This window comes from Miniopterus natalensis, chromosome 7 (assembly GCF_054644295.1).
Source record: "Miniopterus natalensis isolate mMinNat1 chromosome 7, mMinNat1.hap1, whole genome shotgun sequence".
Lineage (NCBI taxonomy): Eukaryota > Metazoa > Chordata > Mammalia > Chiroptera > Miniopteridae > Miniopterus > Miniopterus natalensis.
The window spans coordinates 10,569,749-10,710,526 of record NC_142087.1 but is presented as its reverse complement, the minus strand read 5'-3'; the positions used below and the strand labels follow the sequence as shown (position 1 = coordinate 10,710,526).

At 51.8% G+C, this 140,778-nt stretch overlaps 2 protein-coding genes across 5 annotated transcripts; both read left to right on the top strand.

Moving 5' to 3' along the window:
* Positions 1-17,187: 17,187 nt before the first annotated feature.
* On the top strand, positions 17,188-37,170 carry MANBAL (mannosidase beta like). Of its 4 annotated transcripts, none has more exons than XM_087818744.1 (3): positions 17,188-17,202; positions 26,625-26,833; positions 36,266-37,170. In XM_087818744.1, exons 2-3 carry the CDS (start codon positions 26,684-26,686, stop codon positions 36,371-36,373), a joined length of 258 nt encoding a protein of 85 aa, XP_087674870.1. In that variant the 5' UTR covers positions 17,188-17,202; positions 26,625-26,683; the 3' UTR covers positions 36,374-37,170. The 4 variants fall into 4 exon arrangements, with proteins under 4 accessions (XP_087674870.1, XP_087674868.1, XP_087674869.1 ...); XM_087818742.1 differs by lacking the exon at positions 17,188-17,202 and adding an exon at positions 17,222-17,357; XM_087818743.1 differs by lacking the exon at positions 17,188-17,202 and adding an exon at positions 17,578-17,632.
* Positions 37,171-56,191: 19,021 nt separating this feature from the next.
* SRC (SRC proto-oncogene, non-receptor tyrosine kinase) lies at positions 56,192-104,907 on the top strand. Its single transcript, XM_087818741.1, has 13 exons — positions 56,192-56,271; positions 83,678-83,832; positions 84,852-85,112; positions 86,751-86,850; positions 94,512-94,610; positions 94,786-94,889; positions 96,724-96,873; positions 98,459-98,614; positions 100,118-100,297; positions 101,165-101,241; positions 101,954-102,107; positions 102,231-102,362; positions 102,648-104,907. The coding sequence occupies exons 3-13, from the start codon at positions 84,860-84,862 to the stop codon at positions 102,854-102,856; spliced, it is 1,614 nt and encodes a 537-aa protein (XP_087674867.1). The 5' UTR covers positions 56,192-56,271; positions 83,678-83,832; positions 84,852-84,859; the 3' UTR covers positions 102,857-104,907.
* The last annotated feature ends 35,871 nt before the right edge of the window (positions 104,908-140,778 follow it).

The window sequence follows — 140,778 nt, the reverse complement described above, 5'->3', positions numbered from 1 at the left end:
GGTGGGCCTCTCTGGCGCGGCGTTTCTGAGTGGGGGGCAGGTCAACGATGCTGCCCCATCCAGCCCAGCGCCTAGACCACCCTCTCACCTGCCAGGCGGCGCGGCTCCCCCTGCGATGAGGCGCTGCTCCAGCTCCACGGACCTCAGGCTCGGCGTTTGCTTTGGTGGCCGCAGGCACTGCCATCATTTATACCTTCATTTCCCTAAGTGTTGTCAGCGTCAGAGAATCAATTACTCACAAGTCAACCAAAGGACCATTTTTAGCATCACGCCGACAAGCCCTAACAGGGGAAAGAGGTCTGCCCCTTACAAATTGAGACTCGTATTGGACTATCCCTTTATCTCTCAGGAAGTGGACAGAGCACAAAGTTATACTATTATTCCGAGAAGAACAGAGAGGCTAACACTGTTGCTCTAATAATTGGAGTACTCCTAACAGTGAAAACACCAAGGGCTCATTTACTCTTTCAGATCACTGTGCCTTTAAAAAAGTTCATATAATTTCGTTTTGTCCATGGGCAACTTTATTTCACTTTAGGGGAGTCAACATTATAGAGAAGTGTTTTCTCTTCTTAGTAGGAAAGTTGTTCGCCATCTCCCTTGTCGTCCAATTATCAAGATTCTCCTCTATTTGATTTATACCTGCTGTGGTCCCAGGCTGGCGTAGGCAGCCAGCCCGGGGAGCATCCTTCGACGTGTGTCAAGGCAGCCAAATTGGTAGTTGCCTCAGAGATGTGTGAAGTGAGAGGAAAGAGATGGAAAACCCTGGGAGAGTTGTCATGCTTCCAGGCTTCTCTAGCCTATAGCTAAAGTATCCTCAAGAAATGCTATAAAAGTGTGTGAGGCAGAGACATTGTTTTTCCTTTTGGCTGTTGTGGAAGGGCAGAGAGAGCTCTGAGCTTCAAGTCCAGAAACCTGCTGCCCCTCCTGTGTCTGTCAATCACGACCTCTGTGACCCTGAGCAAGTTATTTCTACCCTCCAAGCCTTGGTTTTTATACCTGGAAAATCGAGAGGTGGCAGAGAACAGCAACTTTCAAACTTTTATAAAAGTGGCATAGCCTTTTCTTTAGAAATCTTCTATGGAAATGCAGAATATAAAACAGATTTTAAAAATTGGGCTGCTCTGGTTGAAGAGGGAGGAGTGGAGACTCCCTTGGCCTGCCCCTGAGGCACCTCTCGGGGTCACAGTTAGAACCACTGGTTTCTGAAGGAACCTCCTAGCAATGTATTTGGTGATCCTGCTCCTTAGCCTGCACTGAGCCATGTTTTTGGCACAGAACAAACGTGCCAAAACGTCCCATAGAAGCAGGGACTGAGTGGCATGTCACCCTGCCAGCCTAGACAGAAAGTGGTCAGGCCAAACCCCAGGAATGAAGACTAGGTTGATAGTTCATAGCAGCAGGCGGCAGGTGAAATAGTTAGGAGCCCCCAGGCCAACGGGCTCTCATACAGTCAGGAGATGTGGGGTTATCTCTGCAAATGCAAGGTGGGGACCACATAGAGGTGGGCAGCCAGAATGGGTACCAGGCCAGAGTGCAGATGTAGGACACATGGGGTTGCCATGGGGATCAGAATCCAACCCCAGTTGAAGCTCTGTACCAGAGATTACACGAAGGACTTCACGGGATGAGGGAATAAATGCTTATTTAAGAACTTGTGGGGGAGCTCTCCAGCACTATTTGTGGGAATGTAAACGGTACTGCCACTTTGCAAGATAGTCTGGCAGTTTCTTAAAAAGTTAAATCCTCACTTACCCAGTAATTCCACTCTTAGGTACCTACCCCAAAGCAAATAAAGCGTATGTCCATACAAAGCACGCACTTGTTCATAGCAGCATTATTCATAATAGCTCTAAACTGGAACCAACCTAAATGTCCAGCAAGGTGAATGGGTAAAAAACTGTGGTACATCCATGCAATGGAATACTATTTAGTCACGAAAAGGAACCGACTACTGACACATGGGTCAACATGGATGAACCTCAAAAACATTAAGCAGAGTGAAAGGAGCCTAACACCAAAGAGTGCATGTTATACGATTCCATTTCTGTGAATTCTCTAGCAAAAAAAACCTCACTAGAGACAAAAAGCAAATCAGTGGTTGCCTGAGGCTGGGGACAGGAATGGGATTTGACAGCAAATTGGCTGAAGAGAACTTTTGGGGTGGTGGAAGGTGGCCTAAAACAGGATTGTGGTAATGGTGGCCCAACTGTGTAAATATCACACAAACACCTGTTAAGCACCTAATTAGGCTCACACAGAGCTGGATGGATTAGCTGTCCATCTCTAGAAGGCCTGGTCCCATTTCTGCCATTAGGAGAGGGGGGTGGGCCTTTTCTCCCCTGAAAGGCATCTTCTTGGGTGCTAAAAGGACAGTGGCATGTGCTTGGTTTCAGACAGCTGCACGAGGCAGGCATGTGAGAAGCTTAGGAATAACCTCGGGCAGGTAGACCCAGAGAGGGAGATCGAATGGAGAGAAGGGCCCTGGCCGGTGTGGCTCAGCTGGTTAGGCTTTGTCCCGTGCACCGAAAGGTTGTAGGTTTGATTCCTAGTCAGAGCACATGCCTGATTTTCAGGCTCTGTCCTCGGTAGGGGCACCGCTGGAGGCGGCTGATGGATGCTTCATTCTCACATCCATGTGTCTCTCCCTTCCTCTCTCTCTAAAAATCAATAAAAAGTGTTAAAAAAAAAAAAAAAGAATGGAGAGAAGGGCAAAGTCACAGTGAAGCTGGGAGAGCATCAGATAGGAGCAGCGAAAAACCTGAAATAGAAGGCACGAGTTTGGGTGGCAAATTGGTTTGGATTTGAAACTCAGCTCTGCCACTTGCAAGCTGTTTGATTCTGGCAAGGCGTTTAATCTCTCTGAGCCTCCGTTACCACATCTGTGCAATGGGGGTGATAATACCTGCTTCCGCATGTTGTTGTGAGGACGAGAAACATGTATGTAAAGTGTCTGATACATTTGGCAAGTGCTAGCTGTTACTCGGGTTCTTATCAGAGCTGAGCTCTGAAAGCCGGGAGGGGTGGTGGGAAGGAGAGATGGGAGCCATCTTGGGCGACAAGCTTTATTTGCAGTAAATTCTCAAACCCATAGAAAAAAAGAATAGAGGGAGGAAGCCAGAAGGAACCTTGAGAGCAAGAGCCCAGCCCCCTCCAGTTCCTGCACCACGTCTTATCCTCTGAGAGATGGTGGGAACACCCCGCCACCCAGCTCTCTTCCCAGGACAGGGTTTTAACCCCGCGTTAATTAGCCACCGTGTCTGCATCTAGAGGCCGGGGGTTAAAGCTGTGGACAGAAAGCACCCCAGAGAAAGGCAGGCTTTAAAAGGCCCCAAAAAAGCTAGGGCCGTGGGGCTCCACGAGAGAGACAAGCCGAGCATTTGTGTTGCAAATTTCCAGTGTGCTGGAGCCAGCCATTCAGCGACCGCGCTAAAGGCAGTCCGCGCTGGGTGGAGAGGGCAGAGGGAGCCCACAAAGGGGGCCTGTCTGAGGGCTCAGACCCTGCTTTGTAAAAGCTGCTTTCATCGCCCCTGGCTGATGGCAGCATTCCCAGCCCGAGGCCACTGCGCAGAGAAGAGAGGCCTGGGCCCCAGACTCCCAGGTTCCCTTGACCCCTGCCTTCCAGGCCCTTTTTTTTGATCCGGCAGCAGCCGGTGTCATATGAGCACTCATGAGTGCATGTAGAGTGAGGGACCAGGGTTCCAGTGGTTGGCCTTACTGGGTGGCCTCAGGCAGTCACTTAACTTCTCTGAGCCTCAGTTTCCTCTTCTATAAAATGGGGCCGATGGGGTCCTTTCTCTTACTTCACATCTTACCCAAGCACAAGGGCCGGTGATTGGGTGGTGATTCAGAAGTTCATTTCTTTCTGGAAAAGTCTGCATTTGGGAGGGTCATTAGAAGAGTCCTTTTTAAGAGCTGAAGTTGATTGTACTTCGTGAATCAATTAAGCGATTCTGAGTTGATTGGAAATGTTACTCCCATATTTTAAACAGTCACCTTGCTTGGCATCTTTGGGGCTGCCCCGAGTCAGTCATTATCGATGTTAACTAAGTTGTTTTTCTGGGTTGGTAGACGCGGTGCAGGTGCCAGGCATGCTGGCACAGGAACACTGTCCCCAGCTGATCCTTCCGGCAACCTCTCCCTGCTAAAGATCCCTTTAGATCCCACCTCTCCAAGAAGCATCCCTATACACTGCTTTTCCCGCCTGGCCTGGCCAGTGGTTGACTGATTTTATGTGTGGAAAAGAGTCTCTTTTCCTGAGACCCTTGGGATATCTGAGACCAGGTCTGATTTATCTCTGGGCCCTCCAAACCTTTTTCCTGCCTCTCCGGCTTTATTAAGATGTAATTGACATACATAAAGTTTTCTAATCAAGGCGTGGTCCCTAGACAAGCAGTATCAGTATCACTGGGAAGCTGTTAGAAACGCAGACTCTAGGGCTCCACCCCAGACCCACTGAATCACAGGCCAAACCCTTTTTGTTCCAGGCTTCTAAGGCAGCCTGGGAGCCGAGACAATTTTTAAAGCATGCAATGCCTGGCTGTTTAGTCAGGGGCACTGACCTCTTTTCCCTTAGATTGTCAAATTAAAAAAATGGCAACAGCCAGGAATAAAAATTATACCTATTATTTTGTCAGATAGACAAAAAATATCTATTTTTTGGTGTTCTGCAGAATTTTAGTAATTAGTTTGTGTGCCATGAGATGAAAAGGGTTGAAAATTGCTGTTCTAGAGGCATCGGGCACCTAAGATGGGTCTCTGAAAGCACTGTGGTTCTCTGCGGGGGAGGATGGCCCCGTGGCGGGGGAGCAGCCAGGAGATGTCGCTGTTTCCCGGACATTGGCGATGTCAGGCCCTGCTACGAACGCCAGAGGCCCCACGTGCAGGGCTTTGTTCGCTGTGAAATCCTAGGAGCGCTGACGGGCCCAGGTCAGTTACATGTATCAGGTCACCCCCTCCTCCGCCACTCAGGCCCCCCATCTTTCTCTGCCCGGTTCCTGCCTTGGGTTCTCAGCTATGTTTCCAGTTAGGGGAGTCTGTGTGATCCCCAAGGCCAGCCCCTGCCCCAGGATCTCCAGGAGAAAACTCAGTGTACCGAGCCTCCCACTAGCGGGGCTCATCAGTCAAGAACAGTGAGGAGGGGGCATCTGTTGGGAGGCCTCTTCCCACTTGGAGTCTGAGTTGGAAGATCTTAGTGACAGCAGGACCTGCAGACACAGGGAGAGGAAGTTCCCATTATTTGAATGTCTTACAGGAAAAACCCAAGGGCCGCCTGGGACTCCAGTTTCCAGTTTCCTATCTGAAATGGAAGCCCAGTGTCAGGAGCCAGGTTTATAGCTTCACCTCCCCTCTGTGGCTACAGTGCAGTTAAGGCTGCTCCATTACCTGTGGATGCAGCAAATCTGGGCTCTAGAGTCAGGGCCAAGGAGTCCTCACTCCAAACTGGAAGAAAAGTCACTGGAGTTTCCTTCCAGGGCTGAAACTCCTAGTCTATCCGAGTCTTCCTAGCTGTCCCCGACCCTGCATCATTTGGTCCTGGAATACCCAGGCCACAGAGCTGAATAAAGATCAGCTTTCATGCTCAGTCCCACCCTTGGAGCTGGAGCTCTCCTCTAAAACCCAGAATCCATCTCTAATCCATGGCTGAGACCTGGCTTCCTGCCTAATTCCCGTGGCTCCAGCCCCTGGGTCAGCCCTACTCAGCACCTCACAGTTGCTTACAGGATTCTAGCTGTCCCGATCTCAGCAGTAAAGCAGTAACATTTCTGGATGATTACTATTGTGCTTGACACATAACATACGTAATCTCATCCGATAACCATAAAGGTGAGGAGCAGAAAGTGATCTCATCTTGTGGGGAAAGAGGCTGAGTGTTGGGCGTCACTGGGTAACTCGTCCAACCTCACGCAGACAGTAAACAGGGAAAGCCAGGGGTAGAAGTGCCCCAGCCTCAGAGTCTCAAGGCTGATTTCTGGAAGCTCCTCACGAGAGATACCAGATTTCCCTTTGAGAACAATCAGTAGGGTCTCTGGGCCCTGCAAGGTGTAATGTAATGTAATAAGTGAAGAGTTCCGATGGCTGATGTCTGGGGAGTTGTGTTGCAAGGTGGCACTGAACTTTTCACACGCACTCATCGTGGCAATAGTGACATTTCTAATTACCATCAGAACGTTGACGATTTCACCAGTGAGCCTGGAACCCAGGTCCCAGGCTCACCTCTGACCCGATTCACACACCCTTTAGGTTAGAGATGGTCTCAGGCCTGCACAAGCATTCCAGAATATCCATCAATGATGATAGGGCATCATTAGTTTATTTGCATATTTTGTCATTCATTCACATTTTCACCCATCCTTTGAAAATTCCTCCATCAGACATCAATGTAATAACACCCATCCGGTGCCAAGCATTATGTTTAGTATCCAGGAGCCGAAAAATAGTAAGCTACAACTCAAATTAGTTGATATTTATCAAGTGCCTGCCGTGTGCCATTCACCATGTTGGGGACTCCAGGTCTGTGGACTTGCTTTGTTTTTTTTGTTTTTTCTAACCTTTCTGTGGACTCGCTTTGATGGAGATGTCGTTCTAGCTATGAAGGCATGCTCGCAAACAGATAACGACACACAGTGTAACATCCGTGGTCCACGATAGAGGTGCGTGCCAGGTGCTGCAGGAGCAGAGTGGCTGAGGAATTTGCTCCGCTAGGGAGCAGGACAGGCTTCCCAGAGGAGATGACATTTAAGCTGAGCCTTGAAGAAAGGGGAAACGTTAACAGTGTGAGAGAGGCCTGGAGGCATAATCAGGGAATGGCAAGGTGTTTGGTGTGGACAGGCTGAAGGACTCAGGCCTTTGTGTACTTGGGGCCTGGACAGCTAGATTCAGTTGTCTGGGGTAAGGCTCAGGGTTGTGCATTTTTTAATTCAACTTAGCAATCTTTAAAAAAATTTGTTTTTCAATCATTGTTGACTTTCAATATTATTTTATATTAGTTTCAGGTACACACATAGTGGTTAGACAATTATATAATTTACAAAGTGATCCCCTCAAAAAGTCTAGTACCTGCCTGAAGCTATACATAGTTATTACAGTATTATTGACTGTATCCCTACGCTGAACTTTACGTCTCTGTGACTATTTTGTAACTACCAATTGTACTTCTTAATCCCTTCACTTTTTTCACCTGCCCCGCCCCCCCTTCCTTTTCCTCTGGCAACCATCAGTTTGCTCTCTGCATCTATGAGTCTGTTTCTATTTTTTGTTTATTTTGTTCTTTAGATTCCAAGTATAAGTGAATTCATACGCTATTTGTTTTTCTCTTATTTCACTCAGCATAATACCCTCTAGGTCCATCCATGTTGTCATAAATAGTAAGATTCCATTCTTTTTTATGGCTGAATAATATCCCATGGTGTAAATGTCTCACAGCTTTTTTACCCACTCATCTACTGATGGGCACTTGGGTTGCTTCCATATCTTGGCTATTGTAAATAACGCTGCAATGAACATAGGGGCACATATATCCTTTTGAATCAGTGTTTTGGGTTTCTTTGGATATATTCCCAGGAATAGAATCACTGGGTCACAGTTTTTAATTTTTAATTTTTTGAGAACCCCCCCCATACTATTTCCCACAGTGACTGCACCAATCTGCATTCCCATCAACAGTGCACAAGGGTCCCCTTTTCTCCAAGTCCTTGCCAACACTTGTTGGTTGATTTGTTGATGGCAGCCATTCTGTATATGTATGTCTATCTGTATATCTTTGAATAAGTGTCTATTTAGGTCCTCTGCCCATTTTTTAATTGAATTGTTCTGTTGATGTTGAGTTGTAGGTGTTCTTTATAAGTGTTGTGTACTGACCCCTTATGAAATGTACCTTTGGCGAATATCTTCTCCCATTCAGTAGGCTGTCTTTTTGTTTTGTTGATGGTTTCCTTTGTTGTGCAAATAATTTTTAGTAGTCCAGGATTCTGAATTTTTAACCAAAACCCCAGGCGATTCTGATGTAGATGAGAGACCACAGTCTCAGAAACCCAGGCCTAGAGCTTCACTGGCAGGAAATGTAGAAGATGATTCTGGAACAATACATGAAGGCCAAGCCGTGCAGTGTGTCAAATGCTGTTCTAAGGAATCTGGGCCTTTCTCTTCTCAGTGGAGAAAGCCCTTGGGGGGCTTTCAAACCCAAGAGTGACAGTTTTGGAAGGTGAGTTTTGCCAGCAGCCTGGAGGGGACACTAGAAAGTGGAGTGGCCTGTTAGAAGGCTTTTACAGCTGTCCAGGCCTGTGGTCCTGAGGGCCTGAGCCAAGGAAAACCAAGAAAGTAGCAGGGGCACCTGGCGGTGTATTTGAGAGGGCTCTGGAAGGGGGGACCATGGATCTGGGGTAGATGGGATGAGGGCAGTGGAGGAGGGGGAGATGTTGAGATCAAGCTGATGTTTCCAGATGGGGGCTTTAAGGAGCGATCAGATACTTTGGTGGGGGACAGGTTGGGAGGAGGCCCGATGAGTTCTGATTTATGCGTGGTGGACTTTAGGGTTCATGGGACGTCCAGGAGGAGGTGGGTAACAAACAGGTGGATCCAGTCGGGTGAAGCTCGGGGAGGGGTCTTGGAGGAGCAAAGGGGCACGGAGGGACCTTGGAGAGTGTACACATTTTCAGAGCAGGTGGAAGCAGAATGAGAAAAGAAAGTGAGCAAGAAGAAGAGATCAGAGAAGCAGGCTGGCTGCTGTCGATTTCCCATCTCCGCTTTGCAGACGGGAAAACTAGGGCTAAGACATGTAAATGGTTTGTTCGGGGTTGCTGTGCTTCAGGGTGGAGCTGGAATTCTGAACCCAACCCTCTTTGGCTCCAACCCCCATACTCTTGTCTCCACTGAGACTCCAAGAGGCAGATCCCATCCCCAGATACAAAATCAACAGATTCCTGGATTGGGGTGGGAAGGTGGAATGGGGGGGCGGGGGGGGGAAAGCAGCAAAAAGCCCTTCCAAGAGAAAGGCCGAGGGGGACGTGTGGTAAGGGGGTGTACTTTTCTTCACCTCTCCCCACTAGAATATTCTGAAGCAAATCCCAGACTTCGTATCATTTCATCCATAAAAATTTTCAGTATGTATCTCAAAAAGATATGGGCTCTTTCTTTAACACAGTCACAATACCATTATCACACTTTAAAAAAATCTAACAATAATTCCTATTAAGTCAAGCTATTGAGGGCAATTTGACAAGATCTCGGAATGGAAGACCAGCTTGCTTATCTTGAGCCGGTATTGTCACAAGGCGGTGATAAGGAATTTAAATTTTCCCAAGATAATTACAGTGAAGGCGAGCAGGGGATTGCAAATGCAGGAGCTTTGAGAAGTTTGTCAGGGCCCTGGAAAGAAAATGTTATATAGAGAAAAAATAAAGTCTGGAAAGGTAGGCAGGTATGAAAGAAAAGAATCTGTTTCCATACTTCCTTTTTGCTCACCCAAGGGCCTTTAGTCATAACTGTGAAATAGGAACCAGGTCTAAAACGAAACCAAGTGGATAAAAATAACACAATGAGCAGTTGCTAAATGCAACAAGACAGATCCATGGGGCTCGTCTCCCACCAAGGCTCTCCAGACTGCTTGTTTCATAGATGAGAACTGTTAGGCGACTGCTGTTCAGAACGTTAGTTTCCTGGGACACCCTGTATGTTGATTAGTCACTGGGTTATTAACTAGACTCTGCCCCTCCACTGAGTATTAGGGAACTAAGCTCTTGGGTCCAGTTCCTCTATGGCTTGGACAAGTTAGTTTGCTTTTCTGAGCTGATGTGCAACATGAGGGTGTTAGACCACAAGATCTCAGCGTTACCTTAAGTTCTGAATTCTCTGATCCAATGAGCCCATATTGGGATGGGGCTCTGCCTCTGGAGTTTTCACAGTGCTACCAGGATTTGGTTCGATGCTACCCTATGTCTGCAGAATGCTCTAGATGAAGGATGCCATGGAGACGCCCCACGTCTATTATGCAGGCTCGTGCTTCCAAATCACCCTGGGTTGTGCTTGGCCGAACTCCCGTGGTAAATCCAAAGGCAGCTCCATGTGAGCTTGCAGGAAACCAGCGGTGGATGGAGGGCAGATGGAAACTGCACAGAGCCATCCACGGGTGGAGCCGGTGCCTGAGGCCCAGGAAGCAAATTGTAGATATGTTTAAATGACAGCCCGATGTGTGTGTGTGTGTGTGTGTGTGTGTGTGTGTGTTTAATGGCAGGTAAAGGGGTTGATGGATGACAACCAGGAATTTGGGGGTGAAATGAAGCTAAAGGGAAGTGGGCTGTGAGAAGCTGTCAGATCATGTGTCCATGTGTTACTGGGATTCGAGGCCTTGGCCTAGGGAACTGCATTCGAGTACAATCTTAAGCACTGCGGTTGGAGGGAAGCCAGAGGTAGACACACAAAAATGTGAACCAGAAAGGATAGGGGAGAAACAAAACATACCCCATCCTGGGCCAGAAGAGCAGAGCAGAGCAGCTCTTCCCACAAACGCTGCCATAACCCAGCTCCTCCCGTCGTGCTGGGGAGGAGGGGATGGCCCTCTGGTTCAGCTGCCCTGATTTCTTTTTTTCAGTTCCTCCCATGTGCTCTGCTGCCCTGCTCTTCCACATGACAATGCTTTTGCTGGACCTGTGTCCTCTGCCTGGAAGCCTCTTCCTTTGCTCAACTTCTGCTCACACTTTAGCTCAAACCTGCTGCCTCCAGGAAGCTCTCCTTGGCCTCCCTATCTAAGACATACCATTCCATTTTTAGGTCTTGATACCATTACATATTTTTTAAAAATAGCACTCTTCACTGGCATAATTTTTTGTGTGTTTATGTGATTCTTTTTTAATTTGTAATTTGAAATAATTAAGCTTTCAGAAAAGTTGCAAGAATAATACAAAGAACTCCCACAGAGTCTTTGCCCAGATTCAACAATTGTTAACATTTTGTCACATTCTATCTCTCTATTTATAGATGTATATATAATAGAGGTTATGTAAGCACATATATATATATATGTAATATAATACAATATATTATATAGCATTGTTATTTATTTATTTTGTTAACCCTCACCCGAGAATATTTTTTCCATTGATTTTTCAGAGAGAGTGGAAGGGGGGAGAGGGAGGGAGAAAGAGAGAGAAACATCCATGTGAGAGACATCGATTGGTTGCCTCCTGCATGCTCCCCTACCAGGGGTGGGGATCGAATCTACAGGCACGTGCCCTTTACCAGGAATGGAACCCGTGACCCTTCGTAATGGGGCTGACGCTCTAACCACTGAGCAAAACCGGCCAGGGCTAAGATTGTTATTTTTTCCAAACTACCTGAAAATAAGTTGCAGACATTTTGCTTCTTTACCCCTAAACACTTAAGCATTGTTTCCTAAGAACAATATCATTCACTTACATAACCACAGCATGATTAAACTATATGATTCTTTGAGTAATGTCTGTCTCCTTTGACTTAAACACAGGCTCCATGAGGGCAGGGGCCACACTCGCTCACCGCCTCCTGTGTGCACCACCTGGCATAATGTCTGGAACATAGTTGGTGCTCTACAGATATTTGTTGAATATACAAGAAACCCTGAATTCAGAGGGACTTGTCATTAATGTTGCATTCTACCCCAGCTCTGAGCTTTCTCACTCAGCACGCAGTGGGTACTGGATGGGGTTGGGTGTTGGGCTGCGTCTGCCTGTCTCCATTTCTGTGGGGAATCAGGATCCCACTGCAGTAAATTATAGTGCCTGAAGATTTGGCTTCTGTCATTTTCAAATCCTTCCCAGCCAGCTCTGCCAGTCTTGACTGGCAGCTGCCTTTTTCTGTGCCAGTGGCACCTGTTGGTCATCATATCCAGTTGATTGGCCCCACAAGAGAGTTATGGCAAAGAGAGCTGGATGCTGGCCAATCTTCCCCTGCAACTGCTTGTCTGAGGCACTGGCCTTTGCCTCGGAAACTGCCCCCTAAGCCCTTGGCCCACCAGGTGTTTTGGGCTACCTTACAACTCATGTTTGGCCCTCCATCAGGATGTTGTAGTTGCTTAATTAACAGAGGAGCTGATGGAGGGGATGGATGTGCTCAGGGCAAGTGGAAGCTGAAGCCCACAGCTCACAGAATCCAGATTTGGAGAGGACTTTAGAGATTATTATTTTTTAAAAATATATGTATCATTGACTTAAATTTCTTCAGGGCTATTAATATTTTTGTAGAGACCAGTTTTGATGGTGATACTCCAAATATGATCCCCAATCGCAGTATCCACAACTCCTGGGAACTTTTAAGAAATGCTCCACCCCAGCCCTACTGAATCAGAATCTCTGGGGAAGGGCACAGACATCTGTGTTTTAACTATGCCTTCAGGTGACCGGATACATGCTCAGGTTTGCAACCCTCTGTTTGAGGCTGATCCCCTCAGTTTTTAAGGGGGCACCTCAAGCTCCAGGAAGGTCACCCTGATGCCTCCTCTCACACTCGCTAGCACCTTCTCTGCTCATTGCTGCCTATCAGCAGCTTGCTGGTGATTTTTGTTTTTTTGTTTTTAAATGCTTTCAGGATCATAAATAAGCTTATCACAGGCAACTGCATTACCATGGCAACCTGACAGCCGGCTAGAAAGAAGCAGGTAGCACAACTGCCTTGGGGTCCCAGTGGCACCAAAGTAACTGCGGACTTTCCTTCTGCCAGTCGTTCTATCTACGCAAGGCCTCTCTGTCTCTCTTTGAGTTTTCTCTTCCTTTCTCCTGTTTTCTTCTCTGGCCCTTTCTCCTCCCTTGTCTCATTAAGAGCAACTTGTGTTCTAATTGTTTTAGATTTTCCAAGGGCTGCCAAATCTGGAATCTCCTTTGAAACTAACAATAACACCACGAGGTGGGGGGATGTGAGCAGGTCTGTTTGGCTGCATTTGTATCCTCATTAAATGCTGTATTAAAATGTTCTTGAATCGATTGACTTATCTTTCAAGAAGGCACATGCACAGGGTGCGAAATTCAAAAGGTACAGAATGGCACATATTAAGAGGTCTCCCTGTGACCCTCAGTGTTTAGGACCCTCTGGGCGGGGCACCCCGTTACCTGTATCTTGGGCATCTTTGCTGAGCTGCTCCAGGCAGATAGTAGCCTGCTCCAGCATCTCCTTTCTCCTGTTTCATTTACACCATCGGCAGCACTCCATACCCAACACTCCACCCTGTTCTTTCACTCACTGCGTCTCAGCCTCCCTTCTCCAGCCTTTAGACCTGCCCGTGCTTTCTCATAGCTGCATATTCCGCGGTGTAGATTGACCGCTATTTATTTAAGCAGTTCCTGCCGATGGGTATTTGGGTTGCTTCCAGTCTTTTGCTATTTTCATTCCCATTGTACAGTTGGGAAAGCTGTGATTTGGGGAGGGAAGTGGCATGTGGCAATTTCCAAAGCAATGTTGGCATCCATAGACATTGCTTAGCTGCAAAATCGAAGAAAGAAGGAAGCGTTGGCTGACCTCTGAATTACAGAAAAGAAAGGGCTGTTTAGAGGCCTGATTTCATCTCTCTCCCTGCTAGCGTCTTATCTAGTGCAGTTAAATTCTGCTAACATTGCCTGATATGTAATTAAATGATTGTGGAAATATTTTAAATCTGTCTTCCTTGCTAGATGATAATCTATGTTAGGGCAGGGACCATGTTTTCCTCACTACTGCCTCCCTAGCAAGCACTATATTCCTAGCAAGTACAGAGCATACAATAGGTGCTCATTAAGTACTTGCTCATTGAATAAATGGGCCAGGATTGTGTGTGGTTAAGACAATGGGCTTGGAGGCCTGGGTTTGAATCCTGACTCTAACACTTATTAGTTGTGTAATCCAAGACCCACCACTCAACTTCTCGAAGCCTCAGTTTCCTTAGCTGTGAAATGGAAACACTCCCTCCGGGTTGCCCGGAGGACCAAGTGAGAGAATGCAGGTCAGGTCTCCATCTCAGGGCCCTGCCCACAGCGAGGGCTCAGCCATTTCTCTTAGCTCTTGCACTGTCATGTGCTGCCGGGAAATTCTGACGGGGGGAGCTGAAAAACCTTCAAAGGGAGGTAATTTGAGCAGGGCCCTGAAGCAGGAGTAGGATTCCGGCTTAAATGGCCAGAGCCAGATCTCTTTACTAAGTTCATTCAACTACAAAACAGAGATGACGACACCCAGCTTCAGTCTCCCGCAGGGGAGACGGTCCAGCTTGAACGCCCTCAAGAGGAAGATGCCACCCAATTAAAAGGCACCATTCTTATTCAGCTGGAAAAGTGCCTTCACAGGACCAGTGAACTAGTCCCTGCCAAATATGATTCTGCTTGTGCTGTAATTGATTATTTAGTGTGGATTTAACCCAGGGAGCCAACTGTGCTGTTAGTTAGAGTCAAGCTTAATGGAGCACTTAATAAGTGTGGAGGTAATTAATAGCATCCAGATGCTGGGTGTGTAGAAAGTCTGTGCCGTTTCCATCACTGAAGCATTTCAGAGAGATAACGTTCTGGACTTTCTCCTCGGGAGGAACTGAAAGTGTGAGCCCGGGCCTGGTCCTTTGCTTCTGCTGTAATCTCCTCCTGGAGACTGAATGTTACCTATTCTGGAAAGCCTTCCATGATTGCCAAAGGCAGAGTCTGATGCTTCTCCTGTGTTCTTATGTCACTCTGCACACACTTCTTTTGTAGAACTCAAAATATCCTATGTGTCTCTCCCACCAAGCACGCCACAGAGCCCTCCCTCCATCATGCTGTGGTGCTAATGGAGCCACGCAGGGCACAGAGATGAGCAAGACTCAGCTGGAACCCTTAGAAGCTTCCAGAGAATGAGAGCACAGCTGTCCTGCAGCAGCCACATTGAAGATCTTTTACATTTGGATACAGAGAGTAACAGTTTTCAAGGCACCTGCACATCTGTATTGGTTTGCTAGGTGGCTTACCCAGCAGATATTTATTTTCTCACAGTTCTGGAGGCCAGGAGTGTGAAATGATGGTGTGTGTCAGCATCTCCTGAGGGCTGTGAGGCAGGCTCTGTTCCACGGCTTCCCCCAGCTTGTGGTTGTTTGCTGGCAATCTTGGGCATTCCTTGGTTTGTAGAAGCATCACCCTGACCTCTGTTATTTTCATATGGCATTCTCTCAATGTGTGCATCTGTGACCAAATTCCCTTCTTTGATAAGGACACCAATCATATTGGATTAGGACCCACCCCAATGACCTCACTTTAACTTGCCTCTGTAAAGACTTATCTCCATATGATCCCATTCTGAGGTACTGGGATTGGGACTCCAACTTATCCTTTTTGGGGGACACAATTCAACACATAAAACATCTGTCTCCTATGACCCTCCTCATCTACACCCCACAGTGAGTGAGCCCCTTCAGGGCAACAAGCCTTGTACTAAATAGCTGTACCTGTCAGGCCTCAGCTTCTCCCTGCTTATGCTCCAAGCCTTTCCCACAGCCTTTCCCCCTCCCACCATGCTCTTCCTCTCTTTGCCTGGCAAATTCCTGCTCATTCTCATTTCTCAGCTTACATGCTACCTCCACAGAGAGGCCTTTCCTAAGCACCCTCTCTTGATTGTACCACCCATGTTATTTAGTCTCTGCTTTCCTCTTTTTTCTTCCCAGTACACTCATGGTTCATTAGTTGATATTTGTGTGATTAATGGAGCTGTCGGACATTAACCCCTACTCTGTAAGCACAGTGAGGGTAGGAACCCACCTTCTCATCATTGTCTTCTCAGTTCCACAGCACATGATCCAGACTGGAAACTCCATAAATATTTGTTGAATGAGTGAATGGTATCTCTTTGGATCCTCCACACCACCTCACACAGTATGGGATTAGTGGATGTTGAGTGAATTATAATAATTTCTGAGCTCTTTGAGGGTACGATTAGGTCTTAATTTTTTTAAAAAAAATATTGATTTCAGAGAGAGGGAGAGGGAGACAGAAACATCAATGATGAGAGTCATTGATCAGCTGCCTCCTGCACATCCCCGACTGGGGATCGAGCTGGCAACCCGGGCATGTGCCCTGACTGGGAATCGAACCTCGATCTCCTGGATCCTAGGTCGAGGCTCAGCCACTGAGCCATGCGGGCTGGGCCTTAATTCTTTTTTGAATCTCCAGCATCCAACCCCTCTCCTCCTTGATCTACGTATGACTTATCTATGCTGCACAACAAATAAGTCTGAAACTTAAGAGCTTAAAAAGTAGCATTTATTATTTCACGATTCCTGTGGGCCGGGAGTTCAAGAGTGACTTTGCTGAGTGTTTCTGGCTCCGCGCCTCTCATGAGACTATGTTTACGATTCTGGCCAAGGCTGCGGTCTGAAGGCCTCCGAGACCGGAGGATGCGCTCCAGGGCCGTGCGCACGGCTGGCAAGCTGGAGCTGGCTGTTGGCAGGAGCCTCTCTCCAGGGCTGCTTGACCGTCTTCGCCACGCGGGTTCCCCACGCGTGATCGAAGGAGAGCAAAGGCGTTATGTCTTAACCTTGGAGCTCGCGCTGCAGACTTCCAGTGTCCTACCGGTTACACTGCTCTGCCCTATGCGGTGTCGGAGGGGCGCACACAAGGGCAAGGACACCAGGGGGCACAAACCATGGGGGCCTGGCGGAGGCGGGTTACCGCACCCGGAACGCGGCCTCCTGCCCCTCCGCGGCCCCGAGCCCTATTCGCGCCTTTCAAATACTTGTCCCGTTCCATGACTGCACGTTCCTTTAACTATTTCAGTCTCTCTCCCTCCACCGGAACGCCGGCTCCCTGAAGGCAGCGGCTGCACCGGCCTGGTCCAGCACGAGGCAGAGGTGCCCCGGCGGTTCGGACGCACTCCAACCGCCTGGACCCGTTACAATCACAGCGACGCGCCTGCCCGTCTCCCCGCCCTCAGCGCTGCGGGCCGCTGGCTCAGGGCCGGGCGCAGGATTGGGGCTTCTTCTAGAAACACCTATAAGCGTTTGCTGAAACGGGCTGGGCCATAGGCTCGGAGAAGCGAGGGGGTCTCGGCCTCGCTTCCCTGGGCCTCTCCCTTCGGCTCAAACCCGCAAAGCCCGCACGAAAGCCCAGCACAGCACCAGCCGTAGCAACGCGGGCGGAGCCGAGGCGGCGGCGTCTCAGGCCCGTCACTTCCGGGCTCTGTGGTTCCGCAGAACCACTTCCGGGGCAGCGGCGCGCGGTGGCGGCGCGGGCGGTGAGTGCGGCGGCGCGGGCGGCCGGGCCGCGGCCCAGTGCTGGGCGGAGTCGCGGGCGGCGGGAACCGAGTGGAGCGTGGGCCGGGCCGCCGCGCGGTGCTGTCCCGGCGGCTCCGGTCCGCCGGCCTCTGCCTCTGCGCGCGGCCGGAACAACTTTCCAGTGGCTCGTTAGGAAGTTAGTTGCGGAGGGGATTGGGTTCCTGCAGGTGGAAGGCCTCGCCCGGTACCGCCAGCGCCGTTGCCCAGAGCCGGCCCGTACCCGGCGCTCCTCAGGGCCGTCCCCTGGCCTCTCCCCGGCGGGAGGGAGCCCCCGGAGGGGCCGGAGCTCGCGGGGGGCGGCCGCGGGCCACCCCTGGTTTCCTCCCCGGCTCCCAGTTCCCTCCCGTGCAGCGGGCGCGGAGGCTCGATCCGAGGGTTAAGCGGGCGGGGAGTGCGGAGCCGGCGGTGAAGGTGCTCGGTGCGTATCGGGTGGATTCTTTTCCAAACAAGCGGGGAACGAATATGGGGAACCTCACACTTTTTAAGTGGCGGTAACAAGCTGGAGTTTGTTCATTACGTTTTGCAGGACACCCGTACGCGGGTCCCAGCCTGGGCTGCGGGTTCTCACCGCTCTGGGGGCTGGCTCGCCCTTTCGCAGGGCACAGTTTTAACCCCCTCTCCAGCGTTCTCGGGAACTTGTAACGGGATGGGTCTGGGTGTACACAGCCCATCGCTGTGGGACAGTGACGAACTCGTGACGCTGATTGTCTATCCCGTAGTTTGTTTTAGTTGAATTCCGAACAGAATTTTAAAATCGATGTATTGGAAGCCAAGAATCGTCTACTAACACACTTGGAATCTGGGATTTTCAGTCTTAGAGATTTTCTATTTGCTAAGTCTGGAGAGCTATAAATGTCTCAGGGGTTACTTATTTTGAAATGTTGACTTTTTCACTAACCTTTTGTTTTAGAACAGTTTTAGATTTACATAATTATTGTGAAGATACAACAGTTCCCAAGTGCCCCACACCCAATTCCCTTATTAACACATTAGTAAAGTACATTTTTCACAGTTAATGAACTAATATTGGAGGGTTATTATAATTATTTTTTAAATATGTCCTTATTGATTTCAGAGAGAGGAAAGGAGAGGGAGAGAGAGATAGAAACATCAATGATGAAAGAGTCACTGATTGGCTGCCTCTTGCACGACCGGACTGGGGATTGAGCCCGCAACCCCGGCATGTGCCCTGGCTGGGAATCGAACCCCGATTGCCTGGATCCTAGGTCGATGCTCAATGGCTGATCCACGCCTGGCTGGCTGGAAAGTTATTATTAACTAAAATCTATGCTTTATTCAGATTTGCTCAGTTTCCCCCCAATGTCCTTTTTCTGTTCCAGGATACCACATTACATACATTTAGTGGTCACATCTTATCAGGCTGCTCTTGGCTATGATCGTTTCTCAGACTTGTTTTAGATAAACTTCACAGTTTTGTTACTAGTCAGCTATTTTATAAAATGACCATCAATTGGGGTTTGGTGGTTTTCTCACGATTAGATTGTGGAGTTATGAGCTAGAGTGAGGAAGACCACAAAGAGAAAGTGCCATTCTCATATCACATCAAGGGCACATACTACCAAATATAAGTTAGCACTATTGATGTTAATCTGGATCACTAACTTGAGGTAGTCAAGTTTTTCTACTGTAGTTACTCCCTTTCAGTTGTGTCCTATATCCCTTTGACATACCCCAATCAATGCTTTGTTCTGTTGAATACTTTACTTTCTGCTCCAGGCTTATCTTGCATATTTTCTGCCTCAGTCCTAGAATTAATAATTTCTCCAAGGACTCCTGGTTCCTTTTATTGGAGAATGGTATTAGACACCAAAATCTGCGTGCTAGGTGTGCTCATTGCTACTGGGATGCTCGTGCTTCTAGGCCCTCTCAGTGGATAGAGCAAGAGATCTATGTGTGTATCTAACTTGTATATTTACACATATCTATAAATATTTCTATATGTAACCACTGGTATCTATATTAAGCTGAACATGAGTTTATACTGTGTCTGCAATTCATCCATTCCATGTGAATCATGCTAGTCTCTGGCTTATCTGTAACCTTCCACTCCAATGGTTACAAACTTAGCTTTCACCATCTCCCATTCATTTACTTAATTGTTCAATTCCAGTGTACATATATAGTGGCTTCAGAATTGTTAACCTATATCCTCTGTGGGGATAACTTAATAACTGGAGTACAGTGCACATGTATAGTTCCTTTTTCCTTTAGTCTTATAGATGTTACTCGTTTCCAAAGTTACTGAAGTCGGTACCCAATTCTCCCGACCCCTTCAGTGAAGTTGTTTAATGCATTTATATAGATTTAGATTCATAATGTCCCGTTCTACATTCCATCTGATACACCCTGACCTCCTAAATGATTTTTAAAAAATCTATTTGCACACATTAAAGTTTACTCTTTGTGCTGTAAAGTTCTGTGGGTTTTGACAAATGCTTAATGTCCTGTATTTGCCATTACAGTATCATATAAAATAGTTTCACCTTCAGGGATTATTTTTTAACTTCTCTCTTTCAGATTTCACCTCAGTAATCCTGTTGGCTCTCTCTTCAAAATATATCTATAACCTGAGAATTTCCCACCTCCACTGCTACTGCTCTGGTGCAAGTGTGACTGTTTGCCTGTTATAGTAACCTCCTAACTGGTTTCCTTGTCCCCTACAGTCTGTTCTCAACACAATAGCCAGAGGGGCCATTTTAAGATGAGTCAGACCATGCCATCATCATCATCATCTCTAAGAACCTTCCACTGGCTCCTCTCTCACGCAGAGGAAAAGCCAAAGTCCTTGTAATGGCCTGTTGACCCTTCACAGTTTGCTTACTCGACTGTTCTTGATCACTGAGTTCATTCCTGCCTCAGGACCTTATCCCTTGCTGTTCCTTCATCTGGGGTTACCCTAGCAGATATTTTAATGACTTGTTCCTTTGCTTGCTTCTTGCTTCTGGGGAATGTCACCTCCCCTGACCACCCCATATAAAATAGCACCTCTTTTCTCCCTTTTTATAGTTTCTTGTAATACTCCTGACATTACGTAATATGTGTATATGTGTGAGTGCCACTAATTGTATGAAAACTGCATGGCAGGAACTAGAATATTGCCCAGTACATAGTAGGTTTTCAATAAATATTTGTCCAACGAGTGAATGCCTCTGACCACTAGTGTCTGGCATTTGGGTATGAACCTCAGGGGGTCTAGTAACCTTATGAAATTCTTTTCCATGTTTGGTTATAAATGGGCATGTACTTTTTATTAAATTCTGTTAGGGGAATTTCCCCTTTGCTCTTTAGTCTGAGCACCACAGGGTTAGAGACATTGCAGGATATTCATTTCTGCTCTAACTCACTGGGAAAGCCTAAGCAAGCCCCGTGCCTCTCAACTCCTCATACTTAAATGAGGCAGTTGGTTGAGGCATCTGCTGTTGCTTTAAAGGTGGGAAACAGGCATAGGCTTCATCATTTACCAAATATTTCAGTCAGGGCCAGGAATTAACTCAAGATGCACCCAGGGTCCCTGTTTTCCAGGAGCTTATAGTGACACAAGTAAGAAACATTAGACTCAGTGTAGTATTTCTCAAACAATAAGAAATACATTTTGGGTCCTGGCCGGGTGGCTCGGTTGGTTGGAGTGGTGTTCTGTACACCAAAAGGTTGCAGGCTCAATGCCTGGTCAGGGCGTGTACAGGAAGCAACTGATGGGTATTTCTCTCTCCCTCTCTCTCCCTTTCTCTCTTGAAAAAGCAATAAGAACATATCCTTGGATGAGGATTAGAAAAAATACATTTTGAGTTTTTACTCAGAACATCCATACTTGGCTGTAGGTGGATATGATTGAAAAAAACTTCAGGACATAATGCTCACCCTTACTAATGTGGTATTTTCTATTGTCATTTATTTAAAGTGCTGCCTAATAAGGTTAAAAAGAAAAAGTGCTGGTTATAGCTTTAGAAATGGTTTCCACAGCTTACTAATGGGGCACAGCCTGTAGTTTGAAAACCATTGACCTCGTGGTTAAGAGCTCAGGGTCTGGAGGAGCCAGCCCGTTTGAATCCTGACTTAGCCACTTCTGAGCCAAGTAGTCCCTGGCTGGGCCATGTAACCTCTCCAAGCCCCGGTTTCCTCATCTTCATTAGTGGTACCTGCCTCCTGGGCTGGTTGTGAAGTAAATGAGATGAGTGTGTGCACTTCTGGCAAATGATTTATTCACTGCTACTGCTGTGACAGTGCTGGGGTGCGTGGGGTGGTGGTGAACAGAACCTATCACAGGAAGCCAGAGGGTAATGACTGCTAGTTGGGAGCTGAAGGATGAGTCGGACTCATGTGACTTCTGTGATCAGGAAAGGAAAACCCAGAAATACTGGCAAGCAGGCTGGGAAGTAAAGTACAGGGGTGCAGAGAAAATTAGGAATTCTAAAGCATACACAATGTGTATAGAACATTTTGTTTTTCAGAAGTTTTTAAAAACCACCCCTCCTGTTATACCTGCATGGGTCAATATGGGGGTCCACATGTGACTGTTGATCTTTAAATTAATTAAAGTTAAATAAAATTCAGTTTCTCAAAAGCCACATTGCTGGTGGCTACCATATTAGCACAAATATAGAACAGTTCCATCCTTGCAGAAAGTTCTATTGGACAGCGCTTCATTATACCCTATAAAAGTCTTGTGAAGGAAGTACATAGGGCATGGATTTTCCTTTTATTTCTTAATTTTTTAATTCTTATTTTTTAATCCTTACTGGAGGATGTGCTTATTGATTTTAGAGGAGAAGGGGGGGGGGAGAGTATTGATTGCCTTCCTTACATGTCCCGACTAGGAATTGAACCCACAACCTAGGTGTGTGTCCTGACCAGGAACCAAACCCACAGTCTTTCGGTATACAGGACAAGGGAGGCTCCACCCAACTGAGCCACATGGGCCAGGGCAGAATTTTCCTTGTAAATTGTATTCATTGTTTCAGTATTATTCCAAAAATTAAAACTAATGACCCCTTCACTTTCACAGCAACTATTTACATTTTCCTATGGCCTCTTTTGATCTTTAGCCAAAGAAATCACAGTTTCTAATGGTTGCAGTCACAGTGTTTATATCATTGCTTTTTCTTTTTGTGATGCAGTGTTTTATTTGGGAGGGACACATTTGTGTATTTTTATATGCTTTGTATCTTGTAAAGCTGTGTGTTGGAGGTGGGAACATTCTGATTAAGTTGGAAAACTTTTTCCCCTTTTTATTGAATTGGGGTGACACTGGTTAACAAAATTATATAGGGTTCAGGTGCACAATTCCACAACACATCATCCGTACACTGTATTGTGTGTTCACTTCCCCAAGTCAAATTTTCTTCCATCACCATTTTTGTTTTCTTTTTTCAATTAATGTTATTTTGCAAAGACTTTCCCCTGACCTGAAACACAACATTTATATTTGCCTTTTTAGTGAAGGGGGAATAGGCCATGATGTGCCATAACTGGGTTAACTATTTTGTCATTGTTGGACACTTTAGTTGCTTCCTGTTTTTCAGTGTTATGACTAGCACTGCCATGAACTTTTATATACCTGAAGCCTTTTCTTTTGAATTGTTTCCTTACTGTAAATTCTAGGAAGTGAGTTATTCATTCAAAGGATATAATCACTTTTATAGCTCTTGTTATATATTGCCTAATTGCCATGATTAAAAAAGAAAAGAAGCCTAAATGCATTGTAGCTTTGAATAGATATTGTTGTTTGGCTTATGAGGACATCCATTCTCCAGGAGGTCACGAGATGGGCCCAAAGTGTAGCTGATTGCTGATGGAGTCAAAGTTTGTGCCGGTGATTCCTGATTCCTGGCCCCATGTTTTATTGTGCAACAATTATTCATAACAGTGTTGTTAGTAGCACTAATAAATCTAAATATCAATAAGCCAAGTAGGCTTGTTACAGCCTTAAGAGTAAAGCTTGAGGCTGAAGGCATTTTTGTTTTCCTCCAAAAGTTTATTTAGAAAGTCACAGAGGTAGAAGAAGTGAGCCGCAGAAGAAATGGGCTCAGGAAACAAGTCACAGAGGTAGAAGAAGGGCCCTTGGAGCTTCGGGGAGAGAGGCAAGGAAAACAGGCCTGGGGAAGGGGGTGGGGAAAGGCGAGGGGAGGGGAGAGCTGCTGAAGGCATTTGAAAAACGTGTGTGTATATGGTGCAACTGAAGAAATGAGAGACCTTTCCCGCACCTTGTTATTGACAGGTCATAGGATACAGAGCCCTGTGGGGCTGTGCGGCTCCTCTGGTGAGGCTGTTCTCCTGGCTGCCTTGGAGTTCACTTCAGGGCCAGTTTATGAGCCACCCCCAAAAATCTGCCTGGTGTCTTGGTGTCATGCCTTGCATTTGACCAAACATGGTATTCCTGAGCTTGCGGCCCCACCTGATTCACCACACTTGGGTCCAGGTGACGTTGGGTTCTTTCCAGAAATTGGATCCTTCCTGGGGGGATGAAGACCAGCAAGCTCTGGGGACTTTGGGGAAAGGGGGACCTCAGGCTTTGAAGACTATTCCCAAAGAAGACAAGCAGTGTGAGAAGGCGCCATCTTGTTGGCACAGGCATGAGCCTTCCTCGGGGACCAGGTTGAGAGAGACAGTGTACATTTGCACCCAAGCCTGTTTAGCTAGAAGTCGTTTTTGTTATTCTGTAGTCACTCCTCCATGTTGGAAAAGTATTGCGAAGCAGTGAAACTGTAGAGCCAGAGTGGAGGAAGGTCTTGGGCAGTCTCTAGCCATAGCTATGCTGTGGCAATGCAGTGCAGGCCACCAGTATAATTGCAAGTTTTCTAGTAGCTACATTTAAAACGTAAAATGAAACATAAAATTATTTTGTATTGTGGTCAAATATACATAACATAAAAGTTACTATTTTAACTATTTGTAGGTGTACAATTCAGTGGCATTCACAATATTGTGTAACCCTCACCACTGTCTATTTTCAGAGCTTTTTCATCATGCCAGACTGAAACTATACCCATTAAACAATAATCCCCCACTCCCCTCCTTTAGCCCCTGGTTACTTATGTTCTAGTTTGTGTCTCTCTACCTTCTGTGTCTGACTTATTTCACCTGGCATAATGTTAGGGTTCATTCATGTGTCAGAATACTGTTCCTCTTATAGCTGAACGCCCTTCCTTTGTATGTAATTGCCACATCTTGTTCATTGTTTCATGTGTTGGTAGACTCCTGACTGTCTCCATCTTTTGAATATTATGAATAATGCAGCTGTGAACATTGATATACAAATATCTGGTTGAGTCCCTGCTTTCAGTTCTTTTAGGTATATACCTAAGAGGGGAATTGCTGGATCTTATGGTAATTCTGTTTAACTTTCTGAGACCACCAAACTTTTCCAATTTGTCTTTTCACTGTCTTAATAATGTCTTCTGATGCACAAAAGATTTTTAATTCTTATGAAGCCCATTTTATTTTTTTCTTTTGCTGCCTGTGCTTTTGGTGTCACATCCAGTGTCACAAAAAGTTTCCCCCATGTTTTCTTCCATAAGTTTTATAATTTTAGCTCTTAAGTTTAGATCTTTGATCCATTTTGAGTTGATTTTTATATATAGTGTAAGGTAGGGGTCCAGCTTTATTCTTTCACATGTGGATATCCAGTTTTGCCAGCACTATTTGTTGAAAAGATTGCCCTTCCCCACTGAATGGTCTTGCAACCCTTGTTCAGAAATGAATTGGCTGTATATGTGAGGATTTATTTCTGGGAGCTGTATCCTATTCCACTGGCCTAGATTCTTATACCAGCACCACATTGTTTTGATTATTGTAGCTTTGTAATAAGATTTGAAATCAGAAAGTGAATCCTCTGACTTTGTTCTTTTCAAAATAAGGTGAAATTAATAATGTAAATAATTTAACCCAATATATCACTTCAACATGTAATCAAATAACACATTATTAATGAGATAATTTACATTCTTATGTTCATACTATCTTCTAAATTGATTGTGTAGTTAACAGCCATTCTCAGCTTGGACTAGCTGTATTTCAACTCTCAATAGCACATGTGACTCTTGGTCACCATGTTAGACAGCTCATATTTCACAGAAAATTGCATTGTGGCAGATCTCTGAAAACGCAAAGGACTTTGGAGTCAGGTGGGCCTGCTTCCAAAGTAATTTTGCCCCTTTTTTGTTGAGATGGGCAGAAGGAAGCCACTTGTGAGTGCTGTGGTAGAGGGGGAGTAGTTCAGTCATACCAGGGTAGGAGGGGGGGCAATAAGAAAGACACGCTGGGGAGGTAGCACTTGAGCTCAGCCTTGGAGGTAGAGTGGGGGGCTTCGCCAGGCAGCCAAAACAGGAAAGGGCATTCCTGGCAGATTGTGCAGCTTGGGTAGAGGTCCAGGACTGTGGAAGAGCCCAGTGCTCTTGGAGAATTACAGGCAGTTCTTTCAGCTTGACCAGGGTATTAGGATTGGGGGGCCCTGCTAAAAGGAGAGGCCAGAGGTGGGCTGAAGCCGGACCTTCCACCACTGCCCCTGCCATCCATGTCCCCAGCATCTCTTACTGGGTTACTGGCAATAGCCTCCTCACTGGTCTCCGTGTGCACTCTGCACCTCTCCTTCCCCCATTAGTGTAAGTTAAGCCATGTCACTTCTCTGCTCAAAGCCCTTCTGTGGCTTTACATGTTACTCAATCAAATTGAAATCGTGAGGGTCCTGCAAGGTCAGCCTCCACCTTACCTCTGTGACCTTACCTCTTTCCTCTCTCCCTCCTGTGCCCCTCTCTCTGGCATATCCCTGCCCCAGGGCCTCTACACTGCTTTTGTCTCTGCCTGGAATGTGTTCCCTGCGATATTCTGGTGGCTCCCTCTAGCACTTCATATCTCTGCCACTTTATCCCCCTCACTGCTTCAGAGAGCACTTCCTGTCACCCTGTACAAAATAAAATGATGCCCTTCTTACGTTTTTTCAGAACAGTTGTAAATAGCTGGCGTTCCCATCGGGATGTGTTCTTTGCCTGTCTCCTGAGGTGTAGGCTCCAAGAGAACGGGTGTGTCTGTTCTGCTCACGCTTCAGTGCTCGGTGTGCAATAAGCATTTGTTGAATGAATAAATGAACACACGAGAGACCTGTAACCTAGCAGTCCCTCAGTAAATGTGTGTTGCTTTGAGACTTTTGTTGAAGTGTTTGCATTTACTTATTTATTTTCCCCTAACTTTATAATTGGAAAAATTTCAAACATACCGAAAAATTGAAAGAATGGTTCAATGACTATCCATGTATCTGCCACCTGGATTCAAGAATTGTTAAGACCTCACCACAATTGCTTTATATATTCCTACGTGTATGTGTGTGTATTGCACAGTGGGACAATATAAAAGTCAGCTGTAGAAAATGACACTTATCTTTTGACTTTAGAAGTTGACTCTGGAGTGTGGTGAGTCAGAGGAGACCTCGGGCAGCAGGCCGCTGAGGCCATGGCCTCCGACCTGGACTTCTCACCTCCTGAGGTGCCTGAGCCCACCTTCCTGGAGAACCTGCTACGGTATGGACTCTTCCTGGGGGCCATCTTCCAGCTCATCTGTGTGCTGGCCATCATCATTCCTGTTCCCAAGTCCTACGAGGCGGTGAGTCCTTCTCTGTGACCCTCAGCTCCTCGGGTTGGGTTCTGGGTACTAAAAATATATATCACAGCAACAAAATCAGCAGGGACTGTGCTGGGCTTTGTTGATACAGTGTGTCTCCAACTTCCCGCTTGGTGGCATTGAGCCATGTGATTGATACTGTATTTATTCACACAGGTGTTAAGCAGATTTTTATGTAGCGCCTACTGCATGTCACACTGTGCTGAAAGATGTGGTGTCTGCCCTCAGGGAGCTGCTGGTCCTTGGGGGAAGGGCAGATGTGAAGCATACATGTTTCCTGAGAAGTACAGGGTACTGTGAGAGTGTATGAAAAGGGGGGACTGGGAGGCTGGGCTCTTTCTCCCCCCTCCTTCCTGAGGGAGAGGGAACTGCATGTGCAGTAAAGGAGCAGCTAGTTCAGGGACTGAGTGAAGGTGATGGTGGCTGGAGCACAGAGGGCGCATGAGAGGTGCAGCTAGGGGAGTCAGCAAGGCCAGAGGAAACTCAGAAAGGGGTGCCCTTATTGATATCTGAGGTTCTTTGTCACCCAGTGGGTTGAGCTCTTTTGAGGCAAGGAGTTGACAGTATGCCTCCATTCCTCCTTTCCTCACCTACTTTGCCATTTAGAGATTAATTTGGGACAATAACCTCATCTTTTAAAATAGAAATATAGTACATAAGCTTTCATTTTAATTTATCTTGCAGTTTAGGGGAGTGAGGCTCACACAAGTGAGTTGTCTTCATAACTGAAGCATACTGTTTGAGGCTTTTTTTTCAGTTTTCCAATGGATCAGTAACAAAATATAGTACCATTAATTTAACTTCGTATTAGTGCATCACTAGCAAATGGCCCCAGTTATGCAGGGATTCCACTGCCAGCTTTCCTCTGTGTGCCCTCATAATGCAACCTTCTCTCATTCAAACTCCTAAAGAGATGGAGAGAGGACACAGTATTCTGTGCAGAAACAATCTTAAAAAGAAAGGAATAGTCCTAAGACTGCTGAGAGACTGTGCCTAGCAGCTAGCTGAGATTTGGAATTTGGACAGAGAGGGGAAAAGATAGGGGCATTTAACTTGGGGCTAGGGAGCCCTTAGGAAGGAAAGGAGCCTGTGGGAATGGGGAAAGCTTGTGGAACTCCAGGCTGCCGAAGGGCAGGAGGGAGGTACCTGGAAGTAGAGGGTGGCCTGAGGTGGGAAAGTGCAGGACTGGGGGTGGGAGGATCCAGAGAATAATCTTGTTCTTTTTGCCTTGTTGCTTAGGGCAAAATCATCTCTCTTGCTTGGCCTATAGAAAGAAACAAGGTTTATTAGTGGCTTTTGGGTCAGAAGATAATATTTTTGGCTCCAGATGATGGGAAAGCCTTTGAAAAGCAAAAGAATGTCTTTTCTGTTCCAGTAAGCTAATTTTTTTGCAACTAGTTTATGACTTTAGTACTTCAATACTTAGGAGATTATTTGAAAGCTCTTTTGGGGGTAATCAGGGAAGAAAAAAGGAACACATACAAATGCTTCCCACCCCACCCCCTTCCTTTTCATAGCAGGAGCAAGAACCAGTTGGTAAAATCAAAACCAAAGTTCCTGGAATCCTAAGCCAAATGAGAACTTTTCCCCCCTCACTGACACCTCATTAAACTAGGACCCCAGAAAACAAATATTTGTTTGAGCCTGGGCTGCACCCACAGAGATTCTGATTCATTGTAATTTGAAGCGCTGGATCAGTATTTTCTTCCAGTGCTCAGGTGATTCTGTTACGCAGCCACCGGTCTAGTCCTTAGACCATTTCCTGAAGCACAAACCAATTTCGGGAGGACAGGAGGTGTTCAGTTCTACAAAGTATGCAGTGTGATAATAGCAAGACACCAAGTGAGGGGCTGGGAATAGAGACCTGGGAATCAGCATAGCATTAGTTCTTGAAACCCTAAGAATGAATTGCTAAGCTTTTCAAGGGAAATCAAAGTTCAGGACAGGCCTGAACTTAAGACATTGCCAAACCACTTGAATCTACTTCTGTGCAGTATAGGTATACTGAGGAGATGGGGTTGCTGCGCCTGAGCCTCTGCAGGGGGTGGCACCCCGGGACCTCATCGCTCACCATCTGCTCGCCTCTGCTTCTCTCTCTCTCTACCTTTCACTTCTCTCACCCAGGCCCTGCTTCCTCCATGTCTGTTGCTGTGGTTAAGAAGAAACATGGCCACTAACAGCCCCCAGAGGCCACGTCCTTCAGCTGCAGCATCTGGAGGCTGCCTTCCTGCTTGGTCCCAGTTTCAAAATCCCCAGGGAAGGAGCTGTAGCTGGCCTAGCTTGGGACAGCTGTGGCCAGTGTGGGGGGAGGTTAGGATCCTGTGGCGTGATCTCTAGGGGAGGAGGGGAGGGCCAGTTCTCAGAGGAGCAGGAGTGCTGTGCAGACAAAGCTGGAGTCTCCATTCTTCTTGCTCTCAGGGGCCTTGGCAGAGCAGTGGGCAGAGGACCAGGAGACTGTGGTCTCCCTGAAAACCACCCAGTGGTTCAAGGAGAGGACGTGGAAACCCAGTCCCCACAGAGACCGGCAGTGACAATAGTTGTGTGATTTAGGAGAAGCTGCTCAGTTTGACGACGATGTCCTGTTCAGGCTGCTGCCCTTCAGAATTTGGTTTCAGTAGAACAGAATTTTCAATGGGGAGTTCCTGAGTTCCTAGGGTGTCCCTAGGTAGGCTTTAGAAGTCTGAGCTCCCTGGAATTGTGCACAAAAATGTGATGTTCTCATTTTCAGGCACATTTTCTGGGAAGATAGTCTACAACTTTTCTCATAGTGGAGTGCCATAGTGATGGAGCCCAACTCCTGGAGTTTCAGGAGTGGGTACTAAGGCAGTGGAGGTAGGGAGCCCGTCTCCCCTCCCATCTCAAAAGCCTGCCTGAGCTGATCCCAGGCCTCTTGGACCAGTTTCTACACAGAATGTGGATCCACTCAACCCTCGGCAAGTGGGTGTTGCCTTAGTTCAGCGACTCATGCAGCAGATAGTAATAGTTCATCTGGAAACTAATCATAAACTCTGCTAGTAGTTTAAATGTTGACTGTTCTAATCTCTTTAGATGTTTAGGTCACATCTCCCCAGCTACCAGGTACCTTCACCTCCACTCTGCTATCTTTGGGGATTGCCACAGTCTCTTCTTATATTAATGGGACCCTTAGTTCAGAAACTCAGCTCCAGCAGTTTCTCCAGAAAACTGTACTGGCTCTTAGAACTGGGAATTCCAAGGCCCAGCTGGGTTCAGAGGCTCAAAAGGTCTTCTGGGTTCTGTTTGTCTCTACTCTTTAGAGGCTTTCCTGTAAGTGTTGACTTTATTTGTAGGCCCTTGCCACATGTCAGGAAGATGGCTGCAGCGGCCCCAGCTGCATCCTACTGCTCATGATTTACAAGCAAGAGAGGCCATTTCTCTGCCTCAGCCCGCTAGCTAAACTCATGGAAGGCCTCTGCTTCACATGCTCGCATCTCCCTCACAGGTGGGAAGGAGCAATGGGTACAGTTTCTGCCAGGCTGCACTTAACTGTCCACTCCTGTGGCCACAGGGACTGAGAGGTGCCCCTAGAACCACATGGCATAGAGAAAGGGCAGAGCCCTAAAGGAAAGGGGGTGCTGGGCGGACAAAGACTAGTTGATGCCCAGCATTGTGATCAGTGGAGGGGAACTCACCAGAACTGATGGCAAGAGTGATGGCTTTCAGTGTGGTGCCCGTGTGGACTTCACTGTCAGCCAGGAAGCCCTTCAGTGTTTGCAGCCTTGGAACCAGGGTTTGGATGGCACCCTCCTGGAGCAGTGGGGCAGTGGCTGGAAAATTCTGCACAAGGGTCTTGATTTTATACTAGGCTCCCCATTGCCAGTGAAGGCTGCCCTAGTAAATAGTTAACCTGGGCAGGTGTATACCCATTCTTAACACCGTGGGAGACAGGCTTGCAGAACCAACTGTGCAGTCCTGCCCTGTACTTTTTTAAGCTCAGGAGGGGTTTGCAGTTGAATTGACTGCAGGGATTTTTTTACTTGGTGAGTCGTCTCTGAAAGATCGCTGTGTGGTGGGCAGGGTGAAGGCATAAACATGGTCTCGAGATGTGTACCGGCTTGTGGGAGAGATAGTTGGACACACAGGGAGCCACAGACCAGCCGGTGGGAAGGGCTGTGTTCTGAATTGTGTCTAGAATGAGCTCCTATGGCTGTTCTCACTAATCACAGTTCTCCTTGCCTGCCAACCATGTCCTGTACGCTGTGTCTGTGTTTGCCTTGTCGAGCCCACATGGACAGCCTCCCCTCCTCCCTGTTTCAGTTAGTCCTGTTCTCCTCTCAAGGCCAGTGCTGGTTCCATCTCCACAGGGCCTTCTCAGGGCCCTGGCAGAGTGCACAGTGGGGCAGCAGGAGTTTCAGCACTGGTCATATCTGGCCTGGGTGCTGGCCCACCCTCCACTCCGTGCGCCTGTGTGCTGAGCTGTGAAAGGAGGGCACTTAGGCCTGGCCCCCAGAGTTCTTGAGGATCAGGTGCAGTAAGGTGTTTGGGGCCTCCCAAGCTGAGCACAGTGGTTTTCTTTCCTGGACCATTCTAGAGGAAAGCCTGGTTTCAGTTTGCGCAGAATGACACTTTGCCCTGATTTATAGGGCCACGTCCACACTGAGCTGTGTAGCGGAAACCATAGAATTCTGTGCGCTTTCCCCGCCGGGAGGGATTTGATGCATGTGGCACAGATTTGATTGTTTGAAGCTCATGAATAGCAGCAATTTTCTGGCCTCGTAAGCGCTGTGGAGCTTCTTAATTATTGATGAGGCCTCTGCCACAGAGGCCATCCCTGCGGACCCAGAAGCCTGCAGGCAGGAGAGGTTGTCTTTTATTCTCGACAGTGTGATTGTTGAGGAAACTTAAAACTTGCTTCAGAGGAGGAGAGGTGCCCCCAGATTTAGAGGCGGGGCTGTAGCTTTCGGAGTCTGCCCTCCACCTAGCTTGTACCAGCAACATGCAGTTGAAGAGAAATGAAAAGTCAGCCATTCGTTCTGAGTCATTCTTGCCAGCCAAGGACTTGGAGCTCCAGCTCTGTGTGGCTAGGACCCCAGCAGCTGAAGCATGTGTATAACAGCTGCCATTGCTTTCCTACAGCTTGGGGGGAAGGCAGCTGTGCCCCGTTGGACCAGTCACTAAATCTCCGTGAGCCTCAGTTCCCTCACCTGTAAAATGGAGCTTATAGTGGCTGGCTGGTCAGGGTGATGGGAGGCTCGCTGAGTTGATGTTTGTGAAGCACCCACATGGTGCACATCACTAAGTGTGCGTTCTCTTCTTCATTACCCCAGGGTGCCTGGCACAGAACTGCTTACACTGGGCACAGAGAGATGGGTCATGGACGCTGAGTGCCTGTGCAGAGCATGAAAGGGAGCAGAGTGGGCTGCAAAGGGAGGTGTGGAATAGCCCTGGAGGCCACGCGTAGGCTCTAGGAATTTGTTTTATACTGAGAGGGAACCAGAGACACTTTTAAAGCAGAAAACAGACATGGTCTCCTGAGACAACAGTTTTAGATTCTGAAAGCAGTGTGGCAGGTGGTGAGGAAAACCTGTGGGAGGCTGATAGAATGAGAGGTAGGCAGGAGACTGCAGAGTCTGATATACAGTAGTGTATATCCAGAGGGGACCGGGTAGGATTGAGAGCCCACTGGAAAGCAGAGTGGACAGGATCTGGGGACAGGTTGGATGTGGGGCACCACAGAATGGCGAGAGCTCAGAAATGAAGCGGAGCTTTCTAGCTTGGGTAACTGGGTGGGTGACGATGCCAAAAACTGAGATGGGGAGGGAGGAGGAGGTCTGGGTGAGGAGACAGGGCGTTCAGATGACTCAATGCCTAGAATATGTACACACACCCGCAGAGAACTGCTTTCACCTGTAAAAAGTAAAGCATGACTCGAGGAGCACTAACCCACTTTCCTGACTCCTGTAGGAACTTTAGGCACAAAGGGTGGGTTCTGGATGACCCATTGACAAATAGGATCTAGAACAAGCTGTCCTTGTCATTTCATGGTCACCCTATGGTTCCAGGGGCTACTACACAGAGTGAGAGTTGATTTCACAATTGACTCAGATTCTCCGTCTCCATAACCCTGAGAACCCTGGGAACCTGGGAGAGGCTATACTGTATATAACCGTTAAGAGCTTGGGTTCAAATCCTGCCTCTGCTGCTCACCAGCTGAGACCTTAGCCAAGTCATATTACCTCTGAGTATCTCTTCTTTCAACTATCAAATGGGGCGCATTGGACACTTTGTGAGGCTAAAATAAGATGTTCAGACTATGGAACACAGGGCCTGATATATTGTAAATAATATGAGCAGCTGTTGTTGTTATTGGTTGATATATCCAGGCATATATGCTTCATGGTATGTATATTGGGTTTTAAATTTGCTTGTGTCCTCCATGCCCACAACTAGCCTGGTCCTAAGTTGAATTTTCATAAATTAGAATGAAGTTCCCATGGTTATGTGAGGTCTTGCCTGTTCTTTCATTCATTCATTCATTCATTCATTCATTCATTCATTCACAATTGAAGCTGTCCCAAGTAATTCACAGGCCCGTAGGGGAGACCAACCTGAGAACATGGAACTATGATAAGATAATAGTGGCATTAAAAGGTTCCTGGGGACATGGCGGTTAGGGGTGGGGGTGGGATGTTCTTGGCTGCAAGTAGAGGAGCAGAGAAGGAAGGCTAGACAGTGAGTAGGGGTGTGTTCTTGGGTTGGGAAAACCATGAGGAGGGCTTTGCTTTACTGGGAGGCCAAGGAAAGAAGGGTTCTCTTGTTAGGGGTGACCAGTGGGAGCTCTGGGGCCTGACTCAGTGTGGGGGTGGAGAAGAGCACGGATGAGGCTGGAGAGGAGGCCTGCTTAGATGCCCAGGTGTGGGACATGAGGCTGTGGGCGATGGAAAGCCACCAGAAGGTTTAAGGTGGGGGCATCTGCAACTTCAGAAAAATTCCTTTGGCAGGTACCCAAGGAATGGCTTAGAGAGCCAGGAGGTTGGTTAGCCGGGAGGTTGGAACTGAAGTAGGGACTTTGGTGCTAAAGAGAAGGGCTGAGCCAAGAGGTAGAGGAGTTCGAATCAACTGGACCTGGTGACTGACTGGATGTGGGAGGAGGGGGGCGTGTGGGTTCACCGGGACTCTGGTTGCTCTGCCTGCAGGTGGGAGAGGGTGGGAGGAGGCCCTGGCCTGCTGGAGAAGGGACCATGCTTGGCCGGGACAGCCTGGCAGACTCCAACCTCAGCTGTCTGACAGGCAGCTGGATCAGGGGAGAGGTCTGAAAGGTGCCAGAAAGGATGAGGCACAGGAAAGAGGCTCTGTGGAGCGAGGGAATCAGAGGGGACGGCAGCCGGGTGTCATCGTCTCTGGATTCTGAAGTGGGCCCCTCTGAAACTGGAGGAAGTACTCAGCCTTGAGCTCAGAGAGAGGCTCCACCTGGAGATCCTGGCAGGCCTTGGCAAGTTCCCTGTGCATAAGCTGTTGGTCTAATCAGGGCCTGTGTGCCCAGGGCACTCAGGAACTCACTGGTTTCCAGGGTCTGACTGGTGCTGCACGGAAGGTCTCCAAAGGCATTGTTCCCTGTGGGGGTTTGCCTTAAACAGTAGTCTTCCCGCTGAGCTCAGCAGCCTGCAGCCTGTGCACTTGACACACTGGCTCCTCTGAGGGTTTTTTTGTTTGTTTGCTTTTCTAATGGGATTTTTTTTTTTTTTTTTGCCAAGTTACATAAACAGTGTCAGCACAGAGAGACAGGCTGGGGAAGTCCAGAGCTGCCATCAGAGACTTGGCTAGAGGAGAGACCAGCCTCCTTATTATCTTGGGAAGATCACTGGTGGGTTCCTGGGACAGGCTGGGCCTTTACATCGGATGTCTCAGCTGGCAGGATGGAGAGAAGACAGTACAGGCTGATAAGAGGGAGCCACAGGACCTCTGGACTGGGCCTTGGGCGGGGACTGCCCCTCCCCAGCCGAGGTCCTGCCTCTTCTGTAGGGAGGAGGCTTGGACCAGGGGCAGTGGGTGAGCTGGGAAGGGTAGAGCGTAAAGCAAGCTGAAAGCTGGGAGCTGGTCAGTTAAGCAGGGAAAAATGTTTTTCTCGCCCAGAAAAAGTGTGCTCCCTCCTAATAGTCTTAGTCTTTTATTTTTTGTTTTCCCATTTAATAAAAGAACACAGGTACCGAGAAACATTTTCTTTCCATAGTGTTGGGGGCACCAGGGCCATGGGAGCTGTGGACACATGAATAAATGGGCAGCTGCTGCTCAGCCCACTTCTTTGATGAGAAGATTCTGGGCTAGTGTCACTGGATGTTTAAAGTTTTCAAGAAAGCTATGGATCCAGATTGAATGGGCAATCTCCCAATTGGCTTAATTCTTAAAAGTAAACTCTACTGGCCAAGTGAAGTCTGCCTGTGGGCTGGATGAGGCAGGAGCCATGGTTATTGCTCTCTGAGCTAGATGGACCTTGCTGACGTCTTGCCTGGCTGTGGCACTGTGATTTATCACCCAGAGGAGGAGGGGACACTCAACAGGACTGAGTCCTCTCCAGATTCTTCTGACGTGAGGCTGAGTAGCCAGGCCAGGGCCCTTCCCTAGAGTCCACCTTTTATATCAGCACAGTGAAAGCCAGGGTTGGATCTGTAGTTTTGAACCTTTTTTAAGCCACAGAACCTTTGTTTAAGCCAAATCTTATAGGAAAGAAATCACAGTGTACACCACAGATAACCAGAGCTCCTCTAGTCCTTGGGAGAGTCTGGAGTCCTGCCCTGAGGCTGCCCTCTGCCCTCCCCTGTGGGGCACCTCTGCCAGGTGCCACAGAACAGTGCAGCGGCTGCCTACCTGCCGGCTGGCGCTCTCCACCCCTGTGGCCTTGGCATTCTGTGGGTTGGATGGGAGGAGGAGAACAGCAAGGCAGAAGGAGAGCAAGCCACAGTGGGGCTGCCCCTCAGCTGGCTGGGGCCTCACCCAAATTCTGCCCAGACTCTGCCCAGGGTGAACAGCCAGCCACTGAGTGCAACTACATTTACTGGGTGCTTTTCATGCATTTTTGCCTCCTCACATTAGCCCTGTAAGGTGTGCGTTGCTATTTCCATTTCACAGGTGGATGAAACAAGACACAGAAAAGGGAAGCAGATTGCCCACAAGGTCACTTGGCTGGAATGTGGGAGCCTAGATTCCACCCAGGCCTGTGAGACTCCAAAGGCTGTGTCCTGCCCTTGGGCCTCCTCCTACTAACTATCCTGCTCCCAGGGGCTATCCTGCTCCCAGGGGCTGTCCTGCACACATGTCCTTCCTGAGTCCCAGCCATCATGGTTCCCATCCCTTGTGTTTCTGTGCTTCAGTTTGCAAAGTCCCTTCAGACATGATCTCATTTTGCTGGTGTCACGCTTGATTCATCTAAGCAGGACTCTTTGTTTTATCACCATGCAGGAAACAGAACCAACTGAGGCCAGAAGTGGGGAGGTGACGAGGAAGCCCAAGGCTGCTGCTCCTTCCACGAACAAGAGGCCCAAGAAAGAGGCCAAGAAGAAGCGTTAGAAGACAAGGCCTGTGGAGCCGGGCAGGAGGGGCGAGAGCCTTGGAGGCAGCCCTCCTGGGACTCCATGTCCTGTTCCTGACTCCGTCCCAGGCTCAGAGACCTGGACAGTGTGACAGCCCCAGGTCCCAGCTGGGCAGACTGCCACTTCCTCTTCCTTCTGCTTCCTTGATGGTTTAGAGCCAGGGGACCTGAAACACCCTGTGAGCAGAGGCTGTCTTAGAAGTCTGTCTGTTCAGAAGTTGGGTCAGATTAGTTATGTTTTCTACTTAATCATGGAGTCCAGCCTTTAGCCAACCCACCTTGTGGATTTACACTACGTTTTAGAGCCATTATCTAATGCTGACAAGCACTGCCCTCCCATTATTTGTGCACCATGGATCTGCTTATCAGTCACCTTTGTCTCCTTTGCTTGTGCAGGTGGAGCCAGGCCTCACCTGTTTTGTTTAGGTCAAGACGCCGCGGCTAGTAGTGCAGCCACCAGGTGTGAAAGGTGCCTGGCGTGAGGGCCAGCAGAAGACCTGGGCCGGGTAATGCCTGGTTCTCCTCTGGCAGATGGAAGAGATTTGGTTGAATGAGTGTGTGTTTCTTGGGCCCGACTTTCTGAGCCTCTGAAATGGGGGGACTGTCACTCTCAGACCAACCTCTTCAACCCATCATAGCACGTTCAAGGGGAGCCTTTTGGCTTCTACCTCTACAATATCCCATGTCTCTCCCCCTACCCCCCAATTCTTTCATCCCCTGAGCAGTGTGGGAAGTTTGGGGGAAGTAAATGTGAATAAACTGCCCCGCATGCTGAGCTCCTGTGTATTGTCTGCTCCTGGGGTCAGGGGGAGCCTGGTTCCTGCCCTGGGGGTAAAGGAATGGCTCACCCCCAGAGAAGTAGGATGTTGTGGCCGAGGATGGCCAGAGCTGGGGCCATTCTGGGACAACTTTTAGGAAGGGTCCAGCCAGCTGTTTTGTGTGGCCCTTAGTCATTGGAAACACTTGTGAATGTCCATGTGTGTGTTAGAGTTTCCACTGGGACCAGGCCCCACTCATTCCCCACTTCCTGCTGCCTGAGGAAGAAGCTGCTTGTCCTCAGAGCGGCTTGAGAAAAACCCAGTCAAAGGCCCTATGTGGTGTGGGATGGGTCACACAGGTCCAGCCACGTGCCCTGAGTCAGCTGCCAAGGAAAAGCCTCAACCTATAGTAAGTCTTTGCCCAGCTGGTTTACAGTTTGCCAAACACTTTCCCACATGTCATGACTGATGAGGAGGAACTTAGGGGTGAGCGTGTGTCATCTCCGTTTTAGAGAGAGGAGACTGAAATCCTGACTGCTTGAGTGCTGGAACTCGGACTTGGATCCAAGTTCACGGCCCTTTCCTTGGTAAAATATTCGGTGAGTGTCAATAGGCTCAGTGCTCTGAGGGTCCCTGCACTGCTACAGTGGGCCTGGCAAGATCCCCCACCTCAGCAGGTCCGACTCCCTTAAATTATCTCCCATAGAGGCTGTTTGCTGGAGAACAGGCCTAGGAAAGCAAGGGTGGTCATCTTCTGCCCCACCCTCCCCCATTCCGTACCTGCTCTGGACAGTTTCTAACATTCAGCTCTTTTGGCTTCTAGGACCCCATCTTCCCTGGTTTTCCTCCAACATCACTGGGTTCCCCTCACCAGCGGGGCCCACATTCAGTCCTTGGTCCTCTTGTCTCTACACCCACTCCCTTGAAGGTCTCATCCAGGCTCATGGCTTTAAGTACCACCTATGGCCCTGCCGGCGTGGCTCAGTGGTTGAGCATCAACCTATGATCCAGGAGATCGGGGTTCCATTCCATGCCCAGGTTGCGGGCTTGATCCCCAGTGGGGGGCATGCAGGAGGCAGCCGATCAATGACTCTCTCATCATTAATGCTTCTCTCTCTTTCTCCCCCTTCCTCTCTCTGAAATCAATAGAGATATATTTAAAAAAATAAATACCACCTATATGTTGATATCTCCCAAACAAATCCCTTCAACCCCTCTCCTAAACTCCAGACTCATGTCTGACTTCCCACTCAGTATGTCCATTGGGATACTTGAGGTGCATCTCAAAGCAAATCCCTGATCTATCACCAGCCATCCCAAGTCCGATCTTTTTTGTGGTCTTCCTTATCTTAAAGAGCATCCTAATTCTTCTAGTTCCTCAGGCCAAAAACCTTGGAGTCATCCTTAACGCCCCTCGTCTGGGACACTCCACTTCTGACCCTTTAGTGGTTCCTTGCAACTTGACCTTCAAAACCCAGAATGAGACCTGTATCACCACTTCCCTCTACTGCCGTGGTCCAGCACCATCATCTTGCCCAGATAGTGCAGCAGCCTCCTCACGGATAGGCTGTCCTCGACACGGCAGCCAGAGGGATCTTGTTAAAACCCACAAGATCACGTCCCTCCCCTGCTCCCATCTCACTTAGGTAAAGGCCAATGTCTTCACTGGGACCCATAAGGGCCTGCAAGAGCCACTCCACCTCCTTCACCTTTCTGACCCTGTGAGAGACCACTCCCCCCTTGCCCACTCTACTGCGTCCTCACTGGCCACCATCTTCCTCAAACATGCGAGGCAACTGCTGCCTTAGGGCCTTTGAACTAGCTGTTCCCGCTTTCTCTAGATACTATGCCTCAAGTGGTAGAATAATGGCCCCCAAATCCTCAGGACTGGGGACTATGTCACCTTACATGGCTAAAAGGACTTTGCAGGTATGATAAAATTAAGGATATTGAGATGGGAAGATTATTCTTGATTATCCAGGTGGGCCCAATAAAATCACAAGAAGCCTTATAAGGAAAAGAGGGAGATAGGAAAGTCAAAGGGAAGGAAATGGGATGATGGGAGCATAGGTTGGAGTAATGCAGGACGATGAGCCAAGGAATGTGGGCAGCTCCTAGAAGCTGGAAAAGACAAGGGGATGGGTCTTTCTTAGAGCACTCAGGAGGACAGCTCTGCCTTCGCCTTGATTTTAGCCCAGTGAGACCCATTTTGGACTCCTGACCTCAAGAACTGTAAAATATTACATTCGTGTTGTCTTAAGCCATATGTTTGTATAACTTGTTACAGCAGCAATAGGAAATGAATATAGCTCTCTCCCTCAGATTATTCAGGGGAGTCTTCTCAAACCCAATTTAAAATTGTAACCTTTCCCCAACACTTCCTATCCCTCGCCCTTATTCATTTTTCCTCTGAGCATACACCATCATCTAATATACTATGTGTTTTAGTTGTTTTGTCTGTTTTCTTATACCTCAATTGGAATGTGAGCTCTAAGAAGAAAGGAATTTGTTGTTCTTGCTTATAGGTAAATCCCCAAGGCCTAGAATAGTGCCTGGCACATAGTAGATGCTCAGTAAATATTTGTAGCATGGAGGATATTAGGAGAAGGTGGCCTACCCTAACAATGCATATTGTTATGTATTGTTAATAAATATTACATGTGCCCAGGCACTCTGCATGCATGACTCACAGCATGCATGACTCACAGCAACCCCATGAGGTTAGTAACATGATCATCCCCATTTTACAGGTGAGGACATGGGGGTGCCTAGAATTGAACTCAGGCAGCCTGACTCCAGGGCTGACTCAGTCATCCTGCTGTTTCCTCCCTTTCTGCCCTGGAATTCTCAAGGAGGGTTGTCTGCAGGGGAAAAGATTGGATCCAGGTTCTGGAGGCATCACTACCCAAAGGATTAAATCACTAATGGTAAAATTATGCTCTTGGGTGGGGTTTAAAAAAAATCTTACTGAAGTGAAGAAACATAAAATGAACTATTTAAAGTGTGCAATTTAGCCCTGGCCAGTGTGGCTCAGTTGATTATAGTGTTGACCCACGCACCCAAAGGTTGCTGGTTCAATTCCCTTGTCAGGGCACTGCCCAGGTGGTGTATTCGATCCATGGTAGGGGGTGTGCAGGAGGCAGCTGATCAGTGTTTCTTTTTCACATTGATGTTTCTCTCTCCCTCTCCCTCTCTCTCTAAAAATTAATAAAAACATTTTTAAAAAGTGTACAATTTAGTGGCATTTAGTTCATTCACAATGTTATATAACCACCACCCCTATCTAGTTCCAAGTTAATTTTGTCACCCCTAAAGGAAACCCCATTAAGCAGTTTTTCCCCATTCTTCTCTCTCCTGAGCCCTTGGCAACCATCAATTTACTCTGTCTGTAGGTATAAATTTACCCATTCTGGATATTTTGAATAAATGGAATCACACACAATATGTGACCTTTTATGTTTGGCTAATTTCACTTAGCATGATGTTTCTGAGGTTCATCCATGTTATAGCATGTATATCAGCACTTCATTCCCTTTTATGACTGAGTTCCTGTGTGTGCATGTGTGTGTGTTCTGAAGGCAGCTTGGGGAATGTGATTTTGGAGCCAGGCAGCTACATTTTGCACCTGATTCCATGGCGATGTGGCTGTGTGGCGTTAGGCAAAGGAATTCCCATCTCTGATTTTCAAAGTCCACCAAATGGGGATCATACAACGAACTTGCAGGGCTATTGTAAAAACTAGACACACTGTGTGTATATATGGTGCCTACCGCATAGTAGCAGTTTATAAATGGGAGCAAGGAAAATGAGTATTCGATCAGGGACAAAATTATCATCATTAAAACATGATCTTGGCTTCCTTGGAAGAGGAGCACATCCTTAGCCCCACATCCTGGGAAACCAAAGTTAAGGGTTCCAAGGCTGAGCTCATGCTTGCTTTTGTAGTGGGAGAGCTCTTTGGATTTCTAGTAGATGGTGCCTTCCTGTTATTCAACAGTCCTTCAAATCATGGAGGCTGAAAGCCACATGGCAGCGAAGGGGAGAACTACCTTTAAAAAAAAATTCTAAATAAACTCATGGAAGGAGTTCATTAGTCATCAGGGAAATGCAAATTAAAACCACAATGCGATACCAGAATGACGAAAACAAAAAGGACTGACCACAGCAAATGCTGGGGAGTGTGTGGAGTGCCTGGAACACTCAGGTTGCTGGTGGAAGTGCAAAATGAAACAGCCACTGTAGAAGACCACCTGGGAGTTTCTTTACAAAGTTAGACATCTACCCTATGATCCAGTATTCCGCTCCCAGGTGGTTACCAAGCGAAATGAAAATCCCTATCCGTGGACGTCTTGTACTAAGCTCTAGCTAGAAGGTTGACAGCAGCTTTCATCATAATAGGCAACAACTGGAAATGGCCCGGGTGCTGGTCAGCAGAATGGATACAGTGCAGTGTGTCTGTGCAGTGAAATGCTACACACAGTAAAGCAATGATCTACTCGAACACCCAATAACGGGGATGAATCTCAGAACTATTATTCTGAGGAAAAGAAGCCAAACATGCCCACGAACACAAATGCAATGCGGACTCTCCGGCTCTATTCACAGGGAATTCTCAGTTAGGCACAACTAACCTGGGGTGATAGAAATCAGATCCGGGGTGGTTCCTGCGAGGATTGCCCAGGAGAGGGCCTGAGGAAACTTTCTGAGGTAATTGCGGTGTTCTCTATCTTGATATGCAGTCATCAAAATTGAATGTTTAAGACCTGAGCATTTATTTATGTGTAAATGACACCTTAACAAAAGGTATTCCTGTGGGCCAGGTACTAAGCTCTGTTCTTTGCACACAGTATGCCATTTAACTTGCCCGAATCCCATGAGGTAGATATTATGGCCTCTGCTCTAGAGGTGAGGAAACTCAGAAAGGTTAATGAACTTGCGTCAGGACACACAGCCAGAAAAATGAGATTAGAACCCAGCCTGTAAGACTCCAAAGCCCGTAAGGATCCCTTCTTTTTCCTCAACACAGTCTTTTCCCTAAGATTTTACAAATTGGGAAACTGAGTCCCACAGAGGGCTGGAGACATGCTCAATGCCACTTAGCTCTTGGGAATCAGAATGAAACTAGAACCCAGGTCTCTAGAACTTTCTTATTCTATGACACATTCTTGCCTGGACAAGGAGCTCAAGCTTGCTCCTCTTCTGCCCAGCTGGGGACTGGGAGCTAAAAAGTACAATTTTTAAAGAGTTGAATACCACATTCATGTTGCAGGAGACCAGGCTCGGGGCGCAGATATCCTGTGACTTCAAAATGAGAGACCGAGCTTTCCACCTCTCTTTGTACGGCTCGAGTCGTTCCAGGTTGGTGTCCTGTGAACCATGGAAGTCTCACGTTCACTCTCCCTGTAATGAAACCACGGGACCCGCAAGACCCCATCGGACTCACCTGTTAACCCTCTCCATGCCTTCTTGGGTTGCAAGGTGTCCAGACCCTCCAACATTCAGCAGCTCCCTCTGCTTAATTAAAGAGGAGCAAGCCTGGGGCTCTCACGCTCCTCTTGACAGTTGGAATTCTGACATGGATTAGCATCAAAACCCACAAAAACAGCCACTCTAATTTGGGTTTAACTCACATCCAATCAATCAACAACATTAACAGTAGTTGTCAGGTTCGGCCATCACGTTGTTTAAAAAAGCACTGTTGTCTTTGGTGTTCTTAGAGGGTAACACCTTGTGTTTTGGGACAAATTGGCTCAAACCGCGACCTTCTCTTCCCCCCAAAGTTTGGCTCTTGGGAAGGAAAAATATGTACGTCCCAGCTCCCTCAGCCTCTGTCCACTAAAGGGAAACTTCATCTTGAGATTTCTTTGTCTCCTCTTTAAAAGCTGCAGAATGCGTTTCATGGTCTGCCTTTTCTCTGGAACTGGCAAATAGTGCTATGAATGAATCACTCTGCTTCTGGGAATGTTTTGCCCCAAGAGTTCAAGGGGCGGGGGCTACAGCAGGATGATAAACAGCCCCTGCAGGGCTCTCTCCTCCCCCACCTCGGGGTCTGGGCCTGTGAGTTCGCAGAAAGGGCCCATGGCTGAGCTTTCTGAGCCTGCTGGGCTTTACAGATGAGGAAACCTAGGCTTTAGCGTTTATGGAGGGGAGCTGTGGGGCAGGGGCAGGGCCGGGCATGTGAGTGCAATTCATCCCCACTGATCGTGGGCCCATGATTGTGCCTTCGCTGCTCCGAGCTTCAGCTTCCTCCTCTGCAAAACGAGAGCAGGAGAAATGATGTCACTGCTGGTTTTTAATCGTTTAGGGGCTCTATGCGTCTGTACAGCTGCCTGGTTCAAGTGCTGAGTCTGAAATGTGGTACTTTGCCTCCCAAGGCCTGTGGCCCTTCACAAGGCACCAAGCGGTTCCGTTCAGTTCAGGTTGGTTCAACAAACATACCCAAGTCCCCACTCTGTCCAGATCCTGAGCTGGGCACTGGGGACAACAGGGTGGACCAGACGAGGCCCCTTCCTTCAATCTGTGGGGCCAATTACAAGTGACTGGGGCAAATCTGGGTCTATGCCTGGGGGGCTTTGGGAATGCAGGGAGGGCCCTAACCACACTGCCTGGGGTCAGCTCTGTGGTCCCATCCCCTGGACACTTTGTTAACCCTGTCTTCTCTCACGTGGCCTCCTGGCAACATCAGGCTGACCTAGGAGAACCCCCTTCCGGGAAGCTCAGAACTCCTTTGGAGGCCTCTTCCTGTAGCTTTTTAGATATGAGGGCTCCTTGGGGCTCTACATGGCTTTCTTCTCATCCTACACACAATATCCTACTGTGAGCCTCAGTTTTTTCATCAGTGAAATGGGCATAATGATAGTTCCTTTTCCAAGGGGTTGATGAAAGGATTAAATGGGTTAATGTACATAAGGCACATAATGCCCGATGCAGTGTGCTCAATAAGTGTTGGCTGAGTATTACTAGTTTTTTCAACATCTCCATGGATACATAATAGGTTTCTCCAACATAATTTGGCCAAAACTGAACTCTTGACATTTTCCCCTCAGCGGGCTCCTACCAAGGCTTCCCCACCTCAGCAAATGACAACTCCATCCACTGAAACCGAAAGCCTGGAAATCAATCTTGATCCCACCCTCTCTGTACACCCACGCTCCTGATCCAAACAGGGACTGTGGGTGCTTCCTCCAAATGCGCTTGAGTCATGCACTTCTCACCACCTCCCCTGCCAGGGCCGAGCCCCTTTTACCCGAGGACTTCCCAGCCTCCTTGCTGGCCTCCCTGCCTCCACTTGCCCCCCTTAATACTCTTCCATTCAGCTGCCAGTGGGATCTTTCAAAATTATGCATTGGATTGTGTAACCCCCTCCTTGCTTAACATCCACAGAGCCTCCCAGTGCATTTAAGTAAAGATCACGTCCCTCACCACTGCCCAGGAGGCTCCAGGCCCCTCATGGGCTCTAGCTTTGTTTCCCACTGCCCTCCTCCCACCTACTGCGCCACCTAGACCAATGCAAGCCGTTTCTCCCCTTAGGGCCTTTGCCAGACCGCTCTTCCCCCAACATCTTCCTACAGTCACTCTCTCATCCTTCAAGCTTCAGCTAAAATTCATCTCCTCTGAGAAGCCCTCCCTGACCTCCTGTCCTTGGTGCACCCCTCCACTCCGCCCCCCACTCACTCCCACCCTAGCCCATAGCACAGTCTGTATTTCTGCATCAATAGCTTTGTTCTCTGGTTTATTGACCACCTCTCACACCAGCCTGTCAATTTCACCAAGGCAGGAGCTGTGTGTGTTTTACATCAACCAGTGTGTACCCACCAGACAGTAAATGTTTCATCAACTCCCAAAGCCTCAACCAGACCTCCGGATGTGGGCTGTGTACCTTGGGGAAGTTTCTCACCCTCTCTGGGCCTTGAGATCCTAGTGCCTGGCAGGTAGAGGGGCCTGGCTTGTGATGGACGACTCCTCCTCCTTGCCCTTGGCCCAAGGTGTGGGGGGTGGGAGGCTCCCCAGACCGGCCTTTCTCCTGCTGTGTACTTCTCAGGGCATGTTTTCTCTTGTTGACACAGATAGTGATCCACAAGTGTTTGCTGGGTTGAATGGAGTCGAATAGCCCTGCCCCACAGCCCTGGGAACACAGATGCCAGAGCCTCCAGGAATAAGAGGCTGCAGAAGAGCCAGTTCAAGGCCCAGGGAGCGAATTTAACAATTGGGTGATTAAATATGTGTAATTATTGGGAGGTAGCTGTGGTGGGAAGTCGAGCACAGATCACAAACTCAAGAGGCCTGATTCAAATTCAGGTTGTGGGGAGGAGCTTCCCTGACAACTCTGGGCCTCCCCCAGATCCAACCTCTGGATGGGAGAGGTCTCAGCCAGGGACTGTGGTCCCAGGTGGCTGAGGCCTGGGTCAACACTGGAGGCTGGGCTCCTTCCTGGCTCCTCCAGGGATCCCCACCCCCCTGAGTGCCTACCTGAGCTGGAGGGGTGGGGTAGGGTATGGGGAGAAGGTGAAGCCAGGCTAAGGGCGTGACCTGAGGCAGGATGACTGGCTCAGTTCCTGGTCTGGAGGCCTGAGCTCATGTGCTAGCCTCAGGCAGGCTGGGAGAGGCAGGGCACTGTTCCAGGGAACCTGGGGAATCCAGGACTGAGATTCCTGCCCCAACAAGCATGGGGCCTGTTCAGTGTCAAGCCCTGGTCTGGGCAGTGCTGGGGCACAAGAATGACCCAGGCCCAAACTCTACCTGCTGGAGCTCTTGGCCTGTGGCGGGAGCAGGTGGGTTACAATGAGCATTTCTTCTGAGAAGTGCAGATGGGGTCCCTGAAGCTTTGGCCCAGGCTGGAGGGTCAAGGGAGGGACCAAAGAATGAACAGGATTAACCAGTGGGGAGAGACAGGGAGGACATCCCAAGTGGAGGAAACGCAGGTGCAAAGGCCTGGAGGTGAGGCCGTAGCTCAGGTGGGGAGCAAGCAGCAGTTCAGCTCTGGGGGGAGACACAACTGGGACTGAGGGGCTGGCAGAGCTGAGAGGCTGGCAGAGCCCGGTGTGGCCACTTCCTAAGCATGGGCTTTGGCCTGAGGCCACAGGGGAGCCACTGAAGGACCAGAGATGTGTTTTGGAAAGAGGAACACGAGGGCTGTTATAGGATGGATCAGGGACGGGAAACCAGAGGCCAGGCTGGTGTCTCGATGAGCCAGGCCGTGTGGGGGAGGGGACAACAGGAAGGGATGGCTGGGCTGGTAGAGGCAGTAGGTCTTGGGTGTGGGTGTTGGAGGGCTGGAGATGCCCACTTTCTGGCTGAAGGGCCTGAGAGAATGGAGCAGCTATTTCTAAGCTGGGGACCTAGGAAGGGGGACAGTTTCAGGGGACGGAGGTTGTGTTCTACTTAGGATAAACGGGATATCCTGGGCAGCGGGGTGGAGTTTGGGGGATTGGTCTGGAGGATGAGGGACAGATGGGTCCAGAGCTCTGGAGAGAGGTCAAGGCAGGCTGTGGCGGTGAAGCTGGGTGGGTGGTCCTTCCTCAGGTCTTTCCCTCTTGCTTTCTGGAGTCAGGGAGCAGGCTCCGTCAGAAAGTGAGGGAGTTCACAGCCCTGAGGGCATTCTGGAGCCCAAGAAGGACAGAAGTGGGGGACACAGGCTCGCTCGAGCCTCCCTCCTCAGGATGGACATTTCTGGGAGGCATGCTGAGACTTACTTGAGGCCTCAGAGGAATGGAGCTCAGGTTGCCTACAGGTGACCTGGATGGCGCTCCTTATGCCGGCTTCTCTCCCTCTCTGTTCCTTCCTGGCCCCCCTGACTGAGGTGTGGGCTCACTTCCCACACGAGTCTTTGTCCTGGCTCTGCTTCAGGAGGCCTCGACTTAGGGAAAGTCTAGTTGAAGCCTTGAGACTGTGGGCTCCTGCCGGACGAGCACTGGCTGTGTACTCAGCCCCAAACCCCTGCCCAGGGCCGAGGAGCACCCCCTCATCATTACCTACCTCTGCACACCCTGGGAGGGTTTGTGGATGTAAACAGGGTGAACCACGGCTGAGGGCCAGGGGAAGAGCAGAGTCCCAGGACGTGATGGGAGAGAGCTGGGCACTTTCCCTGGGAGTCTCTCTCTTCCTCATTAGATGGAGTCGGGAGCAAAATGAACCATAGGACCCCAGGCAGGTGCGAGGGGCTGGCCCAGGGCGGGTGGGGAGGGGTCAAGGGCGTGAGCGGCTCATCCTTGAGCACCTTGGCCCCCAGGGGCCCTGAGCTGTGGAGCTCTGTGACAAGGCCTTGTACTGGGCATCCAGAGCAGTTGGGAAACAAAGACCCACTGTGATTAGAGTCACAAATGATCTATATTGCTTCCTACTGCCCCAGTAACATGAGCTCACTGTAGAAAACTGAACAAGTAAAGACAAGCACAAAAGACAAAATTATTAAGGTCATTTGTGATCCCTCTGTCCCAGGGACAACTGCCGGAAACATGGCAGTGTTATTGCTTTTATTTCTCCTATGCCCACATTCCCGCTTCCTCCTTCTAACAGAAAGGGGATTTTATCAGTAACACTGTAACATTTTAATTGCCTAATGTAGCAGGAATTCTTTTCACAGCAGAACATATAGATCTACATTGTTAATTTTAAGGCTCCCATAGCTGCTCACTTTATTAATGGAATCTTAGGTTGGCCACACCAGAAATAAAAGCGACAGAAGATGACATCCATTTACTGAGCATCTAGCTTGTGCGTGGCATGCTAATCACTAAACCGTCGTATGAGGTATGTACAGTCATCCCCAGTTTACAGATGAGAGAAGCGAGGGTGAGGGGCTAGGTGACTTGCCCGAGGCAGGATTCAAAGCCAGGTCTCCACAGAAGCTCTCAACCACGATGTTGGGCCACCTGCTGGGTCCCCTTCCTGGGTCCCTATATTTGTTTCCACCCAGAAATCCTGACAATTGGAGCCCTGTGGATGCATTTTACCAGTTCCTTGCAGAAGGAAACTTTCTGTTGGGGGAGGCAGGATGGGATGGGCACAATCCTCACCATCCCTTCTGCTCATTCCCTGGAAGGCCATTGAATCTCTTCCCTCAGCAGCTGTGGAGGCAACGCTGGCCAGGTAGGGGAAGGGACTTGCCTAAGGCCTCACTGCACAGAGGCTGCAGCGGCCTGGAGTCCTGGCTTCCGATTCCCCACCCCGGCCGTGGACAAGGCAGGCGGGATGCAAAGGCCGTGGGCGTTACAGGCCCAAGCTCCCAAGGACAGGGGCTGTACCAGGCCTGGGCTCTGCTGCATCTTTCATCAGCACCGCCTGGGGCCTGCCGTGCGGAGGCACGGATGGATGACAGGCTGAAGGGGCCCGGGAGGGGGCGAGGTCCCTGTCCCAGGCTTCTAAGCGGGGCCCAGATGGGCTGAGGAGGCCGGTGGGGTCAGGAAGGCGGAGGGCGCGGCTGGCGGGCGACACTGCGCAGGCAGCTGTGTGGAGGCAGGGAGGAGAAAGGGCATGTCGCAGGGTGGGAACTGGATCATGAGAGGATTGACCAGGCAAAGGGTCTGGGAGTCTTTGAGTAGCCAGAGTAGACCCAGGGAGGCTCCATCCCAGCCTCTGGGGCAGCCCCCCAGCCACCACAGGGCGCTGCCTGGGTAATTCCTGAGCAGGGAAAAAAGGAGGAAGCTGCTGAAGTGACACTCAGCCAGCCGGTGAGTGGGTGGCAGGGCTTGGTTTCATTTCCAGAAGAGTCCTGGAGCTGTTGGGCTCTGCCACCCCCTCCCCTCGCCCATCCCTGTTGCCTTGGCCCTTGGTTCAGGGGATGCTGAACCCCAAAGGCCAGGGCAGCCAGGAAGAAGGCATCAAGGCCAGGAAATGGGGAAGTCCCATGGCATGGGAAAGCCCAGGCACAGTGGCCTAACACGTCTCCTTCTCTGCCAGACCAGACTGTGAGCTCTGCGGCTTCAACATCCATCCTGCCTGGCAAACTCCTTCCCAGCCATCAAGACCCAATCTAAATGTCCCTCGCCTGGGAAGTTCCTCAAGAAACCTCTACCAGGGCAAATTGACAAATCGCTCCCTCTCTGAGCTCCTCCAGCACTCAGACGGCACTTAGAAGTAAATAAAAAGAACACTGTTTATTGAGCGATGCAGTGAGCCAGGCGCTGTGCTAGATGCCTCACAGCCCCCACACCTTGCTGGGTCCTCTGTGTCACCCACAGTCAGCTCTGTCACCAGCTCCATTTCACCCGGCGGCACAGTGAGGCTGAGAAGTTCTCCTGGGTGGCAGGTGGTGGGGCTGTGTCTTCTGGATGCGGAAGCTCATGGCTCTCTATCCCTCCTGCTCAGGATGCTTCAGCATCTGTTTCCCCTTCCGTCTTGAAAGCCCCCAAAGGGCAGGGTCTGTGTCCCTGGACAACTGGCCCAGAGGCAGTGCTGACCCATGGACAATCTCTGAACCTCTCCATCTGCCTTCACCATGAGGATGACCCAGGCTGGTGCCTTGTATACAGGAGGCATTCAATAAATTCTTGTGACATTGAGGAACCTTGATCCTAGTGCAGGCTGCCATAAACTTGCAGGGTGACCTTGGGAGAGTCACTTCCATTCTCTGGTCCTCAGTTTCCCCAGCTTTAGAAGGAAATGTTCAGAGACAGCTTTCTTGGTTTCCTGCTTGTCCTAAAATTCTGTCTTTTGCTCTAGAACATAGCATGGCATACACCTCACAAACATTTCCTCCTATTATTAGCATCTTGTATTACAACGAATGAACCAACACTGGCATTATTATGAATAAGTCCATACTTTATTCACAGTTCCTTAGTTGTCCCCTAATGTCCTTTTTCTGTCCCAGGATCCCATCCACATGCCACATTACATTTAGTCGTCACGTCTCCTTAGGCTCCTCCTGGCTGTCACAGTTTCTCAGACTTGCTTTGTTTTTGATGACCTTGACCGTTCTGAGAACTGTCAGCTATTTTGTACAATGTCTCTCTACTGGAATGTGTTGGTTTTTCTCATGATTACACTGGGACGATGGGTTCTGGGGGGGAGACCACAGAGGTGACGTGCTATTCTCATCACACCATTTCAAGGGGACGCATAGTCACCGTGTCTTGCCCCTGTCGGTGCTGACCTTGGTCACCTGGCGGAGGCAGTGTTTGTCAGGATTCTCCACTTTGTAAAGTTACTCCCTCCCCCTTTTCCATGCTGCGCCCTTTGGAAGGAAGGGAGTCACTATGAGCAATCCATACCTAACTAGGGAGTTAAGCTCCCCTTCTTGAGGGCAGAATATAGGATTAACATTATTTTCTCCTTTAATATCTACTTTTCGAAGTACTCCCACAAAACACTGCTACATTCCATCTTCCCGACAGGCCTGGGAAGTGTGAGAGATGGAGACATTCCATGAGGTGGGAGTCAAGGCTTGGGGTGGGGGGATCAGTGATTGGGTGGGGTTCTGTGGGTTCTGCTTCTCCCTCTTGGAAATCAAATATGTGGGGAGTGAGGCTCATGGAAGGTTTGGGACAGACCATAGAGCCTGAGTTTCAGACTTAGGAGGGCTTGAATTCTGCCTGGGTTTGAATCCGAGGTCCCACCCGCCCTCCCTCCCCGTGGCATGCCATCTTGCCTCACCTCAGTTTCCCCATCTGTACAATGGGGATAACAATAGCTCTGACACATGGTGCTGTGAAGAACAAATGCGATGCTGCACACAGGGCCCTAAACAGAGCACTGCCCAGGAAACTGTGCACATAGTGGCTGTGAGCTGCTGCTATGATGATTATTTTTACAATTTTTCTTTGAAGCTCTCCTGTTGCAGGCTGTCTCCTCTTTGCTCAGCAGGTTTCTAACCCACTCTGGTCTGTGGGGTCACAGCTCTGGCTGCAGATTTCCGCCCTGCCCTCTGCCCTCCTGCTAGGCCAGGCAGATCAAGGGCCCTGGCTCCTGTTATCTTCTCTCGCAGACATTCCGAGATATGGAGGAAGGAGGCTTGGGCTGGAGGGGGCCTGGCTCTGCCTGCCAGTGACTCTCCTTGTGACCTTGGGAGAGTGTCTGTCCCTCTCTGGGCCACTACTGTTGCCTGAGTGGAGTGTTGTGACGAATGGCTGACTTTCCCTGCACTTGACCTTCACGCATTGGTGGGCCAGGCGTCTCACCTATTTTCACATAGGCAGGTCTTTTCTGTGCATGACACCCCCTGTTTCGTCTCCAGAATCTGGGGGTGAGCAAGGAAGTGTTTGAGCCTCAAGCTTCCCATGTGTGAATTGGCCACATGGCCCCAGGTGAGGCTGTGAGGATTTTGATTGTGTGTGGCTGTGCTCAGTGGTTAATGCTGTCATTTGTATGTCATCACCTGGGCTTCACCTGCTCAGGTGAAACTGTCCCCATCCCTTCCCTGGAGGACAGGCAGGTGCTGGATCCACCTGCTGGCAGCTGGCTACCCCTTTGGGTGGCCGGCCTCTGAGGGAGAACCTGCTTACCTGCTCTTGGCTCCTCTGACACTCATGGGGTAGGGATGCTTCTTTAGGGTCCTGTGTTTTACCTTTGAGCAAATTTGGCCTCATTCTCTGGAACCTAGGTATGTCCCCCCCACACACACACCAAGTAAGCCAGGGGCTCTGCCTCAGCTCGTCCCCAGCTGTGGCTGCCATCAGTGAAGAGGCCTCCAGACTGCTTCTCCCTGTCTCTGCATCTGCTTCCCACTCAGTGATAACACATCTCCCCAGGCCCTTCTCTGCTCACAACCCTCCATGGCTCCCCACTGCCTCCAAGCCAGGCATTTAGGGATCTTCAGGGCTCACCCCAGCCCTACTTCCCACCCCAATTTCCCCACTCCATCCACCCATCAGGTTGTGCTCCATCAGCACTGCTCTGGTTGTAGTTCCAAACACAGCAGTGTTTTTGGCCTCTGTGCCTTTGCTTATGCTGTTCCCTCTGCCTGAAATACCTTCTCCGTCCATTGTCACTTGAAACCATCTCTTCGGGCTTCTATACTCTCCGAAGACAGCCTCCTTTCTTCACCAGCCCCAGTACTCCAACACAGGTGCTGGGTTAGGGCTGCTCCTCTGGGCCCTTCCAGGCCCCTGTACCTGCCCCCTCACTGCCTAGAACACTGGTCACGCTTCCCTGTTTCTCCAGGCTGTGAGCACCTCCACGCGGAGACCAGATCTGGTTTGTTTACTGCTCTATCCCTAGCACCTAGCCTAGACCCTAACACATAGTGGATGCTCAGTAGATATTGACTGACCAGAAGGAAGAGTAAGGCTTGGTCAGAGGCTGGGGGTAGGGAGAGTTTCAGGCAGAGGGACCAGCAAGCGCAGGGGACTGAGGAGGGAAGGAGCTGCTGTGATGGAGCGACAGCACCGAGGCAGGCCGGGCGGAGCTGGGGAGGCGACCAGGGCCTGCAGGGGAGGCCTGAGCAGCTGGCAAGGGCCCAATCAGCTGATGCACCGTACATCTCTGCGTAAACTGTGAAGTGCAGTGCCATGGAGGTGGCAAGCCCATCCCATAGCCTCAGGTTAGAGCCTGCACATTTTCCCACCCTGACCTATGTCCTGAGCCAGGTGGCTTTGGATAGACAACTCACGGCAAATCGTCTGGGGAATGACAGGGCTGGGCTGGGATTTGCCGCTGAGTGCCTGCGAGGGGTCCAGGAGGTCACTGCTCCAAGGGCTTGGAGTGGGCACAGCAAATAGAGCACCATTGAGCCAGAGCCCCCAGGGCCTTGGGTGAGGTATGGGCCGCACCCCGACCCTGTGTCAGGGGCGGCTCTTGGGAAAGGGTCTGCTGCCAGTTGGGTGGGGCAAAGCCTCACTCCACAGTCTCCATTCTGCCCTCAGGTGCGGCTCTGACCCAGGTGGAGGGAAGGAGGGAAGAGGTTTCTAGAGATAGACGATTGTGTAAAACAGGTGTTCACCGTCTCAACAATGTTGACATTAACATGTGTCATCTTCTGGGTGTTTGGGTTGGGAAATTGTCCTTCTTGGTGTTCCAGGCCTGGCCCAGGGCTGTGTATACTGTTGGTGGTCAACAAATGTTTCCTATCCATTAATGATGAGTGATTTTCCGGTACTAAGCAATGAGTTGTTATTTTACTGACAGTATTTTAAGCAAAATAATGCAGAAAGAGTCCCTCATCCATCAGGTCAGACCACCAACCCTTGCACCTGCATAATCCTGGGAATTAGTGGGATTGTTGCCCCACTTTGTTGATGAGTAAACTGAGGCTCAGAGAGGGCGGAGTCACCCAGTCAATGAATGAAAGAATTGGAACTTGAACTCTTGTATATGGATCCCTAGTCAGTGTGTTCTCTCCAGTCAACCGGACAGCATCTGCTCTGTGCTGGGCACAGGGCCAGGCCATAGTCCTTACCTTCAGGGTGAGGACAGACACACCCCGAATGGATGAGGTGTGCCTCCATCAGGGGTTTTTCAGGAAGCATGTCCTGGAGGATGTGGCATTTACTTAGGACCCCGATGGACAAGGAGGGTTGGGAAGCGAGAGATACGGGGTGAGCATTCTGGGCAGGGCAAAGGCCCAGAGGGATGGTTGAAAATAGTATTTCAAAGGCTCAATCATAAAAGCATCGTGCTGGCCACATCCTCCTGAAGAGCCTCCTGAGAGCCTCAGCAGCTGAGACAAGACCTGGGAGCCAGTGGTGGTTCCAGACAGAGGCTGCATCTGTTCTTGCAAAGCCAAGGCTTATACAGATGGCCCCCTGCTGCTCTGAGTGTGTAGGGGTGTGAATGACAAGGGCTCACACATACTGAGCTTACAGCACCTCATCTCATCCTCACGGAGTCTTCTGAGGGAAGCACCATGTATAACCCATTTTGCAGGTTGGCATACTGAGGCTCAGAGAAATGGCAGGCTCAAGGTCCAAAAAGTGGCAGAGTTGGGACTTGAACTCAGGTCGGTGGGCCCAAAGTCTCTGCTTTTAAACCCTCTGTCACCCGTGCTCTAGGAGCCCAGGACTTTCAGGTGAACTCCTGGTAATAAATCTAATGATGTGGTTGTAAATATTTAACAACCAGCTCTCTGGAAGGAAAAAAAAAAGCCCTGATTTGCAGTGTTTGCCAACTTCCAAGATGTAAATACTCCCATAATGGCTGATATCAAGCTACCAATCATAGAAGTTGGGAAAAGATGAACACGATTTGCTCTTGCACGTGGTAAGAGCCAGCTCCAGCACACTGCTGGATGCATATCCCATCCCTAGCCCAGTGTGGCCAGTAAAGACCTTCAGGTATGTCTGAAGAGTGAATGAGGGTTGAGAAACTTGCTTCTCCAGCCAGGGGCCCGCCCAGAATCCTAGGAAGCTGAGGTTAATCTTTAAGCCAGCCTTGCAAACAAGCAAAGTCATTTTACCAGTGGAGGGTGGCTTCTGGTGCTGGCTCTGCTGCTGACCTGCTGTGACTTCCAGCAGCCCCTGCCCCCTCAACCCTCAGTTTACCAAGCACGAGAGCTACCATTTGTTGACCACAACCTCAAACACCTTCATACTTGTCAGTTTAAACCTTCCCAGGAGGCCTCTATGACCATGTTCACTCCTATGACTTGTACAAGGTGCAGCAGGTGGGCAACTCGCCTAGACTTGAACCCAGATCAGTCTGGCGCAAGTCCTTGCTCACTGGTGGTCTCCTGGATGCTATTTTTATACCCCGAGGCCTTTGCCTCCCACATGCTAGGGTTCTCCCATCTCCTCTTGGGAGGCATCCAGGCCTGGTACCATTTGACCTGGCTGGGCCTTACTTTCCCATCAGTAAAATGGGAGAACTTTCAGAGAAGGAAAGCGGAGGCAGGTGGTGGTTTTATTTATTTATTTATTTATTTATTTATTTATTTATTTATTTATTTATTTATTTATTTATTTTTAATCTTCACCAGAGGATATTTTTTTCCATTGCTTTTCAATGAGAGGGGAAAGGAGAGACAGAGAGAAAAACACCGATGTGAGAGACACATATTGATCCATTGCCTCCCCACTCGTGGGATCGAGCCTGCAACTGAGGTACGTGCCCTTGGCTGGAATTGAATCCAGGACTCTTCAATCCGTGGGCTGAAACTCTAACCACTGAAAAAACCGGCCAGGGCCAGGTGGTGGTATTTAAAGCTGGATTCAGGCCAGCCTTCCTGGGGCCAGGATTCCAGGGGTCAGGATTCCAGGGGTCAGACGAAGAACCAAGGGTGAGGTGCTTACACCTAGTAGGGCAGCCTGGGCCGGGAGGTGCTGGGGTCGGTAGTGGAGGTGGGAGGCTTTGTGGCATTTCCTCAGTGTCCACTTTCTCTGCTTTACTCCCTGCCCCCTGTATCCATAGGTACTTTGCCTCTTTATTTACTTAAAAGGGTAACTGTCACTAAATACCCGCTTCAGCCCCCTCCTGGGCAATGATATCCAGAACTTGATGACTTTGATGGGCTGCCTTACTTTTTTTTTTTTAAAAAAGCACATTAAAATGAACATGCATCCCTTAAAAATAAAGCTTTCTCTTCCCCACGCTGTCCCTCAGGGCGCAATCCCCACTTTGGGGAACTAAGGTCAAGGCCAAGGTTCTTGCAGGTGACCCCCTTCTCCGTGCCTCAGTTTCCTCATCTGTAAAATGGAGATAATCATCCACCAGCCCAGCTGGGTGTCAGGAATAGATCCTAAAGTCTAGCAGAGCCATTTAGCGTGGCGCCTGGAAAGAAGTGAGTGCTCCATTAGTGCTGATACTACTATTACTATTACTAATACTAATAATTGCAGGAGAGGTAGAGTTGGGGCAAACAGGGTGGGTAGGCTGCGGGGCATTTTGGCAGAGGACAGACGGGGGCCTCCGGGGCGCGTCCCGAGCCGCCCCGGCCCCGCTCGCCGCGCGGGCCGCGCCTGGATCTCGCCGAGCCGGCCGGGACTCCTTCCCCGCGCTTCCTCCTTCCTCCGCCTCCCGGCCCGCGGCCCCTCCTCCCGCGCTCCCTCCCTCGCTCCCGCCTCCCGCGCCCTCCCTCCCCGGCCGCCGCCTCCTCCCTTTCTCTCTCGCTCCGTCTCTCCCGGCCCGGAATCCATTCCGGCCTGGGAGCCGGAGCGGCCTGGCCGCCGTCTGCCCGACCCCCCGGCCGTCCGGCGGTCCGCCCCCCGGTGCGTCCGTCCGCTGGTGCGCCCGCCTGCCCGCCGGCCCAGGTGAGCGCCCCCCCCCCTCCGTGGGCCCCCGGTCTCGGCCGGCGTTGGGGAGCCCCCGCCCCGGGACCACCCTGGCGTCGGATCGCCGGGCCGTGGGGTGTCCTGTCCATCCCTCCAATCCCCGGACCCCGGGCCGAGCCGCGATCCCCGAGCGCTGGGCGGGCGCGCGGGGCTTTGCCCAGCTCGGCCTTTTGTTGTGATGCTGCGGGGGAAGGGGGGCGCTGGGCGGGGGGTTCCGGGGTCCTGTCCTCGCGGGGACCTCCTCCGCCGCACCCTGCGCCTAGCAGCCCCCTGAGAGCAGCCAGCCCTGCCCAAGCCCTCAGGCCGGGTCTAGGCCAAATCTGAAATCGGAGCCAGTCGGCGCCACCTCTGGCCGAGGCAGCCCGGCCTGGTGCCCCCGGCCCGGCCTGGGAGGGGAGGTGGAGAGGGTCCCGCAGGACCCAGGCCCGGGGGCACCGGCTGGGGACGCCCGGCTGGGCACCAGAACCTCTGTCCTCGTGGGACTTTGGGTACGGCCTGATGCCACTGGCCTGGAAGGGACTGGGCCAGACTGTGTTTGCTCCCTCCTGCCCACAGCCCCCAGACTCACCCCTGGGTAGGCCCAGACGCCTACCTGCTCAGAAGTTGACAAAAGTTTTGGGTTTTCACCACCAGGCTGGGCCCACCTGCCTGCCTGGGCTGGGGTTGGGGCTGTGTGTCCTCAGACAACGGCCTTCCCTCTCTGAACATCAGTGGCAGGTGGGTCTGGCTGGGATTACTGGGCTGGTGGAAGGATGGGGTTGAACAAAAGAAGCTCACCTGTGGGGTATCAGTGTAGCCTCTGGGGCTTTCAGGCCAACTTGAGCAGGGGCAGAGCATGTGTGGCCCTGGGTGAGGCTTTCTTAGCTTCAGGGACGCTGTCCGATGGGAGCATTGGTCCCTGGGTGACCTGAGGTGAATTTAGGCCCAGCCACAGATGAGTGGAGATGAGACTTCTTTTCAAGAATGGGCCAGGCTGGTCCTGTTGCTGACCCTCTTCTCAGCCTCCTGGCTGGGGAGACCAGACACCTAGGCTTCTCATCTCACTGGGTGTCCTGGGCCAAGGGACTGTCCTCTCAGATCCCATATGTGGAACGGGAATCCTCAGGGGAAGAATCTATGTGTTTCTGCATGTAGGGGCTTGGCATGTAGTAGGTGCATAATAAATGAGCACTTCGCTGGATGAATTGCCTAAACTGGGTGGGAGGTGAGGTCACTGGCCCTAGTAGGGCTCATCTCCAGAAGAGAATTGCTTGGTGCCAGAAAAGCCATCTCATAACCCCTTGAGAAAGAAACAGTTCCAGCACAGCGCTGCCACCCAGCAGCTGTGTGACCTTAGGCAACTCACTGCTCCCTCCGGCCTCAGGGTTAAAAATGCACCAGTGAGAGTGAATGATAGCTGCTAACGTCTACTCAGCACCTCCTGTGCCGCAGGGACTCTTGCTTATCCTCATGTTGCTGATGGAGAAAATGAGATGCAGAGAGGGGAAGTGACTTGACCACGGCCACTCAGTTTTGAAGCTGGAATTAGAACCTAGACCTCAGTCTGGCTGCCCTTGCTCTGCCTCCCCCCAGTGTTGGGGGAGCAGGGGTTTCCCAGGAGACGACCAGGCATGAGGCATTGTTGGAAAAGACTATACTGATGGGTGACTGCATGGAAGACATGAAGCCTTGGTGATGGGGTCTTTCCACCCAGGGAAATGATTTATGGTGTGTCACCTCTCTCAGCTGACTGCTTACCCAGGTCCCCCTGTGTGGCCCCTGGGCCTTTGCTCCTGAAGGTGTCCCTGCCAGGGGTGCCCTCTCCTCTATGAGCTTCTTATCTGCTCTTGCTCTTTCAGGCTTAGCTTCAGGCCCACCTCTCCCAGGAAGGCCCTCCTCTCTCCCCCTCTCCCCCCAGCTTTCTCCTCCTCTCCCCTGGCCTCCTCCTGGAGCCTCAATTACCCCCAGCTCACAGCCAGTTCCTGCTTTTGCTTCTTCCCTGATTGTGCCCTGGGAGCCAGGGAGGAGATGGCTCAGTGACCTGCTTTCAGACCCCGCTTCCCCCAACCCCCCTGTTCCTCCCTTGACCCTGTTTTCCCAAACCCGCCTAGATACAAGCATCCATGACCATTGAGCACCTACTATGTACTAGGAGCCTTGAACTCAAGCTGAGCATTGTGGTGATGGGGTTAGCAGTGGGAGCTGTAGGGAGGCATCGGGAGGCTTCCAGGAGGTGGTACTGAGGGGAGCAGCAGTTCCCTTAACAAGGTAGGGGACAGGGTGTTCTTTCTTCGCTTCTGCTTAGATACTTCCCAGGGTCCCTGGAGTTTTGGGGAGGAGTTGTCCTGGTTGGGTTCTTGCTGGGGAATTGTGAACAGATCCCTGGCCTTTTTGGGTCTAGAGGGTGAGCCAAATAGCAAACAAGTTGCCAAATAAATTAATATATAATCGCAGATCTGGTAAGAGCTCAGAGAAGGAGGTATGGGATACAGAGGAATCTTGAAGGAAGCGCGGAGGAGTTGGCCACGCATGGAGCTAGGGGAAGGGCTTGTCCGGCAGAGGGAACTATATGTGCAAAGGCCCTGAGGTGGAGGAGTATGTGCTATTTCGGAGAAACAGTGGGAAAGCCTGTGAGTCTGGAGCACAGAGAATTAGGGGGATTGGGTGAGAGGTGAAATGAGGAGGTGTTATCAGCAGGGCTGGACCATGTGGGGCCACGTGGGGCCTTGAAGAGGAGTTTGGCCATCATTTCGCACAGGGGGCTGATGGGTGTCCCCTGTGTGAACAGCTCCATGCTGGAGGCCAGGGGTACAGAGCTGACCAAGGCATGTGGTAGAACTAGATCTGTGGGCTGGACTTCAAGTATCTGTGGGGGCTTAGATTAGGTGTCAAGAGGGGGGAAGCATTTGAGGCTGGGCTTTGAAAATGGAGTAGGAGTTCACTGGCAGGAAGGCAGGAGAGGGTGAGAGGCAGGGGTTGGAGAAGTGCAATGCAGGGTGGCTGGAGGCTGGGAGTGAGGTGGGGAGTAGGGAGGGGCAGCTGGAGACCAGAAGTATGGTAATGGCTCAGGAGTCAGACAGGTCTGGTTCAAGTTCTGACGGTCTTCACTTGTGTAACTTTGGGTCATTCATTGTATCTGTCTGAGACTTAGTTTCTTTGTCTTGAAAATAAGGACAATAAATATCTCCCTATCAGGTGAGGGTTAAAGGAGGGCTGTATGCCCAGTGCCTGGCACCCGTGGGCACTTAGGAAATGGGACCTGCCTTGTGGAGCATTTCATTGGGCAGGCCGATTGGCACAGTGAGTCTCGCCTCGCCAGCTGTGTGGTGAAGGCTTTGAGTGGATGACCTCACTGAGTCTGAAGGTGCTCGTCTGGGCAGCACTGGCCTAGGAGGGGATGTTGGCAGCCAGGGCCACCCCTGTGCTGGGTGACTTTAGTTCTGCCCTGCCCCCTTTGTGTGAGGAGGCTGAATTGGGGAGGAGGGTCTAGCTCATCCCAGCTTCTTGAAAGCCTGCCTTAGGTGAGGTTGGTCATTTTCCAGGTGTAAATGCTAAGACCCAGAGAGGAGGAGCCTCTTGACTAGGGTCTCCCAGTTGCCAAGTGCCAGGGTTGAACCTAGGCTGTAGGGCTCTGGGCTCCTAGTCCAGTGCTGGGAGCCACCAGGAGCCTCCCATGTCCCTGTAGGCCTTAGAGCTACTTCAAAGGGCCTCCACCCCCTGCTCTGGGCCTTTTGACTAGAGCCTCATTTCCTGCTTCTGTCCTATGGTCCCCACACCTCTTATCTCCCTTTGGGTTCCCATAGCCCTTTACTTCCCTTCCACGGTCCCCGCCCCCTTATCTCCATGGTAAACTGGTCTGGTTTCCACTTGAGCCCCTGGGGGAGGCACTTCCTTTGGGGTGCCTCAGTTTCCTCATCTCTGAATTGGGATAATATGAGTCATGGCTCCCACAGTGTCCCAAGAGGACTGCTACAAAGCATTTAGTGCATTAACTTGATAGATAGGGGTGGGGAAGAACAGACATGGGCTCAAGTCCTTCTTCCTCTGGCAGCTCATACCCCTTCCTGTAACTCAGTTTCTGAATCTGTAGAATGGGCGTGAGGCTTGCACCTAGTAGGGCCAAGGGGAGAATGGAGCCTGTACCTTAGTGGTTTACCTGGTGGCTGATAGCTGGCTCTTTATCACTGTTCTGGGGGAAGGTGCTCCAGGAGATACCTCCCCTGTGTCCAAAGGCAAGTCATGTAGCTTCTCTGAACTTTAGCCTCTGTACCTCTCCCTTGTGAAAATTAAATCAGCTAACATCTCCCAATGGCTTTGATTCTACTGTATACTCAGGAGATATGTCTTTCTTTTTCCCTTCCCCTCATGGGGGCTCAGATATTATCCAGTCTTGGGATAGCCTGGGGCTCAAATTCTCTAGGCCTGGATTGTTCTGTTGAGAAGCATTCTGAGGCCTGGTCTTGGCTTCATGGGAAAGAGTGTTCTGATAGATCTGTAATGTCTGCAGTGGGCAGAGGATTAGAGAGCATCCTATGTGTGCCATGAGTTTGTTATTTCTGAATTACTCTGGCCTTCTCTTCACAGATGGGGGAAACGAGGCCAGAAAGACCCAGGACATGTCCAAGCTGGGAGAAAAATGCACATCTCTTGTCTGTTGATCCCAGGCTCTCCCCAGCAGCCAGCCTGCCCCTTCCCACAGTAGAGCCTGGGTGGGGCTGAGTCAAAGGGTCAGTGGTTGGGGAGGATCCTAGAACTGGAAGCCAGAACTGCCATTTCCCCCCTTCTTGCTGTGGGGAGCAAGTGACTTCCCTCTAACCTGGGCCTCTCCCCTCCCCTCTCCCTGGAACTACCCAGAGAAATTTCAGAATAAAATGAGAAGCCAGAGGGAAGGATAACTGGATGATCTCAGCCAGGTCCCTTCCTGCTCTGGTCCTCAGTTTCCTTATCTGTACTATGAGGGCTCTTCCCTCACTGAGGCTGTGTGGTGGGGTCCTAGCCCGGGCGTTCTCCAGGGGTAGGCCCGGCGGAGTCCTCTCTTTTGATGCCCATGGTGGGGCTGTTGAGAACCTGTGGGAATGAGTCCTTTGAGCCCTCGAGCTCCCAGTGCTGGAGGAATTGAAGTTGGGGTCGGGTGGTGTCGGGAAGCTCGACTTGTCCGGTAAGGGTTGGTTATCTTCTGTGGGCTGCTTTGTCCAAGTTTGCGGCCTTGACTTTTATTCTGTTTGATGTCAATGTCTTCGCATTGTGCTCTCTCCAGCTAGGTCATAGCAAGGTGACAGACACATTCTATCCCTTGCCCCATCATGGGGTGGGTAGAACTTTTCTTCCTATTACATAGAAGAGAAAACTGAGGCTCAGAGAGGCCAAAGGCTGGGGCCATGGTCACCCAGCACAGTGAAGTGTGAGCCCAGACTTATGGCTTCTGGGTGATTTGTATCACCTGAGTCCCCCTGAGTGTGCACCAGCTTGGCTGAAATCTTTCCCCAGATAAGGGTGGATATGTTGCTGGGAGCAGGTATCCTGACTCTGGGTTTCCAACTCTGACTGATGGATCTCCACTTGGATCTGGAGTACTCTGATCTTGCAGGGAACCCTCAGGTCTCAGGAATGGCATATCAGGGTGCTTAATGGATGGTATGGCATAAAGGGAGTGGAAATAGCAAGGCCTTTGGAGCTGGTTGGATCTGGGTTTGAATCCTGGCTCTGCCACTTGTTTGCTGTGTGTGGTTATGGGAAAATGATAGCTCTGAGCCTTAGTTTCCCTATTTGTGAAATGGGGATGACAGTTGCCAGTACCAGCTTTGACAAGGTGTTGTATCAGATGACCTAATGTGTGTCTGCCTGGTGCAACACCTGTACACAGTAAGCGCTTAATATTTCTGAGTGCCTGTGATTATGAAGGTAGTTACCTGGCAAGGTGGGAATGCTGGGCCTCGGTAGGCCAGTTGATCCCAAGGACTGAGCCTGGACACCTCTGTCCATGGCGGCCTTGTCCTGTGGGGCGGGGCTGAGGGAAGGTTAACTAGAGACAGACAAATTTGGTGGCTGGATTGATCGGAAGCCACCACCTCCATGCAGCCTGTCTGAGCCTAGCTCCCGCCTGTGACTTGTCAAGGCCTCCCAGTGCCCTTATCCCTGGCATTCAGAACCACTCCTCCTCCCAGCCCACTGAATGCATCCATCTCTGCAAAGGTGACCACTGATTGAGCATTGGGTACTTTGTATCTTTGCCCACTTGGCCTGGGAGGCAGCTGAGGCTCAGAGAGAGGCCAGGATGGGCCCAGGCTCCAAAACAAGGAAGGGCTTCTGGAGGTGCTGTTGGGCTCGGCCAGAGCTCTGCCCTCTGCCCTACGCCCATCATCTCCCACGTTTCCCTTTCACTCAGGGGACCCCTTAGTCTTTCTCAACCGCTGCCTGTCTTCCTGCTTGCCCTGGATGTTTAGCCTCCATGCCTTTGCCTCTGGGGATCCCACAGCCTCTGTGTCCTTCCTCTCAATACCCTTCTAGTGGCTAAGCTGCCTCTGCCTCCAGAGAGTGTTTACTGGCCACCCTCTGTGCCCCAGCCAGAGTCCATACTTCCCTCCTCTGCACCCCCATTGCTCCTCTGCTCTCCCTCATGGCTCTCATGTGTTCTGCCTTAGATGGCGAGCCATAGGATTCTTTTTGCTTTTATGGGAGTGTGGAGATAATCACTCTGAAGGGTGCTGCACTTTACAGTTTACAAAGCACTTTCCACAGTCACCTCTGAGCATCCTCAAGCAGGGCTGGGAGGGAGACAGAACCATCATAATAATCTTCATTTGGCAGATGCCCCAAAGTCTGGGTTCCAAGTCAGGGTCAAGCCAGGTGTTCTCTGTGCTTGGGCAGATGGAACTGAACCTCCCACCCCACTCTGTGAACCCCGAGTGTCCCCAGGCAGGAACCCCTCTCTCAGAGTCCCATGAAGCCTCGACTTACTGTCAAAAGGAGGATCTGGATATTCAGAGAGGTGAGCTGACTTGCCTGTGGTCACACAGCCTTGGGCAAATGGCTTCTCTTTTTGAGCCTCAGTTGCCTCATCTGTGGGGTGGGTGCAGGAGTCTTTTCCTCATAGGGATGTTGGGAAGATTGATACGCTCATTCTGCTCACATGCCTGCCCGTGCCGGGCTTATAGAAAGTGCCCAGTCAGTGGTCGGGGTATAGGGATGGCAGGATTCTGACTGGCAGGAGAACAGCATTCCAGGCAGAGGGCCCACGTGAGCAAAGGCTGGGAGGTAGGACAGTTTAGGGAGCATCTGTACTAGGAGGAGGTGAGTGGGAGAGGACCCTCCACCCTCCAGGATTTGTGCTGACCCTGAAGGAAGTGGTTGGGGCATCAGAGCTGACTGTGGTGAGGCTCACCTCCCTGCTTTCCAAACTTTAGATTTCCTTTCATCCTTGGGAGCCACCGCCTGCCCTCCCCACCCCCATCCCTACCAGGTGTTCCCGAAGGCCTGGAACCAGATGAGCCACAGTTCTATTTGGGGACAATTCTGCTGTTCCCATTTCTCTTCTGTGCCCTAGTTTTAGAAACTATGTGGGTTTGGTTACCAGTTGGCCATTTGCAGAGAGGCCCCCCCCCCCCCCCCATACCTTAGGTCTGTGGGCAGCTCGGGCAAAACAGGACTCAGTACTGCCGTGGGCACTTGCTCCTGGCCTCTGCTCCTGGGTTCTCTGGATAGGGCATTGGCAGCTGGACTCTTAGTTACCTGCTGGCGATGTCTGGTCCTTGTGCTGAGTTCTGGGGACCCCAAACGTACACTCTGGGAGCAGCCTGCACTGTGAGGGAGCCAGACACAGACCCTGACCATTGCTCTGCCATGGGGTAGGTGCCATATGAACTGTGGCAGTCCATTACAATGCCAGAAGGGCTCCCCAGAAGAGATGATACCTGGCCTGGGGCTTAGATGGTGAGCAGGAGCTTAGGAGGCAAAAAGAAGGATGTGGGCCTTCTAGGGAGAACGCGCAGCGGGGGCAGAGGTCCGGCGGTGGGAAATAGCCTGGTGTGTGCAGGCATAGTCTGCGGAGCTGGGGGAGCAGGTCGTGTACAGTAGTTGGTTGTTAGAAGATGACTAGGCTGGTCAGGCAAGGACTCAAGCCCTTGCCAGGGCGCTCAGCCTTTGGCCCGGGGCTGCCAGGAGCACGGCTTCCTGCTGGAGGTGTGAAGAGACAGAGAAGGATCTGATGGGGCTCAGGTGCTCATTTACTATTGTCAAGGGAAGGCAGCCCAGAGGCTGGGGTTCCAGTTAGGGATCAAGAACACCCACTTGGAGCAGAAGGTTGAGGCTGGTCTGGGGCTTTGGAGGGAGTAGTGGGTCAGGGAAGACTTCTTGGAGGAAGTGGTGCATCTGACTCACCTGGAAGGATGGGATGATTGGGGGCCGGGGGGAGGTGGAGCTTGAGCAAGGGGCTGAAGGTAAGGCAGGAGCAGTTCCTCTTGTTGGAACTGGAGGAGTGGCAGAGATTTGACCTGAGAAGTGACTAGTGCCAATCAGTAGAGGGCCTTGAGTTCCTGCTCAGGGAGGCTACACACTGTCCTGGGGCAGTGGGGAGAGACTGCGGGTAGGACTGATTTATCCAGCACTGTGGGTAGTGCCCAGCTCGCAGTGTGGCTTTGGTGAGGTGGCCCTGGTGGCTGCACCAAGAGCAGATGGGCCTGGAAAGAAGGTGATTGCCCACTGGCCAGGCATATGGTAGATCTGGGATTGAAAGGGGAGCAGCGGGGTGAGGGGTGGAGGCCTCTACCCCCTGGTCTGCCTGCTCATATATCCTTTCCCTGCAGATGCCCTGTCTGGCAGGAAGTAATGGGGACTTGTTGGGGCCTGGCCGGCAGATTCCAAAAGTGCCTGGGATATGGGCGGGCCTGGGACAAGGGCTCTGGGTTCAGAGCCCAGCCTCCTTCCCTTGCTAGGTAACTTCCACAGGGCAGAGGTCTCCCCGTTGGGGTGAAGCGCTAGACATGGTTGTCCACTTGTGCCTCCAGAGAGGCCCCTCCATCCTCTTGAACCCAGAGGTTCTGTACTCCAGACACAGTGAGTCGAGAGGTGTAGCTGAAGACTCTGGGCCTGAATTTGAATCCCAGCTTTGTTCTTTGCTGGCTGGCAGATCTTGGCCAAGTAACTTCGCCCTTCAGAGCCTCAGTTTTCCCATTTGCAGGAATGGGGGTCACTCTAGAACCTCCCTCCTAGGGCTCCTAGGGGGGATTAATGAGATTTTAGAGGGCTGTGCCCAGCACCATGCCAGCTCCTGCGATCAGGCTTTGGAGCCCTTGGTCGAGCTTAGCAGGGTTTCTGGGACTTGCTGGGCAGCTGAGGGCAGCTTCCGGTCTGCCCCAGGCTCTCAGCACTGAGGACAAAGCCCCTTTGTGGTGGGACAGATAGAGTCTGGGAGCCCCCCACTCTTTGGGGACCACAGGGCCGCCTGCCCCTCCTCCTCACCCAGTTCCCTTGGGGTAAGGAGCTTCCTCAGACTGAGAGGATGGGAAATGAAAGTTGGGTTGTGCAGGAGGAGTGGCCAGGCTGGCTGCAGCTGCTCAGGCCAGGCTCTGGCTGGTGAACTTGGGAAGCCCATTCCCTTCTCTGGGCTACCTTCTCAGGGCCCTGTGCATCTTTGGCAAGTCTCAGGCCCACTGTGTGTGCCCTGTTCATCCATCCATCCATCCATTTGTTCATTTCCTTTTTCATTCATTCATTCATTACCAATTATCCACTCCATGCTAGGCCCTGTGCTTTTGGCCAGTGTTTGTTCTGACCAGATGGTGCCCAAGCATCCCATCTGTGAACTGTTTTGAATATTACACCCACTACAAAGTATTCAGTTGTGAGGGTGACAGAAGTGGCCCCCTGTCCTCATCAGACATGTGCTCATACAGTGAGTTATGTATCAGAGCTGTGGTCCGTGCTAGGAAGCAGAAGTTGAAGGTTCTCACTGGGCTGGAGGACTTTGAGGAGGTAGCTTCTAAAAGGAGACTCAGAGAGCAGAGTTGTCTGGGTGTGTTGCCGTTTAAACAGGTGGTCAGGAAAGGCCTCTCTGAGGAGGCATCATTTTAGCCCAGCACCTGAGGGAAGTGTGGGAATTAATCATAGGTATCTAGGGGAAGTGTGCTCTGGTGGAGGAAGTACAAAGGCCCTGAGGCAGCGGTGCACTGGATCCTCAGGGAAAGGGGAAGTGGCCCGTCTGGGAGCGGAATGAGTGGTGGTGGTGGTGGGGGCTGGTAGAGTCCATTGTAAAGCTTGGAGGCCCCTGAGGGGACTTTGTCCTTAGTCTTGGAGTTCAGGGGCTGTGAGGCTTAAAGCAGGAGTGACTGGTTCATACTGACACTTTAGAAAGGCTCTCTGCCCCTAATTGGCCAACCTGGAGGAGAAGCCTAGACGCTAGGGTGGCTAGGGCGGGAGGGAAGGAAGTAGATTCAGGGTGTGTTTGGAGGTGGGACTGACAGAGCTTGGACTGGGTTACATGGGGGACAGGAGGAATCCTCCTTTCTCTCTTGGGCTGCTGGTGATGAGGGACTGAGGCCCCGCCACAGACTTTCGTAGGGTTCAGGTTCGTGTTCGCTTCTCCTCTCCCTAATCCATCTGGAGGCACATAGGCCCAGCGTCTTACTCACTTTGTCCTGAGGGCTGGACCCAGTCCTCCAGTTCCTGCAGCTTTAAACAACGGTATACATTAGATGAAACCAGCAGGATCCTGCCCACTTCACAGATGAGAAAACTGAGTAACGGTCCCTACCTCACAGTGCTGCAGGGAGGACCAGATGAAACAGCGTCAAGCCTGATGCCAGGCATACAGTAAGCATTCAGTAATCCACAGGTATTTTTATTCAGTAACCAACAGATAGTGTTGTTTCTGTGGGGTGTAAGGACATGTGTGTGAGCCTGGGCTCTGGCCATGTCCACCCCAGAGCTGGGCTTTGGAGTAGGGCTGGAGCTGCTGAGTGGCCTCTTCTAGATACGTCAGCACCTTGCAATTGAAGGTCCCTGGAACCCACACCCAACACCACTTTCCACTTGGGGAAACTGAGTGCAAAAGGGCACAAGATGGGCTCAAGGCTACGCAGTGACTTGGGACAGAGCAAGGTTTTACACCGGTCTCCTGGTGCCTTGTCCTGCTCCAGTGCCCCCCACTTCTGGGCCTTGCCCTTCCCTCTAAGGCTTCCAGACTGTGGCTGGGTCCTGGTGGGAAGGGATCCTGCCCTCTACAGTGCACGTCAGAGCCTGGGGCTGGAAAGGGGGTCCCTTCCTGCCCAGGAAGAAACCTAAGAGCTTCCAGGGGCTGGAACAGCCCTTTCTCTGCAGGACTGGGGTTGGGGCAGCTCCATGGCCCACTTGCTTAGCCTTTGCCCTCCCCAGGCTGCGGGTCTCGTCCCGGCAGCACCTCTCCATCTCTCTGCCAGGGCCAGCTCGAGCCTGCAGCGTTCTGCCCCGCCCCAGCCACACTGGCAGAGCCGGTTTGAGGCCTCTCAGCCCCTAGCGTGCTTGCAGCATGAACATGGGACCAGACACGTTCTGGCTGCCCTGGCCCACAGTCGGTCCCTGGCTCACTCGTCACTCGCTCCTTGCTCATTCAGCAAACATCCCCTGGTACCTGGTCCGTGTCCAAGCTCCTGCCGCCGGGGCTCAGGGCCTGGAGTTGGCTCAGACTTGCACACTTCTCTGTGTGTTAGGGCGGTCAGAGGCTCTGCCGCCTGGGCATGCCAGGCTGTGGCAGGAGAGGCAGGGGTCGGGACACAGGCTGTGGTGGGGCTGGATGGACCCAGGGCTGAGGCCTGACCTCTTCATCTTGTGGGGTCCTGGGTAGGACCCACTCATCCATCCCGCCATCCCTCCATCCTTCCCTCCGTCACTCCATTTCTCCCTCCCTCCTTCCCACAAATGTTTACTGAGCGCTGCTATGTGCCAGACAATGTTCTAAAGGCTGAAGATACAGACAAAAGCCCCGCTCTCGCAGAGCTGACGTTCCAGGTGGGGAGACAAAAACACAACAAGTGAGGAAAGTACGCGCAGTCTGCAAGAGGGTGACAAGTGCCATGGATCAGATTAAAGCGGGAAGGGCTGGAATGCTGGCTGGGGCCCGGAGGACTGGCTGTGATTGGGTAGAGTGCCCTGGGAAGAAGGACCTCTCCCAGAAGCTCACCTCCACCTCGCTCCCTGGGAAAGGGGGCGCAGGTAGAGCGGACAGCCAGGGCCCAGACCCTCAGGTAGGGGGTGCTGGAGTGGAGGAGTGAGGAGGAACAGCGAGGAGGCCAGGAGCAGAAGAGTGAGTGGGAGAATGGAGGAGGAAAAGGGAAAGATTGAGGGGCCAGTGGGGAGGGCTCTGCGCCTCCTAATCTTGGCTCTTGACTCCAAGTGAGATGGGGGCCATCGGAGGGCTCTGCACCTGGCTGCTCTCTGGAGAACAGATTGGGGGGGTTACGTCATTAGTCCAGCAAGGGGAGGGGGCAATAATGGTGTGTCCAGGCTGGGGGCAGTTGGTGGGAGGGGGAAGGGGGCCAAACATTGTTTTTGCATTATTTCATTTAATCTTTTTAAAACTCTTTATTAATGAGGCATATTAGTATAATGAACCCCCATGACTGAGCCCCAAACACCACCTACCCACGGCCTGTCCTGCCCCCATCCTGTGTCACTTTAAAGCAAATCCCGCATGTCATATTTCATGTGTAAATCTTTCAATATGTATTTCCAAAAGATAAGAACTCATGGTAAGAAAGTAGCCACAAAACCATAATCCATCTAAAAGAAATGAGCAGTCGTTCCTTAACATCACTAAAAATCACCTTCCCCCCCAAATATATTTTGAGGTAAAGCTGATGCGTCTGGGCCTCCCTTTCTTTACCATAAAGTGAGGTTCACAATGGCCCCCCCTCCCAGGCTCTTGTGAGAGAATCCAGGTAAGATGCAGACACAGGGCCTGGCCTACAGTAGGTACTCAACAAATAACCGCTGCCAGTGTTACAGATTGATGGCAAATATGAATTCATTTAATCCTCACAACAATCCTTGGAGTTAGGTTGTTATTTCTATCCCTATTTTATAGATTAGGAAATAGAGGCACAGAGAGGTGGAGTAATTTGCCAAGGCCACAAAGCTAGAAAGGGCCAGAGCTAAGTTTTGAACCTAGGCAGCCTGGCTCTTAATCCCCATGTGATGGGGGCTATGTGAACCCAGAAAAAGAGGTTGGGGGGCAGGCAAGGTCAGGTATTGCCTGTGGCCAGATAGTAGTTCATGGTGGGGCACAGGGGTAGGGGAGGCAGGTGGTGAAGCTTCAGGGGAGGAATTAGCATGTGCAAAGATCTGGAAGCTAGAGGGTAATTATGAGTTGAAGGGAAGGCCAAGGGGTAGGGAGGAGGGAGCGTGCAGCAGGCCGTCCTCCATCCTTGGCCTTGACCTTGTGAGCAGCAGGCAGGAGCTTTAAGGGTTTTGGCCATCTCGCTGACCACAAGATGGGGAGTGTTGGACTTTCCCAAGGGCACATCCAGAGTAGGCCACCTGTGGGCTTTGAGTGGTGGGGAGGAGCGTTGAGCTCAGGCTGACTGTATGGAGGGGCCTGGCCACCAGGTGCTCCTGCCCACCAGTGTCCCTGAAGGGAGTTACTGTATGCATGTGGGTGGGGAGGAGAGGATACTGTGTGTTCTCAGAGTGGAGCAGCAGCCAGAGCTGCTGGCAGGAAATAGCGGGCACCGTGGGCAGGGGCCGGCTGGTGACTGTCCCCCCAGGCCCATCAGCCATCAGCTAGTGGGGGTGCAGCAGCTCTGAGGCCCCTAGGAGAGATGACCTTGGAGAGGTTGGGAGAGAACAAAACTTGTCACTTCAGTGTTCCCTGTGGTTGCCCCCTGATACCGGGGGTCTGCTAAGGAGTCCTTGGCATGCCAGGGCCTCTGTCCAGGTGCCGATACTGAGGCCGGAGAGGAGGCATGACTTGTTCAAGGTCACACAGTGATTCTGATAGAGGCCTTCCACTCAGCCATGTAGTGGGCAGCCCTCATCAGGCCAGGCCAGTTGGTACCTTGCTGGGTCCCTGATACCTGCCTGGTCTGTGGGTTTGGGGACAGAATCTCCTCTTCCAGCTCCATCTCAGCCCAGCACTCTTGGGCCTGGTGCTCCAAGAATCATTTCTTTAGTCCCAGTGTCCACACCCTCATTCGAGGGCTGGCCTCCGCCTTGTTTTCTGACCTGGGGCTGGGCACACCCCTCTCAGACCTTCTCACACCTGTCCAGAGGCCAGCAGTGACCCAGTTAGGCTGGAACCCACTCAGTCCAGATCTCTCAATTGATAACTCTCTGCACATCCGACTTTCCCACCTGAGGGCCTTTGCACATGCTGTGCCCACCCCCTGGGCTGCTCTTCCCATGCCTCCTTGCAGATGCAGTGGAGAGAGGATGAGCTTTGGCATCACTGGGATCTGGGTTGGTATCCTAGCTCTCTACTTCCCGACTGAGCAGCTTCCTGGAGCCCCCATGTCCTTGTGTGTAAAATGAGTGTGGCCACAGCTTTTGCCAGGGTTGTTGGGAGCACTGAAAGGGTGGCATGAACCCCAGGTGGGAGGGCATGGGGGGGCAAAATGTGGGTCTCAACAGCCTCTTCAGCATGCCCCATTCCACCCCACCAGCCTGCACTGGAGCAGTGGACAGCATTTGAGTTCTAGGGAGTGGGCTGAGTTGGCCCTGGACCCTACCAAGAAAGGCCCAGCCACAGGCTTTGTCCTTGGCCTGGGTAGCAGCCCTTCTTTAGGGAGCTCAGAGTGGAAGGGACTTGTCACTCAACTGCTAAGGGGTGGGACTTTAATCACATCATTTAACCTGTCTGTGCTTTAGTTTCCCTACCTGTGAAATGGGATAATAGGAATGGCATATAGTAGGTGCTAAATAAATATTAGCTCTCACTACGGTCATTATTCATGCCCCTCACTTTGAGGCAAGAGTCCATTCTATATTAAAAAGCCTCCTATAGACAAAATACCCCAGCCAAGTAGGTAATTCTTTTGAGAATGTGAAGGAAAAAAAGGGAATCAGGTGAAGACCCCTGCCTGTGGGAGCTTCCCTTCTAGTATGGCAGGTCACAGGGAGGCAAGAAAGGGACGCAGCCCCCATCTGTGAAATGGGCACCCTCTTCATGTTGCTCCAGCCGCAGTTTCCTCCTCTGTGGCCAGGGCCAGTGCTGGCGGTTCCTGCGTCACATGCTGTGGTGAGGAAGGATCAGGTATCAGTGGGGGACCCACCTTGGGAGTTTAGAGGGGTCATGTGTTTACTCCATAAGTGGTCCTTCTTGGGCTGAGTGGCCTTGGACCAGCTGCTCTCCTTGCCCTGGCCTCCATTTCCCTGTATGGAAAACGGACTGGCCAAGGGGTCCTGTGTAGTCCCTGTATAAGGACACCCAGTGAGACCCTGCTGGGACCAGTGGCTTTGGAGAGAGGGGCTGACAGTGACCTGGGGCCCGGAAAGCCAGGAGGGCCAGGGTTCTCATCTTGCCCTCTGTGGTCTTGGATGGTGGCTTGAGTACCTGACTTCACTTCCCTGAACCTCTTTCTCTCCCCTCCTCTGAAAGATAGGGATGATTGTCCCTGTGCGACAGGGTCCTGGTGAGAGCTGGAGAGCTGAATAGTGACAATGGAAATAATAATGTGAGCGGCAGTAGTAAAGCCCATTTAACAGGCCTGGCCTGTGTGCCCAGGGCTTGGCATGGGTGAGCTCTTTGGCCTTTGCAACTGCCCTGGGAATGACTATGGGGGTCTTCATGGAACTGAAGAAGGGTTTTGTTTGTTTGTTTGTTTTTTAAGGAAGAGAGAGAGAGAAACAGTGTGAGAGAGAAAGAGAGAAACATCTGTTGGCTGCCTCCTGTGCGTGCTCTGACCAGAGACAACCCACAGCCTGGTATGTGCCCTGACCAGGAATCAAACCCACCACCCCTCGGTGTACCGGACGACGCTCCAACCAAGTAACCCCAGCCAGGGCTGAAGGAGGCTTTGATTTTCCCAGAGTCCTCCCATGGGCCACAGCAGGACCCCCCCAACCACGATGCTATACCCCACCTGGCTCAGACAGATGCCTGATGGGGCCTTTCTGCTCCCCTCCCTCCAGAGACAGGATGATGGCTGCCAGTGGGCTGTGTCCATCCACCACCTCCTCCCTCTGTCCCCTCACATTCCTGCCACAACCTCCACCACCCACTCTTCCCAGCCTTCTTGGGCCATTGTTATCAGGAGACATTCCTGCACTGCCTGAGAGCAGCTTCCACCTTGGGCCCTTCTGAGAGCGGGTGCAATCATTGATATAGGCCCTGCCTGTGGCTCCCTTGGGGGATGGAGCCTGGGGCAGGAGGCTATGAAGCCCAGACAATCTGAGCCTGCCTGCTGGTGCTGTCTCTTCCGAACTGTGTGACTTTAGGCAAGCAACTTGACCTCTCTGTGCCTCATTTTCCTCATCTGCTAAGTGGGGCTGTCCACATAGGGTGCAGTGGGCCACCTGGGCTCGTGCATGCTGTGCTGTTAGCATGGTGCCTGGCACACAGGAGTCTCTACCCACCAACTAGCTGTTGTTATCTGAGAACCAGTTGTTCCTCCTTGTGGACCCCCAGTTTAGATGGCATCCGTATCTACCTTCTGAGTGCACATCAGGAGGGTCCCTGTGGGCTTTCTCTTCTCCAGGCCTGTGGGACGAGGAGAGGGCAGAGCTGAGAGAGGCTATTTTCAGAAATTGAGAACCTGCTGTGTGACCTTAGGCAGCGCCTCTTCCTCTCTGAGCCTCCTTTTTCTTGTCTGCTCTGTGAGCACTGGGCCCTCATTACTGCACTGCCTGTAATTCCTCCCTTGGCTGATTGATTCAGTCACTTCGTTTTTTGTTTGTCTTTCCCACTATAGTGCCTGGTACAAAGTAGGTGTTCAGCTAAGCTTTGTTGAAGGAGCCAATCAATGCACAGTGGCTGAGAGGATACCCAGGGCTTTCCTATTTCCAGGCCCTTTGCCAGGAGCACCATCCCCAGTCATCTCTACTTGTGGAATTCTTTGCCCTTGAAGCCCTTCTCAAATGCTGCCTCTTCCAGGAAGTCTTTCCTGGTTTCTCCCAGCAGAGGGGATTGCTGGTGCTTTGAACACTTTGGGGCTCTCTGGGGGCACCGCTACAGTCCCCCTTGGTGTACATAGTACCATGTGAATAACCAATTAGAACCATGCCCTTACTAGGAGCCACACGTGGTGGGGAGCCCTGTGCCTGCGCTGTCTTATTAATCCTCCACAACCTTGCAAGGCAGATATTATTACCCTTCCCTTTCCAGAACCCAGAGGATCAGAGAAGAGAAGTAATTGCCCAGCTATGAGAGAGCGAGCCGGGATTTGAAACCAGATGAGCCTACATTTTTTCTTAAAAAGGAAAGAAAAAACACTAATATACACACACAGTAAAAAGTAACTCAAACAGTACAAAAGAAGACAGGGAAAAGTAGGCCTGTCTTGCACCGGGGTCTCCTTGCCAGAGGCGTCCACTGAGAGGCTTTTCTGGTGTGTCCTTCTAGGGAGATCTAGGCATATATAAGCGTATGTGTCAGAAAAATGTAAAAAAAAGCGGTAGCACATGGTATACCCTGTTCTACACCTGCGTTCTCTTCTTCACAGTGTACCTTGGAGAGCATTTCGTGCTGCTGCTTTCTTTTTCATGGTTGCAGAGAATTCATTGTGTGCATGGAGACTGTGCTTTACTTAATTAGCCAGGAATTCTTTGGTTGTTTCCAGCCTTAGTTTATTACAGACAATTCTGCAACAAATATCCCAGTCATAGGCTTAGTGTTCATGTGTGAGACTACCTTAGGATTAATCCCAAGTTGCAGGTTTCATGGGGGGTGTGCAGTTGTAATTTTTTTCAAATCCTTGCCCGAGGGTATTTTTTCCGTTGCCGTGTGTTGCCGGGCCGGCCTTCAGGGGGGCTGTGCGGAGGCTCCTCACATCACGCCTCCGCTTTGCCTCGCTCTCGCTACACAGGCGCTGGTAGGATTTTGGGATCTTTGCCAGTCTAATAGATGAACAGTGGCCTCTAGTGTAGTTTTTTCCCCCCATGAAATTATTTTTTTATTTATCTTTAAAAAATTTAATTGAATTTATTGGGGCGACATTGGTTAATAAAACCATACAGGTTTCAAGTGTACAACTCTATAATACATCGTCTGCCTACTGCATTGGGTGCTCGCCATCCAAGTTTTTAAAAAAAAATATTATAGCTTTACTGAGAAATAATTTGTTTTCCGGTATGTTCACAGAGTTTTGCACCCATCACCACAATCAATTTTAGAACATTACCCCAGAAAGAAACCGTGTACCCATTAGTCACTCTCCACTTCCCCTCAAACCTTCTTCCCCAGCCCCAGGCAACAACTGATCTAGTTTCTGTTTCCATAGATTTTCCTATTCTGGCCATTTTTATGAAATCATACAAGATGTGGTCTTTTGTGTCTGGCTTCCTTTACTTAGCATACTGTTTTCAAGGTGACTTCATGCTGTGGCACATATCAGTACTTCATTCCTCTTTCTTGCCAAATAATATTCTGTGTGTGCATATGCCGCATTTTATTCACCCATTCGCCAAGGGGTGGACATTGGGTTCTTTCCACTTTTTGGTTACTATGAACAATGCTGCTGTGAACATTCATGTACAAGTTTTTATGTGGCCATGGGTTTTTTTATTCCTCTTGGGTGCATACTTAGGAGCAGAACTTCTGACTCGTATGGTAACACTGTATTTAACCTTTTGAGGAAATGGAAGACTGTTTTCCAAAACAACTGCACCATTTTACTTCCCATCAGCAACGTGTGAAGTTTCCAATTACTCCATCTCCTTGCCAACAACTGGTGGTTATCTGTCGTAACATCCCAGCGGGTGTGAGGTGGCATCTCATTGTGGTTTGGGTTGGCATTTCCCTAATGACGAATGATGCTGAGCATCTTTTCATGCAGTTATTAGCCCCTGGTGTGTCTTCTCTGGAGAAATGTGCATTCAAATCCATTGCCCATTTTTCAGTTGGGTCATTTGTCTTTTGCTGTTGAGTTATAAGAGTTCTTAATATTTTCTGGATTCAAGTTCCTTATCAGATACGTGGTCTGGAAATATCTTCTCCCATTCTGTGGATTCCTTTTACTTTCTCGATGGCGTCCTTTGGCACACAAAAGTTTTTATTGTTGATGAAGTCGTTTAACTTTTCTATTGCTGCCTGTGCTCTAAGAAACCATTGTGATCCAAGGCTGTGAAACGGATGCCTATATGTTCTTATATGAATTTTTAAAGTTTTACGCTGTATATTTAGCTCTGTGATCCATTGGGAGTTAATTTTTGTGTAGGGTTTGAGGAAGGAGTCCAGCTTCTCTGTGTTGCACGTGGATATGCAGTTGTTCCTGCATCATTTATTGAAAAGGCTGTTCTTTCGCCATTGAATTGTATAGGGTCACTCGCCCAAAATCAATGGATTGTAAAGGTGAGGGGTTATTTCTGGATTCTAAATCCCATCCATTGGTTTATAGGTTCTATCCTCATACCGGTACCACACGATCTTAATTACCGGAGCTTTGCAGCAAGTTTCAAAATTGAGAGGGATGAGCCCTCAGAGTTTGTTTTTCTTTTTCAAGATTGTTTTGGCTGTTCTGAGTCTCTTGCCTGTCCATATGCAGTGTAGGATCAGTTTTTCAATTTTTGCCAAGTACCTAACTGGGATTTTGATAGGGGTTGTGTTGAATCTGTGGCTCAGTTCGGGCACTCTTGCCATCTTAGCAATGTTTAGTCTTCCAATCCATGAATATGGGATGTCTTTTTGTTTATTTAGATCTTTCATTTCTTTCAACATTTTTGTAGTTTTCAAAGTTTAAGTTTTGCACTTTTCTCGTTAATCTTATTCCTAAGCGTTCTTTTGACATCGTCAGTTGTTTTCTTAATTTAATTTTTGGATTGTTCATTGCTAGTATATAGAAATACAATTTATTTTTATATAATGGTCTTGTAACTTGCAACCTTGCTAAACTTGTTTATTAGTTCTAGTAATTTTTTTTTAGTGGAATCCTTAGGAATTTCTACTTCAAGATCATGTCATCTGCAAATAGAGATAGTTTTACTTTTTTCTTTCCAATTAGGATGCCTTTTATTTTCTCTTTTTTCCTGGCTGGAACTCCAGTACAGTGTTGAATAGAAGTGGTGAGAGTGCACATCCTTGTTTTGTTCCTGATCTTAGGGGAAAGCATTCAGTCTTTCACCATTAAGCATGATGTTAGATACGGGTTTTTCATAGATGTCCATTATCAGGTTGAGGACATTCCTTTCTATTTCTAGTTTGTTGAGTGTTTTTGTCATGAAAGGGTGTTGGATTTTGTCACATACTTTTCTGCATATGTTGAGATTATTGTGTGTTTTCAGTCTTTATTCTAATGGTATGATGTATTATATTAATTTATTTTCAGAAGTTGAACCAACCTTGTATTCTTAGGGTCAGTTTCAATTGGTCATGGTGTATAATTCTTTTTATATATTGTTGGATTCAGTTTGCTAGTATTTTGTTGCTGATTTTTACATCTTATATTCTAAAAAATAGTGGCCTTCAGTTTTCTTTTCTTACAGTATCTTTGCCTATTTTGGGTATTAGGGTATTACTGGCTTCATAGAACCAATTGGGAAGTGTTCCCTAGTGAAGAATTGGTATTATTTCTTTAAATGTTTGGAAGAATTCACCAGTGAAGCCATCTGGGCCTGGGTTTTTCCTTGTGAGAAGTTTTAAAATTACTAATTCAATCTCTTGTTTTAATTTTACTCCAATTTTCTATTTCTTCTTAGTTTCGGTAGTTTGTGTTTTTCTAGGAATTTGCCCATTTTACCCAGGTTATCTAATTTGTTGGCATAGCACTGTTCATAGCATTCTCTTATAGTCTTTATTTCTGTAAGGTTGGTAGTATTGTCCTCTCCTTCATTCCCGATTTTAGTAATTTGCATCTTCTCTATTTTTCTTTTGGTCAGTCTAGATAAAGGTTTGTCAATTTTGTTGATTTTTTTCAAGGAACTAACTTTTGGTTTTGTTGATTTTCTCTATTTTAAAATTTATTTTCTATTTCATTAATTTCTGCTCTAATCTTTATTTCCTTCCTTTTACTTGATTTAGGGTTCATTTGCTCTTCTTTTGCCAGTGTCTTAAGGTGGAAGGTTAGGTTACTGATTTGAGATTGTTCTCCTTTTTAAATATAGGCTTTTGCAGCTCTGAATTTTCCTTTAAGTTCCCCTTTACTGCATCCTATACATTTTGATATGCTGTATCTTCATTTTCATTCATCTAAAAGTATCTTCTACTTTTTTTGGTGCTTTTTGCTTTAACTCATTGGTTATTGAGGAATTGATCAATTTTCGCATATATGTAATTTCCCAAATTTCTATTAGTGATTTCTTAATTCATTTCATTGTGGTCAGAAACGTACTTTTTATTATTTCACTCCTGAATTTATTAAGGCTTGTTTTATGGCTTAACATATGGTCTATCTTGGAGAATGTGCGATGTGCACTTGAGAAGAATGTGTAGTATGCCATGGTTGGGTAGCTTCTGTAGTTTTAATTTGCATTTATCTTCTAAGTGTAGTGCTGATCACCTTGTCATATGTTTAAGAGCCATTTGATTTGCTGTCTATGGTTACTTTTCTTCTTTTGTAGGAGCTCATTATATATTAAAGGAAAAAACCCTTATCTATCATATGAGTTACAAATATTTTTCCTAGTTTGTTGTCTTTTGAATTTGTTTATGATGTTTATTGAGTTATGAGGCATTTTATTTTATTTTATGTCTTTTAAAAAGACATCTCACGAAGTCTCATATTTTTAAACGATTTTTTAAATTGTTTTTTTTTTTTTTTTTTTGAGAGAGAGAGGAAGGGAGAGGGAAAGAGAGAAACATTGATGAATACTGATCACTGCCTTCTGCACACCCTCTACTGGGGATTGAGCCCACAACTCGGGCATGGGCCCTGACCAGGAATAGAACTGGCAACTTGTTGGTACATGAGATGACACCCAAACAACCGAGCCACACCAGCCAGGGATATGCAGACATTTTAAATTTTTATGTGGATTGATTTATCATTTTAAGAATGATTCTTGCCCTGTCTGGTGTTGCTCAGTGGTTAGAGCATCGGCCTGCGCACCAGAGGGTTACCAGTTTGATTCCTGGTCAAGAGCACGTACCTGGGTTGCAAGTTCAATCGCTGCGCCCATAGGCACATGTGTGGGAGGCAACCAATCGATGTGTCTCTCTCACATCTATGTTTCTCTGTCTCCTTCTCCCCCCTCCCTTCCACTCTCTGAAAATCAATGGCAAAAATATCCTCACTCCTTGGGTAAGGATTTTAAAAAAAAGAAAAGAATGATTCTTAGGTTTTGTGCCATGTTTAGAAATGCTTTTCCCATTCGGAGATTAGAAAATTTATTCTCCCCTCCTCTTTCTAAAGCTTTATGGTTTTCTTTTTGTGAGATTCAAAGCTGATTGATCTGGAATTTATAGGCATATGGAGTGAGATTGAGATATAGCTTTATTTGTTTCCTGATGGCAAATCATTAGTCCCAGTTCTGTCTTAAATATAGTCTATCTTTTTCTTACTGGAATGAAATGCCACTTTCGCTACATATGTTTGGGGACAATTTTTGGGCTCTATTCTGTTCCAGTCATTTGTCTCTTTTTGTGCTGGTATCTCATAGTTTTAAGTACTGTGATTTTATAGTAATATTTAATATCTGGTTGGACTATTTCCCCTCTCATTACTCTTCTTTGTAGGATTTTCCTAGCTTCATGTTGCATTTATTTATAAACTTTAAAATTGACTTCCCTAGTTAAAAAAAAGTCCTGTTGGGGTTTTTATTGGTATCACATTTAACTTTTAGATTAATTTAGGAAGAATTGACATTTTTATAATGCTAGGCTTTTTAAAAATTTTATTTTCTGACTGCTGTTGGCATATAGATACATTGTTGATTTTTGATATTACCTTTTAATTTCCTACCAGTTTACTTAATTTGCTTTGTGTTTAATAGTTTCACAGCAGATTCTTTGGGTTTCCCAGATCGACACTGATAACATCTGCAAATGGTAATACTCATTTTCTCTTTTCTGATTCCATTTTTTCCATTTCTTTTTCTTAGCTCATTGCATTGGCAAGTATCTTAGAGTAAAGTTAAGTAGTGGACATGCTTATCTTGCCTGGACTCTTCCCCTGCGAAGTAGCTTTTGTAGGCCTGGGCTCCTAATCAACTCCACCAGACAATCCTTCCAGGGCCAGGCTTGGCTCAGAGTAGGAATTTTTGGAAGCCTTTGCTTAATAGTAAGAGTGATTAGAGAAGAGAGCAAGGGTCTGAAAAATGTCTTCCACAGTAATGATGATAGCTAATGCTGAGCACTTCTTATGTACCAGGCACTTTAGAAGTATTATCTCATGTTTTCTCCACAGGCCAAATTACCTAGGAACAATTATACCGATTTCCATTTTTGATAAGGTGTAAACTGAGGCCCCCTGAGGCTGCATGGCTAGGAAGTGGCAAGCTGGCATCTGAACCTGGTATTCTGGCTCCAGGCCTGTATTTCTGGCTCCTCCATAATGCTTCTTCCTCCCTGGAGACGTAGTCCAGAGATATGAGTGGTGTTGTCGGAAGCTGGTGGAGTGGTGCAGGTGCCTGGGGCAGTGGGGGCTGTCAGTATGGTGGCTGGGCCATCATCTGTGCCTTCTGACGCCACTCTCCTGAACCTCCAGCATCCCAGCTCTGCTGCACTCACTGTGTGGCTTCAGGCGAAATTCTGGCTTCTCTGAACCTTAGTCCCATCTATAAAGTGGGTGCAGTTATAGTCCCCACTTCAGTGTGTTGTCAGGACAATTGAGTATCAACTGCTTGTAGAGTTCTCAGCTCTGTACTCAGCATTCAAGGCCCTGCTACTTAACACCTCCTTCCTCTTGCATTGCTCCTCCTATTGCCTGTAATGATAAAAACAACATTGTGCTGTTTATTGAGCACTTACTCTGTACCCTGCACATGGACTCTCTCACTTCGCTCTTAGATGTTAGGTTTCTTACTATCCCCATTTTAAAGATAAGGAAACTGAGAAGCAACATGACTTGTCCAAGAAGATTTAGCTAGTAAGTAGTGGAACCAGGATTTGAACCCAGGCCTCTCCTATACCCTAAGAAGAGGTAGAGGTGATGTTCTTTAGAGTCAGGAGGAAGGAGTGGGTATGTCATGACTGAACAACAGTCTTTTCTGGGCTCTTCTGGATGTTGTGAGCACCTGTGTACTGGGGGCGGGGCGGCGGGGCGGGGTTCACTTCCTATGCAAAGGCCAGTTAGAACCAGCATGGTGCCCTCTGTAGGGGGGCTGTGGGTGAGGGTGACAGCACCAACTCTGGAGTTGTCTGTGTGGTTTACAGAGATGCCTCTGCTGGGAGGAGGGTGCACTGGAGGGCCCACCCCTGTGCCCAGGCCAGGATGACAGGGGATGGAGATAGGGTGGGGAGAGGATGCATTTGAGAAAGATGGGGGGGGGATGGGAAACCGTCCCTGACAGCGACATGAGGCGGGGGCAGCCTTAGGGAGCGATGCCAGGGCAGGTTGGGATCCGCTGAGCGTGAAGCATTGGGGGCACTGAGGAGGGAGTGCCGTAGGGCTGCATCCTGGCATCTCTCGTGCGTAATGATAGTTCAGGCCCTCGGTCTGGGGCCTGTGGTCAGGAGCAGCTTCCCAGAGGAAAGGGGCGACCTTCCTCTGTGCACCTCAGGCACCCCAGTATGGGGCCCCACCACTTCCCCCGGGGGCCCCAGCATCTGTTTCTGCCTTGGAGTGTGCAGATGCTGGCAGAGATGGGGGTAGCCATTCTCAAATGGCAACTCATGGTGACTTGCGGTTTGGGCCCTGAGACAAGGCCCTGCTTTGAGAAAGAAGACCGAGGCTGAGAGGGCAGTCTCTCCCAAGGGGACCCAGCGTGGTGGCAGCCGTGCAGGAACGAAACCCCACCCTAAGTGTGCTGGTCCTTCCTCAAGCACACAGGGCTTTGTCAGAGCCTGAACCTCCCAGCTTTCTCTAGGAATGGGGCCGGGCTGCCTTACCTGCTCAGGGCCCCGTCTGCCAGTGGCATCTGGCTGTTCCATGAGAGAGAGGTCCCGAGGGCAGGAGGTGGGTCCCATGAGTGCCTCCACTGGACCCCATGAGCAGCCCCCGATTCCTGCCTGCCCGGTGTGTTTTTCTACCCCCACTTATTTTCATTCTCACCCTCACTGTGTGATCTCAGGCAAGTTCCTCAACCTCTCTGTGCCTCAGTTTCCTCATCAGCAAAACAGGGACACTATTAGTATCTGCCTCTTAGATTATCATGGGAATTCGATGAGTCAACTTGCCAGGTGCTGAGAGTAGGGCCCAGTACAAAGGCTGGGCTCTGGAAGGGTTTGGATATTACAGAATGATACTTGGTCTCTACATGAAATTGCAGGAACAAAGCAGGATGCAAAGCGTATGTCTGTGCTCTTTTTAGTCTTTTGTATATTCTGCTAGTATTTCCAGAGCACCTTGTAGGTTCCAGGCCTGTCCTGGTCACCAGGGATACGGAGATGGATCCGCCCTGGTCCTGCCTGCAGGGAGCTTATGGTCTGGGGCACGACATGGATCTCAGTTTACAGCCCTACATTCACATGATGCTAGGGGAAATGCATGTTCCATGCATGTTCCTCCTTGATCCTCCCAGCAGCCCTGTGATGACACGGTACTATTGTTATCCCCAGTTGACAGAGGAGGAAACTGAGGCACAGGGTCCCATGCCAGGGTGGTAGGGTTGGGATTCAAATACAGGTAGTCTCTTCCAGGACCGCGGCTCTTAATCTCGACCTGCCTCTTCACAAACACTTGTGTACTTGTGTAATTAGAATCAATTACAAGGACCAATCCCCCCTGCAAAAAAACCCCAAGCCCCACAAACCAGCAAGCATTGCAGTCAGAGCCCCAAGCCACCTTGGTCTTGAAGACGCTCATGCTTTTTCTGAGTGCCCGAGTGGCAGTAGTCTTCTTGGTTAGTGTAAGAGTTTAGGGGCCAGGATCTGTCTTTTTTCCTTCGCCCCCTCCTAAAAGGGCACATACATCTTCTTGGTGCTGGAAGAGCCTCCAAGTTCCAGCTCTGGCTTCCTCTCACTTCACAGCACATTAGCCAAGTACCCTTTCTCCTGTTCTTGGATACCTTCAGTGACAGGAGGCTCACTCTTCATCATTTAGTTCATTGTAGACAAAGTTTGGGATCTTAGAAAGTTTTGTATTTAAAAAATTAAAAAAAATAGATATTTATAATTTTCATTTTCTCTCAAAGTTCCACAAACATGTGCCCTGTTAGGGCATATACCCTCTGAGGCAGGACCTGGCCAGTTCATCTTTGTCCCGCTGTAGTGACTCACAGTGGGCCTGCTGCATAGTTGGTGCTGTGAAGGCTGTAATAGGGAGCTAGTGGATTGGGGGTATGGTGGTTGGGGCTCAGCCTCCATCAAGCCTGGGAATGTGGGTAACCAGGTCAGTAGGTCCCATGGGACACTGACTATATGAATGCTGATGGGCACCATGACCTCAATGGATTGGGTTGCCATAGAAATTGGCCATTCCTGTCTACAGGCCCATTGGTCTCTCAGGAGGCCCTGGTGATCTTTTGGACTATTGAGCAGATCTCCCCAGGGCCTCCCCAGCCCCACATTCTTTGAGCTGGATGGGCCCCAGGGAGCATGCAGCCACACCCCCATTGGGCAGCCCAGCAGGCTGAGGCCCAGAGGGTGCAGGGACTGGCTGAGGTTCACTGTAGGGAGTGGGGTCACAGCTGGGCTTGGAGCTGAGGACTAACAGTCTTGCCTGAGGCCCCAACCAATCGAGGGGACTTGTCTCCATCCATGGGTTCCCAGAGGAAATCCTGGACTAACTCCAGGGCCTGCAGCATCCCTTGGAGAACAATCGGAACCCATCTTGCCGGTGGATCCAGAGCCACAGAACGTCTGTGAAAGCTGATGTGGTATGGTGACCTGCTGTGTTCCCAGCACTCTACCTTGCCTCATCCAGTTAGCGCAATGACCCAATCATTTCCAGATGAAGAAATGGGGTGCAGAGAAGTTAAGTCGCTTGCCTGAGGTCACACAGCTCATTAGGGGCAAAGCCAGGATCTGAGCTGGGCCCACCCTTGACCTCCGTGCCCTGCCCAGCCTTGCTCTCGCCCGTAGAACGCTTTGGGAGGGTGGGAGGAAATTTCAGGCCTGGGAAGCTCTTAGCATAGGGTCTGCCAGAGTCAGAGCCTGATAAATCATGACCCACAGGCCCCAGTCATGGGGATTTCTCTTTCTAATCATACCCTCACAGCAGCCCTGAGCATTTGCTTTATCCCTGCTTTGCAGATGAGGATGCTGAGGCTCAGAGAGGGGAAGTGACTCGCCTAGGGTCACACAGCGGGAAGAGGTGGCACAGGGCCTCTAGTCCACGACCCCTGACTCCACACCTGGTGTTTGCTGAGACCCCAGGCTGCTCTGGGACAGCCCCTGCTTTCCTCCAGGTGAGGTGATAACCCATCAGGGCTGCCAAGATGAGGGAGCAGGGAGAGGTGGCCATGATGGTGTGAAGACCCTGGCTAAGCTTCCTGGGAGCTGAGGCCAGCCAGGACCCAAAGATGGGGAAATGGGAGGCAAAAGGGTGTGGCCGGGCAATGGGCATCACTGGGGAGTTTTCAGCTTGGTTCTCTGTTTCCCGATTTTTAGACCTACCAGATTTCTGGCTCAGAAATCTCTTTGAGTCAGCTGTTTATGCTAGGTACTGGGAGCATAGCAGTGAACTAGACAGACTAAAGCCCATGACAATAATCATATAATCACACAAATAAAAATTAAATGAATACTGGGCCACATGTTACCAAGGAGAGGCACAAAAGTCACAGGGACTTAAACCAGCAAAAGGGTTTAGGGTAAACTGCCCAAGGAGGTGACTTATGAACTGAGAACTGAGGGAGACATGAGTTACCCTGGTGAAGTGGTCAGAGAAGAGCATTCAGGCAGAGGGAAGAGCATGTACAAAGGCCCTGTGGCTGTGGTGAGCTCCCAGCCATCTCTCCTTTCAGCTGCCTGCTGTATCCCTGACTTGGTTGCAACTTTTAGCACCTTTCCATCTGGTATTAGACAATTCAGTCAGTCATGTATTCACTCAACAAACATTCAGTGAGCCCTCTACTGTATGCTAAGTGCCAGGGACACAGACATGACTCAGATACTGTCCCTGCTCACCAGGGAGAGAAACAGTGACTTGGGGATGTGGGAGAGGTTAGGGCTTCTGATTATGAGGTTTCTTCTGTGCTTGATCCTGTACCAAGGAAGCCCTTTACGGGCGACATCATATTCCAGTTTTACAGATGAAGACACTGAGGCTCTAAAGGCTAACTTACCTAAAGACGCTCATACCCTTCTTGGGCCTCAGGTTCCCTGTCTGTAGAACGGGTCAGGGTGGAGGCTGTCGAAGGGGCCCAGACAGCCCTTCCTGCTCCCAGAGTCCCTCCTTCACTCCAACGTCCTCTCTCTTCTCCAGCCAGGACCATGGGCAGCAACAAGAGCAAGCCCAAGGAGGCCAGCCAGCGGCGCCGCAGCCTGGAGCCTGCGGAGAATGCCCATGGTGGCGGCAGTGGGGGTGCCTTCCCCACCTCACAGACCCCCAGCAAGCCAGCCTCTGCTGATGGCCACCGTGGCCCCAACACGGCCTTCTCCCCTGCCGCTGCTGAGCCCAAGCTGTTCGGAGGCTTCAACTCCTCGGACACAGTCACCTCCCCGCAGAGGGCGGGGCCCCTGGCTGGTCAGTGGACCTGGGAGCTATGTTCCAGGGTGCCTTTGCCCTTCCTGGTTGGGCCCAGGCCGCTCTGCCAGGAGGGCTGCATATCCTGGAGCAGTGACCCCCCCCCTCGCTGGGCTGCTGTTTCTTTTGCTCACTGAAGGGGAAGAACCTATGGGTTACTTGGCCTTGGGGGACTGTTGGGAGTTTCCTGACAGGTGTGGGTGGGGGAGTGTGGTGCGCAGTCTATCAGATGCAGAACATAAAGGGGTCAGGAGACATAGGACTGTAGGGGGACACAGGCCCAGGGAGCCAGGGAGCTGCTCAGGGCAGCACGGGGACCAGGTCTGAGGCTTTGCTTTTTGCTCTGGTCAGGACAGGTGGCTGGTGTGTGGCCTCTTCAGAGGCCCACCTGATGCTGAGATGTGCCCCTGTGCCCTCTGCTGGCACTTTGGGGTATGGCAGCTCAGACAGGGATGCTTAGAAAAAGGTACATGTGACCCTGGAGACACACAGACACGTGACACTCACACAGACACTTGTACTTTCACCCAACAAGCTCACACGGAGCCCCACACTCATAGTTACACACACAGAGCCAGCAGCTCATTCAGAGACACCCATGTAGACTCCGTCATAGACACGTACACACCTCACGCAGATTCATACTCAGGGACACGTGGGTGTGCACTCCCTAGGCCCAGACACACACCCAGTGCAGATGTACACAAATATGAGCACACACACACAAATAGCCTCATGCTACCAGATGAAGACACAGATGTGTGGTCAAAAACCCTTCAGACACACAGGACACAGACACGCACTTATGGAATGAATCCATGGAAACCAGACTCACAGAGGACTGAAAAACACACCAGCACACGGATGCTCATGGACCCCTCAGACATAGGCACACACCCAAGTGTGACAAACAGACCCACAACCCCCCCTTTCATTTGCTCAAGAAATATCTGTGGCGCCTCTACTGCGTGCCAGGATTCTTCTGGCTGGGGACACGGCAGTGAGTAAAGCAGACAGAATGCCCTTGGGGAGAGAAAGCAAGCAAGGCATGTAGCCTGTGCCGAGTGCAGAAGGTGGTGACTGTGAGAAGGAACAGAAGGGGCAGGGAGGAAGTTTTGGCAGATGGGGGTGTATGTGGTGGTTGTGAAAATGGGGGACAGAGAGGGCCCCTTTGAGGGGACAGTTACCTGCCGCCAAGCACTCCCACGACACACAGAAACACCGAGAGAAGTAGAGCAACCTCCCCTGGTGCAGTTTCCTTCATTCACTGGCTCATTCATCCCACGTTGTTTCTCGAGCACCTACTATGTGTCAGGCTCTGGGAATCAAACAAAGATGCCTGTTAGTGGGGGCTTCTGGCCTATGGAGAAGACAGACACGAAACAGATAAGCCAACACCCAGCATCACCCAGAGCCCAGTGGGACACCCAGACATGAAGAGATGCTTGTGCCTCCTACACGCCCTCCCAGAGGTGCTTGGACACATAGACACAGATCAGAATGTGACCGTGCCTCGGGCTGGGCCCTGATGGCATGTGGGAGACCAACCCCCACTCCCCCAGGGTACAGGGCCCCTTTGTCCACCCCTTCCCTGGCCATGGCCTCTGCCATTCTGACATGCCCCTCCCCTCTCTGCAGGTGGAGTGACCACCTTTGTGGCCCTCTATGACTATGAGTCACGGACAGAGACTGACCTATCCTTCAAGAAAGGGGAGCGGCTCCAGATTGTCAACAACACGTGAGTGCCCCCCTTTCCTGTCGTCCCTGAAGACCCCATCCCTTGGGCCCAGTCCTGGGCCAGAGCCACTTCTGAACATCCCATACCCAGGGGGCAGCATCATGGGCAGCAGGCTGGCTGAGGGCCGGGAAACCGTCCTGGGGCCTGTGGGAGCGATAGGCAAGTGGTGGTTGTTGGGGCTCTGGGAGGGCCCCTGGACGGCGATCTGGGTTCAGTGACTGGTCAATAGGGCACAGTACCCCAGATCCCAGACTCTGTAGAGGGGCACGTGGTCAGGGTAGAACTGGACCCAGGACTACAAAAAGTATGGCCTGAAACTGGAGGCTGTGCCCACGGAGGTGCCCTCACTAGTAACCTGGGGCTGGAGGGCCCGGGGCAGCCAGGTAAGCCAGAGTGTCCAGCTGTAGGGGGAGGAACCCACATTGGGAGGTCAGGGTTGGGCATGTGGGTGAGATGGCAGGATAGGGTGTGGAGGGCAGGACCCCCTGGTGGGCATCTGGTTCACCTCCAGGAACTCCAGCCTTGAGGTAAGGGCATCCTTGATCCAAACTGGCCTATGGGGGCCCATGCCAGACTTGGGGGCCTCTCTGGATAGGGGAGCAGGAGGGAAACAACCAGTGAGGGGTGGGTGGGGCTCCAGCCATGGAGTGGTGGTCCATCGCCTGTCCCCTCCTCTTCTTTCCCTGCCTAGGGTACAGTGGGAGTAAAGTGCAACAGCGGTCATGGGGGGTGCCACGCAGCCTTTGGGCCATATGCCCAGGGGTGGGGGCCAGTGGAGGGCTTCAGGGTGGGCTTGGGGTGGGGTTTGCTCATGCAGGAGTGCCGACAGGGCAGGGCAGAGCCTGCACCTGCTGCATTGCTGCCCTTGGCAGCGCTTGCTGTCCCCCTCCCTCCTGCAGCCTGGGGACCCCCCATTCCTGGCCCGTGCTTGCTTCCTCCAGCCCTCTCTCAGCTTCTCCCTCTCTCTGCTTCTCTCTCGCTGGCCCTTAGGAGGAAGGTGGATGTCAGGTGTGTACAGACTTCGTGGGCGGGTTGGGTGGGGGAGCTTTGCTGGTGGGGGTGGGCTGCTGTCTGCATGTGGCCATGTCCCTGCCTGTGGTCTCTGGCTCCCTTGGCTGCCTGCTTCCAGCTCCCCAGCTTATGTCCTCACCCCCAGCCAGTTTGACCAGGTCCCGACCTTAACCCCAGGCTGAGAATGGGGAGGGTCCCCCCATCACTCTGTCACTCCCATCACCCCTCCTCCCATCCACTCTCCTAACTCACCCGCTCCTCATTCTGACCCATCAGCCCACATGAGTGCCAGCTGCATGCGCGGCCCAGTGCTGGGCCTGCTGAGGCCTGGGTGGCGAAGGCCTTGCCCGTGGCTTCCTGGAGCCAGAGTGTGGCAGGAGCCAGCCCCAGTCCAGGCCAAGTGGCAGGAAGAGGGTAGGGCGGAGTCGGCCGGGGCATTTGGGCCTCTGCTGTGTGCCCCCCTCTGGAGGTGACCACAGGGACTGGAGATTCCAGCAGGTCCTCGGAGAAAGAACAGCGAAGTGAAGTGGTAGAAGGCAATCCCTCGCAGAGGGGCAGCTCTGGGAGGTGTAGCTCTGGACGGGGCTGGATGCCTTTGGGGCTGGCTGTGGAAGGGCAAGAGGGTTCTAGAGGACAGAGTAGAATTGATCTCTGAGTGTCCTCAAGGGCCTGGCTAAGGAGGTTGGATATCTTCACCCTCTCCAGTTGTATCTTGCTTGTTCATGCCTCCCTGCCCTTGTGCATGCTGTTCCCTCTGCTGAAATGCCCTTTGTCCCATCTCTGCCTGGCAAACTCCTATTCATCCCTCAAGGTCCAGCTGAGGACTGCCTTCTTTGTGAGGCAAAAGGGAAAAGAGGTGCCAGGTGCTGTGGCAGGCATTTTTAACCGGTGTCCTCAAATTTACTCAGCTGCAATCCTGCCAGGGCTGTAGTGGGGCTGCCCCCATTTTGCAAATGAGGAAACTGAGGCTCAGAGATGTGAAGGCCCTTGCCCAAGGTCACACAGCTACCAGATAGCAAAGTCAGGATTGGAACTTGGGCAGTGGCTCTCTTCCAGACTCAAGTTGCTCTCCCTGAGGGAGGGACCTTTCCCAACTTCCCACCCCCTTGTGTGTCTGAGCCCCAGTGTCACTCCAGTTCTCTCATGGTTCCAGCTGTTTGCATTGGCCCTCCCCTCCCCCCACCTGAACTTGGAGCGCTTTGAGGGCTGCTCTCAGGTTTGCCACATTTCTGGGTCCCCCATCACCCGTTGCTCAGCACCCTGGGGATGGTCCTCCGATGTAGGTGAACAAGATGAATGGGCAGTGATGAAATAGCACCGCCTGTTGTGCTTTGTGTGTGCAAGCCAGGTTTCGTGCTGAGCGCTTTCTTTGAGTTGCCTTGTTTTATTTTTACATCACCACACCCCTGGGAAGTAAAACTCATATTTGCTCCATTATACAGATGAGGAAACTGAGGCCCAGAGAGGTTACACAGCTAGTGGTGGCAGAGCTGGGAGGGGTGGGCATGACCCATGGCCCTTTTGGGGGGCTCAGTGGAGGTGCAGAGGAGCCCGGAGGAGGGAAAAGTCACGCAGGGAAGGATGCATTAGGTTGGAGGCTTTGAAGAACTGGGGGAATCTCAACCAGCAGCAGTGGGAAGGGCATCTTGGGCTGGGGTCACAGCTCGAGAAAAGGGGTAGCAGGAGGAAGGGCTCTGGAAACTGATTCTGCTTCTTTCACCCGGAGTTGGAGAGCAGCCCTCACTCCTTTGGCTACCCCTTCCCTTCCTTTTCCTCCTCTGGGATGGGTTGGGGAGTGTTTGGCCAGCCCTGGGGCTGCCAGGAGGGCTGGCAGTGATGGAGCCCCGTCCATGGGAAGCCCTTGGTGGCACTGTGGTGCCCTGATTGGAGGGTGGGGGTGAATCAAGAGCCCTTCCGCATACACAGTGCTCAGCTGCTCCTTTGCCTGAGAAGGCTGGTGGCGGCAGAGTTCGGGGCTGGCATTAGAGGAAGAGGAGAGATACAGGGATCAGGGTGGGGGCTTATTGGAAGGTGGGCCACTCAAATTTGAGATGTTCAGGTATCATACCCCACCCAGGGACCACCCGTCTTTCCATCGTTGTTGCTTAGGGTCCATTATTAATTCCCCTGCCCCCTGCCCTAACCCCCCTCCTCTTACGAGTGAGGAGCTTTCAGAGTCTAACCTGCTGCTGGCCTGGGTGTCGGGGAGATGGAAAGCTTAAGGATGAGCCCATTTGTCACTGGGGTTTGGCCAGGGCTGGCTGGGTCGGGGTCTTCACAGCAGACCTGGAGATCCTGCTCCCTGGATCTTCATGCCATATGGCCCTGAGTCCTAGGATCCTGGGTGCTCTGTGGCTCTGGGTCTGAGGAAGTCCACTAGGGTCTGAGGTCTGACCGCTCCAAGCCCAGCCCTGGTGTCTGAGTCCCCAGGCAGGAGTCAGAGCCCCCCTGGGTCTGATTCTGGGTTGCTCCCTGAACTGCCCATTCCTCCCACCCAGATTCTAGCAGCTTCTTTGGGGGAGCTCTCCAGCGGGCACTAACTTCTGCATGTTGCCCTGGGAACTTCCCATCATGGGGCATGGGACACCTTCCTGCCCTCCTTCCTCGACCTGCCCTGGCCTCACCCTGCCCTCTCCAAAGCGCCACATGCTTAGGCCTTAGGACACTTGCCTGCTTGGGCCAGGCCAAGCTTGCCTGTGATCCCCAAAGTGCTTCTCTGACCAGTTTCTAAGCACCGAAGTGGGCATAATTTCTCAGGACCCAAAGCTGCACAGTCCTAATCCACATACCCGCCCAGCTAGCACAGATTAGGGTCCAGAAAGAGGGTCCTGAGGCTCAGACAGGTGAGGCCAGTAGCCTGAGGTCACACAGCTGGTGAACAGCGACTGGAATGTAAAACCACAGCTCAGGGACTCCTGGTCAGTGCTTTCTTATTAGGCCACAGGTGGACAGTGAGGGGTCAGGCAGGGAGTCATTCCCTTCTCTCTTTTCCTTTCTCCTACCCACCTGATAAGGACTAGGCCCAGGAAAGGTGGCCAGATTCAGTGAATCTGCTCAACCTGATAGATTAACCCACTGTTACTTCCAGGCTGGGCTTGGGTTGGGTCCCTGCGGGACTGGACTGATCTGGGAAGCTGTGGGCACCTCCTGTGGGAGCAGCCCCAGGCCCTTGGCAGCCACCTGCAGCAGGTTTGAGTCTGCCAGACCATGGACTTTGGAAGATGGGGCTTGATGGCTCCATTTCACAGGTGGGTAAACTGAGGCTCGGGTGATAAGCACCATAATTAGCTCACTGAAGCTGAAGATGGTCTGATACTGACTCATTTACATACTTTATTGCAAGGGAGATTCTGTGAAAAAGTAAATTAGAAGTATTGTTTCCTTTTTTTTTGGTTAATCCTCACCTGAGGATTTTTTTTCCCATTGCTTTTCAGAGAGCAGAAGGGAGGGAGGGGGAGAGAGAGAGAAGCATTGATGTGAGAGACACATCCACTGGTTGTCTCTCGTACATGCCCAGACTGCGTGGTGGTGGTGGTGGTAGTGAACCTGAAACCAAGGTATGCGTCCTTCACTGGGAATCGAACCCGTGCCCCTTCAGTGCACAGGCCAGCGCTCTAACTGCTGAGCCATACTGGTCAGGGTTATTATTTCCTTTTTATAGATGAGGAAACTAAGGCCCAGAGAGGGCAGGGTACTTGTCCAAGGTCACACAGCAAATCCGTATTGGAGATGGACTGAGCTGCTTTGGTTTTAAAAAAATGTTTTGGAGAGTGGGGAAAGGGACACTATTGAGATACAGATTCAGTTATTGTTGGTTTTTTAGCCAAATCAAGATATTAACAGTTCATGCACATGGAGCACCTACTGTGTGCCAGGCTCTGTGCTGGCATTTTACATCCTCGGAGGGAGGCATGAGTATCCCCATCCTATAGATGAGGAGACTGAGGCAGGGCCAAGGTCACACAGCCTGCAAGTGGTGAGCAGGGTTGGTACCTGGGGTGACTGACTCTGGCACTCAAGCTCTGCAGCACTGCTCAAGCTGGGGCCAGGCTGAAGGTGGACCGTGGTGCTTCAGTGAGACTGCAATGCATCACCCTCCCTGCCCTTGTGACCTAAAACTCACCAGCTGTTCTGGGAACCCAGACTCACATATGGGCCGATGCTGGGGAGCTAGAAACTCTGCTGGCCAAAGGCTGGGGAATGTCAGCAGAACTGAACCCCCATTGCTTCTGGGGTCTTTACTTGGCTGGCCTCTGGGCACATGCTCCACCTGAGTTGGTGGCTGGGGGCTCCCCAGAGGCTGGTCAGCTTTCAGACTCTGGTTTTATTAATCTGCCTCCTTTTGTAGCCTGTGACCAGACCTTGGCCCAGTCCCCCTGCCCCCAGCCCTGCTGCCTCCTGCTCCATCTTTCCCTGGCGTCCCCTAGGGTCTCTGAGCCTCTGAGGGCCTGGGGAGGCTGCAAGTGTCCCGGAGGCCTGCGGGCACTGAGGAGCCCTGGTCCTCACTCTTGCTCTGCCATTGATTTGCTATATTGCTTGGGACAAATCACTGCCCCTCTCTATGCCTTGTTTTCCCCTTTGGTGAAATGCAGGCTTTGGACTGGAAGGTCTCAGCTGTTCCCTGTGACTTGGGTCCTTGCTTTGTAGCTTTGGGCAAGTCTCAGCCCCTCTCAGTGCCTCACTTTCCCCAAATCTACAAAGGAAGTGCTGGGTTACTCCAGCCTGGGTGCTGTGTGTCCTTGGGCTACGGTTTCCTAATCTGGAGGCTGAGGCCTGTCTTCCTCCCTCTCAGGGTGACGTTGAGGGTCAAATGGGACAGAGAAGTGTGGACACCCCTGGGTGGGTATACAACAGGAGGTGGATGGAGGTCCTGGGCATCCAAGGGCTTCTTTCCTTGAGGTGAGCCTTGCCCCCTTACTCCGGGGCCCCCCCTCTCCTGCAGAAACTCCCACAAGAACTGTGTCCCTGCCTGAACGTATGCCAGCGATGGCGCAACCAAGGTAGCCCCCTTCATGGTGCCTTCACCTCAGTCCATCCAGAAGGGACCCCGCCCTTCTGATTTAGCCCTCTGTCCCCGGCTGAGCCCCAGTCTGGGTGCTCACCTGTACTCTCCCCGTTCCTTGGAGAGTTCCCTTAGCCCCATGCTCTCCTGGCCTCAACTTCTCCATCTTCAAAATGGGCTGAAGAATGGGACTCAGGGGAAGCTCAGGAGACCCAGGAGCCAGAGATTTGGGTTCAAATGCAGACTGTGTGACTATTGGCAAGGGCCTTTCTCTTTCTGGGCCCCGGCGATAGGAAGGGGAGCACACCCTGCTTACTGCGTATCTGCTCAGGGTCGTGGTGAAGTCCAGAGGCCTCCTTGGATTGAGAAGCTCAGCAAGCTCTCAGCCCCTGTAGGAGAGAATTTCATCTTACTGGCAGTTGGGAGCCTTGGCCTGGCTGTGTGACCTTGAGCAAAGGCCTTGGCTTCTCTTGCCTCAGTCTTCCCACAGTAGGAATGGGAGAGAGCCAGGCCCTATTTCCCAGGAAGCCCTTCCCATTGCCCCCCACATTCCTCATGGACCCTCTCCATAGTTCCTTTGGTTGCTTTGGATGCAAGGCCTCTGTGGCTGCCCCCTCCCCAACTTGTGTCCCATCCCCAGCACTGCCTGGCTGTCCTGCTCTCTCCCTTGCTCTTTCTGCCTCTCCCTCTCACCACCCCCATCTCTGCCTCTTCTTTCCTGTTGGGCTCTCGCTTTCTCCTCTCTCCTCTGTGTCTCTGGACCCCCGCTCCAGCCAGACCTGGTTCACATTCAGATGGCTGCAAAGGTACTTTGCCCCCTCCCTACTCCCACCCAGGCCCAGGGGACCCGACCATGTGGGGAGCACCTCATGTCCTGGTCCCCATCTCCTCTTCCTCCTTGTGGGTCAGTTAGGGTAGAAATGCCCTGGGCATTGGGGCTCTGCCACCGCAGCCCCCTCTGACATGACTCGCTGTGTGATTTTGGGCAAGTTTCCCCCATAGATTGGCAGACTGCAAGAGGAGGCCTGTAGTTTTCAGCCAAGGAGCCCTTTAGGTGTGACCTGTGATTTGTGACAAAGGCAATCATTGCTCTAGGCACCTGGATTATCATAAAGCCCCAAAAGGACCACCCCCTGCCTTCACCCAGGTCTCACCAGCTCCCAGGATTGGACTTCTAAATCTCATGCTCGGGGAGGCTTTGAAGGTCTGATTTGACATCCATCTTGGAGAGACACCTTCTCTCCTGTTGCAATTTGCTTGCTCCCCAGAGGCAAGGAGCACCCTACTTCACTTCCAAGGCAGCTCTTGGCACCTTGAGACGGCTTAGTCTATCTGAAGGGAAGCAAGATTACTTCCTGTTCCAGGACTCTGCCCCTGTGAATTGAGGCCTCAGGCTGACCAAAGTCAGTCCTGCTATAGCCCTGGAATAAACCCATCTGAGTCAGCATTGCCAAGAGGCATCTGGGCCAGGGAGAGGAAGAGTTCCAGGCCAGCTTGGGCTGGAGGCTGTGAGGGACCTGGTCCCACTGCTCCCTGTGCTCCTCTTGGCCTGAAGGGCTCCCAGCACAGCACCCCTGAAGATGGCAGGCACCGGGGCCCACTGCTGATGACTCCCTTCTCCTTTGTTCCTTCCCTCTCCCCTGCTCAGAGAGGGAGACTGGTGGCTGGCCCACTCGCTCAGCACAGGACAGACGGGCTACATCCCCAGCAACTACGTGGCGCCCTCCGACTCCATCCAGGCTGAGGAGTGAGTATGGACTCCGGCCTCCTGCTTGCTCACCGTCGCTGCCAGTTCAGAGCTTCTCAACTGGGCCCCGGTGGGAGGTCTGGCTGCCCAGGGCCCCAGCCACATTCCAGGCCAGAGGCACTGTGGGCGGGCAGAAGCCTGGACCACAATACCATCGTCCTCCCTCCTGCCCCAGGTGGTACTTTGGCAAGATCACAAGACGAGAGTCAGAGCGGCTACTGCTCAATGCGGAGAACCCAAGAGGGACCTTCCTAGTGCGAGAAAGCGAGACCACGAAAGGTAGGAGCATTCCTGCTGGCCAGTGGGAACTGAGTCTTCTTGTGGGTTGTTTGAGCTGGGTGTTACAGAATGAATAGGAGTTTGGTGTGTGGAGTGAAGTGGTAAGAACCCTCTAGGGGGAGGAAATGACAGGATCAAAGGCAGAGAGGTACATTTGAGAAACAGTTATCTTGGGTGCCCAGAGGTGCAGTGAGAAAGGACATTTAACCTCTCTGGCATCAGTTTCCTTAGATGAGGAATGGGTAGATTATTAGGAGGACTGGGGGTCACACAGCAAAAGGCTTGTTCCCAGGGTGGGTGCTGATATAATGGGCCCCTCTTTTTCCCCTTCTTCTGGGGCCTCTGGGGCGGGGCTGGGTCCTGGGACCTGGCTTTGCCCTTCCCCCAACAGTCCTGGCCCCCGTTCTTTTGTCCTTTCCCCCAGCAAGAGAATGCCGTATGTAGGGCCTGTTTTCTCTCCAGCCCCTCTGCAAGTGGGTTGCAGGCGCCCCATCACCATGGCAACGAAGCTAGGCCACTTCCTGTGGGCCTGGGGCTCAGCAGGAGATGGGAAAGCAGATCATCCATGTCACGCATGTGCATTTATGAGCGGTTGTGTGGCCGTGCGTGCCATGTGTGGGTCCAGGCATGTGTGTGCACGGGGTGGAATTGTGTGTGTTGCTACGTGGGAGTGAATTGTTGTGTGTTTGTCTTCATGCCTGTGGGCCTGGGGAGTGTGTACTTTGTGCGCACGCAGCCAGTGGCCACAGGCATGCCTGTTTGTGTGCACATGTGGTCAGGGCCTGGGCCGTCCGCAGTAAGTCATGGTTGCCTCATGCAGGCTTTAGAGACCTGGGTACGGGTTTGAGTCCCAGCTCGGTGCCTGACTTGCTGCATGACCTGCTGCCTAGCTGCTTTCCCTCTCTGGGCCTCTTTTTCCCTTCTTTACACAGATTTTAACCCCTGTCTGAGGACTGTCCAGAGGGTCTTGGGCCAGGGGGGCTGGGCTTCTAGCACGGTACCTGTATGCTGCCTCCCCAGAAGGGCTCTCTCTGGCCTCTGGAGCTTCTGCCCCCGCTGCCCCCACCTTTGGGGCTCAACCTTGTTCCTTGATGGCACCCTCTCTTGGGCTCAGGTTAACAGAGGCTCTTAACCAGGCCTGTTGGGCAGGAGGAAGCTTTTCGGGCCCAAAGCTTTTCCAGGCTCAAGGAAAGCAGGGATGGGGCCATTATGGCTGGCCCAGCTGAACCTTAGCAGCCTTCAGGTCATGCCCAGCACATGGGCTTCTGCCCTTGTCTGCCCAGCCTCAGCCAACCACTGGCTCCTGCCTGAGCCTGTAGCCTTCAGGAAGTGGTGGGGCACAGACAGTGCTCCCGAGGGCAGACCCAGAGAGGGGAAGCAGTTAATCTGGGGACACACAGCCACTTGGGGCCATTTCTACGCTCCCAGGAAACATTTATTGAGCACCTACTGTGTGCTAGGCCCTCTTATATGTAGTCTTATTGAATCTTCCCAGCAGCCATGAGAGTAGCCCCATTGTGCAAAGGAGGAAACCAAGGCCCAGAGAGGGCAAGCGAATTGTCGAGGTCACATAGGGGATGCTCACTGAGGCTTCAGAAGTTTTGCCAGGGTCAAGGGTGCAGGGCAACACTTTCTGGCCAGGTACCCCTCTACTGACTTGGCCCTGCCTCGGTGGCTGCCCCAGAGCTGGGTTGAACCAGATCTGGCTGTGTCTTGGGCCAGGGGCTGCCGACCTGGCTTCCCTCTCCCCTCCTGGGTTGGACAGGCACAGAACTGTGCTTAGTGCCCTGTGGGGGTGACAGGCCTAGTGGTCACGGCTGCTTTCTTCCTGCAGGTGCCTACTGCCTCTCAGTGTCCGACTTTGACAACGCCAAGGGCCTCAATGTGAAGCACTACAAGATCCGCAAGCTGGACAGCGGCGGCTTCTATATCACCTCTCGCACCCAGTTCAACAGCCTGCAGCAGCTTGTAGCCTACTACTCGAGTGAGTACCCCCACCCAACCTCGGGGCGCAGGCCTCCAGGGGAGGGGCAGCTGGGCCTGGGGCGAGCCCACTGCCTGGCCTGGGGCTAGGCCCTCTGAGGGCATTGGGGGTGTGTGTGTCAGCCTGAGAAGGGGGCTTTGGGGCCAGCAAGGGCTGGGGCTTCTGCTTTGCTGAGGATGTGTGTGGCTGGCCCTTGCCCTCCTCCCCCCTTCTCCCTGCTCCTCTTTCCTCCCCCCTCCCCTCTGCCTCCCAGTCTTTTCCCCCTTCTTTCCTCCCACGCTCTCTTCCTCATTTACCCTCTCCCTCTTCCCCCACTGCCCCTCCCTCCTCTTTCTCCTCTGCAGCTGGCAGGTAAGGGGGGCTGCCTGAAGGAGTGAGCAGGGAAGGGAGGGCCACAGGCTGGTGTCTCTTGTCTCTGCAGTCCTAGCACCCGTCTGAGCTGAACTGGTTACTGGGTGAGGCTGATGGGGCTGCCGCATGGATGGCTGCAGAGAGAGGGGGCAGAGATGGGGAGAGACAGGGGAGCGCGGGCTCGCGGTGCTCACATGCGGGGAAGAGACAGGAGCGCGGGCTCGTGGTGCTCACATGCGGGGAAGAAACGGGAGCGCGGGCTCGTGGTGCTCTCGTGCACAGCCATGTGTAAGAGTGGCTGGCTCCATCTGGATGTCGAGGGCCGCCGGGTGGACTGAGGAGTCACGGCCTGTGTGAACCCATGGGGCGGGCCTCTGTGGGTACCTGTGTGCTGTGGCACGTAGCTCTGGCCTGTGTGCAGGTGTGGCCTATTCTGAGAGTGCCCGCTGCTCCCCACCCTGCACATCTTCCTCCTGACTCCCTCAAGGATCTGCCACTTCTCTTAGTCACGTTGGCCACCACTAATGTTCATTCTGAACCCTGTTCCCCCAGATCAAAATCCTCTAGGGCTGTCTTGGAATCTTAGGATAAAGGACCCTCATGTGGTCTCCGAGGCCTTGGGGAGTCTAAACCTGGCTACCCAGTCACTTCCTGCAGCCCCTAGGCCTCCTTTCAGCTCCTCCATCCCAGCAGCTGCTCCTCCCTAAGGGCCTCTGCACAGGCACCAGGCACTGTGCCTTCTGCTTGTGGCTCTGTTCCCTAGTTAACCACTCACGCTCCTGCAGATTCAAGCCCAAGTGCCACTTCCTCTGGGAAGCCGTCCAGGACTCCATCCAGCCTACCTGCTGTTGCATGCGCAGTTCCCCTCTGTCACACATGAGGTCCTGGGAGTTGATTAAGGGAAGTTGGGCTTCTCCTGGACTGTGAACTCCCAGAGGCCAAAGTTCCACTGGACTTGTCCCCCACTGGGTCCCTGGCACTCACCTAGCTGGCCACCCTTAAAGTCTGATGAATGAATGGCTGAATGACTCAGTGAGCAGGTGCATGAGGTTGTGTGAGCCTGTGTGGGGTAAGGGTGTATGCACACAGGTATGGATGGTTGGTCTCAAGGACACCCTGTGTGTCCCCGAAGCCTGTGTGCATACAATAGGTAGGTCTGTATACACAACGTGGGACAGGAAGGCCACAGGGCAGATGCCAGGCCTGAACTCCATGTCCCTGTCTCCACCTTCAGAACATGCCGATGGCCTGTGCCACCGACTCACCACTGTGTGCCCCACATCCAAGCCACAGACTCAGGGCCTGGCCAAGGATGCCTGGGAGATTCCCCGGGAGTCACTGCGGCTGGAGGTCAAGCTGGGCCAGGGCTGCTTTGGAGAGGTGTGGATGGGTAAGTCCTTTCCCCTTCCCCCTCAGAGGAGAATGCAGTCCCCTTGGGGGGACTTTGGTGTCCCCACCTGAGAACCAGGCAAATACCTATCCCATCTGGCAGCTCAAGGCCTGCTTTGCCCCCCCTTCCCTTTACCCCCCCGACTCTCGTTTACCTCTGTTGCACAGTGGGGCCTATTTTAAATATGAAGCTCCCCAGTGGTGTTTGGCCTCTTCCCGCCTCTGCAGAGGGGCTGGGCATTGCGTCTCTCCAGGGACCTGCTGGGTGGTCTGGGCCAGGCAGCTTCACTCTGAGCCTGATCTTCCCAGCTATAATGGGGGTGGTGATAATAGGACCCACCGTGGGGCTGTTCTGAGAACATAGGCTCATTGTGCATCCACCTGTTAGCTCTTAGCCCTAGGAAGAGAAGCTCAGCTCGCGGAGGGAGTGCTGGGAAGTGCAGGCCTGGCATGTTCTGGGCCTGTTAGCAGTTTCTCCTGTCTAACCCTGGAGAAACTGCAAAACCGCCCTAGAAAACAAACACCCTGCAGCCCTGACAAAACCCAGGCCCCCTCCGCTGACTGGTTTCTGCTGACATGGGAACCGTGGCGGTGGGGGTATGGTAGGCATGGCAGTCATAAGCCTGCGGCTCCAGCGGAGGCCACAGTGTCCTGTCTTCAAGATGTTTGTCTGAGCCACTGTGTTCACTTGGCATTGCTGTCTCCACTTTCTCCCTTCAGAGGAAGAGAGGCTGGAGGGGAGCAGAGAGGGTTCCTGGGTGGAAGGCATTGCAGGGACAAAGGCCTGGGACCTGGAGTTCAGGCCAAGTCAGGAAAAGAGATATGTTCGCTTTGTGCTGGGGGAGGGGAGAGGGACGAGATGCCAGCTCCTGAGCACATAGGCACAGTGAGGATGTGAGCTAACCCTGGCGAGGTCCAAGGCATCAGCTGTTCTGGTGGCTGCGGGACTCATGCCTGGCTTGGGTGTGCAGTAGTCAGTGGGGAGGTTCTTTCTTCTTCCCTGTTGCTCCAGGTAGACTTGTGAAGTGCCAGGTACATATTCCCAGACTGTTTGAGCCCCAACCCTCAGATGGAAGCCCAGAGACTGGGAAGAATGGGCCCCAGGCCACTCACCTGAGAAGCCTCAGCCCCGGCCCCATTCATTTGCTAGCGTCTGAGGCACCTTTGTGCTGCTGAGAAGGAACTTGATCACCCAGGAAAGAGCAGTTGAGTTGGCACCGTGGTCTCCCATCCCAGGCGAATGTGCTGCTTTTAGGGACATTCCTAATAATCATAGTCCTAACAACAGCTACTGTTTCTTGAGCATGCACCAGAGACTCATTTAATCCCTGTAATAGTCCTGGGAGGAGCATCTTGTTCTTGTGCCCATTTTACAGGTGGGAACTTTGAGGCTCAGAATGGCCAGAGAAGCCAGAGCTGAAATTGGTACCTGGGCAGATCCTGGGTCCCTGAGGGATGGGAATGGGGGCCTTCACTGAGGCAGCCTACGCCCCTCCCCACTCAGGGACCTGGAACGGCACCACCAGGGTGGCCATCAAAACCCTGAAGCCAGGCACGATGTCTCCAGAGGCCTTCCTGCAGGAGGCTCAGGTCATGAAGAAACTGAGGCATGAGAAACTGGTGCAGCTGTACGCCGTGGTGTCTGAGGAGCCCATCTACATCGTCACAGAGTACATGAGCAAGGGTGAGGCCTGGTGACCGGCACCGAGAAGCGGGCAGCCCTGGCTGGGCTACCTATGACTCAGGGTGCTCACCCAAGGGCGGGTGGGGAGTGCTCTACTGTCCCCAGATCTGGCATGCACCTCTCTCTGAAGGTGGAATGGAATGGCCAACTTCTCATGTCATGGAAGGTTAAAACAAAGATTGCCTTTCTCATTTCATTATGTTTTTAATGATTTTCCACAACACATCTTGTCTACTCCAGTTTGCTGGTTTTCTAAAGCTGTTTGCCATTTGGGGGCAGAGAACCCCCCCAAACCATCCAAGTCCCTACCTTTTGGAGGCGTACTTTATATATTATAAAATATACCCATTACATATCATAAAACCCATCCAGTTCAGTAAGTTTTAACAAATGAGTATTTTGTGCATTCCTTGCCGCAGTCAGGATATAGAAGAGCTCCATCACTCCAGACAGTGCGCCTTGCCCCCTTTGCAGATAGCCCCTCCAGCCTCAAACTCAGGTGACCACGGACATGCTTTTTGTCATCCGAGATTTGTTGATTCTGGGACTTCATTTACATAATCCTTTATATCTGAGGTTCTTCTTTGTTTAGTGTTATCAGTAGTTTGTTCCTTTTTTATTACTGAGTAGTAATCCACGGATGGATGGACCATAGTTTCTGTTCACATGGAGGCCAACACTGGGTTGTTTCCCACCCTCCTTGCCTTTGAGTGACACGCGCTGAGTGAGACTATTCAGAGATGGGTTTACATAAAACCTGCAGTGCCGGCTGAAGCGAGGCCGGCCACCCAGTTGGACAGGACCTGGGAATCACTGCGTCCCGCTCGGGAGAAGGGGCGGGCCTAGAGCTGCTTTCTCTCTGCCCAGGGAGTTTGCTGGACTTTCTCAAGGGGGAGACGGGCAAGTACCTGCGGCTGCCTCAGCTGGTGGACATGGCTGCTCAGGTGAGTCGGCCCTGCTTATACCCTTGGCTTTGAGCACTCAGACCCAGCCAGTTCTGGCCTCTTGAGTGCCCCCTCCGGGAAGCTTGCTTTGGTTGCCTTCACACTCACTGATCTCTCCTCACATATTACTGGGACCACTTACAGTGCTGTAAGTGGTTCTGGGCAGCGGAAAGAGCCCTTAACGGGCAGCAGGAGTCCTGACCTGCTATGGGACTGCAGGCCTCGGCTTTCTTCTCTGTAAAGATCATTCATTCATGCAACAAACATGTATTAGTACTTGTTTGCTTAGCAGCCATTTTTTCACTTAATCCTATCACAATCAGGGGAGGTAGAGATGACTGTTATTCTGTTTGACAGATGAGAAAACTGAGGCTCAGCAGGCAGGATCTGGCACTCATCTGCGTCTCTGGGACATCTGGGGCCTTCTTTTCATAGGGGGGACCCACTTCCCTGGCTGCCTCTTGTCTTGTGCCTCCCCTTTTCCCTTTGTCCTTTGTCCTGCATTCCCTTCTTCTACTGAGCACCGTTCCTGCTTTTTGTGCCAACAGCATTTGTTGTAACCTGACTGCACTTGCCTGAAGAACTGGGACAGGCAGGGTGTTTGGTTGGTTCTCTATCCTGGGGATAACTCTAGCCCTGAGAGGCACATGCCCTGTGACCCGAGAAGGGCTTGGGGTGGCCCCTGAGCCAGGCTCCTGGGTTTTGCCCGCAGATTGCCTCAGGCATGGCATACGTGGAGCGGATGAACTATGTCCACCGGGACCTCCGTGCCGCCAACATCCTGGTCGGAGAGAACCTCGTGTGCAAAGTGGCTGACTTCGGCCTGGCTCGGCTCATCGAAGACAACGAGTACACAGCTCGGCAAGGTGGGCAGGGCCTGGGCGGGTAATGTATGCCTTGGGAAGTCATGCCCCTTATCTTAGCCTCAGTTTCCTCATCTGTCAAGTGGGGATGGGAATGGTACTATCTAATTTTTCTTGTTCCTGCAGGTGCCAAATTCCCCATCAAGTGGACGGCTCCAGAAGCTGCCCTCTATGGGCGGTTCACCATCAAGTCCGATGTGTGGTCCTTTGGGATCTTGCTGACAGAGCTCACAACAAAGGGACGGGTGCCCTACCCTGGTAAGAGGGCTCCCCACAGCCCATCTTTGGTTCCTGAACCCCTCTGCCCTGGTGACCTTAGACAAGCCAGTCCCCCTCCCAGGCTTCAGTTTCCCCATCTGTATGGGAAAGAAGTTGAACATCTGATCTTAGGCTCTCTCTGGTCAGGGCTTCCAGCCTTGGGGAGGGCCCACGCTTACACCCACCCTGTCCTGGCGGGAAGCCCTCTCTGACATCCCCATCAGCTTCCGCCCACCTCACTTTCCTCCCCAGAGTGCGCCTTCTCACTCCTCCCTCTGCCCACAGGGATGGTAAACCGTGAGGTGCTGGACCAGGTGGAGCGAGGCTACCGGATGCCCTGCCCACCTGAGTGCCCCGAGTCCCTGCACGACCTCATGTGCCAGTGCTGGCGGAAGGAGCCAGAGGAACGGCCCACCTTCGAGTACCTGCAGGCCTTCCTGGAGGACTATTTCACGTCCACTGAGCCCCAATATCAGCCTGGAGAGAACCTATAGGGAGCAGGCTACAGGGCCAGACTGGCTTCTCTGTTTGGATCGGGCTGGGTGGCCCCTGATGTGGGGTCCTGCCTCCCTCTGCCTGCCCGCCGTTGATCCTCTCTGTGGGGCTGAGTTGCCAGTGATTAGGCCTCCCCCTCTTTTGTGGCATGGAAAGGCGCGGGGCCTAGAGCAGCCCTGAGGGCAGGCTCCAAGGCTGGCACAGTGACTGTGTCCTGGCTCCTGCTCCAGCCACATGCCTCCTCCTTGTACACCTCCCGGAGCTCTGTGCATCGCGGCAGGACCTGGGAAGATGGGCTGGGGCTGAGGGCGCCTTTTCCCAGCCTCCACCTACTCTATACATTGACTCCTTCCCAATTCCATGCCACCCAGGTCTGTCTCCAGAGTTGGCCAAAGAGCCTTTCCAAAGAAAAGTGGTAGGCCCTTGGCCATCAGCCTGCCTGATACCCTCCCCCTTGCTGTCCATTTCTGAAACACCTTTTTGTGGAGGCCACTGGGTCCAGACCCCTCTGCCATGGCTCCCAGGCAGTGCAACCTGAGGCCTAGACTGACTTGTTGGTGGGTGGGGTGGGCACCCCTTCAAACCCTACCCTTAGACTCAAGGGACCCTTAGATATCGTCAATTCCTTGTCCCCTATTACCCATGGGGAAACAGTCCAGAGAGAGGTTGTAATTTACCTAAGGCCACAGACCAGGGTTGAGATGGAATCAGAACCCGGTGCTCCCTCTGTCTTCCTCAGGAACCAAAAAGATTGTCCTCAGTGGCATCATGGACAGACTGTGGCAGCCCAAGGGACAAGGGGCCTGTGGATGGGTTAGAGATAGCGGAAAGTCCTACTGCTATTTCCTGCTCTGTGGGGCTGTTGTGGGGAGAGAGAGTGGAAGTGGATGTGGGGCTGAGCTAGGAATGAGGGGGGAAGGTGCAGGTGTAGGGAGGCAGACATCAATCAGAATGTGGGTGGATTTTGACCTTCAGGCCTAGCCAGCCACGAAAGGGAGCGAGCTCCCAGGCTCTGGAGGCAATCAAACAGAAATAGAAAATCCAAGTGGTTGGGAAGCTCTGCCCTGGCCTTAGGAGGGAACTCCACGTCATCTGCCCAGTTTGTCCTGTGTCATTTCAACGCCTGGCCCCTGCTCTCCTCCCCAAGTTGGCACCCTAAACTCATGAGTAGGGAAAGGAGTGCCTAGGCTGGGGTGAGAGAGGATGAGGGTGTCCACTGCCATGCACCAGGACTGCCTGTGTGACCTTGGGTGGACCTTGCTTCTTCTCTGGGCTGCAGTGTCTGCCTCCATATGTGGCCATCGCCTCTGCAATTGCTCCGCTCCCTCCAAACCCTGTGGCCTGGCATCACATAGTGAGCACAGCCCAGGGCATCAGGAGACTGGTTTGGCCCTACTCTACTGTTCAGTCTTAGGGGATATGGTGGCTTCTCCCTGGGCCTCAGTGTGCTCCTCTTAAAGGGGGTGGCTAACAGTTTGTGGGCATCTTGCCAGGGGCCTCTGTGTGTGTGTGTGTGTGTGTGCACGTGTGTGTTCCTCCATGTGTGTCCATATTTAACATGTAAAAATGCCCCTTACTCTGTCCCCCAGACACATTGTACATTTCACCCACAGCCCCCCTCATAGCAATAACATTCCTGCTCCAGGGATTCTTGAGCCAGCCAGGCCCTGCCAGCGGGGAAGGAGGCCAAGCAGTGCCTGCCTATGAAATTCCAACTTTCCCTTTCATACATGTTTATTACCCAAGTCTTCTCCTGTCTGTCCCAATCCCAAATCTGGGCTTGCGTACAACAGCGTGCTCTCAGATCCCCTTCTCACTGCCCAAGGCCCTTTGTATAAGGTGTCCTAATACTGTCCTTTTTTTAAAAAACAAGCAAACAGTGTTTTGTAGATTTCAGATGACTATGCAGAGGCCTAGGGGTCCCCTGGCTCTGGGCAGGGCCTGGGGGTCCCACATTCCATGGCCCAGGCTTGGGGGGGGTGGGGGATCCAGAACTGGTTGTAAATAATTTGCATATTGTCTGATTAAACACAAACAGACCTCAGAGTTCAGCCAGTGGTTTATTGAGCATCTACTTACTGTGTGCTGGAGGGTGACGGGTGGGAGGTGAGGATAAGCTGTGGTCAGAGGGGCCTCTGTGTGGGCAGCACTGGTGCCTGGAAGGCTTCGGGCCTAGGCGTGACATCAGATTGGAGACAACAGTCACTTTGGAGTGTGACGATGTATGCACACCTGTACCTGCATTTGGAGAGTGAGAACATTTGGCAGAAGCCTTGCTTGTCGTGTCTGAGGCGCACCAGATGAAACCCAGGACTCAGCAGTATCAGCAGTTCTGAACTCTGATTCCCGGGGTGGATGGTGGCGGTTGACACTCTGGGGGCTGGGTAGGGTCTTCAGGCCTGCATGGAGTTGTGGATGTGCTCACGGGGACATGTGGTTGTGTGTGCTATCTGTGTGTTTCCCAGGAGTGCTGAGCTGGGTGGGAGGTGGGGCTGGATCAAAATCCTGTGCACTCTGGAGAAAAACCCAAGGACTCTTCCTCTCCTCCCTTCTCTCTCGCCACCGGTGGACAGCCTGGGAAGTTCATTTGCAACAGTCTATGCGAAGGTATTTATTTTACATCAGATCACACACCTATCCATGAGTCACCTCTGTTCATAATAACACTTTAAAAATGAATCCTAAAATGGGTATATTACTCTGTTTAGTATTATTTTCAGAAGCCTGAGACTCCATGGGTGTGCTCATGACTTGGGAGCACGAATAGGTTCTCCCTAAGAGCATGGATGTGAGTTTGTGGCACCCAATGGGTCTTCTGTTTGTTCATGAGGGGTGTGTCCTAGGATGTTCATGTGTGTGTGTTGTGGGGGACTGTTTGCCCATGGTTTTGTGTGTTTCTTTACACACGTGACCAGGTATTGTGCTAGTCTGTGGGTTTCTAGGGTTTGTGTGTACCTGGGTATTAATGGGGTATGAAGAGAGGAGGTCTGTTTTTTCCGGCTGGATATGCACGAATTTGTGTGTACTGTGTGGGCGCAAATCCAGGTCCTTCCAGCCTGAACCTGCGGGCTCCTGGGCCATGGGCACCGATGTGTGTAACTGGGTTCTGTGGAGAGCATGGGGCAGCGTGGGGCCGTGCAGATCCGTGTGGGCTCATAGAGCGCACATACCAAGGAGCCGCTTCCAGCAGGACCCCCGTGTGCCCTGGGGCGCAGGAACAGCAAGCAGGCCAGCGACACACCCCAGCCCAGGTGGGCACAAAGCCCTGGGGTCAGAATGCGCCTGCATGGCCGCTGGGTGGTGGGTCCCAAGCCAGCTTGTCCCCCCCCCCTCCCTCCCAGGAGAGGTCCACACACCCTTTCTCTCCACTGTCCTGCTGTGTTTCTCTGCAGGCCTCTTCCGTCCCCATCTCTCTCTGACTCTGTGCCTCTGCAGTTTTCTCCCACTGTCTTCGTCAGTGTGGCTCTGGCTCTCTCTCGACAATTTTTTGTGTTTGTTTCTATTCCCTGCTTTAGTCTCCCTTCCCCCCACTTGGTCTTTCTCTGTGTCCCTATGTGCTTCTGTTTTGCTGTCTTTGTTTCTATAAGTGCCTCTCTGTTGTTAGTTTCTCTTTTTCTTTGTTCCTCTCTGCTGTCTCTTTCTCTGTTCTCTCTCCCTCTCCCTCCCCAGTTTTCTTCCTTATCAATATCTTGATGCCTCTGACTCTTCCCCAGGCCCTCACACCTCCATGCCTTTGCCCAGGCTGTTTCCACTACTGAGAATGCCCTTTCTTTCCTCTGCAACTTGGCAGACTCCTATTCATCCTTCAAAACACATCTTGGAGGCCACAGCTGCCTCTGGGAGCTTTCCCTGACCCCCAGGAACTTGTAGGGTTGTCTAGAACAAGATCTTGAAGGAATTGGGCAATTCTCACATCTGGCCCACATGGGAAGGGAGGCAGGAAAGCTCCCCCTGTCTCACCCACCTCTGGTGTTGACTCCCACACCCCAGGCCTCTGTTCAGTTTGCTTTTGCTCAACTCTGTGAGAGAGACAGTGTGGAGAGGCGAGAGATGTCCGCTCTGCTGGGACCACTGTCCCACGACCCCTCTGCCTGCTCCTCCTTACGCAGCCCTGCCGGTTCCTAGCCCTCTGCAGAGGATTGGGGACCCTGGGACGCCCGCATCCCCTCCACCTCTCTTCCTGATTTCAGTGGTTTTCTCTTATTCTGCATCCATTTTTTTCTTTTTGAGATAAATAAGATGTTTCCCCCCATGGGAAGAAATATTCCTTATAGCAGAGTAGGAGAAAAACAGAAAAGCACGAGAAAGATCATAATTTGTTTTCCCTACCCCATCCCTCCCTCCTAGAAACATGGGGCATGTTTCTGGGTGTGTGTCCGTCTGGTCTTGTCACCTGCTCTCTGCCCATTGGCCTCCCTCAAGGCCTGACCTTTCCCTGGACACCTTACCCTCAGCCCCACAAACTCACCTCCTGTCATTCCTGCCCACCATTCAGCCTCCCTCCTGGGCCTCCCTCCTTGGGAGGTTCAGCCATCACTCACCCATGCTTTCCTGTGGCCTTTCATTTCCTGCTCCCACCTCTGGCTCTGTTCACAGTCCTTTGCCTCTGGCGGAGGAAGCCCCATCTCCCTCACCTACCATTCCAGGCTTTTCCAGGCTAGATCCAACCACCCATGGTACCCTGATTCCCTGGCTGCAGGCCTTACCCACATTGCTTCTTCTGCCTTCAGCCTAGAAATCCCACCTCCTCTGGGAAGGCTTCCTGATTGCCCCTTCCCTGGGTTCTCTTGGCTCTGGCATTCCCTGCATTAGGAGTCCTAAACTTGGTCTTGAGTTACCCAGTCCCGGACTGGGCGCCCAACCAGGGCCCAATTTTGTCTTTTGTAGGCCTGAGTTAGCTTTGCCTCCATGGACCCCTTCCACCATAAACAGTATTAAAAATTATATTTTATGACAGTAATGATATATTTAATATTATATATTAAAACATTTTCTTTGAGCTAAAAGAAAATTTCTTTTAATCAAAAGAAAAATGAAATCATTTCCATGGCCCCCTAAAAGTATTGTGGACTGTCAATTTACTGAGCTCCTCCTCTGTGCCAGGCCTGGGCAAATGCCATTCCTGGCAGGGCTGTGTGTCCTTTGTGCCTTCTACCTCACTGTATTTTCCTTCTGCTCCATTCTGCACCTGTGGTTTGCCCTTGACTTCTGTGTGAGTGTATCAAAGCCAGATGATGTGTGTGCCAGCCCCCTACCCTACCATCTCAGTCTCTCTGTCCATCTCCCTCACCCTAGCAGGTTTGTCTCTTTCTCTGGGCTCCCTCATTCATCCATTCGTTCATTCATTCATTCCCCCGAAAACACCTGGTGTCTGTGTGTCCGCCAGGGAACAAGGATCTGGTTCTCCATCTGCCCCCGGGCCTTCTGCGCTCCCAGATCTGCAGGCTTGTTGCATTTCCAGTGTGGGATTTCCAGTGTGGGCTGTGCTCCCTGCAGCCCCCTCCCCTTGCCATGGCTGGGGGGTGTTTCCTTCTGTCCCTCAGCTCTTTAGACTCTTCGTAAAACGCTCATTGTGAAGCAGCTGCTCCTGCCTGGCCGTGCGTGTATTCTCCCCCACCCCTGGACCTCCATCTTGATTATTCCAGATGTGCCTGACCCTGTTCTCCCATCCCTGTTGGGGTCTCCCCCTTCCTCCCTCTGCCCCCCCTTACGCTCTGCTTTCCTTCTGCGTGTATCCTCAGTGCTCTCCGTGTTGCTCACTCTGCGTGTCAGCATGCATCCACTCACTGGTTCATCCATTCCTTCCTCTAACAGGTTTCCATTGAGTACCCACTGTGTGCCTGACCCTGGTTGGGGGCTGGGGGGTTCAGGGGTGAGGAAAATTGGCTGGGGAGCAGCCCTGTACATGCATTTACTGTCTAGAAGGACAGATGAGCAGGACAGATGCAGAAAGACCCACGGTCCCAGGGGCGTAGAGACAGGGTCCTGAGCTTGAATGGAGGGTCAGGGAGGGCTCCCCTGATGAGGAGCTGAGGGAGGCCTGAGTGAGTAGGATTAACGGGAGGGGGGGCAGAGGGCCCCCCGCAGCAGAGCAGCCAAGCAGGGCTAGGGCGGGACTGCCATTGAGCCATCACATCCTCTCTTTCTCTGCTGCTTCCTTCTTTCCTTTTCTGGGGGTTGTGATTGTGTGTGTGCAGGAGCCAGAGAGGGAGACAGACAGACATACAGACAGACACCAGGAGAGGGCGAGAGAGGCACACAGAAGTCTGCTTTTCCTGTTTACCTCCCATCTCTGACCTTCCCCTTCTCTCCGGGGCTGATCTAAATCTCGCCTTTCTCTGGCCTTGCTGCTTTTGTTCACGCGTGTGCATGTGTGTGGTTCGTGTATGGTGTGGATGTGGCATGTGTGTGGTGTGTATGTAGTATAACGTGTGTGTTGTGTGTATGATATGTATGTGGTGTGGTCTGTGTGATGTGTGTTGCTTGTGTGTTTGTGTGCTGTGTGTGGTATGTGGCTTATGTATGGTGTGGTGTGTTGTGTGTGGTGTGGTCTGTGTTGTGTGTGTGTGGTGGGGGTGTGGCATGTGGTCCTGGCTGACTCCCTCGCTGTTGCTTGAATCCAGCATGGGCGGTGCTGAGGGTCCCTCCCACCCATTCGGGCATCTTTCTGTCATTTGCTGGTTCTGTCTGAAAAGCCCAGTCGTGCCACCCTCCAGAGGCAGCCCGGGGGGCATGGGCGCACCTGTCTTTCTCTGCACCCTTCCTCTGTCCCCCTCTTGCCAAACCCTCTCTCCGGGGCACACGTGTTCAGACTTCTGTGTGCCTCGTGCATTTGTGTCTGTCTGTCACCTCTCTACCCCTCCTTGTCTTTCTCTTTTCCTATCTCTTTGTTCTGATTTCCTTAGTCTCTGTTTCAGTCTCTCTCTCTTTCTTTTTTTGTTTTGTTCTTTCTTTGTTTCTCTCTGTCTCTGCCCCTCGGTTTTAGCTTAATGTTACGCAGCATTAACTAGTCTTTTTCTATCAAGATGTGACTGCACAGCTGTATGTGTGTATGTGTGTGGTGTGCGCCCCCCTCCCCCCAATGTGCAGGGCCTGTGAGGCGTGTGCACGTGTCCTTGCGGCCGAGCCGGGGTCTGGCTCCTGCCCTGGGCCTCGGGCCCCGGCCCCCCAGGCTCAGCTGGCTTGTTGGGTTTCCAGTGTGGGCAGCTGCCGCCCCCCTTGCTCCACTCCATGGGCTGGGGGTTTTGTTTCCTTTCACTCCCTCGGCTTTTCCTAGAATAGTCATCCGAGAAGCAGCTGCTCCTGCTGGCCTTGGGGTGCGTGCGTGTGTGCGTGTGTGCGTGTGTGTGTGTGTGTCTCTCTCTCTCTCTGGCACAAGCGTGCACACACACACACATGCACACACAGGGACAGAGTAGCCCCCTGCCCGGCCCCCTTCTCTGCGGGGCTCGAGGCTTTCGTATTCATCCTGCGTCACTTGCATTTGTCCCTCCATTCAGTCAGCGCCCCTCGGCCCCCGTGCGCTGGGTGAGTGTGTGAGCGGTGCCGCCGTCTCTAAGGCAGCTCTGAAACCTGCTCGCAGGGAGGGTGGCGTGTGTGAGCCTGTGTGTCACCGATCCTCTGCTCCCGCTCTGCGGGCAATTTCCTTTGGTCAACATACATGGAACACTGTGTGTGAGAGAGAGAGGGAGACGGGGGGAGAGAGAGCACTCCTGTCACCCTGTGCTCTGCTTGCCTCCTCTCTCGGCTCCATCTTGATTTTTCTGACACACTGGTATCTGTCTCTGCCCCCACTCCCCCCAGTCTCTCCTTGTCTCCTTCCCCACCCATCTCTGAAGTTCTGTCCTGCGTTTGCTTTCGCTCTGCGGATGAGCACATGGCGATCCGCCCATCCATCCGCCCATCCGTCCGTCCATGCATCTGTCTGTCCGAGAGTTATTTCCGAGCCCTTTCCTAACCCCTCTTCCTGGGCCCACTGCTGTCCTCCCCCTGCAGCCGCTGCGGGGCCCTCTCCTCACTCACGCCCCGGCCCCCCTCTCCCCGCTGCCCCTCTGTTGTGAGCTCCAGAGCCAAGCACACAGCTGCTCCTGGGCCCCTCACCACCTCCAACCCCTGCACCCCTCTAGGCCCACCCCAGATTCAGCCCCTTCCCTGCCCCCTTCTCCCCCATGTGTCTGCTTCACCCCACCGCCAACTGGTGCTCTGCCCCAGGAGCCCCCAACAGATCAAGGGACCAGTGTTGGAGATTTCTTCCTGCCCTGTGCACCCCCCTCCCAATTCAGGTCTCCCCTTGGGTCTCTCTCCTTTTCCATGTGAGGGTCTAAGCATTGGTCTTTCTCTTTTGGGTCAAGTGAACTATTTTGTCACTTTGTCAGGGTTTGTTCTTATCTGGGCATCCTGTGTGTGTGGTGTGTGTGTGTGTCCCTTCCTGTCTCCCTCTCTGTTGCATACATCTTTCCTTCCCTCTCTCTCTTTTTAATTTTGTTTTTTAAAAATTGATTTTAGCGAGAGAGAGGAAGGGAGGGAGAGAGAGAGGAGCATCCATGGGCTGCCTCCCACATGACCAGGGATAGAACTCGAAACCTAGGCTTGCGCCTTGACTGGAATCAAACCCACAGCTTCTGGACCCGGCCAGGGCTCCTTCCCTCACTTTTCCTCTTTCTCTCACTTAGAAAAATTGAGGAGTAACTTACATACCACAGAAGGCACAACTCTACACCTGTGAACGCACCTCCCCAGCAAGAAACAGACCCTCCGAGCCCCCCCAGCCTCCTCTTCGCTCACGACCACCCCCACCCCCAAGGGAACTGCTGTTCTGACTCTATCACTGTTTCCTTTCATTGTTTTAAATCCTGAACTCGACATGGTGTTTTCCTCCACTGTGTATATGTGTGACTGTCTGTCAATCAGTCTCGAAAGTTTCTCAGCTGTTGCTTCCCTTCTGGGAGTTTCCTGTCTTTGTCCCCTCATTCAATCAACAATTATTGCACACCTCCTAAGAAGGGCTGGGTGTGTGTCTAGCCCCCTCCTTCCCTCCCTCCCCCAGCCGCTTCTCTCCCGCTCCCTCTGCTCTGTCTCCAAGTCATTATTGAATTCTGCCTCTATTCTGTGCGTCACTGCAGGAGCGTGTGTGTGTGTGTGTGTGTGTGTGTGTCCTGCTCGCCCACCACCTCCCCTCGCTCCCTGCTTCCCCCACCTCTGCCTCCCTCCCCCTCTCTCCCGCCCTCTCCCACTCCTGGGGGCTCCATCTCCATGTTTCCAGGTGAGCCCTGCTCTACCCCCCCTCCCCCTCTCCTGCGTCCTTCCCCCGCTGTCTCTGTGTGGTGTGTGCAGGCCTGTCCACCTCAGCGGCAGCTCTGGCCTTGCCCTCCTACTCCTGCCCTCGCACCTCCTGTCCCCCTTGTTGCACTCCCTTTGCTCCACAGACAACCAACTGCCATCAGAGTCTCTAGGTGGGACCTTGGACCTGATCCCCAGACCCATCCACCCTCCAAGGTCCATCTCTCCTATTGCAGAACCGCCCCCCACTCCAGCCCCACCTGTGCTCTCCCCTCCCAATCCCAGGGCTGCCTTCATGCCCAAACCTCCCTCTCAGTCCCTGTCCTGCTGCATATTGTTCCCGTCCTGCTGAACTGGCGCTGACCACGGCCTCGCCCACCTTTCTGCAAATCCAGGGCCTGACTCTACAGATGTACCTGCTCCCTGAGTCTCCCTGACACCTGGTCCCTGAGTCTTCCCTTCCCTCCCCACGGCCATTCTCAGTGTCTTCCTCTTTTCCCTTCCCACCGAGCCTGGAGACCTCCCCCACTCTGGACGTCACCTCTCCCTCTATGTGGACAACTCCTTGATCTGCAGCTCTCCCTGTCCACCCACCCCCTGGGCATTGCACCACTGCCCGCTCGGCGCCAGGGCAGGTCCCTGGGCTCCGCCTGCCCCTCTGCTCCTCCTGGCCCACATCTTGCTCATCTCAGCACCTTGACTTGGTTTGGGCCTTGTCTTCCCCCCTGGGCCATGCTCCAGTCCCCTCACTGGCTTCCCCATCACTTGTCACCTGTTGCAGTGCTCCAGCCTGCACTTGGCCCCCCAGAATGACCCTCCTACATCAGGCAAATTTGGTTGTGCAGTCAACACACAGTGACCAAGCACCCCTGTGGGGCAGGCCATAGGGGCACCAACGTTTCCGTGACCTGACACCCTGGTGTGGAGGGGAGCCCCCGAGCCAGGAGGGCTGGGTGTGCCCACATGGCCTCCCACGCTCTCACCTTCACATTCTCCCTCCATCCTGCTCGTGTCTCCACTGTCAGTGCCCGTGTTTCCTCTGTCTCCGAGGAGGGTCTGTGTGTCTCTGTCCCTGTTGGGTGGTTTGAGGTTGGTCTTCCTGTCCCTGTGCACCAATCTGTGAGTGTCTCTGGTGTGTGTTTGTGTGTGTGTTTGACTGTGCGGGCGTCCAGTGTTTGTGTTCATGTGTGTGTCTGTTTCTCTTTGTGTCCAGTGTGTGTGTGTGTGTGTGTGTGTGTGTGTGTGCGCGCATAAGTGTATCTGACAATCTGTATGTCCTTACCTGGGTTTCTGACTGTTTCTGTCTGTGTGTCTTGCTGTGTGTCAGCCACCTGTCTCTCTGTCTGTGTGTGTATCTGCCTGTCTGTGTGCTGTGATGACTGAATGCAGGGATGTATGTGCATTTCAGGGGGCGACCTGACTGGGTCTCCATGTGTTGTGAAGATCACATTGTCTCTGGCTGTGTCCTCCCGAGAGTGGGGATCTGTCTGGGTGATTTTGTCCAAGTGTCCTTCTCTTGAGGGGGCTCTGGAGGTGACACGGGCTCTCTGTCTGGCGGCCACAGATCACCTGCCCCCTTGTTACCCAGCTCACGTCTCTCCCCCCTCTTCTGTCTCTGCATCCCTTTCCTGGGGGCTTTGTCTTCTCTAGTCACCGTCTGTGCCTGGCGGCCTCGGGTATCAGGCGGCATGCGTCACACATCGCCCTGACTGGGACCCCTCTCCCCGCGTGGGCCATGTGCGTCATCCGGCAGTGTGGGGGTCTCGCCTCGGTGCTCCCGCTCTCCCTGGCCCCCTCCCTCTCTCCCTCTGAGCCTTTCTCGAGCTTTCTTCCCCTTCCTTCCTGCGTCAGGCCTGCGTCTGTGTGTTGGCCGCTCAAAGCTCCTCACTCTCACCCCCCACCCCTCCGGTGGCTGTTCTGCTGCAGAGTGAGTTTGTTGGAGAAACTTTCAGTGTTTACTCAGTCTGCGATCAACAAACCCTGAAGAGGGGCAGGGTGGGGGGCTTGACATGCCTCCTCTTTTCCTTCCATTCCCATCTCCCCCAGGGTCCATCTCCCTGCAGGGGCACCTGGCTGGAGAACACAAAAAGCACTCACCGGCTGCCCTGCCGCCCCTGCAGGCCTCCCCTCCAGCCCTCCTGCCACTCCCACTGCCCAGCAATCTGCCTTCAGTCTTTCCTTAAGTGTGACTTGCTGCTTTCACCTCAGGGCCTTTGCACTTGCTGTCCCTTCTGCTTGGAGTGCTCTTTCCAGAGATCTATGTGCTGGCTCAGCCCCTTCAGGTCTCTGCTCCAAAGTGTCCTCTGCAGAGAGGCCTTCCTGACCACTCAGCCTGAAGCCGCACCCTCTGTCGCCCTCCTCGCACCTCCCCTGCTGTACTTGTCTGCAAAGCACTTGCCACTCTCTGGGCCATCATCTTATAGATTGACTTATTGGTTTATTTTCAGTCTGTCATGCCACCCTCTCTGCCACTGTGCTGTCAGCCCCGGGAGGGTAGGGAGAGTCTGTCTGTCCAGTGCTGTGTCTCCAGCTTCTAGAACACGGCCTGGAAGGTGGAAGGCCCCCAGAACCTGCTCCTGACTGAATGAGCAAGCTGTTTGCTAAGCCCTGCTTGGCCAGGTTGTAGGGGAGTGCCTCTTCTTGCCTACCTGGCCTCCTAGTTTCATCCTGCCCTTCCCCACCCCCTTGGCTAACTGGTTCCCCTTCAACTCACCAGCCCCCACTTGAGTGGCTCAGATACCTGCCTCCTCCTGGTCCCCCTGTCTCTGGTCTTACCCTATGGACCCATTCTCCACACGGCACCAGTGATGGCTCTGCCAGGCAGCGCTGGTCACACACTCTCCCCTCAAAACTCCCCAGGCTCCCACCTCCACAAAGAGTTCAAGCCCACCTTCCTCTGGCCTCCTTCCCTCTTGCTTACAAGTCCCCCCCCATCACCTGCCTTCAGACCTCACACCTCTGCATGTGCTGGCCGCTCCACTTGGAATTCCCTTCCCTCGCTTACCTACTTGGTGAATTCCTACTTTAAAAAAAAAAATTAAAAACTTTTTTTAAATTGAGGTGAAATTCATATAACATAAAAACTTACATAAGTATATAACTATAATCTTTGCTTTCTCTCTGCTCTATCCCGGGGGTCATTGTCACTGTCATTTTCCGAGTGTGATACACACACACACACACACCAAGAAAAGCGGGAGCCCCCAGCCTAGGGCCCCTCTGCCGGCTCTGGCTTTGTGCTCACTCGGAGTCAGGGGCATTCGTTCTATTCACTCAGCGCCCTGGGGCTCTCCTCCCTCCCCTCCTCCAGCCCACTCCCTGTCTCTGAGGCAGAGCTGGAATCTGCCCTGGCTCTGAGAAAGCTGGAGAGGGGGCTGCGGGCCCCCCTTTGCTTGCTGCTTCCTGCTCCCTGCTTCCTTCCCTCTGCGGTCTCCGGCTCTGACTCTGGGGTCTCTGCTCCTCTCTCCTCATCACTGTCCCTGTCTCCGTCTCTCTGCTCCCGCCACTCTCTCCCTCTTTCTCTCCCTCTTGGCCTCCCTCTCCTTCCTCCTCGATTTTTCCAGATGTGCCGTGTCTGACTCTGTGTCCCATGCCACGTATTTCCCTCCCTCCTTCCTCCTCTCTCAGGCTGTCTTCTCCCCCTTCCTCTTGGCCTCTAGTGTGTGTGTGTGTGTGTGTGTGTGTGTGTGTTTACATGTTGGTGTGTCTCCACATCTGGGTCTCTTTCTCTCCCTCTGTCTGCCCCTAACCTGCTGGGGTTCCCTAGGGTACTACCTGGGGGCCTTGTCTTCCCGCTGGTACCCCAGCTATGGCCTCACCCCCTCCTGGGTGTTGTGCTGAGGGATCCTCACGCCCCCATATCTGGCAGACTCCACCAAGCTCCTCCTGAACCTAGTCCCCAGGGCTCCTGAGTTGGGGAACCATATAATTCCCCTACTTGCCCAGGTCAGCCTGGTCCCCCCTCCCTCATCTCTCTGTCTCTCTCTCTTCTCTGTCTCTTTCTGTTTCTCTGTCTCTCTGTCTCATGTACTTCAGCTTCTCCAGGCCTTTGCCTTGTGCTTGAGCTTTGCCTCTGTTGGTGAGGAGGCCCACCTTTCTCCCCTGCCCATCTGTCTGGCAAACTCCTCTTCGTCCCCCAGGGCCTGCTTTGAGCTCTTGGGCTCTGCATCCCTCCTTTGGAGACCCCTCCTCTGGAGACCCCACCTCTGCCCAAGCCTCTGGGTTAGCCCAGACTTGCCACTCAAGATTTTGGTAGGCTCCAGGGGACCAGGCTGGAGCCCCAACCTAACCGCAGGAGCCTGTACACAGCAGATGATCAATAAAAGCACCCTCAGGCTCCTTCAGGGGTTCGTTCTCCCTGTGTGACTGGGGTGTGTTTGGAGGTCTGAGCTCTGTGCCTCAGTCGGCCTACTTCTCCTGACTCTCCCCTCCCCAAGCCTCCCCTTAGCGCCAGGGCCCATGGCCTGTGTGTGTGTGGGTGTGTGTGTGCGCAAGTGTGTCTGATCACCTCCCTCGTTTGCTCTCTGTGGCTTCATCTCCATTCACGCTCTGGACCATTTTTCTTTCTCGTTTTCTTTCAAGGTACGTGTTTTTTTCCTGACCCCAAAGTCAAGCATCCGTCTGTATGATAGAACATTTAGAAAGTACAGAGAAACAGGGAGAGGACAACAGATATCCCCTGTTGGTCCTGTTTCCCAAGAGGAGGCAGCATGGATAGTGGACCGAGCTGAGTGTAAAGTGTGTGCGTGTGTGCGCGCGCACATGCCTGTTCACGTCCCTCCGAACTCTGCTGCCCTCCTTTGTCGCACCCTCTCTGTCCCTCTCAGCCCCCGCCACATCCCCCTGGTCTGTCTGCGAGTGTCCCTGGCTCTGTCTGCAGAGGCTCTGCTCTCCCCTGCGGCCCCACCCACATTCCCTTTCATTCATCCACAAAACCCGTTCTGAGGGCGAAGGACCAGGCACGTGTGTCTGCGGGACAGTGTGTCCCTCTTGTGGCTCAGGTCTCAGATCTCCGTGACTTTGCTTCCCCCCCGCCCCCCCCCCCCCCGGGAGCTCCTGGGGTTCGTGTCGGGGTGTGTCTGTGTGCCTGGCTCTCTGGACACCCGTCTGTCTGCTCGCCACCTCCCTCTCTGCAGTGTTTTTGAATTGCCGTCTTGCTCGCCCACAATGTGTGTGTGCGTGTGTGTGTGTGTTCACTAGATTCCCTTCTTCGGTTTCCTCACAGTTTGCTCTCCCTGTCTCCATGGGTCACTCCCATTCATAAATTTTTTTGCTCATTCACAAAAGAAAACATCACATTTTCTAAATTGTCTGCCAGGCACACAAATTGCATTAGTACCTTTGTGGTAAGAAATGCCCATTAAAGACATGGCTACAACCACCATGAGAATAACGAGGGTGCTGGAGCTCAGGGCGAGCACCACGCTGAGTTGTGCCCTGGGCCGGGTCCGTGTGAGTGTGTGTGTGTCTGTCCGCTCTGCCTGTCCATCCGCCCGTCTCCGGTCTTTCCCGTCTGCCTCGTCTTTCTTTCCCTCTCCACCCATTTCCTTCCTTGGAGATTTCTGGAATTTCACTCTGGCTGCTCACGCTTTCAACCTAAAGCGTGGGAGTGTGTGTGTGTGTGCGCTTGTGCGTGGCGTGGGTGTGCGCGGGTGTGCGCGGGTGTGCGGGTGTGGGTGAGGTGCGGACGCTCCCTGCCGCCCCTCCTCGCGGCTTCTCCGCAGCTTCTGCAGGCTTTGTTCCCCCTCGTAGGTGTTTTCTTTCCTTTAGAAATGACATTTATTGTTTTCCTTTGGTTTCAGAAGTAATATGTGTTCACTGCAGAGAAGGTGAAAAGTACCAGAAAGAATGTGCAGAAGAATATAAAATGAAAATCCTCTGTAATCCCACCTCCCAGAGAGAGCAGCTTCTGTTAGCATTTTGGGGGGGTCTTTTCAGAATCTTTTCCTTGTGTCTGTGAACCTTTTCTCTCTGCAGATTCAGTTTCACCTATTCTCACCTATTCCTTCCTTCAGAAGCATTTGGGGGTCCCTTCTGAATGGCTTGGTTCAGGCTGTCAGTCGTCTGTCTGACAGGCTCCTACCTCTCTCCCTTCCTCCCTCTTTTCCTCTGGGGCTTCATCAGATGTGTGTGTGTGTGTGTTGTGTGTGTGTTGAGAGAGAGAGAGAGAGAGAGAGGAAGCGAGACAGAGAAAATGAGCAGAGAGAAATAGCAGAGGCAAGAGAGACAGAGACCAGAGCCCCGCGCCCCCTCCCCTCCCTTCCCTCTCTCCTGCCACCTCCCTCGGGATTCAGGGGACTGACTGTCTTGGGTGCCTACCTGTGTACCTCATCCCTTTTTCTGACCCTGTCCCTTTGTTCTCAGGTTCCTTAAGAATGAGGAACCTGGGGTGGGGTGGGAGGCAGGGAGGGATAATGCAGGTAGAAAGCACAAGGTTTTCTGGTGCAGCCGGGAGCTGAGGGTTGGGGAGGACCAGGGACTGGGGGCTGGGGAGCGGGACGTGGCTCACAGGCCGCAGGAGTGGCCAGTCGGACTCTCCAGCCTCTCCCTTGGCCCCGGTCGCTGCCCACTCTGGGAACTCAGCTGTCTCCGCCTGGTCCCCCTGTGCCTGCTGTTTGTCTCTCTGCTGCCTCTGGGCCCTGCTCCATCTTACTCTGCCTCTGCCTCGCACAACAACACACTAGATAAGCTCCTGGACTTCGCTGCCTGTCACCTGTCCACGTCTGACTATCAGGCGAGCGATGGAGCCTAAGTGTCCTCGGCTGCAACATGGGGATAAGGAGAGTTTTGAGGCTCAAGTGTGATGGCTCATGTAAAGAATGCTTGGCACAGTGCAGGGCATGCCGCGGGTGTCACCACATGCTGATTAGCTTTGTGCCGCTGCGCAGCCACCCCTTTCTTCTCGGTGCTGATCACAGCTCACTTAACTCTGCAGGCCCCTTTCATCAGCTCCTCTCCCCCTCCCTCCTCTCTTTCCTTCTGTACTCAACTCCATGTACAACTGTCCTGGCTCCAGGCTCTGTGCTGGGCCCGGGTGTGTATACACCCATTTGTGTACAGCACTAAAGTTTCACCAAGTCCCAGGAAGAGCCCTGCCCCAGCTCCCCCCTGCTCCCTGCTCCACGAGCCCCACATCTTCCTTGTGAGCAGCCACCTGGGGAGTGACATGAGGGCCAGCCTGCCTGCTTCTCAGTTCCTCTCTGGAGTGTTGGCCTCACCCATCTGGGACAGAGCCAGGCACAAATGAGGCACTTAAGAGGGGAAGAGATGCTGGAGAGTGTCTGGAACAATGAGTAACTTTTCTTCTCCACCTCAGTAACGTGTATGCATCCTTCAAGGCCCAGCTCAAACTGTTCTTCCTCACTGATGCCTTTCCTGGCTCCCTCCCTGGGCTATCTTATAAATGGGACTGTTACAACAAATCTCAGGTCACATCATTGTTGTTTTTTAATATCTGCCTTTCTAATTCTTAAGTAGTGCTTACCACATGCCAGAAACTGTCCTAAGGGTTTTACATGTGTTTTTCATTTAATCCTTACAGTATAATTGTAGATACTATTATTCCCATTTTACAGATGGGGAAGCCAAGGCTCAGAGAGGTTAAATGACTCGTCCCAGGTCACACAGCAAGTAGTGGAGGTGGCATTTGAACCAGCCTGTCTGGCTCCAGAGTCACCCTCTAAGTGATATAAGGTGATATTTGTTAAACATTTTTATTGCAAAGTGTAAAGGGCACAGGAGTCTTTCTCTTTTCTGTATCTCTGTTCTTCCCTGAGCCCCTAGACTCCTCACTCTGCTCCTTCTCTCTGGGCTGAAGCCGCCAGTCCCTCCCTTGAGTCCAAAAGGGTGAAGACACTCCCCACAGATGCCTCAATCCCACTGCCTTGTCCCCGCAGTACCCAAACATGTTTTTCTCCTGTTCTCATTAGCGCCCACTTCAGCCCTTCCTGCAGCAAAGCCCCCCCCCCCCCCCCGCCCCATTCCCCACCTCGGCGTTCTCCCCTCCACTTCTTGCTCAAACACCTGTCACCTTTCCAAGTCCCCTCATCTATAAACGAAGCCACTGACAGCGTGTTCCTCATGGGGTGCTATGAGGATTAGATGAATTTTGAAAAGCTGTTACAGCAGGGCCAGGCTCGTGATCCGTAGCTGTTATTAAGGATTAAATGGATAGCTGTTATTACAGATTTTCTGAATGAATGAATGAATGAATGAATGAATGACCCACTGGCTGCGAGGTTCTTCTCTTTCTCATCTTCCTCTCAGTTCCCACTTGCCCTCTCCCACCTCCCTGTCTCTACGGCCATACTTTTTAACATTTTGGAAGGATGGCTACCCTTTGAAAAATGTTTGGGTCCTTGCAGCCAGCATGCACATTTCTTCCATCCTAGGAAAAGATCCCTCCCTTGACCCCAACTCTCCTCCAACTACAGCCCCGTCTCTCCTCCCTTCTCAGAAAAGCTTGGGGCAAAAGTTGCCCCCACACTAGCCCCTTCCCTCCACCCACTGTGGTCAGCTCCCCCAAGGTCATCAGTGAGGCCTCCAAGCTGCCAGATTTAAGGGACATTTAAATTTTAGTCGTTGTCTTCCTTGAACTCCCAGCAGCATTTCCGTGCTGTTCTCGGCTTCCACTGCACTCTCCTTCTGTCCTTCCATGACTGGACACTGGAGAAGCGTTGGAGAACCCCATGAAATGTTGATGAAATGTTGGCGAGCGCATGGCCTAGTCTTTGGATGTCTGTCTGTCTGTCTCTCTCTGTGTGTCTCCCTCCCTCTCTCTGTTTCTCTCTCTCCTTACTTTCTTGGGAATCTTGATTCATTCAGGGCTATGACTTGAAAACCCAGCAAGCCTTGTTCTGATGACTCCCAGCCAGGGCCCGAACTCCAGACTCCCATGTCCAACTGCCCTGTGGACACCTCCACGTGGAATTCTACAGGTAACTCAACTTCAACGTGATCCAAATGAGCCCTTGACTTCCATCCACTAAGCCTGGCTCCCGCCTTGCCTCCTTCACCTCAGTAACTGGCATAACTACCACCCAAACCTAAAACAGGGCCTCACTCCTGACTTGCTGCCCTCCCTTGTTCCTAGGACTGGGTCCCCAGCCTCCTCATTTCCCCCTTCACCTGGTCTCTGCCCACTGTTTTCAGTAACCACTCAAATACTGATTGATGACTCTTGAGTCTTATCTTCTGCCTAATCACAATTTTGAACCTCAGATGCGTATGATCGGCCAATTCCTAGTTGCTTCTACCTGGATGTCCCTCAGGTCCCTGCCACTCCATGGATCCCAAAGTGGACTCAGCATCTTTCCTGACATGTGCTCCTCCTGCTGGGGTCCCTGTGTTGGTAAATAAGACCACTGTGTGCCCTGCCATGGAGGTCGTTCCCCCATATCACCTTTGACTCAGCTTTGCTCAATCCACCAATACTTCTTATTGGGGTGGTCACTTGCCAGTCTCTCCTGTGTTCCCTCAGTCACTGAGGACTGTACTTCCTGGTCTCCCTTTCTCTATTCCTAGTCCTGTGGCTGTCTTTGATGGCCTCACCACCCACATGGATGGTATAGCCAACACCGTGGTCTTGACCTGCCAAGTGCTGACAATCTTGTTCGCCAATCGACCTCAGCCATGGTCACGTCTTTGACCTTGCCACACAGTAACAGCTCCAACTCTGGAATCCCAATTTTAAGCCATCCTACTCCCATCCACCATCTGCTATCATCCCATCTCAGTTGCTCAAACATGTCTTTGATCTCAATAAGACCTTAGAAGTCAGCCCCCAACCATTCTCTCTTTAAACGCCTACTTAGCCTTTCATCGCCACCTTGCTGCTGACACCGCTCTTGGCAAGATCACCAGTGACCTCCATCTTGTCAGATCCAATGGTCAATTCTCAGTCCCTACTTTCCTTGACCCCTCAGCAATGTCGCATGTGGCTGAGCACTTCCTAAATTTCAGAACATTCACTTTTCTTGGCTTTCATGATATGACAATCTTCTGGTTTTCCTTCTTAGTCTCTATTGCTGGATCCTCCCACTTCTCCCAACCTCTAAATGGCCCCTCCTCTTCCTCTACACACTCTCCCTAGGCGATCTCGTCCAGCTCCAGTTCAATCCTTTGGTGTATTCTCTGTTGGCTGACACCTCCTAAGCTCTACCTCTCCCTGAAGTCCAGACTCCACTGTCCATTCGACATCTCTATATGGATGCTCAACAGGAATCTCAAACTTACTATGTTCAAAGCTGAACACATTTCCTCTTCCCTCCACTCTTCCCCATGTCAATAAATGACACCTCTAAAAAACCCTAGGAGTCCCTTGCTGCCATTATCATTCATGCATAGCCATACTCTATCCGCGCATTGGTAAGTCCCACTGACCTAACTCCCAAAGAATTCCACATGCATCTGTTTTCTTCAGCCCAGCTGCTCCAATCCTAACTCAAGCCCCTGACATTTCTCTGGGACAATAGCCTAGCCTCCTCCCTGATCTCTCTGCTTCTACTCCTGTGTCCAATTCATTCTCCACCCAGAACCAGAGGGATCTTGCAAATTAGATCAGGTCACCACCTGTTTCAAACCCTTCAGTGGTTTCCCATTGCACTGAGCACAAAACCCAAGCTTTGCGCCATCCCCTAAAAGCCTGGCATGACCTCATGTCTCTAGCTACAACTGCATTCTCCCCTCTCACTCGGCTCAGCCCCACTGGCCTCCTTGCTATCCCGTAAACACACCGAGCTCATTCCTGTCTTAGGGCCTTAGCCCTTGCAAGTTCTTTCAGCCTGGAAGACTCCTCTCCCAGAAATTCACAGGCAGGCTGCTTTCCTTCCTGTCACTCAGTTCTCAGCTCAGATGCCACCTCCTCAGGGATCATCCTGATCATCCCTTCTGAGATATTTCCTCCCCGAGCCCCAGGCTCTGTCTCGCCACCCTACTTTACCCTCCTCTTAGTTCTTATCAATATCAGAAATTATCTCCTTAACTTACTTGAACTTTTTTCTGTCTTCTGTACTGAAATTCAGTCCCGGGAGACCAGGGGCTGAGTCTGTTCTGCTCCCTGCTGTAATTTGCTCATTCAACAGGGTCTGGCACATAGTAGGTGCTCTATAAATGCTCATGGATTGCATGCATGAATCCAATGGGTGACCAGGTCTGTTTCCTCCGCTGTACCCTTCACTCTAGCCCTCTGCTTCCCTGCCCCACTCTGCTGTGTTCGCTTCTCCATTCTCTCCTAGCTTCTGAGTTCTCCTGCTGAGCCCTCGCAGGGATGGGCCTCCCTTTGTGAGTGGGCCATCCTGTGTGTGTGTGTGTCTGTGTCTGTGTGTGTGGATTAACAACCATGCTGGGTGTGCGCCTCTGTGTCTGTCCATCTCACAGTGGGTCATATTTCTCTCACTTTTTAGGTTTTGATTGAATTTGGGATTGCCTCATTCATTCATTCCTTTGTTAATTTATTACTTTATTCAGTTATTCCATTTCTAATACCTTGTAGTAGATGTGGTGCTAGACAGTGTAGGTGTGTGACGTGTGTGTGAATGTATGATTCATATTTTGGGCCCTTTATCAGGTTTTGTCCTCATTTCTGTATTACTCTATCATCCATCGACCCATCCACCCATCATCCATCCATTCATCCACCCATCCACCCACCCATCCACCCATCCATTCACCCATCCACCCACCCATCCACCCATCCACCCATCCACTCATCCATCCACCCATCCACCCATCCACCCACCCACCCATCCACCCATCCATTCATCCATTCACCCACCCATCCATCCACCCATCCACCCATCCATTCATCCATCCATCCATCCATCCATCCATCCATCCATCCATCCATCCATCCATCCATCCACCCATCCACCCACCCATCTGTCATCTAACAAGTGCTGGATTCTGTGCCAGCTAGAGAGGATGCTAGTGAGTGTGTACAGTGTGACTGTATCTGTTCCTGCTATCTGGCCAAGGGTTTCTTTCCCCCTCCCTCCCTGCCTCTGTTTCTATCTCACTCGAAAGCCACATTCCCATTTTCTCTATTGAACAGGCTTGTTGAATTTTTGCTCTGAGTCTGTGAGCCATTCATACTGTGTGAGTGTTTGTGTGTGAGTGTATGTGTGTGCGAGAGAGAGAGAGAGGGAGAGAGAGGGAATGTCTGTCAGTCTCTTACATCTTTCCCTTCGAGGCTTGGGCTGAGGCAGTTCCCAGTCTCTGGGTCACTGTCATTCACACTTTGTCTATCTATTAGACAAAGCTGTTGATTCACCCACAAGAGGTTTATTAAACACCTGCTTCATGCCAAGACCTGGGCTAGTCTGTCGTGAATGTGTGTGCTGTGCACGGCTGTCCACTGTCTACTGCCTGTCTCCTTCTCTCCTCTCCTTCCACCTGCCTTCATACCTGGGCCCACCCTCCCTCTCTGCATACGCTCATCCTGACCCCCCAGATGACAGCCCTGCAGGCCAGACTTCCTTTCTGTTCACAAGTTGAAAACTTAAAGCCAGTCCCCAGCTGGCTTTGGTACCTCACACCCAGCATATGACAAGCTCACCGCTTCATTTCCGCACTTCTAATGGGTTTCTCTCCCTGTTCTCATTAGCGCTGAGTGTCACTGCCTGCCTGGGTCTGCAGCCAGGAGCCCCGAGTCATCTCTGAGTCTTCACTCTCCTGCCACCCACAGCCCATCTGCTCTCCTTCCTGTAGAATCTTCCTCCCAAATCTGCTTACCCCCCACTTTCTTATCAGCCCCTGCCTCAGCCTGGGCCCAGAAAATTGAAGCCTGGACCATTGCATCCATCATCCAACCATCCATTTATCCATCCATCTGTCTGCGCAACAAACTTGGCCTGAGCACCCACTGGGTCTCTGCTGAGGACACAGGCCCTGAAGCCCCAGCCCATGTCCTGCAGAGACCAGGAGGAGACAGAACAGTCACCCTGCCCCATAAGATGCAGGATAGGGCTTTCCCAAGACTTTATGTCACTCTGGTCACTACACTGTGTGTGTTTTGGGGGTGATATCTGTCTTATTTTCCTTGGCTACTTTTTCAGACCTTCTTCCTTCCAGCCCTCTAAAGTTGGTTCCCCCAGGGCTGCAATCTGTTCCTCTTCTTCCATGAGCTCTGTGTACCATGCTGTCCCTGACCAGGGTTTCAGAGATGCCCCTCCATGTAGACGCTCCCTTATGTATATCCACTGTCCCTTCCTCAGCCCCACTCAGATGCCCCAGCAATATCACAGGCTTGCCAGGATGGGCTAAAACTCATGATCCCTACCTCTGTCCCTGTCTGTGTCCCCAGCTCCAAGACCAGAGATCTGGACATCACTTTCTTTTCTCCCTTGCCCTCTATCTCCAATTTAATTCCTTCTTTTTTTTCTTTTCTTTAAAAAAAAAAAATTGTGTTGATTTCAGAAAGAGGAAGAGAGATGGAGAGAGAGATAGAAACATCTATGATGAGAATCATTGATCAGTTGCCTCTTGCATCACCCCCACTTTGGATCAAGTCTGAAACCTGGGAATGTGCCCTGACCTGGAATCAAACCGAGATCTCCTGGTTCATAGGTTGACCATCAACCACTGAGCCATGCCAGCTGGGCTTTTTTTTCTTTTTGCCAATTCTTCCTCCAAATTTCTTTCCAGTCTTCCCTCTTGTTCCTCTCCATCCTCATAGTCAACATGGTAACCCTGGCAACAGCCCTCCTCTCCATTCTCTCCAGGCTCCTCTCAGCTGGGGAACGTGCTTACTTCTAACTTGTGGAGAATCACCCCATCTTGCCCTTTTTTCCCCCTGTGCTCTCTTTCCTTCCATCTTCAGAAGATCTGGGGAGATTAACCCTTGACTGTAGCACTGCCACCCCCACTTCCTCTGTGCCTACCATGAGGCTTGGGCAAAGCTCTCTACCAACCTCCTACTTGCCAGATTTCTTTTCCTTACCCGATGGATGTCCCATGGGCTCCGCTTCACTGTCAGCTCAGCTACAATGGCCTCTTTCCAAATCCATCTTTCAATGAAGTCCCTGATGGGCTTGCTCCCCATATTTCATCATATCTCCATCATATCCTAGAAGGTCATCCCTTGGTTTGGGTGGCCATCTCCCCAGCAGACTGAGTCCTCTGCCTGATTTCTTCTCCTGATGTCAGCACAGAGGAGGGCTTAGGGATATTTGGGACTGGGGCAGGGAGGAGGGATGGACAGAAGGACGGAAGGCCATGGGTTTCCTCTGCTTTGTTCTTTGTCAGTAGACACTTTCTCCTTTTTCCGCCACCCCGCTCAATTTTTTAAAATAAAAATTGCTTTTCAGTCTCACAGTGATAAGCAAATTCACTGGTTTGAAGTGTAGTGTTTTCTTGAATGATTAAAACATTACATATGAAGTTAAAGTATCTTTCACTGTCCCCACTCATCCTACATTTGACCCCCAATCTCTTTCCCAAGAGGAACCCAGGGTTATCCAATCAGTGGGGAAAAACTCATCAAACATACACACACACACACCTTCCTAATAAAAGCAGCTAAAATCACACTCAGCGGTGAAGACTGCTTTCCCCTAAGATCAGGAGCAAGGCAAGGGCATTTGTTTCATCGCTCCTACCCAACAGCATATGGGGGGACCTGGCCAGTGCAGCGTGGCAAGAAAAAGAGGCAAAAGGATATGTAGCCAGGAAAGGAAGGAACAACACAGTCTCGACAACAGGTGACATTACTGTCTGCATAGAGCCTTCTAAAGAATCTACACCAAGAGCTCCTAGGACTACTTCAGGACTTTAACAAGGTCGGGAGATACGGTCAATGGACGAAAATCAGCGAGCGATTGGAGACGGAGGCGCGTGTATCCCTCCAGAAAACGCCGGGTATGGTTTGGTAAACAGTATTCAGAATACCGTTGTTGTTCCTGTTTTTAAAAGAAATTGCCTCATGCTGCGTATATGATTCTCCGGTGGGCTTTTACTCTCAAGGGCTCCCCGAGGGCCCCTTTCCCTATTAGCACATAGATTGCAGTCAGTTCCTCTGCTGCGGGGATGCCAGAGAGGGTTGCGCCGAGTGTGCTCAGCCCTTCCCCCAAGCACGGACACTTGGGTGGTTTCTACTTTTCACCAGCAAGATAAGGCTTGTCTCCTAACGCTCCCTCTTCTCTAGGCTCTAGGGGCACCCAAACCCGGTCTGCAGATTCATCTGTCCCTTGGGGTCTCTGGGGATCTTACCTCCTCCTCTGCCTCATTTCCCCAGATCTCTCTGGACTCGGGCCTCGCGCTCTTTCCTGCCCTGTGCGTCTGTCAGGAAAGATTCCATCAGGAAACCGATGTTACAATCAGATTGGATTGTTTGGGGAGCTTTCCTCTCCCTGGGGCCTTTCTCGGGTTATTTCTCATGTCTCCCTGCATGCACACCTGTCTCCCCGCCACCGAGCCCACCCGCCAGCACACTTGGAGCCTGTCCTGGGAGCGGGCTCAGGCGGCCTGTGCGCTGGAGTGTGGCGCCCCCCCCCCCCCCGCCTGTCTCTCCCTCCGCCTGCTTTTCCCTGAAGCCCCCACGCTTCTTGCTCCTTTATTACTTTCTAACTTTTTAATTTACACATCATCTCGCTCCTCTTGCTTCTGTCTTGATCTCTCGCTCAGCCGTGCTCTTTCCCACTCTCCTGAGGAGCGCTGTTCAATATTGCTCTGAGTTCGCGCGTCATCCCTGCGGTGTGTGTGCGGGTGTGTGTGCGCAAGGCTTGCCCCCTCAGCTGTCTCTTTTTCTCGGGCTTGTAAACTTTTTCACTTGTTCCTTGTCTGCCCTGTGCACATGTGTACACATGTTTGGGTCACGTTTTTTTCTCTGAGGCAGGGTCACAATTGGGGTTTCATCCTTTTTGTCATATTTCAGTGACTATTTAAAAATTTTTTTTAAAATTGATTTTGAGAGAGGGAGAGAGAAACATCAGTTTGTTGTTCCACTTATCTCTGCATTTGTGGTTGGCTCTTGTACGTGTCCTGAGCAGGGATCAAACCCGAAACCTTGGTGTATCGGGCTGGTGCTCTAACCGAGTACCGGGCCAGGGCTCCAGTGACTCATCCATCTGCCCGCCTATCTATCCAAAACGCATTTGCTGAGCTGCACACCAGGTTCTGTCTGTCTGTCTGTCTGTCCTGACCCTTGTCCTTCCCTGACTCTTCCTGTTTCACATCATGTTCTGGATCTTTCCCGCCCCTACTTTTTACCTGCTCCCTGGACAAGTTCACAGAGTCCTTCTTTGCGATGACACCCCGGGGTCCTCCTGCAGTCCAGGGCCCATTCATTCTCCCCCCCTTCTGCCACTGACTCAGCTCACACAGACGGGGACCCTGCGCTTAAACCCCCTGCATCATCTCTCCAGCCCCAAACATATCTCTCTCCCACTTCTTATTAACTCTCAGCATCACTGCCACCTGGGGCTTCACAGCCAGGAGCCCAAGTCATCTCCTGCCGCCCACGCCCATCTGTCCCCCATTCCTGTCAAGCCTCCCTCTGAGGGGCTGCTCGGCAGTCCCCTCCCCACCCAGTCCTATCGGCCCTGTCACAGCTCAGTCATCGGCTTCTTGATGCCTGGACCACCCATCCATCCAACAAACTCGCACTGAGCACCCACTAGGTATCTGCTGAGGACACAGGTCCCAAAGTCCCATAGGAGCTCAGAGACCAGAGGGAGACAGATCAGTCACCACTGCCCCACGAGACACATCATCAGGGCTTCCTAAGACTTCATGGTCACTCCGATCATGAGTGTGTGTGTGTGTGTGTGTGTGTGTGTGTGTGTGTGTGTCTGGGCCACTTCTCCAGACCCCCCAACCCCCTGTCTCCTCCTCTTTTTGCAGCCTTTATGCTCCTGCAGCTGTCTCTGCTGGTCGGCTTCTCTCCTTCCTAGCTTTCCTGTCCTTGTTGTCCACTCTGGGGGTTCAAGGGCCTGTTCCCCACAGGCCCTTAGGCTCAGGCCCCAGACTCAGTGTCTGCCCCACAGGCCCTTAGGCTCAGGCCCCAGACTCTGCAGACCCACTGTTCCCTCCTTGGCTATACTTAGTGGTCCCTCCAGCATCACAGACTCACCAAGCCAGGCCCAAACTCTTCATCCTATGACCAGAGCCCTCCCCCTTTTCCAGAGCCAAAAATCTGGCCGCCCACCACTCCCTGCGCCCACCTCACCTGCCCCCAGGTCTTCACAGTTCCTTCCCCAGAGCCTTTCTCCCAACGCCTCCTCCCTCTCCCCATCCTCATGGCCAGTGTCGTTGCCCTGGCAACGGCGTCCTCTCCACTTCTCCTGGGTCCTCTCGGCAGGTGGGGTCGATCGCCTCTGCCCACCTGAGAAGAGATGGGCCGTCTCCCTCCAGTCCTCTCTGCTTCTGCCCGCAGACAAGCAGGGAGGGATCTTAGGCACTGGCCACCCCCCACCCCAGCACTTCCTCTGCAGCCAAGGCCCCTGCCCTAGCACTTGGAATGCCTCCCCCACACCTGCCCAATGACAAACCTGGCAAGTCCATTTCACTCATACCCTGTGCCCCCCACCCCTTGGGGGTCCTGATGCTGGGGCCGGTGCTGTGGACACTGAGGGCTCTTGGTTTCCACCCTTACCTCAGGCTCTGCCCCCCCTTTTCATCGGGAGGGTTTTTGTCCCCCAGTCTCCGTGGTGTCTGGGTGCTCCCGGGCACTGTTCTGGCTCCTGCCTCTCCCCGCTCTCCTCCAGAGGCTCCCCGCCCCCAGCCCCACTGAGCTCCCGCCTGGCTCAGGCCGTCCTGCTGAGCCTGTACCCCACGTGCACTGGCATGAGGAAGGCTCCCTTTGGAGTGGCCGCCATGGGTCCTTCCCCTTCTTTGAACCCCCACCATGTGCAGAGGAAAAGGCCTGGGTCTTACGTCTTCCCCAGAGAAGCCCCTGCTCATCCCTTTCTGAGGCCCTGCTGGACCCAGGGAGCACCAAGCATGGTGTGGTTGTCTTTTTGAGGCTGCCCTCTTTGGGGGGTCCTCACAGAGGAAGGTTAGACAGAGTGTCTGCAGCTCTCCTCTCTACCTCTCTCCTGTTCTTTCTCCCCTTCTCACTTCATCTCTTTTTTCGAAAATAATTTTTAATTTCACAAATAATAAAAGGACCTATTGTATTTGTTTAAAAAAAATTAAGGCCTTACATACACACCAGAGGTCTCCTTTGACCCCTGCTCCCATCCTAGCCTTAGTCAGGTCCCAACAGAAAACAGATGTCTGCTCTAATGAAGGGAATTTGAGGAGGGTCTGTTTGCAGAGGTACCAAGGGGCGTGCGAAATGCGAGGGCTGATGCGGGAACCCAGAGTAGTGGCAGTGAATTGTCACCACTGGGAGAAGGGACACAGGAGCCTGAGCTCCCTTGTCTCCTCCCTTTCTCAGGGTGTGTCCAAGGGGGCCACCCCCTCAGGCCAACTGGAAGAGGCTGGGCTGCAGACACAGTAGGATGTGGCCAAGATGTGAATGTGTCACTGCCCCCCCTCTGGGAGGTGTGGAACTGGGGTGGGGGCAGGTAGAATAAGTGGAGGAAGGTAGGGAGAACACTGAGATATCACAGATTCCAAAGGAAACAGGAGAGACAGCCCAAGAGGTGGGAGGAAAACATGGTCCCTGGAGCTAAGGAAGGAGCAGTGATCCAGATGGCAGGACCAGTCCCCAGAGTAAGGGGCCCCTGTGGACAAGGGAAGGGGAGAGAAAAGACCCCCTCATTCTCTTTGGCAAACAGGAGGTCAGTGGAGGCCTCAATCGAGCCCCATGATGGGCTCGTGGTCAGCTGCAGGCGGTCACAGCGGGGTGGGGGAGGGTGGGGGAAAAGCCAGAGCCTAGCCTGGCTGGGTGCTCAGGTGGTTGGGGCGTCATCCATATGCCAGGAGGCGGCGGGTTCGATTGCCGGTCAGGGCACATACCCAGGGTGCGGGTTCAGTGCCAGGTTGGGGCTCATGCGGAAGGCAACCAATTGATGTTTCTCTCTCAGATCGACGTTTCTTTCTCTCTCTCCCTTCCTCTCTCAGAGTCTAACATTCCCCCCAAGTTCCTCTGTGGACTGAAGGAGAGAGACAGGAGGGCGATGGGAACGAAAGGTCAGCGGAGGCAGGTGAACATGTTTGTCTCTGAAAAACCCGGGAGAGGGAAACAGGATGTTGCCAGGGCAACCGCACTGACCGGGGGCCATGGAGAGCGGTAAAGGGGGGCGGGGGGCGATGGCAGTTCGGAGGAAGAATCAGTGAAACTTAGGGGTAGGAGGCAGGAGGGAGGAAGGGGCCCGGATTTCCATACCCCTGGACGGGGAGGGGGAACCAGGGCCGACACGTGGGAGCTCAAGGGTTTTCTCTCAGGCTTAGTGTGTGTGCGAAGCTGGTGGGACGTGCGAGTGAAGAGGAAAGACGCTTAGGTACATGGCCTGGGTGGGCTCGGGCATGAGTGAAGGGGGTCTCAGAAGCCCCAAATGTGGGCAGCACGGCCCAGGCGCAGTTCGTGGGTGGGGGGGAGCAGGAAAGAGGAGAACAGAGCCCGGGGGCACTGCTACTGGAGGGATGTGGGGGAAGAAGGTCTGGAAAAGTGGGCAACACAGAGAGATCACCCCCCCACACACACACACCCTGAGTGTGGTGCTCAGAGACCACAACTTAGGGAGCCTTTATCACCCCCTCATCTTCTCATGGGCAACAGCCAGTCTGTCTCCCCCTGGATTCGAGTTTCTTCAGGAGATAGCGGGGGGCCAGGGAGTGGGGGCTCTTTTCCCTCAGCAGAGCATGGACTTGAGAGAGAAACACCCGTTGGAAGCACGGGCCTCCCTCCTCCCCCACCGTCTATCTGGAGGATGGCCCGCATCCTCCCACAGAAATGCCTGCTGACCCTTCCCTGAGAGAAACACCCCTGGGGACGTCCGGAGCACCCAGGCCTATTCGGGTCTGGGTGTCTTTCTCTGAGCTTCTTGGGACGACATCCGTACGTCTGGGTCTCAGCACACCGAGGGGCCGCCATGGAGGGGCCGACCAACAGCTGCGGCTGGAGGGGACCGTGGATGGACAGACGGATGAAAGTTGTGTCCTTCAACTCTCTTGTTCCCCTTTGTCCTCACTGCTTTCTCTCCTTTTAAAACCAATATTTAATTATAGAAGTGACACATGAACACATCAGCTTTGTATAAAAAGCAAAATATCACAGATAAGATGAGGGGGTTTCTTTGACATTCCTCCCATGTTGTTCTCTAGCCATTTTCTTGGGGGAAACCACAGTTAATCCTTTAGCAGAAATCATCCCTACTAAGTCGTATACATACATACACACATAATACACATGCACATATATGTAAAATAAAGATATGTATGTAATATAAAGTGTTTAAAAAATGTTCTTGGCTTAGGGTGCTATTTCCCATAGAAACTATACTGAGCTATGTATTGTTCAGTGGGCTTTTTGCCTGAACACGTTTTTTGGGATCTCTTTCCATCTCATACATGAAGTTGTACATCTGTCTTTTTTTTTTTTTAAGAAGTGACTCCTTGACCTTGACTCCTTTATTTATTTATTTTTTAAATATATCTTTATTGATTTCAGAGAGAAGAAGGGAGAGGGAGAGAGTTGAAACATCAATGATGAGAGAGTCGTCACTGATTGGCTGCCTCCTGCACGCCCCAGGCATGTGACCTGACTGGGAATCAAACCTCGATCTCCTGGATCCTAGGTCGATGCTCCACTGCCAAGCCACGCCTGGCCCGGCTGTGCCTCCGTCCTCTTATCAGCTGCCTAGTACTCCAGAGGGCAGAAGCCCCTTCCCCTCTACCTGCTTCCCGCTCCCCACCTCTGACTGACTCTTCCTTCAAAGTCCCGTCTTCTCCATCCTCTCACTGTGGTTGCCCTGGCAACAGCTGTCCCCTTCCTCCCTCCCCTGGGCTCTCCCAGCAGGTGGACGTGCTCACCTGCCTCCCACCTAAAGAATCCCTTGACCTTCCCTTCCTGCCTCCCTCTTGCCCTCTCTCTTTCCATCCACTGAACAGCTGGGAGGGACTCTCAGCTGTGGCTGTGTTAGCCCACTGCCCCCCAGCCCATCTTCCCCGCCATCTCCCTCTGTGCCCACCAGGGTGGCCCGACAGGCTTCCAGACACCACGGCCCCTTTCCCCTCACCTCCCTCATCCACCCGGCCTCCGGTGCTGGGGTCTCTCCTGGTGTCTGGATCCTTGACCCCCGCTTCCTGGGCCGCGCCTGGGCTGTTTCCTCTGCAGCCGCCTCTGCTTCACGTGCTCCCCTGTGGCGGTGCCCCCAGGGTCCCATCTTCCTCTTCCCGCTGCCTGAGTGGTGTCCCTCCAGGGCCTGTCCTCCCCGGAGCCCTGCTGAGCAGGGTCGCGGGCACTCTCCAGGAAGCCCCCCCGGAGGGTCTTTGCCAACTCCCCCCAGTGTTAGGACATCCCCCCACAGTTAGTCTGCAGTCTGTGGGTTCTTTTCTGTCTGTCACCCCGTCCGAGCGGTCACACTGTCCGTCCAGAGCTCTGTGAGTTGGCCTTCCCCTCCTCCCATTCAGTCTCATCTTCTCCCTCATTTCTCCTTCACTCCAGATCTGGCCCTCGCCCCCAGGGCCACACTTGGTGTCGGCTCCTGTGTGGGCATGTGGGTCACAGGGCGCCCCTCTGCGCAGGCTCTCTATCAGGTTTCTTCCCCCCCACCTGCCGTGTGTCTGTGCGCACACGCGTGCCTGCATCTCTGCATCCGCCTGCCTGGCTCCCCGAGGGTCCCACCGCCCCCTCTCCATTTTAGTTTTTAACTTTATTATTGATGTATCCCCCGCCCCCGCCTCTGCCTTCATCTCAGGCCGATGTGCTCGCTCCACTCTCTGGAGGAGTCTTATTGAATTTTGCTTTGAGTGTGTGCGTCATTCCTGCTGTGTGCGTGCGTGTGTGTCTGCATGCGCGCACCCCCGCCACTTTCCCTTCCAACTTTCTCTCTTTCTGGGGCCTGTGGAGTTTTGCTCTTTCTCTGTCTGTGTGTGCACCCGCGTGTACGTGTGTGTGAGTCCCGTCTCTCCCGGGCGTGGTCAGGGCTGGTTCCCGTCCTCTCCGTCACTCTCCTGGATGCTTCATCTGCTGGCTCATCCCCTCACCTGCTCGCAGAATGCCTGGTGAGCTGTCAGCAGGGTCTGTTCGTCTGTCCTGTCTCTCCCCTTCTCCTTCCCTGGTGCCTGTCCTCTCACTGCACCTGCAGTACTGCCCCCTGTGAGGACACCCAGTCTCCCCCTGCATCCTAGACCACCCACTCCCACTCTCTGTCTCGAGCCAAGATTGGAGCCGATCATTGTTTCCTGAGCCTCTTCATGGTGCCTCAAACCCATCTCATCTTCTCTGTGCCCCAGCCAGCCCTTTTCCTGTTCCCATTCACGCAGGATGTCACTGCCTCTCCGTGCGGCCCCGCGGCCAGGAGCCCTGAGTTGTCTCTGACTACTCCAGTTTAGACACCCACAGTCCCCTGTGTCTCCCTGTGTGCCAAGTCTCCTTCCAAGGGGCTGCCGGAGCACCCCCACCCCAGCCCTGCCATGGTGTCATGTGGATGGATGAGCGGACTGCACCGTCCATTCGTCCATCCACCAAACAGACACTCATTCGGCACCTGGGTGCTCTGCTGAGGACGGGGCCTCCGGGGCTCCAGGCTGAGCTCCAAGGAGTCCAGGGGGAAGGGAGACCAGCTATCTGTCACCCATGAGAAGATGGGGTGACAGGGACTTCTGAAGCCTCTAAGTCACTCTCAGCATCGCTGTGCGTGTGTGCGTGTGCATGTGTGTGCGTGCGTGCGTATGTGTGTGGCTGCCCTGGGCACCTCGGTTCCAAACCCTCTTCCCAGGGCTGAGTCCTCACTCCTCTGCTCTCCCCACGTGCCCTCCTGGCCTGCTCTGTCCACACCAGGGCCTCAGAGGCTCCCTCGCACCCGGGACCCTTGTCTCTGTGCTGGCCTCTCCGCCTCCCAGACCCTCCAGCTCAAGCCCAGACCTGTGCTGCCGCTCGGCCATACCATCGTGGACCCTGGAAGATGGAAAGGGAGCCGTTGCCAGGGCAACCATGCCGGTCACAGGAGCTAGGGGAGCAAAGGAGGTAATGAGAGATTTTGAAGGAAGAAGCAGCACAAGCTTGGAGGGTCGAGGCAGAGAGTCACGTGGGGATTCGTGTCCGGGGTGGAGGGTGGGCGCATGGGGGGGCGGCGAGGGCAAAGTCCTGCGTGAAGAGTCTGCGTCCAGGGGAGTGTCGCTCTCTCTCTGTCTCGTGGAGTGTGTGTGTCTGTGTGTGTGCATACGTGTGTATACATGCACGTGTGCCACACCTGTTTGGGGCATGGGTGGGGTTGGCTCCCACCCTCTCTGTCACTCTCATGGACTCTTCATCTATCTGTGCGTCCGTCCATCCAGCTGTCCATAGCATGCTTAGCTAGCTCTGGGCAGAGTCTGTCTGTCCGTCTCTCCTTCTCCTTCTCTCACTCCCCACACTCTCCCCAGCTTAACTCACCCCCCCCCCAGCCCTCTGTGCTGACATCCCCCAACTGCTCCTGCAGCTAAGACCCCTTCTGTTGTTTCCTTTCTCTCAAGCCAGAGACTCTGAGCCAATGCTGGCCAGATCCTTCCACAGGTGCCTCAAACCCAATGCATCATTTCACAGCCCGAAATGTGTTTCTCTTTCCATTCTCTGTAGCACTGAGCATCACTGCTGGCCTGGGGCTGCAGCCAGGAGCCGGTCATCTCTGACTTCCCGTTCCTGTCATCCACGGCCATCTGTGTCCTTCTGCCGAGTCTCCTTCCTAGCGGCTCTGAGACCCCTCCAATCCCAGCCCCTTCAGCCCCTGCCTCTGCCTGGCCCCAGCATCTTGTGTCTGGATCACTGAGGAGGTCTTCTCTACGGTCCTCCAGCCTCCACCTCACCCCTTCCTCTTCATTCTCTGTTAACATCTGGAGAAATCATGAAGCGTCTTTGCTGGAACCCTCCCATGGCTTCCATGTCACTCAGAACAAAAACCAATTTCCTCACCATGGCCCACGGGCCTTACAGAGTTTATCTCCCTGTTAATTCTCTGCCTTCATCTACTCCTTTCCCCCTTACTCGTGTTGCTCCAGCCACACTGGCCTCCTTGGTGCTCCTTGAAAAGATAGACACCAGGGCTGTCACCCGGGGTTGTTTAGGATGCACCCTGCATGAGGACATCTGGCTGACAGTGTGAGTAGAGGTCAAAACTCAGTCCTTACTCTGATCTCCAAGCCACGAGCCCTAGTTTGAGGCTGCCTCTGTTTAGAAGATCTCCTTTTTTTTTTTTTTTTTTAAAGATAGAAAAGCCCTTTAACATTCTTGCCTGCTAGTTTCACCATCTCTTATTTTTGTATCTATTTACTAATTTTTCTCCTAGTTATGGGACACATTTTTCTGTTCCTTGGCCTGTCCAGGAATTTTTGATTGGATGCTGGATATTGTGACGGTTACACTGTTGCTAGTCTGAATTGTTGTTTTCTTCCTGTAAGAAGTGGCATGCAGTTAAATTAGTCGCTAATTACTTGGTTAGTTTGAGGCTTATTTTAAAACTCCCTTAGGTGGGTTCACAGTAGCCTTCACTCATGGGATAGTTTATCCCTTTTACTAAGGTATGATTAAATGCCTTAGTAAAGGCATCTGATCACCAAGGACCTGAGAGCTCTGGCTAGTCACATCCTGAAGTCTCCCCACCCTGTGTGAGCTCTGGGAATTGTTCATTTTAAAACCGCCCAGTCTTTCTTTGTTTGGCCTTGTGGATTTCCACCCTACACATGCACAACCTTGCACTTAGTAATGAGGGGACCTCATGTAGATTTCTGGAGTTATTTTTCTGCATAGCTTCCTCCAGCTGGGTACTCTGTCCCATCCCACTCCCAGGTTTAGGCTATTATTAATAAAACTGTTATGATGTTTGAGAGCTGGTCTTTGTGTGGACATGTTTTCATTTCTCTTGAGTGAATATATAGGAGTAGAATTTCTGGGTTGAATGGTTAGTGCAAGTTTAACTTTATAAGAAACTGCTAAAATGATTTTCAAAGTGATTATTTCATTATATACTCCCACTAGCAATATATGAGAGTTCCAGTTGCTCCACATTCTTGTCAACATTTGATTTTGTCAATCTTTTTAGTCTTAGCCACTCTAGTGGGTGTGTGTGTAGTGGTACCTCACTGTGGTTTTAATTTGCACTTTCTAAAATACTAATGGTGTTGAGCATCTCTTCATGTGTTCAGCGGCCATTCATACATCTGTGAAGTATCTGTTCAAATCTAGGCCAATTTTAAAAAGTCATTTTAGTATCTTATTATTATTGAGTTGTAAAAGTTATTTATATATTCTAGATAAGAGTTGAGTTTCATTTTTTTGTAGGGGTTTCCAATTGTTCTAGTACCATTTGAGGAAAATCACCCTTTCCCCATTTCCTTGGCACCCTTGTCAAAATCGATTGACTATATATGTGTGCTTCTATTTCTGGACTCTACATTATGTTCCACTTATCTATAGGCCATCACCACATTGTCTTGATTATTGTAGGCTATAGTAAGTCTTGAAATTAGGTAACGCAAGTTCTCCTACTTTGTTCTTTTCTTCCCAAAATTGTTTAGCCAATCCTAGGTTCTTTGCATTTCTAGATCCATTTTAGAATCTGTTTGTCAGTTTCTACAAAGAGGCCTCTAGGATTTTGATTGCAGTTGTGTTGAACCTATGCACCAATTTTGGGAGAATTGGTACCTTAACAATGCTGCTTCACATGCTGTGTGACCCTGGACCAGTTACGTATCATCTCTGAGCCTCTGTTTCCTCCTTTTCTCTCTCAGAGAGGCTTTAGTGAGCAGGCCAAACCTGAACTAAGAAGTTCTGCGCACACAGAGAGTTGGCTTGGTGAGTATTTGGGTTGGGGGACAGGGGGTTGACACAATACTCTACAGTGCATGCCAGCAAAGGTTGCAGGGCCATGGGGCTGCCCCAAGCAGGGGGTCCGGGTCCCTGGGCTGGTCCCTACCTCACTTACTTATTGCAGACTCTGGGCATGTGGTCTCCTCTCCCTGGGCCTCAGTTTCCTCATCTGTAAATCATTGCTGACCACGGTTGCTGTGCAGATTAGACAAGAAGGTGGATGAGCAGGAGCTAAGCAAACCATCTGTTTTCTCCATTCGGCCTCTGGGCTGCCAAGCGCAGCTGGTGAAAATCACATCATCACACTGATTGGCGCCAACACAGATTAATTTTCTTCAAAAATCAGCTGGGTCTTAAGTGCAGCTCAGCAACTCCTCAAGTGGTCCCCAAACTCCTTCCCTTTCCTTTCCTGCAGTAGCTATTCTGCCCAAGCCCCCCAGACTCCCTGTCCCCTGGGCCGCTCAGACAACCCGGGTTCCTGCTCAATGGAGAAAACAGGCCTTTGTGGGGGCACCAGCTCCCACCACAGCCCTCCCTCACGACTCTGGAGTGATCTGCCAGCCCTTTCGTATGTCTAAGGCCAGCTGTCCCTTACCGGTCTCCTCCTGGGCCTCACACCCTTTCTTCTCCTTCCTCTGATTTCTCCCTCTCCGCAGCTCCTTCCTCTCCACCCATAACAATTCTCAACCCCTCCCATCCTACGGCCTCTGCCTCCACCAGATCCCTCTCCTCTCCTTCCAGGGCAAGCTTCTCCATTCCTGCCCCCATCCTCACCTTCTCCCCACCAAGGTGGTCTTCCAAAGGGTTTCCAGGAGCTCTCCTGCCCACTTACTCTCTTGGGGGCTTTCAACATGGGCCACAGTTTTGTGGTGCAACAGCTGGGGACCCCAGGCAGGATGTGCCCGCCCTTCCCCTTCCTGGAGCTTTCGGAAGCCTGCGACGTTCATCCAGGACACGGGGATAAAGTTACCCGCTGAGGACTTAATTAATTCAGCACTTAATTAATGGCAGCTTAGCCTAACACTGACGCATTGTTTAAATCTAATCCTTCCACCTGGCCTGATCCGGTCTACGTGGGCAGCCCCCTCCCCCAGCCTGTTTCTTCCTTCTGAAAACACCCTCCCCTTCTGCCCAAGTGCCCCCCCCCCCCCCCCCAGCCTGTTTCTGGCTGTCCTTTCTGGTCTTGCTCTGGGCCCTCTGGATAATGGAAACCTCTCTGCCCAAAGTCATCAGGGTGTTGTATGGGCCAGAGACAGTGGATTTAGCTTGACAGCGTCAGAGATCATTGGCCACCTTCTTTCTCAAATATGTGGCCTCTGGGTTTCCCCAGCACCGAAGCCTCTCCTGGTTTCGCTCTCTGCCCTCTGCCACTTCCTCCCCACCCCCTGTGGCCCCCTTCCCTGTGCTCTAAGCCTCTGGGCCCCCTCCAGTCAGTCCTCTCCTCTCTTCACTCACTTCCCGGGCCCTGAGCACCAGACCCTTAGTTACAACTGCCCCTTACCCATCGCCCCCTGGGAGTCATCAGGCCCCAAACCAAACTATCTTTCCTCCCGAGCCAGCTCTTCCCGAGTGTCCCATCCCAGTGGCTTCTGTCATTCAGTGAGTCAACAAGCATTTATCGAGCATCTACTAGGTTGCAGCCACCGTTCTAGGTGCTGCGATGCACCATTTGTGGTAGATACTGTGGATGCTCTGTTTAGGTCCTTCCCCATCCCTTTTAACCAGTGTTTACACCCCCAGCCCCCATGTTCAGTGTGTTTGGCTTCCCACAACCAGCACGGGCCGTTGTTTTCTGTAGGAGTTCTTAGGCTCCAGGAGCTTCTTTCCCCACAGCTACTGAGAGCCAGAAGTGCACGGGGATTTAGGGCTCCCTCCAGCAACCTCACTGTGCACCCCAAATCCCTTAGTTGATACCTGACTGGTGCAGGACTGTGCAAGCCCAGCTTCCCTGCCTCCAGGAGGGGCAGTTCTGGGGAGTGCCTGACCCTCCAGAGCTCCCGGTGGGTGGGATCAGGTGGGGGCTGCCCTCTGCAGGGCCTTGGCTGCCTCCTCCCCCTTTCCTGTCCTGCTTCCCCATTCCCTTATCAGTTTATCCTGGGGCCACTTCCTTAATAAACTATGTGCTCCTACATTCTTGTCCATGGTTTGCTTCCAGGGGTCAGTGGTGAACACAAGAGCCAAGGATTAGCAGCTCCTCAGGTGCATCCACTCCAGGCCCCTGCAGCCAGCACTGGAACACACGTCTGGCTGTGCCCTTCCTCCGCTTGAAACCCTCGGGTCACCTGACAAAAACATGGGCAAAAGACTTGAACCACTACTAGAAAGGCTAAAATGGAAACAAATCAAAATAAAACACAACCCGACGATATGCAGTGCTGCCCTCTGGGCAACTGGACCTCTCACATGCTGCTGGGCAGAGTGTGAAACGGTGCAGCCTTTAAAAATGTTTGGCAGTTTCTTATGAAGTTAAACATACATTTTACCATATAACACAGCAATTTCCTTGGGCATTTACCCTAGAGAAATGAGACTGTCCTCATAAACACCTCTGCATAGAGGTTTATAGCAATTTTATCCACAATTATCCCACAATGGAAATGATCCAAATATCCTTCAACTGATAAAGGGATTAAAAAACCCAACAACAAAAAACTGTGGTACATCCATTCACGGAAACAGTTCTCAGCAAGAAAAAGGAACAAGTACTGAACCACACAACATGGATGAAACTCAGATGTGTTATAAAAAGTGACA

Excerpts from the sequence above, each read along its gene's own strand:
- MANBAL (XM_087818744.1), top strand. The coding sequence starts at position 26,684 with ATGGCCTCCGACCTGGACTTCTCACCTCCTGAGGTGCCTGAGCCCACC. Across the intron at positions 26,834-36,265 it reads TTCCCAAGTCCTACGAGGCG|GAAACAGAACCAACTGAGGC; the intron begins GTGAGTCCTTCT and ends ATCACCATGCAG.
- SRC (XM_087818741.1), top strand. The coding sequence starts at position 84,860 with ATGGGCAGCAACAAGAGCAAGCCCAAGGAGGCCAGCCAGCGGCGCCGC. Across the intron at positions 98,615-100,117 it reads CTTTGGAGAGGTGTGGATGG|GGACCTGGAACGGCACCACC; the intron begins GTAAGTCCTTTC and ends CTCCCCACTCAG. Across the intron at positions 102,108-102,230 it reads CGAGTACACAGCTCGGCAAG|GTGCCAAATTCCCCATCAAG; the intron begins GTGGGCAGGGCC and ends TTGTTCCTGCAG.